Raw genomic sequence first — 144179 nt, 5'->3', positions numbered from 1 at the left:
TGACAGGTTCACACTCTGTCAGGCTGGAGTGCAGTGGTACATTCATAGCTCACTGCAGCTTTAAACTCCTGGGCTCAGGCCATCCCCCTACCTCAGCCTCCTGAGTAGCTGGGACTACAGGTGCATCCACCATGCCTGGCCCACCTTTAAATTTTTAGTAGAGACAGGGTCTTGCTATGTTGCTCGGGCTGCTCTCTAACTCCTGCCCTCAAGCAATCCTCCTGTCTTGGCCTCTCAAAGATGTGGGATTATAGGCGTGAGCTACTGTGCCCAGCCAGTTACCTCTAATTTTTTGGGAGTTTTTTTTTTTTTTTTTTTTTCTGGCCTCCAGTAGTTTCCTTATGTGCATGTGCTAATCAGTCCTTAGCTGAATACTTCAGTGGGAACCGTCTGCAAACCTCAGGAATGTTCTAGTAGCCTTGGTCTCCCCAGACTCTGCTCTGTATTCTCAACTCATGAAGTTTGTCTCGTTCTACTCAGGTTTCCCTTTCTTTGTGGTGTGGCTTGCAAACTCTCTCAAGGCAGTAAACCATGGCAATTGCAGCACTTACTTCATTACATCTCTCGAGACCACTGTCCTTTTTTGCCTGCTATCCAGTGTCTTTCAAACTGTTGTTTCACATATGTTGTCAATTTATTTGGTTGTTTCAGCTAGGAGAGTAAGCCAATCCTTGTTATTCAATCTTGGCCAGAAATGGAAGCCTACATTGAAACTTTACAGCATGCTTTTATCCTAAAAGTTACTTATGTATTTTACAGAATTAAAACTAATTGATTTATGTAGTTCTCAAATCAAACCATAGTTTTGTTCACCTGAAAACAATTCCTGACCAAGTGGATTGCCCTTTAACAGTAACCCCACTGCTCTCTCCAAGAAGTTAGAACAGAGCTGCATCTCAACATAAACCAAGCTGCATTAAATCACTGTGTGTGTACTTCACAATGACTGGTAAAACACAACTGTAGTTCTAGGTATAGCCACTTGAACTAGAGCAGCAGCGTTAAATCTTTGCCTCACTCAAGTATGGCCATTCTGTGGTTTGCTTTACAGTTGACACGTCAAAGATATTATGAGGAAGAAGATGAAACTCAAAGGTAAGATTTATAAACATATGCTCCCTGCTCTTAGATTAAGTGTCCCTGAAGACTTCAGCCTAAAGTGGATCTCTCTAAGTCAAAATCCTGATCATGCACATGCTGATGTCTTCTATTTGGACGCCAGTGCAAACCCTTAAGTGACTATGTAAATCTGACGATAGTGAAGCACAACCATTTATTTGTTGGGGTTGAATGGGGGAGGGGGGCTGCAAAATGTGAAGCAGTAATAAATGGAAACTTCCTGCAGACCTAGAGGAATGACAAGGATATTTCAGGCATGTACTGAGGTATTAAAGTATAAGTGTACTATAGAAAGGATGAGGTCTCTGCAGCCTGGATGCAAATCCTGTCTGTGACAATTATAGCTGTGTAATCATGGGGAAGTCACTTGACCTTCCTGTCTGAGTTCCCACAGTACAACCTCCAAGGGTTATTGCAAGAATTAAATAAAATAATGTGTGCAAAGCACTTAAAACAGTGCCTGGACATAGTACACTCCATATAAATGTGAGCTATTGGTATTATCATCATTGTTATTGTTGTGACGGACAATTGCAAAGGCAGGAAGGGATGTAGAATGCATGGAGCATCAGCAGGGAAGGCCTCAAGAAAATGGACTCTAAGCTGGACTTTGACACATAGAAATTTTCAAGTGATGGAAATGGACAGTGATTCTGGGTGTAGGGAACAAAATAAACCAAAGTCCAAAGGAAAAAAGTTTGAGATATGCTTAGAGAAAAAGTAGGAAGTCTAGCTGGAGTTTATGATGTTGTCGGGAAGTAGAGAGTGATAAGGCTGAAGGGGGAAAAATTATAGGGTTTGGCAACATTTTGATATGATAACTGAAGAAGAAGGAGGTGTTGTATGTAATCCAAATATAAGCTGTACATCCACATAACTCAGTCTCAAAGCAACACTGAACTAAAAAAAAAAGTCTAACAATCAAAAGTATTTTAAAACTAATTCAAAATTTTACTTGCCATTCTCTAGGAACTTTAAGAAGCATACAATTCATAGTTTAGGAACAATTCTTAGACTTCCCTTTTCTGTCTTTAGTACTTAGAACTCATCAGTTCTGGAGCTTCTCACTCTTCTAACCTCTTACTTTCCTTTTTTTTTCTTTCTGGAAACTCTCTCAAAAGCCTCAGCCCATGAGGCCCTTGTCTTTCGTTCTTTTCTTCCCTTCCTTCTGCCTCTTCAGTCTTGTCTTCGTTTATCCATTCTCTTGATTTTGAATCTTGAAACTTAAGGGACCAGTCCAAAAAAGGCAGAACTCTCCTAAGAGGGCAGGCTTAGCCAAGCTATCAAAGACAACATTCTCTTATGAGCAGGTGGTAGAGAGATTGGGAACATGCTTATATTAATGCATTTTTTAAATTCATCACACAAAGCTAACACTAAGATTTGGAGCCTTGGTGATAAGATAATGGGAGGTATACCATCAAGAAATGAAAGAGCTTTGGGGATATGATGTTGAGTTTGGGGCTGAACATGAATTGGAGCCTAGAATATCACCATTTAGATATAGATGGACAGAAGAAAGCAGGATAAATAAGTCATGGATCTAGACAGATTTGAGCATCATCCTGAAATAAGTGATAGTTAATGATGTAGGAGTGAACGAGAAGAGAAATAGAGAAAAAAAAATAGAAATCTGGGTGTTACAGACAGAATTTTAGACAATACCTGCATTTCAGGGAGAGGACTCATGAAAGGAGAGAGAAATCCTGGTGTACAGGCCTCATCCAGACCAATTTCATCAGAATCTCTGGAGCTGAATTCATGCATTAACATTGCTTAAAGCTCCCCAAGTGATTCCATATGCAGCCAACATTGAAAACCATTGTTCTAGTGGCTTATATAATGCTGAATGGTTTTAGGGTTTTACAGGAAAGCGGTGGTTAAGGAATGAAGTCCTAGTTCATTGGATTTAAAATCCAGAAACTTCAACACTCTCATTTTGCTGAGGAACTTGAGGCTCTAAGAGACTCATTAATTTTGGACCTTAAACAAGACACTTAATGAATTTCCAACCTACTGCTTACCTCCATTGTCACTGATGCAAACCCCTCTTTCTCCTCTTTTCTCTCTCCAGTCTTCCTCACCCTAGCCCAGGTCCTCTACCACCCTTGCCCTGAAACTTCCTGCCCCGAGTTCCAAGGCTGGGCAGTCCTTCCAAAGGCTCTTGGTTCAGGTTTTAGAACACCAAAATCTGTCAGGTTAAAGGCTCGTCTGACGTACTTTCAGCAGCGGCAGACCTAGAGGAGTGACCTGCATGGAAATGCTGCCAGAGGAAAGCTGTTGAAGAGGTTTCTCATAACTTTGTGAGCCTGGAAGGAAAGTTTTACCTCTAGAAGAAAATGGGAGGGAGGGAGGCATCCTGTATTTTTAGGTGCTGGAGGTAAAGATGCCCTGACTTCTAGTGCAGCCCCCTCCTCAGAGACTCCGGCAACGCCCTCCACACTGTTTATAAAGTGGTGGTGAAGTCTGGGGTTGTGATGGTGAGTCCTGCCAGAACTGATGAGGACACAGCATTTGTGGGAATTCTGTGACTCAAGAGGCACAGGGTCAGTTTCTTTTCATTGACTGTGTTCTGGCTGCCCAAGGGTTTATCTCTGAGAATCTTGACTGGTTTCCAGGGTCAGGCTTCACCTCCATTGTTATCTGGAAACACAGGAACAGCCCTTTTGTCGTGCCAGAATGGGTGAGACAACCCCATTCCCTGTGGCACTGTAATCACGCTCTTCCCTCACGAGTAAAGTTCCACACACTTTCAAAAGAGCTAGAAGAGGATTTAAAAAATAATACACAAGCCAGCTCATGTTTTTCTCATGCGTAGACATTTGTGCTTGATTTACACCCTCCTCTATATTTCATTTTTTCTGTGGTTCCACAAAATACCCATGAATGTGTTCTAACAATGGAATGTGCCCTGGAGCTTGAGGACATGCCTGGAATCCCTTGCAGACATTGGTCTTTCACTCGTCCTCATACACATAAACGATATACACGTGTAACCCCTGAACTTGCATGTGACTCCAGCCCACAGGCACAATCAATGTGGGTTCAAGTTACACATGTGCTGCTTACACCTTGGTTCACAAAACTCCACCTGGAGGTTTGTGTCCACAGGGCCTGTTCATTCCTAGCACAGTTGGTGTCTGTGTTCACAGTCACGTGAAAAATACACCGTTAGGTTTCTGAGAAACAAATGGCAACAGATAAGAGACCCAGGGCAGCTGAAAGAGTGGAGCTGCTCCTTCCTCCTCTGTCCTGAAGCAAAGCATCCAGGGTGTTTTGGGCAAGTTTAGTGTGCTGGGTTCCAGTGTAGACTCTCATAACAGACCCTGATTTAATTCCAAGGCCATGAGCAGCAATCTCCTCCCCAGCGATGTCTGCTGGGTTCCTCCAGCTGTCTCCAGGGCAGTTCTCCCTCAATGCAAACTATTAGCATTTCCTGTTAAAACATTTCTAATAAATAAATGAATACATCATCTTCCCAACCCAAATCAGGTCTCAAAGCAGCCTTAGGAACTGCTCTGAGCTAAGGACCGACATGGACCACCCAGCACCAACCCACTGGCCCAGAGCCAGTGCTGCTTTTGTTTGAATTCCTGTATGAGTAACTGCTCGGGCTGACGCCAGCCAAACTCAGTGAAATATTATTTTTAATATTAAATAAATAGATGGTGGGGTGTGTTGATCTTTTTTTTTCTCAGTAAATTGCAGCATCACAACCTAGAAGTTGGCTCTCATATCCAGATTTCCTCAGATAGCAGAAGGAAGGTTGACATTCTCTTTGACCTTCCTCATGGAGCACTTACTCCCCAAGAGACAGAAAAGTCCCAGTTGGTGTTGACAGGACCCTATTTGGAGTAAGCTGGGATTTTAAATGGTAACAAAGTATGTAAAGCATCACCAACCATTTTTGTTAATTTTTCTAATTTATTGTTTCCTTTCAATATACAAAAAACATACACTCTTTTCTATAAAAATCAGAAAGCACAGATAAACAAGAGGAAGCTGAAATGAACTACCCTGGAAGCGATGATTACTGCTAAATTTTGGTGACTGCTCTTCCCAGCTTCGAATATTTATATGCATATGTCACACTCAGTATATGTTGATCTGACAGAAATGGGATCACAATGGGCATATGTATGTTTGTTACAGAAAATTATTTTGGGGTGTCTATTTTCAATATTCTTCTAAAACTCCACTCTTCAGAGCTACCTGATTATATGAATATGCTACAGTGTACTGAAACCATCTTCCATCTTTGGATATTAAGTTTGTTCTCAAGTTTTTGCTATTACAGAAAACAGCAAAGAATCCTTGCAGCTAACTCTTTGCATCCATTCTTAATTGTTTTCTTAGGCTAAAGTCCCCCAAACAGAATGTATTGCTTTTTTTTTTTTTCTCTGATATAGGGCCTTAATATGTGGCCCAGGCTAGAGTGCAGTGGTGTGATCACAGCTCACTACAACCAGGGCCTCCTGGGCTCAAGTGATTCTCCTACTTCAGCCTCCCAAATAGCTGGGACTACAGGTGCGTACCACCATACCTAGCTAAGTTTTCTATTTTTTTGTAGAGATAGGGTTTTGCTTTGTTGCCTAGTCTTGCCTCAAATTCCTGGGCTCAAGGGATCTTCCTGCCTTGGACCCCCAAAGTACTGGGATTACAGGCATGACCCACTGTGCCTGCCCCACCACTCAATAGAATTTTAAGGCTTTGGCTACATGTTACCAAATTGCCCTCTGCAACGATGGGAGCATTACTACCAGCAGGGAACCAAAATATTCCCCTGCTTGTACCTCTGCCACAGTGCATAGTATTCTTCAAAAATCATCTTTGAAAATTTTTTAGAAAAAAAAAAAGAGCAACCAAACTTAAATGTTTAACACAAGAGGTGAGCAATATAGGACTTTTGCAGTCTGAGTGGTAGGTGGCTGCAGGGTGGGCAGTGAAGACAGTCGACCAAAAGGGAGACCCCTGACTGTGGTGGCCCTCAGCACATGAGAAGACACCTTGACATCAGGCTTGACTGGATGAAAGAAGTGCTCAGAAGCCCCAAAGTGAAGAAGACAAGAAACTCTACCACAGAGATTCTCAATGAAATTCATTTCTTTGGAAGGAAAATGACACCGAGGTCAGGAAGTTTGGGGAGCTCTGGGATAAGGCAAGTTAGACAGTTTCTTCACAGTAGAATTTCTTAGAACCTGTGGAATGTGGACGCTCCAGGAGGCTGACATGGTCTGCACTGTTTCCTGAACTTATTGAACCACTGATGGCCCTGCTTCAGACCCATCTTTTTTATTTTCCACAAAGCAACCTGTGGATCCAGTGCTTGGTAGAACACACCTTGGGAAACAGTCTGACACCATAAAAGGACAATGGTTTTCAGAGAAAGGGCAGAGAAATAGGACAGAAATGAAGGGATGAGGGAGAGAAGAAAAAAGGGGAGGAGAAAAAGCAAGAAAATAAAAAGGGAAATTAGAAAAAAGGACAGGAGAGAAACCAAAGGAAATGAGAAAAAGAGACGGAGAAAACAAGAGAATAAGGAAAAGAAATTAGGAGCAGGAAAAGTATAATAGAGAAGTCCCTTACTACTAACCATGTCCTCATTGCTTTTAGGAGAGATGTAGGTGCCTGTCATCTCTTCCAGGCACAGGGCTCCTACAGGCCACCCCAAACCTCAGCCTGTCACTCTTCAAGGTGATTTTCTCTGAAATGTTCCCATTCCACAGCTTTTTCCTCAATGGCTATTACTTAAAATGCAAGAGTTCACTGGCAAGGGAAGCTCAGATAGAAATAAATGGTAGGCCCGGCTGGGCACAGTGGCTCACCTCTGTATTCCCAGCACTTTGGGAGGTGGAGGTGGGTAGATCACCCAAGATCAGGAGTTCAAGACCAGCCTGGCCAACACGGTGAATCCCCATCTCTACTAAAAATACAAAAATTAGCTGGATAAGGTTTGGCAAGCCTGTAGTCCGATACTCAGGAGGCTGAGGCAAGAGAATTACTTGAACCTGAGAGGCAGAGGTTGCAGTGAGCCAAGATCATGCCACTGTACTCCAGCCTGGGTGATAGAGTGAGATTCCATCTCAAAAAAAAAAAAAAAAAAAAAAAAAAAAAAGAAAGAAAGAAAAGAAATGGTAGGCCCTAAAGAAGCCCAGGAAAAATAGAAATTCCAAAAATATATAATCATTATGTCTTTTATGGTTGTTGTGTAGCTTGATGTCGAAGCACAGTAGGACATGACCAAAATGAAACAAACACCCTTGGGCCTACCCACTTAGAAAGCCTGGTTGCCTAAAGAGCCGACAAGGCAAATCAATGACTTTTGGACACCAGCTGGGCCTTTCATCTATGAGGGCCTGCTTTCCGGGAAACTGAAAGCACCAAAGTAGTCAAATAAACGAAAAGCTTAAATGCAGTGTATGTACACAGTCCATAAACCCTTTAGAATTCTGCAACAAAAAGACAATTATTTAATAGAAGCTGTTTGTTATTTTTTTCAAAAAAGTCTCAAGTAATTGCATACTGAAATAGAAATAGGCATTTTGAAATAAACTTATTGGTGTGTTCATCCAAATCTGAAGCCTCTAAAAATTTCAGAATTATGGGGTAGGATTTGAAGTGGTTACATTAAGATTGATGTCGTATTTTATTAGAACGTGGATTCCCAGCCTGGTAATCACCAGGAGTCTGTTTATTAGCATTGTTCTCTGCAAGCAGCCACTCATCTTAGGTCATCACTGTCTATTCAAGTCCACAATTGCTCATGGGTTCAATCGGCATGCTGGACTATCAGGTAGACCAATAACATTCCAGAAATTTCTGTGACTTCAACAAATGTCAATCATAGCAACTAGTGATACACCATTAGTGAATGGAGTAGATACTGTTCTGCTCAAAAGGAAAGAACCTTGACAACCCTATCACAGGGAAGGAGGTGGGCCTTCATATTGTCAAAAATAAGATATTAGTCACTATTACTGATTTTGTAAATGCCTCACGAGTCAAGACCCCAAGGATGGAAACTCCCACATTTGAGATTTTTCTGAAAACCTTCCAGCTTTCAATAATTGTGACTTTTTTATTTTTATTTTTAATTTTTTTAATTTAAGACGGAGTCTCACTCTGTCCCCAAGGCTGGAGTACTGCAGTGGCATGATCTTGGCTCACTGTGACCTCTGCCTCCCAGATTCATATGATTCTCCTGCCTCAGCCTCCCAAGTAGCTGGGATTACAGGTTGCCATCACACCCAGCTAATTTTTGTATTTTTAGCAGAGATAGGATTTCACCATGTTGGCCAGACTGGTCTCAAACTCCTGACCTCAAGTGATCTGCCTGCCTTGGCTTCCTAAAGTGCTGGAGTTACAGGCGTGAGCCACCGTGCCCGTCCAACACTTTTCAGAGCTGATTCATCTTGAGCCTGTCAGCCAAGGACAGCTAGTGATGCCACAAATGTGGCTGTTCTCACTTCCCTATCTTTGCAGACATTTCTAACCCATCTACACTCTTTCCCATTGAGTGATTCTTCTCAATGTCATGTTCTAAGCAACCAGTGAACCAGAGCTGTTACTGGAGATGGAACTCACTTGCCTTCCTGTATCCCAGGTAATTTGTTCATAAGGCAAGTATGAGGGATACAGGCTTGGATTCTTTTAAGTAGGGAAACTTGAGATGCCATGATAAGGGTGGAAGATGTAGACATGAAGGGAATGAAGGGATATAGAGGTCACTCAAGGATAAGAATCTGGTTGAGCACAGTGGCTCACGCCTGTAATCCTAGCACTTTAGGAGGCTGAGGCAGGTGGGTCATTTGAGGTCACGAGTTCGAGACCAGCTTGGTCAACACGGTGAAACCCCATCTTTACTAAAAATACAAAAATTAGCTGGGAGTGATGGTACATGCCTGTAATCTCAGCTACTTGGGAGGCTGAGTCAGGAGAATCACTTGAACCCGGGAAGTGGAAGTTGCACTGAGAAGAAATAATGCCACTGTACTCCAGCCTGGCAACAGAGCTAGACTTCATCTCAGATAAATAAGAATCTGACTTCTCTTCCACCCCTATTGACAAGTGACTATGAATCCTTATTCTTTTTGCCTCCTGTGCTCTTCTAAGCACAGATACAAGGGTTGAACAAAAAGGTATCAGAGTGAATAGGAAAGGTTAGTCCAAGAACAAATTAAAGGAAACTTCCAAAGTATTCTTGGGAAAATACCCTACATGACAAAAAGGTCAGGGCTTCCTGGTCTCCCAAGTCCTTTCTCTCACATTAACTACTTGGAGCTTGATGCTTCTATGAGAAAGGGAGAGAAGGTGTCAGTGTTATCCTCTCTTTTACTCATGATGAAAGAAAAGCTTAAAGATGAGTGATTTTTCAAGATCAAGACTAGGAAGGGATGGTATTGGAAAATAACTTAGATTTAAAACTCTTAAGTCCAGTCCTCTTTCTGATGTACATGTGCTTCTCATATTGGGGTGTGAACATCTCAGGGCAAGCATGGTGGGACTAGGAAACTATTTCAAAGATTTGGGATAAAATGGCCCTTCTAAAAAGTTTTTTGGGGGACATTTTGATATAAAAAATATACAGGCACATGATGAAGTAGAATACAGAAACTGCATGATTTTTATGATAAAATACAAGATTTCAAATATATTGGCACGAAAGGTAATGGTCTTTCTGGCCGTACCCCAAGACGTCCTGATGGTGTGCTTTCATTGTTCTCTGCTGTTCTGGTGGAGTTGAGAAGTACTACTCTTCACCACAGCACCTCTCTTCTTTGCTTTTTCTCCTCCTCTTCCTCCTCCTTGTTGCTCTTCTTCTTCATTGTTTTAGTCGATATTACCACTCAGCACTCCAATGGCAGCTTGTTTGCAAGATTATTTCAGAGGCACAAGCCTGCTATCAGGAATGCAATTGTGGGAGGAGCTGACTCTCCCAGGGGTGATGCAGAAAGGGTTGGGAAGAGACTGCGTCATGCTCTGGGCTGAGTCACCTTCACTGGGTAAGTGTGGACCTGCAGTTGAACCACCCTGCTGGTGGCATGTACCCTCACATGTCTGTATCAGCGTATTAGTCAGATTGGGCTGCCGTAACAAAATGCCATAAACTAGGTAGCTTAAACAATGAAAATGTATCTATTTTGCAGTTCTGGAGGTTGGACATCTCATATCAGGGTGTCAGCATGGTCAAGTTCTGGTAAGGGCTCTCTTCCTGGCTTATAGATGGCTGCCTTCTTGCTGTGCTCTTGCGTGGCAGAGAGAGAGAAAGAGAGGCTTTCTAGTGACACTTTTTGTAAGGATACTAGTCCCATCTTGAGGGTCCCATCCTCATGATCACATGTAAATCTAATTATCTCCCAAAGTCCCAGTCTCCACATACCATCATGTTGGGGGTTAAGGCTTCAACATATGGATTGGCGGAAAGTGGAGGAGAACAATTAAGTACATAGCAATCAGTGAGGGTGATTTAAGTTGTAAGTAACAGAAGACCCAACTCAAAGAAACTTCAACAATGACAGGCATCTGTTGGCCCAGGAAACTGGAGGCATGTTAGGGTGGCTTTCAGGAGCAGTTGATGCTGAACAGCCTGAACCATGGAACTCTGGTGTCCGTAGCACTGCCATCATCCTAAGACTGCTGATTCTTTAAGTGTCGAATGTCCGAGACTTTGGGCTTCCTAGCTCACCTCCAGTGAACATGTCTCCTAAGTTGAAATTATGTCATGGCCTCATTCCCACATCAATTACTGTGGCCAGTTAAACCAATCAAAGTTCATTCTTGGAGCTGAAGAATCAACTCATTCAAATTCCATAGCTACTTCATAATCTGAGAAAGAAAGGAACAGAGGTGGTAGGAGATGATTATGTTGCCCATTACAGTTTTCTCTTTAAAACTGTCCACTTTAAAATGTTGACTGTGTCTGGTGCATGGTAAGCTCTCAGTAAATATAAATAGTCTAACTTATGGTCTGCCTGCATATTTGGAGTTATTGTGAATGTCCAGGGAAGGGGTAATAATGAGATGGACCCTATGGAAAGCATAAAGGGAAATGCTGTCAACACCTCTGTGAACTCTCATGTTGTGGCAACACAAAGAAATTCAAGAGAGGGGCAGAAATTTGTGGCCCCAGAAGCTGCATTTGGGGTTTCACTGGGATCACATTGCATCTGTATGCACTTGCTCTTCCACATCTGGGGAGAGCCATTTTCATTACGGAAATTGGCATTGGGTCAAGCCAGCCTGGTAGGATCTGAATTTTCACTTTACTTAAAACATTCACCTGAGGTCAAGAGTTTAAGACCAGCCTGGGCAACATGGTGAAACCCCGTCTCTACTAAAAATATAAAAATTTAGCTGGTGGTGCATGCCTGTAGTCCCAGCTACTCTGGAGGCTGAAGCAGGAGTATCGCTTGAACCTGGGAGGCGGAAATTGTAGTGAGCCAAGATGGCGCCACTGCACTCCAGCCTGGGTGACAGAGCGAGACTCCATCTCAAAAAAAGAAAAAAAGAAAAAAAATTTACTGTGACTTATATCCATACATCACATTGTAAATGACTTTAGAATATATTTATTTAGCAAGCTGTGAGTCCATTATGCTAAGTGAAATAAGTCAATCACAAAAAGACAAATGCTGTGCGATTCCTCTTATATGAGGTACATAGGGTAGTCAAATTCATACAGACAGAAAGTAGAAATGGTGGTTGCCAGGGAGTAGGGGAAGGTAGGAATGGGGAGTTAGTGTTTAATGGATACAGAGGTTCAGTTTTGCAAGATGAAAGGCGTTCTGGAGATGGATAGTGGTGATGGTTGCATAGCAATGTGAATGTACTTAATGCCACTGAACCCGACACGTAAAAGTGGTTAAGACAGTAAACTTATGTGATAAATATTTTACTATAATTGTTTTAAAATTAGGAGTCATGCGTGGGATTTCCCTTTTTACCTTTTACCATCATTTTTTTAAAAGCTCTTTTCTATTGCTACTTTAATCATCTTACTTGTACAGTCAGCAAAAAAAGATGATTTGTTTTTCCACCCCAGGTGCCAAGATTTCTTTTTTAAGATTAAATTTAGACCTTCTAGTGAGGTACTCTAGATTATTTTCTAGATTTACTATGTATTACTTTTCTTCTAAAATTTTCCTTTCCATATTTGCCCTCCCTGATAATGGAATTGCTTTGCAGCTCCTGTTTCTCCTTTTTCTTTTCCCAAAATTGACTAACTTTAGTGGCTATTAGAGTTACTGTCATCACACATTTTCTTGAGAGGATCAGAACAGCCCAGCCAAGTTTTGGGTAGGATATAGCAAAAGCCAAATTCTCCTATGTATTGTGGCTGCAGCCTGAGTGTGACATCCTTCGCCAGGTGCTCGACTGTCACCTACTCTGCCAGGTCCCTTATGAACATGACTTCATTAGCTTGTCACAGCTTCCCTGTGAGGTGTGTGTCTCATTGTCATTATATACCAGGACACTCAGCAAGGCTGAGTAACTTGTTCAAATCTCACAGCTGGTATCTTTGGCCCTGAAGCTTGATAAGGTTTTTTTTTTTTTTTTTTGTATTTTTTTGAGACAGAGTCTTGCTCTGTTGCCCAGGCTGGAGTGCAGTGGTGTAATCTTGGCTCGCTGCAACCTCTGCCTCCTGGGTTCGAGTGATTCTCCCGTCTCAGCCTCCCAAGTAGCTGGGACTATTGGTGCGCACCACCATGTCCGGCTAATTTTTGTATTTTTTTTAGTAGAGACGGGGTTTCACCATATTGGTCAGGCTGGTCTTGAACTCCTGACCTTGTGATCCGCCCGCCTCAGCCTCCCAAAGTGCTGGGATTACAGGCGTGAGCCACTGCACCCGGCCAGGTCTTTCTTTTTATACTCCACTGCCTCCAGCCAGTCTTACCAAGGCATTAGGATAGACCCATCTCTGACCTCCTGGGGCACTGTCTGCCTTTTGCAGGGGAGGGAAAAAGCCTGCTGGGAAGAGCTGGTAGTAGAATCCCCTGCAGTAAGAGATGAGTTATCCTGGCTTTCGAACTGCCTCCCACCTTTTCCCCTCTCCGTCTACCCAGTTCCTCCAGGTTCCTCTAGTTCTCCAGCTGCTGTCACCACATCTAACCCAAAGGACACTTTGATCCTCTCTTGGAGCCAACATGGGTGTAGACAAACCCCCTTATTCTCTGTGTTCAGCAGAAACAAGGATAGCACTTTTCACAAGTAAAGGAACATTTTCTAAGAAAGAAGACGAAACCAAGCTGCAACCAGAAAAGACAAAAGATCCAAGTAGATGTACTGACAGTGGATGTACTACTCCTCTTCGTAATTTAACTGCAGTCCTTCCAGAGTGGCTAAGGGTTCTGTTTGTTTTGTTTTTCCCATAAGTTATTGGAGTACATGTGGTATTTGGTTACATGAGTAAGTTCTTTAGCGGTGATTTGTGAGATCCTGGTGCACCCATCACCCAAGCAATATATACTGCACCATTTTTCTTGTCTTTTATCCCTTGCCCCCTTCCCACTCGTCCCCAAAGTCCATTGATTTAATTGCAGTTCTACTCCTCAGTCCCCTCAAGGGGAAGCAGAATCCCAATTCTTTCTTCCTTCCTGGGGCAACAGTAGATCTGGGTGGCCGGTAGACCATTGCCCCTCAGGAGATAACGTTCACATTTCTCCAGGGCTAAGATTACATGACCAATTTCCACACCTGGAACTTAGTGTCCTCCTCTCCTGACAAGGGGATGAGGAAACTGACAAACTGAGAGGAACCTGACAGGAGTTTAATCCTCGAGGCCACTCTGACAAACAAGATATTGTAAGGAAGAGTTAAGAGCATGTTCAAATTCCAGCACTGCCCACTAGCTGTGAGACTTCAAGGCGGGCAAATTGTTCAGCCCCTTTAAAGTCCCACTTCTCCCCATGTAGGGGATCAGGGAGAATTGAAGAGGTTTGTACACACAGTGCTCAACGAACCCCCAAAACATTCAATATTATTAATGACCCTGGGAACTGGGTGTCAATACTCCACGTTTACAATGAAGGCAGGTCTGCTGAGGTCAAGGCCCACGTTCTTTCTATTTCCCCATTGCTGTGGCCCTCATCTGAGCACTTGTTCTCATACTGCCTTGCACCATTACCAGACTGTGCATTTGTGGAGGCCATAATAGCCCTAAGTAAATAACTGTTTGAATTAAATGCATGAATGCCTGTGTTTGTAAAAGGAGAGGAAATGATTTGAATTTGAGAGACAGCAAAAGTACTTATACCAGAGGCGAATAGATTAATTCATTTAGACAGTTAATATTTACCAAGTATTCACAGGGTACCCAGCCCTATTCATGCTGATTCCACAATTTTGGATACCTGGAGGGCATGGGGAAGGTAGGGCGGGGTGACTGGAAGAATGGGGAAGTTGGTCTAAAAAAGTCTGAATTATAATTAATATCCTTCTTTTCAGATAATCTTCAAGTTGGGTTGAAAAAGTATTGTTGGATTAAGTAGAAAAAATGATACTATCATTTGCAATAGCTGTATTAGTTATTGTTACAGGAAAACATTTCTGCCTCTTCTATCCCCAAATCCTAGTTACATGAATACTTTGCATAATCTCACAAAGCTAGTAATTTTAACTGTAAATTAGTATAGAGGCCAAGTGAAGTTTTTTATTGGACTCTTCCTACGGGCAGAAAGTAGTTAAAAAGAAGACACCATGCTAGAATCAGGGGACAAGATGCTGGAGAGCAGGACTTCTTGTCTTGAAGATGGTTTATTATCCCTGACTTGGTCATTCATTTGATTTAAGAACAGGACAAGTAGCACAGGTGGGAATCCCAAAGGTCACAGGCATCTGCAGTCAGTTTTGGGTAACATTGCCATTGCTATGAAGGCTTGATGCAGTCAGGGTTGTGGATAGATTGGTGAAGTGAGGGGAAGACATGGAGGATTCCAGGGCTGAGAATCCCTCAGTGTGGGCATCTGCAGGTTCAGACAGGTAAGAGAACAGACAGGTTAAAGCAGGTTGGATCACAGATGACATGGTGAGAAAGGACTCATAGGAGCAGGCCTCAAGCATCAGTTCTTGAAAGTAGTGTTAAAATCAGTGAGATGAATCTGGGGACCTCAGTTCTCTTGCAATCAATCTTGAGTCATTAAATGGATTTTGTTTGATGCAAAAAGGGGACTTATGAAGGCAGCCTAGTAACGTGCCTCCAAGCATATATTATTTGAATCCCAATCTGTCACAAGCTGACTGATAGCAGTAAAGTATGTAATCTTTGGGCTTCCACTACCTCATTTGTAAGGTGGGGATGACAACAGTACTTGCTTCATTTGGATGTTATGAGGATTAAATAACTTGGCAAAGTTCACACGCTTAGCAGCACCCAGCACCTGGAAGGTGCTCAGTACCAGGCAGCGATGATTATTATGAATGTGTAGGACCTAGACTTGCCACATTTGGTTTGTGAATTCCTCAAGGGCAGGTTCTATGATTTTGTCTTTAAGTGCTCATCAAATTACTTAGTTCATCACCCTTATTGTCATTAATAAAATAACTCTCAGCTGCTTTGAAACATGGCTTCTGCTTCCAAAGGTGACTACTGTCTGATACCAAGCAACCTCTTCATGGACCTGGAACCAGCTCTTCGAGATTATTTCCACCAGCAGCAAGATAGCTGAGCCATGGCAATGCGCACAAGCTATCACGTGAGTAATCCCTGTGCCCATCACATACCGCTACACTATTCCCTGGACCTCAGATCCCAGTAAAGGCAACAGTAGGGAGTACTTCTGAAAGCAGAAGTAGAGGATTGTGGACTCAGAGTGTTGGAAGGGATTTTGAAGGTCCTCCAGACCAACCACCGCACAGTAACAGTAAGAGTAATTAGAGTAATGACAAGCAGGAAATGGAGAGTAGTGAAGGGAGGAAGAAGGGAGTCCTCCAAGAAAAGGCAAGTGTAAGGGTCCTATGGTGGCTCAACGAAGCCTTGCTTCTAATGATGAGGTTATCAACTATTCTCCTTTAATGTGGGTGGTCTAGGACCCCTGGGGAATAGACAGGCCATCTCTTCAAATACTGAGGTCTCTGGCTGAGAATTACTTTGCAAAGAGGCAGCTAGCATCTCTTGTGGATGTTCTCATCAGATAATCTTAGTTAAATTATGGAGATTTATAACTTTTTTTAACCCTACTCTCTTTTGTGTAGCTTTCTTAGTATGTAATGCATGTTACCATCTTTCTTTCTTTGCAGTTTTTAAACGTTAAGCCTCTCTACATCTCATACATTCAGAGTAGACTTTTTTTAAAAAAAAAAACTCCCTTCATTTTCTTATTTTCTCTACTTTGCCTCTTCAGTTCTTTATTTTCTGCCCTTTTGCCATTCTCTTCTTTATTTAGTTTCTTTTCTGTCTTTTTCTGAGTTCATCTTGCTCTAATATTGCACATGAGTTTCTATTCAGTGAAGGTTTTTATTGGACTGTTGCTATGAGCAGAAAGTGGTTAGAAAGTATCTTCAGCTCAAGACAACTCCATCTGTTTATAGAGAGGGAAAGCTGGAGGTTCAGCCTTGACTGGAAACCAGGATTCTGGCCCTTCCCTTTTTGTGTGACTCTGACATTCCCTTAGTGCTTTCCATTCTTGGGTCTTAGAATTGAAAAGAGAGAATAAACGAGGGCATTGCTCAGTAATGCGCTCCATGGATCACCTTTTTATGAAAGTCTTAGAAGACACAGCTTCACCATTCAAGGTGCAAGATGTTCCAGGCTGATATTATGCTTCCAGAGAACTAGGTGTTCTGGCTGAAGCCCAGTCTCTGCTGCTCTATTGCCCACAGGCATTGTGACACTTTGTAATTCTGGGCAGGCTTTGCTTTAGAATCAGAGACTTTGTGGGAAAGGTTCTTCAAAGTCGTGCAGTCCATCTAGCCATCTGATGTCTGAATCTGTGAATCCAGGGAAGGGAAACTCACTACTTCCCAAGGCAGCCCGATTCATAACATGGCCAAATAATAAAGCTGAATTTTCAAAGAAAACATCTCTATGTGGTTGTTTGCTTAGCAGACACTCCTTCCATTAATTACAAGGTTATCAACTGTTCTCCTTTGATTTGAATGGTCTAAGACCCCTGGGGAATAGATAAGAGGTCTCTTCTCCAAATACTGAAGTCTCTGGCTGAGAATCACTTCTGCGAAGAGGCAGCGAGCACCTCTTGTGGATAATAACTATTCTTAATTTTTAGTAGCCATGGCTCATTTCCTTTCTGTTAAGGTTTTTGCTGGGTGCAGTGGTGCCACTTGAGCCCAGGAGTTTGAGTCCAGCCTGTGTAATAAAGAAAGACTCCATGTAAAAAAAAAAAAAAAAAAAAAAGAGAGAGAGAGAGAGACACAAAGGGCTTTAAAGTTATCAGAATTCTGGATTAGTATTGCATTATTTTTCTTAAATTTAGATATGGAGGTAAAAATGTGTCTCTAGTGCATGGATCCATGCCCATCATCCTTATCATGTCAATGATAATAGCTAACACTTCTATAATAGCTTCCACTTCTATAGACACTAACCATTCTAACACTACTATGTGGTAGGCACCATTCTAAGCATTTTGCAAAATTAAATCAAGAAAACATCATTTTTCTAAACAACTTTCCTTATTTGCTTCCCTTCAGGGGCCCAGAATATGATGCCACACCAACAAAAGAACCTGATGTCATCTAGTCCAGTACCAACTGTCCAGATAAGTGTTGGGATATGTATCTCACTGAAGGCCACACAGCTATTAGGGGCAGTCAGATCTCCTGGCATCTGGGCCAGAAAATATCCTGAGCACTTCAAACATCTTAACAAGAACAAGCTAACTATTCATAACCGGGATCAAGTAAGGTATTCTAAGAACCTGAAATTCTTTTATCATAAGAATTGGTCTCATTTTGCTCAACATATGTGCAATACACTTCCACAAGATGGCAAAATCACCTTTCTATTTTTCTGAATGTTTTATCTTTAAAAATAAGCCCTTCTTTGAATTTCCCTTTAGTCCTTGTATCATCTCTTTCTATTTCCCAGGCTCTTTAAAAACCTTCTGAATGTAGCCCAGTGAATTTTTATTCAAGTTAGGACAGGGGTTTCTGGATTGGGAACAAAATAGTCATTCGAATTTCTCTACAATTGATTCTCTTATCAGAACTGACAAACACAGTTTGGTTGACCTATTCAAGATCTGTTGGATCTTCCTCCTGTGTGGCTTGTGGTGAAGGACGTAAGAGCAGTGCAGGGAGGTGCCAGAGAGAGGGAAACCCTGGGTAGAAGAGTGATGAGGATAGCATCTTAGCTGGCTGCATAATGAACAGAACACCTCCCTAGAGGGAGAGAAGAGCTGGCTCCCTGGCTGTTTGCTTCCATGGAAATCCATCTGATACCTGCTTCTGGGGCTGACCAGGAGCACCATATGGAAACTCCCTGACCAATTCTGCTTCTGAACATTTCCTCCCAAGAATCTCTGCCTGTGCCCTGTCCACATTTGGAACCAGGCCTGGCAACATCAATAAAGACGAAAGACTTTTGTCTTCTCAGAACATGGGGATATTCTAAGTTAACAGCAGCTTTTCAATAGCGGTTTGATGAATCAGTATGTGGATTACATAGAATATTCTAAAAATCATGTTTGCCTGCAAGAAGTGACAGCTTTATAAACAGCATGGACATGGATGAATGAGTCAAATTCACTTTGAAACATATGCTAAGACAATATCAAAATGATTTTGTTGTATAAGATATTGTCCAGAATGTATGGGTTTGAGCTTCTTTTAATTTTACAAAGAAATTATTATAGCTGTATTTGTTGGGGAAAAATACTGAAGATAGGTTGGTTGAGTTTTAGTTAGGTTTGGGCAAAACATATGTTTTCTCTAATTATCTGAACTTTTCTCCACTTTAGTAACTAGCAAGATGGGATTTGTATGGGTTTTAGAGTCACACACACCTGGAACTTACAATTGTGGGAGCTTGTTTATGTTACTTAACTCTCTGAGTCTGAGTCTCTGCCTTCTTACATGTGATAGTACTTACCTCACAAGCCACGGTGGGTTTCAAATAAGAAATTGCACATAGAATAAGTTTGTACAGTACTAGGTATACAGATGTTTGGTAAAGGTTTCTCTCTCTCTCTCTCTCTGTCTCTCTGTGCGTGTGTGTGTGTGTGTGTGTGTGTGTTTGGAGAGCAGAGGAGGAATTGAGTTGATGAGTATGAATTGGAGGACCATTCCATAAATAAAGGATCTGTAAACATCATAAGTAACTAAAAACCAAATACAAACCCAGAAAGGAACAGAGATGAGAAATGGAAAAAAGAAGTTTGGAAAAATGCTATCAACAAAAAATATTTATTATTTAGGGTCCTTTGCCAGGTAACCTATGTATGGGACTGAAGGATAGTTCTTGTCCTCGAGGCGTCTTTAGTCCATTTGAGGATGCAAGACTTATTCATGTGCAAAAGACTTAATTAAAATGCAAAGGAATCATTACTGTTACAGTTGAGAGGAGAGAACATTCTCTGTATTTATCATGTCTTTGGAGACCATATAGAAGTTCAAGGGTGCTGTGGGCAGAAGGAAAGGGCAGATGTGAACATTTTGAAAGCACCAGCCATATGAGTCTGATGACAAAGACTCACAAATGTCTACACATTTAGTTTTGTTAAAACAGCAGCGGTGAAAAATTATCTTAACAATCTTGGAAACAACAGAAAATCCCCAAACAATGCTAAGTGGGGCCTGGTAACCTCGCTGCACTTATGCCAAGCGGGAGGGGACAGGTGGACAAGCTGAAGATGTTCAGTGCATACTCCTGGCTTCCTTATTCGGTCTAAGAGACACCGACACCGTTTGTAGAGTTATTTACCCAGATCCTCTTTAAGCTCCATTTCTTTCTCTTCCCAGCAGATCCCTGGAGAGATGCCCTTTCAACCCTCCATCTCTGCTAAATGCCTGTTGGATCCCAGCAGTGGAGCCTGCTAGATGGTTGGATTTACTTAGAACAGACTATTATGAAGGTCTGTTAGGGTTGGTGAAAAGAATTCTAGACAAATCTTCCAGGTTAGAAGATAAATGACAGCTCTTCCCAAAGGTATTCTCAAGAGAAAGCACAGCAACCATCCCACAGAGGGTTAATAGTCTCCCCCCTCTCCAACCCCCAACTTGCTGTCAGAGATCAGCTAATCTGATAATTACGGCAACAAACACAGTTTAGACAAACAAGACCTGACCCTGAGGGTTTGGAATGAAAACATTTACTCTCTCCCTCCCCAGAGAGACGGTGCCTGGAGCATACACACAGAGAGACACTGGGAAAATACCCTTGTGCTGGAGCAACAGGGTGAAAACATCTGTGTTCCTGAGCTGCTTAGGAAGATAAAGTTGCTGGGGAGGCGGCTCGGGTGGGGGAGGCAGGAGGAGCGGGGAGTGGTGCAGTCCAAGGGTGTGCATGTTTGGAGCAGATGGAAAATGTACCCCCATAACTGGAGATGTAAGCAAATTGTAATTGATTTTATAACAGAGACAGAGTGAGAGGAAAGGTACAAAGGAGACCGATGCAGGATTTGAGTGAAAACCTGGGGAGTGGCTAACAGAAGAGAAACAGCTTAAAACACCAAAGTAGGATTTATTCCCCAGAGCAAGAGGGGAAAGATATTCACAGCGGTCTTGATTCTAAGTGAATTTAATATCTGCCTGCCAGCGAGGAGACCCAAGCTCTAACAGTCTAAGCTGGCCAGTCATCCTCTTCCCATCCCCTAGTTTGGCTTCTAAACTGAACAACATGCCCTTTCCCCATCCCTGCCAGGCCTCAAAAATTATCAAGCAATTTTTTCCCCTTTTACTTATAAAAGCAGCTTCCTAGAAGAAATCTTTCTGGGTTGCTGAAACCAGAGATTCTGACTTGGATCTGCCTCAACCTGGAATTCCAACAGTTACTCCTTTCCCAACTCCAGCCTGAAGTTTCCCACACATCCCCATCCTAGCGGCCACACATCATTTCGGTTTTGCCCATGACTGAGGGTGAGTCAGCCGGCAAACACTCCTCGCCCCTTAGGATTCTCCAAATTAGATCTAGGCATCCACATCCTTGGGGCATTTGCAGATCGCATGTATGGATGCACCAAGCTAAGAGGATAACTGCTGTGATTGATGATAGGATCAAGATTTTAAATGAATTCCATAAGCTGAAAGATGGTCTCAAATCAATAAGAATGCACCAGGAAAAAATGCAAAGCACTGCATTTAGACCCAACAATCAATTGCACAAATATAGGATGGAAAACAAAATATAGACCTACAAAACAACAATGTATGACAAAACAGACCAGTTCTTGTTCAGCAATTGGCTCAGTATGAGACAGCAATGAATCTATCTGCTTAAATAGTGAATGCAATCATGGTAGGCATTAATAAAAGTATTGTGATCACATTAATAGTTCCCTATGTTCTTAACAAGGGAAAGGTAGGATAGGACTAAACAAATCTTTTTTTTTTCTTTCAACTTTAGCTGTTGGCTGACCAAGTACATGGAGTCCTGTAGGTTGTGCAGAGCAGTTTTGTTTTCTGTTTTGATTTCGGGTTCAAGTCCCTTATTGCAATCTATACAAGATCCACCTTGGCAATTGTGAGTGGCTCCCACATCCTGTTTATCCTGTTTACCCCACTTGCTCCTGTGTGTTGAGGCTCACTTGGCTGCTTCTCTGCTGGTCTGTTGGAGAGTCCCCTAGTCCCAGAGAGAGACACCTCTTTCCAGACAGAACAGTCTTCTCACTGTTCCTCACACACACCATGGTCGTTTGTTCGTTCATATATCCATGGAACATCCACTGTGTGCCAGTCACTGTTCCAGGAACTGAGGATTCAGTGGTGAACAGTAAAGACAGAGTCCTTGACCTCATCAAGCTTCCATGCTCATGGAGGTAGGCAGGTCCGAAACAAAAACTTTAAAATGTCAGAAAACAAGAAGGTATGAGAAGTTACCTGGTACTTGAAAAGCCTTATACCTTCTGCCTAGACTTTTCAGAATGTGACTTCCTGCTTCCTAACCCAGCTCAAGTTCCACTTTCCCCTTGGAGGCAGAGAACTCCTCTGAGCCGTCATCCCCGAACTGTTGCCCAGGGGCTTGTACCACATAATTTAGCACTCAACTGTGCTCTAATTGTTTCCCTAATGCCAATTATGCTTCCCCAACAGACTGTAGGAGACTGTTAACTCTTTGAGGTTATAGGATATGCCTTCCATTTAAATATATTTAGTCAAGCTCTAGCTGGGATGCTCTTTAGAGGGAAATGAAAAGCACAGTTCAAACATGACTTTAGGTTTTTAAGCCGATTCCCAGATAACAGGAGAACTTCTTCCTGTGCTCCCGAAATCCTCTAAAATAAGAATGTAAAGTTAGGACAATAGTTTGTTTATTTGCTGAACTTACATCCCCCAAAAAGTCCTAGACTCTGTAAGGAAATCTTTAAAACAACAAACATACCTTAAATCAGGCAACAGCAAGATTAGAGGGACCAGCAGGAGAGAAATATCCAACAAGCTCAGAGAGGGAGGAAAGATAAGTACAAAAAATGTCAAATTCCAAAAAATGCTTAGAGTTTAGCCCAAGCAATATTCTTCTGGGCCCCCTCACACTCTGTGGAATCCAAGCAGGCCAAGAAAACCCAGAAACAATACAAATGTCATCAATACAAGACTGGTTAAAGAAGTAATGGTGCCTTCATACTGTGGGCTGGTATGTGGAAAAAATAAAGTAGATAAAGCTATATACACAGACGTAAAAAGTTTGATCATTATATAGTTTAAGAAGCAAGTCTCAGAGCAATATAGATAATAGAATCCTTTCAATTTAAAAATTGTGTGTATGTGTGTGTGTGTGTGTGTGTGTGTGTATACCAAATTGTTTGCCATGGATATTTCTGGTAATGGGGTTACAGGTAATAGGTTGGGGGAGACAGGTAGAGGAATTTAATAACTTATTTTTGCTTTATATATTTGTGAAATGTTATATATCCTACATTTGTTTTATTTAGAATGAGCATGTATTGTTTTGATAAAACAATAAACAATAGAAACAACCAGAGCATCCATTGATTTTTGTTTTGGAGAAGACACACATGTTGTAAGGAACAGGATCATTACTACTGTTTGGTTTGCTCCTTGGAGAATTGTAGGTGCCTTGTGTACCTGTGGGAGCACTTCTGGAGAGAAATCCTAAGCATTTGTCAATGGACTATATGTGGTTATCCCTTAGGGGACACTCCTAGGAGGAACGAAAGCATATCCAAACTGAAGACATGGCAGGACACACCAGGGGAGAAATGTGGAGGCAGCTAGAGGCAGGTTTCACAAGTTTGCTTCCTAATGCAATTCAAGGATGCACTCAACAAATGCCTTGATGATTTTTTTGTTGTATAAATGAATTCCTAGAAAAATATGTATAAGTAAAATTTTATATCAACTGTAATTTTAAGCAGTAAGGGAAAACAGTATTTAAGAGATGTTGAGGTTAGGAGCATGGCTTTGGAATGTTAGAGATGTTTTGAATTCTAAGTTTGCCACTTACTAGCTTTGTGATCTGGGGCATATCGTCACCTCTCATGTTTTCTTACTACCTCTCTGAGTCTCTTTTGGGGACTCTTCCTTCTCTTTCCATTCCTGAAATGCTGGCACTTCCCAGGCTACTGGCCGAGGCCCTCTTTGGTCTTTTCTGGGTAATGTCATCTTCCCATAGCTTCAGTTCCCACTGCATGCCCATGGCACACAACTCAGGTCACATCTCCTCAGCTACATGCTTTGACTAATACCTAATGAATCTCCATAGACACACAGTAAAACCCTTTAAGATATTTTATAGGGTGCTTCTAAATCTGGGTCCAGTATATCTTTTTAAAAATTGATACAAAATATTCTACATATTTATGGGGTACATGTGATATTTTGTTACATGCATGGAATGTATAAGAAGTCAGGAGTATTTATTATTTGTAAGTGTTGGGAACATTTCAAGTCCTGGCTTCCAGCTATTTTGAAATATACAATACATTGTTGCTAACTATTGTCACCCTACTCTGCAACTGAATATTAGGACATATTTCTTCTAACTGTAAGTCTATATCCATTGACCAACTTCCCTTCATCCCCCTGCCATCCCACACACCCTTCCCATCCAGTGTACCTTTTCAGTCTTATTGCTGAAACCTCTCTTTCCTTTCCACTCTAATCATACCAAATCACTTTTCAGTTCTTTGACCATGTTATATGCTGTCTTAACTCTGGGGCTTTTCAACTGCTATATCCTCAGCCGTGAGCCCCTTCTCTCCTGCTTTTGTGTTGGCTAATTCATGCCCATATTTAGATCTCAGCTTAGACCTCACTTTTTCTGAGAAACCCCTCCTGATCCTCCTTGTCTAGGCCAGTGTGTTAGCACCTAACCTAGCAATTTCCTAGAACTGCTCTCCTCACACTGCAAGGAATAGTTCATTTATACATTTGGATTGCTCTCAAGATTGTTAGTACCATGAAGGCCAAACAGCTGTGAGTCCCTTGGTATCTGGGGGGAACTGGTTCCAGGACCCCTGCAGATACCAAAATCTGGAGATGTTCAATGCCCTTATATAAAATGGCATAGTATTTACATGTACCTTCTCCCATATAGTTTAAATCATCTTTAGATTGCTTATAATGCTTAATACAATGTAAATTCTATACACATGGTTGCTATACTGTAGTTATATTTTTATTATAATTTTTAATTTTTTTGTCCCAGATATTTTCAATCAGCATTTGATTGAATTCATGGATGGGGAAGCTGCAGATTGGGAAGACCAACTGTATTTGCCTTGTTTGTCGCTGTATGCTTACAGCATAACCCCTAATTCTAGCACTTAATAGTCCCATAATAATTGTTGTATGAATTACTGTTATTACGAATATGAGCAAGGTGATACAATGGTTAAGAGTTGAACTCTGGTTTCAAATTGGCTAAAATCAGCAGCTACTATGACAAAGTCAAGTGGCAGCATCGGGCTTAGCAGGGACTTTATTGGGAGTTGCCTTCCAGATGGGCATCCGAGAAGTTGGCACTGGATGGTCTCTGGGAGATGCTTCTGCTTCAGGGAGCGGTCTCTGGGGACTGTTGTTATCTTCAGAAGAACCCTGAAGATGAACTGGCTCCACCTTTAACAGGAAAAGCTGCTGAGAACCAAGTCTGGGCTTGGCAACCAGTGGGGAGGGCAGCTGTCCCCAAGAGGTGCTGCTTGAGGATGCTGTTAGGAACCCTGGCTGGAGGTGCTGCCCTGGGCAGCTGCAGGTAGTAGCATTGCTTCTCAAAGGGGCCCCAGGATTACCTGCAGCTAGATTCACCTAGAGAGTTTGTTAAAAATGTCTATTCCTTGGCCCTGCTCCAGATCTTCTGAATCAGGATCTGTATTTTAAACATCTTTTTAAACATCATTTTAAAAGTCTGCTTCACAGATTTTTCTGAGGTATGTTAAGGTTGGAGAACCACTAACAGAGGCTGAGTTGAGGAGACCTTGGGATACCAATGCATCCCAGCCTCTGCTGTCTGGAGTGGAGAGGCATTTTTGTTTCATTACACTCCCCTTTCTGAAAATCCAGCAAAATTAGAGTCCCAGGCCCTCTTTGTGGAACTTCAGACTGACTTCTCAGAACGTAAATGGTCGCCAGCCCTCAAAGACCAGCTGGAGGATGTAGCCTGGAAGAGATGTTTGTAAATCAAAGTATAACTTTCTTTGAATTATTAGGCATTATATGTACTTTTCTGAGGAGAACTTGAATGAGCATTTGGTTTGCAGGAACTGTCTTGTTAAAAATGATTTTCTTTTGCGAGAAATCTCAATTATGGTAGACGAGCCTTGGTCTGGATTCTTCCTTTTGGGTCCTTTGAAGGCGACAGGGCCATCCTGGCACACTTGGTTCAGGTGAGTGAAATGTTTTGTAGGTGACATCTACTCTCTGTATCTGTCAAACAAAGATGGATGAGCAGGGCCTCGGCTGCCGCGGGGGACATTACCGCCTTGGTTTTTCCATCAAACTCTGTCAGGCTTTGTAACTTGAAGAAATGAAACAGGAGCTGGAGAGGGACAGTTCCTAACGAGCTGTCAGCAGGGCTGCCACGGGCTGGAAGCCTCCCTCTCTGTCGGCCTGCCTCGGCCCTGACTTTGTTCCAATGCCATTAGGGCAAAATCCTTGATTTTCTCCTAGAGAAAAAGAAATGGCCTGGAGCTGAGAGGCACAGATTTATAAGTAGTTTCTCTCATTATGCACTTCCAATGCTTAATCACCATTTCAAAGAGGAAGAGCTATCACAGCAGACTTCGAGGATTTCTCCCTAGAGAGAATGCAGATCCCTTCTCCTGCAGCTTAATCAGTGTACTTTTCTCACTTGCCTGAAATGGAGGCGACCTAACTCTCAGCGAGGCTGAGTTGTAGATGGCTGTCTGTCCCCAGTGATTTTTAGGGCTGGACCAAAGAAGAATTTACAAAGTACTAACATCAAGATCCTCCTAGAAGTACCGTGCTTGCCTGGGTGAGTTTTCCAAGGAACCAGAGAGGCTGTTAGAGTCAATGCCAAGCATAACGTTGGATAGGGAGGGTGTCCAGAGAAGTCAGGGAAATACAGTCCCAGCCATCTCAGGGTCAAGAAGTGACAGGCTCCATAACAAAAACCCTGCATGTCCTAGGAGCTTTTGTTTTGAGTTTATATTTAGATTTGCTTTGTTTTTTTGTCAACCGCTATATTATTTTAGAATTATTCATTAAAATCGTAATATTAAAATAATAGTTTAAATAGTCTATTATCCAGGATTATAGATGGTATGACAGCTGACAGCCCTGGAATATGTTTTGAATAGTTACGCAAGTAGTACATGAATATGTTTTTGTTGTAAAATGTTTAGAGGTTTACATAGCAAAATGTCCCTTTCCCTCCCATTCCTATTCCCAGATGTAACCACTGTCAACAATTTGGTGCATGTCCTTCAGTAATCTTTCTAGACGTTTATGTATGTGTGCATGTATATATGCACTAGCTTTTACATAAATGAGTTCATGTATCACATATTGTTATGTAACTGTGTTTTGTTTTACTTAATTATATATCTTGGAGATGTTTCCACAGCAGTACATATAGGTCTGCCTCATTAATTTTAACAGTGCAGTATTGCGTCATATGGATGTGCCCTACTTATGTAATCACTCACTAATTGGTGGACATTAAAATTGTTTCCATTATGTTTGTTATTACAAACAATGTTGCCACGAGCCTTCAGGCACATACATCCTTGTACAATATTTTGGCAGGATAGATTCCTGGAGGTAGCCTTGCAGGGTCAGTAGCAAAGCTCAAGCAATATTTTTCAAGCAATTTTTAGCCCCTTAGCATTTCTATGTTTGCTTATTACACAATGGATCTAACTCTGCTCATCTCATGACTCATCACTATCAGTGGTTTTCAATTCTGGCAGTATGTTAGATTCATTTCCACTGAATCAGAATCTTTTGAGAATAGGGCTCAGACTTTGGACTTGCAGAAAAATTTAGAAAATTCTAGTGTAGCAAGGATTGAGAATCATTGATCTAAACAAAATAAAATAGAACTCTAGAACATTTCAAGATAATATTTAATATAACCAATTATGGAAACAGATAGTCATTGATTAATCTTTGTTTACTCTAAAAAAGTTTGAATAAGTCAAATTGTCCAGGTGCAAATACATTTGGTACTTAATAATTCTATTGCACTTTTATCTTTTGAAAATGATCTCTTTTTATTTATTTATTATTTTTGAGACGGAGCCTCACTCTGTCACCAGGCTGGAGTGCAGTGGTGCGATCTCGGCTCACTGCAACCTCTGCCTCCTAGGTTCAAGTGATTCTCCTGCCTCAGCCTCCCCAGTAGCTGGGACTACAGGCACGTGCCACCATGCCCAGCTAATTTTTGTATTTTTAGTGGAGACGGGGTTTCACCATGTTGGCCAGGATGGTCTCGATCTCTTGACCTTGTGATCCGCCCACCTCAGCGAGCCAAAAACAACTACAACAACAACAACAACTACTACTACTACTACTACTACTACTACTACTACTACTACTTTTTTTAAATCTCAGAGCATCTTCCCTTCAAAGCTGTGAGCAGGGTGGGTCAGGAATGACCTTGTTTATTTTATAGTCCAGGAAGCTCATGGGGATAAGATGATGCTTCTTAATTTACTGTGCTTGGGAAAAATCTGAGGATCATCTTAAAACACAGATCCTGATTTAGTAGGCCCAGGGTGGGGCCTGAGATTTTGCATTTCTAACAAGCACCTGAGTGGCGCTATACTGCTGGTCTGAGGACCAATCTTTGATTAGAGCACCTAGATAAAAGTCAGCTCAATACAAGGAAGAAGGAAATTCCCTAGAAGAAACTATATGTCATCGAAATGATAAATACTTGCCATAACAAAGAAGTGAAAGGAGAAGGAAATACAGGGTGGGGAAGGGTGGGAGACAAAGAAGCCCTTCTTCTACATCAGCTAAGCAAGGGTGTCCTTCATCTTAGGGTCCCTTGCCCTAAACAGGGGCATGTCCTGAATATGGCATTAAAGGCATTCTAAGCTGTTGGTTGTCACACCATCTATAATTCTGGAGATTTTCCAATATTGTTTCTTGCCTCTGACTATATATAACCTTCCCTTCTGGGGGATGCTGATGGAGCTCATGGACCCTTTAGTTCTCATTGCACTGCTTTCCATGCCTCACTCACAGCCCAATCCTCCGTTGGGGGAACCAGAGGCCCCAACTCTGAGCTTGACCTGTCTGTGCCCATTCACCTGCTCTTTTGACACAATGGTCTTCCAGAGGAGAATTTGCAGCCTAGCTCTGGCCCCCATGCCCATCACACATGAAGGAGATGCTGCGTGTCACTCGGTGATGTCCACGTACCACCAATGACAGGGCTGTCCTCTTTGGGCAGTGCCAGTATGTTTTCCTTTTAACCTTTGGAGATTCTTATCCTATGTAGAATAATAACAACAAACACAAATAGATGTTTCTGGTTCTACCTTCTCTTGATATTTGTGTCTTTCTTTAACTTGATAAAGATCTATGTTATTCTTACAGGAAATGGCTTATTCTTCACATTTCCCAACAGAAACACAAAGATAAAAGTACTTGTATCTTATGAATGCAAATTAGATTTTTAAAGTGATATTTTTGTCTTTTGGGAAAAAAGCTAGAAGCAATAATAAAGTGACAAGACAATAAATTAAAAATATTATTTTTAATGGGCCATTTTCTCTTGAAAACATTGGCTGCCAACATGGACTCCAGAACTTTGTCGTATGTGCAAACTGTAAGGTCTAAGAGGTATAGCTGGGGTAGGAATTAGAAGTGGAATACTATCCGTGCTGGGTGGAAGATTCTGAGGGGGAAAGAACTGGCCTCAACTAAATTAATTCCCTCTATTTTATGCTTTCATGGACTTTTTCCATGAAGATATGTGGCACTTACCATGGCTGTGCCATATGTATGTAGCACTCATATATGGTTACAGTTTAGTAATCTTAGTATTTTACTTGTGCAATACTCTTATTGTTTCCCCATTAGATTACAATCCGCGAAGAAAGGGATTTTGTCTTTTCGTTCACTATGTTATTCTTAGCACCTAGTGCAATGCTGGAGCATAGTAGATGGTCAATAAATATTTATGGAATGAATGAATAAATGAATGAATGAATCATGAAAAAAAGAAACACTGGTATTGTTATGAATGGATTTAAACTAGGGTTAAAATGAAAACTGGCTGGGCCCGGTGGCTCATGCCTGTAATCCCAGCAGTTTGGGAGGCTGTGGGCGGACCACCTGAGGTTGGGAGTTCAAGACCAGCCTGACCAACATGGAGAAACCCCGTCTCTACTAAAAATATAAAATTAGCCGGGCGCGGTGGCACATGCCTGTAATCCCAGCTACTTGGAAGGCTGAGGCAGGAGAATCACTTGAATACAGGAGGCGGAGACTGCGGGGAGCCGAGATCATACCATTGCACTCCAGCCTGGGCAACAAGAGCAAAACTCCAACTCAAACAAAGAAACAAAAAACAAACAAACAAACAAAACACCAAAAAACGAAAACTAGCCAGCAGGTGGGTTGTGCTTATAATCCCAGCTACTTGGGAGGCTGAGGTGGAAGGTCTGCTTTTGCCCAAGAATTTGACGCTGTGATAAGCTATGATCACGCCACTGCACTCCAGCCTGGCAACAGAGACTCCATCTTAAAAAAGGAAAAGCCTACAAAGCTTAGATACAAAAAAAAGATTATTGATCGAAAAAGTTGGAGACTCATTGCTTTAGTTACGCAAAAGATTAAAACACACACACACACAACCTTACCCCTTTAAACAATTTTGACATTGTTATGTAATTCTCTGTAGGCCCCATGCCTCTTCCATTTCTAGAGCAAGATGTTTCTGTGTTTGGAACTTGGAACTGTTGTCATGGAAATGAATATGATATCAAAAAACAAATACTGTGACTTTATCATAGGAACAATGACCTCCCATGTTCTTTTTAAACACAACTAGTAAACCAGTAATATACTAAAACATGATTTTAGAAATATGCTCTACCTCAAAGGGAAGTTGTGGGAATGATTTTTAGGCATGGTTTGGTATAAAATATTCTGAGCTCTCTGGGGCAAAAGCATAATGTAATTCCAAAAACAGTAACATTTTATTCATTCTTACATTTAGTAAGTTTTTACCATGTGGGATGCAATATGGCACCGTGGAGAAGGGACCCTGGAGGCAGACTGTGTTCATATCCCCACCATTGTCTAGCTGTGCCATCGTGGGCAAATTACTTAATTGTTCTTTGCCTCAATTGCCTCATCTGTTAAATGGAATAATTAGACCACCTACTTCACTTATACAACTTGAATGAGTTAGTGTTTGTAAAGAACTTAGAACAGTACCCAGCATATAAAGAACTTACAACAGTACCCAGCATATAACAAGCACTATATAAATTCTTTTAAATAAATAAAACTTTGTGATGTGTTAGGCAAGTATAAGTAGTGAACTAGTATCTATTAAACACTTGTTGCAGACCAAGTAATAGTCATTAGGCAATTTTATATCTATTCTTATAAAAACTCGGGTGCAAATATCCTCATTCATTCCTTCAGCCAATATTTATCATGTGTTTGATGTCAGGAGCTACTCTAGGACTTTGGATACAGAATTGTGGTAGTCATTTTTTTTTTCTTCAACTCTTAAGTTCAGGAGTACATGTGCAGGATGTGCAGGTTGGTTACACAGGTAAATGTGTGCCGTGGTGGTTTGCTGCATAGATCATCCCATCACCTAGGTATTCAGCCAAGCATCCATTAGCTATTCTTCCTGATGCCCTCCCTCCTCCTACTCCCACCCGACAGGCCCCAGTGTGTGTTGTTCCCTCCATGTATCCATGTGTTCTTCATCATTCAGCCCCCACTTATGAGAACATGCGGCATTTGGTTTTCTGTTCCTGCGTTAGTTTGCTACGGATAATGGGGATTCATATTTTTAAAAATTATTTTATTAACTAAGGAGCGTCAATAGCTCCCCAGGTTTCCAGATCAACTCTAAACTATAGCACACCACATTGTTCTTTATTTAAAAAGTTTCTCATAATACCTGAAGTTTTAAGTTACTACACACATACATACTTTGGAGAATTACTTTTTCCTGTCTGTTCTACTTCATTATCATTGATAGAAACAATCTTAGTTTTCTATTCCGGTGAAGTGTCTCTCAAGCCTGTTTTTTAAAAATTTTTATTTATTTTTGTTGACTCAGCAGGTGAGTTGTTACACATGCCTTAGGGGATTCCAACTTCCATGGCCACTGTCCTGCTTCAAACCTGTCATTTTTTCTTTCAGTAAAAACTTGATTTTTTTTTAGGTTTCAAAAATAATACATGTGTTTACTCTTTTTCTATTACAGCAAAGCTACAATGCATAACTGTATGCCTACATACCTATCTTTGAAAACTTGTATAAATTTATTTAGGATAGACTCCTAGAGGAGAAATTGCTTGGTCAAATGGTATTATGTGCATTTTAATTTTGACTGTTATTACCAAAATGCACTCTAAGAAAAGGCTTTATTGATTGACAGTCTCCCCAGTAGTGCATGTCAGTGCTCTTTCCCCTCAACACTATTTTTTCAACATTTAAAATGTTTGTCAGTGTAATGGGTAAACATTGATAGAGTGGCTTCAATTTAATAATGAGGATGATTTTGGGTATGTTTATTGGTTATTTGTATTTATTCTTTTCTGAATTTCTTTATATCCTCATTTTCCACCAATACAGTGAAGCTCTGAGTATATAATAGATGTGACTAATAAGCATGTTGCAAATATTCTTCCATGTTATCACATATTTATTTACGGTGTCTATAGCCATGCAAAGTCAATTATTTTCTTTTTTTTTTTTTTTTTTTTTTTTTTTTTTTTTTTTTTTTGAGACGGAGTCTCGCTGTGTCACCCAGGCTGGAGTGCAGCGCGATCTCGGCTCACTGCAAGCTCCGCCTCCCGGGTTTTCTTTATAGCTTCTGAGATTGTGCTATGATTAGGAAAGTCTATTCTACCCTAATACTATGTTTCAAAAATATTATTTTCCCAATATTGTTTAAAATATTTAAATCTATCCATCTAGAATTTATTTTGTGCAAAGGAGAAAACCAATTTTTTAATATATCAAACAAATTTGACATAATTGATAGTCACGACATCAGATGAAAATCTGTGCTTGAAAAGGTGCATTGTTTTTAAGAGTTAAATACAATCTTGCCATCCTGAGCATTCCAGAACTCTCTACAGCCAATGCAAGGTCCTTTTCTGGGAGAGTTTCCCTCCATACTCCAGGCCTCACACATACCGGCCAAATAAAAATGCTATTGTGATACCAATAGTGATTAGAAATAATACTTTATTTTCAGTAATTAACAAAAGGCAGATATCCTGAAAATCAAATAATTGGCAAGCGAGTTTATATTTTAACCTGATAATTTCCTGCTCATAAATGTTTAATTGTATGTTAGACATAAATCACTCATGAAAGCATTTTATAGCGGCACCTTCTTTTCTGGCATCTATTTTCAGGTTTATAGAAAATGGCTAGGCCAGGTACAGTTGCTCAAGCCTGTAATCCCAGCACTTTGGGATGCTGAGGCGGGTGGATCACTTGAGGTCTGGAGTTCCAGGCCAGCCCTGGCTAACATGGTAAAACCCCATTTCTACTAAAAATGCAAAAATTTGCCAGGCATGGTGGCAGGCACATGTAATCCCAGTTACTCAGGAGGCTGAGGCAGGAGAATCATTTGAACCTGGGAGGCAGCAGTTGCAGTGAGCCAAGATGGTGCCACTACACTCCAGCTTGGGCAACAGAGCAAGACTGTCTCAAAAAAAAAAAAAAAAAAGAAATCTGGACGAAAAAGTCCTAGAGATGTGTTGCACAACAATGTGCATATACTAAACACTAATATACAGTATACTTAAAAATGGTTAAGATGGTAAATACATGTTTTTAACCACAATTTTAAAAAGAGTTAATTATGTCTTGTGGTTTATGTTTTTAATCAACCAACAAATATTTGAGGACCTAGAAACCTTGTTGTGGAGGATACCAAGAAGTGCAATTGATGGTTTCAGTTCTCAAGGAACTAGCAACCAAGTTGGGAGAAAATATTAAGTATGCATAAAAGTTAATTAACAATCTCAGGCAATAGAATGATACCAAATGAGGAGAAGAGACATAAACTCTTCTAGGCAGGAATCTTTTTCAGCTACAGGGATAGAAATATTTGTTAGGTACTTAAGTGGCTTTCAAACCATTTTAATATATATTTTCTAAATTGACCCTTTTAATAAATCTAGGAGGTATTATCTCCATTTAACAGGCGAAATAAAAGCTCAGAGGTTGTAATTTGCCCAACTTCACATGGTAGAGCTGGGAACTAGACTCAATGTCTTTCAGTGCTTATTCCTAGTGGGATTTATCTAAATTGGCATTGAAGATTTGCTGCCAAAAGTGTTTTCAGGGTTAAACAGAATCCAAATGTGCTAGAATTACCATGGTTTTATATTTGCTAAAATTAGAATTATTCTGTCATCCTGCTAAAGAGCATCAAGTAACTTTTAGTACAAAATAACAGATCTTTTTTTTTTTGCTATTTACTGGTTAGGGAAACTCAAATCATACTGTGATAGAATGAGGACGAGCATACAAGGCTTCAATTTCACTATTTATACACATTTAGCCAACTGCAGTCCCATGAAAGACATTCCTTACCCATCATGTCTGACACCATTTCTTAAAGTCATAATACACATACTGTATTTCAGATAGTTCTGACCTGACCCATGTATAACAGAGAGCAACACTAACACAGCAGAAAGGGCTAAGACTATCCGAGTTACACACATTTTTTAAAACCACATCCTGCTATTTCAGTAGATTGACTTCTATCCAGAAAGTGCAGGAGCATTAAGTCTGTTCATACAATAACCCTATCTGATTACCCAGGTTCAAGCTACTGTTTATCTTTGCTAGACAGAACCCATATCCTGAGTGGGGGACCTCAAACCTTCCGTGTTTTTTGCATTACCTGGTGTACCACTTCCAGGCAATCCAGGCTCTGACATTCTTTATACATAATCACCTAAACCATAATAAAAATACTCCAATTCTTTTTTTTTTTTTTCTTTTTATGGTAAAAGTAAACACAGATAGAGGGGTCAGGAGCTTTGCCTTTATTTTCCTTCTCGAGTGCTCAACATTTTGCAAAAGAAGGACAGTGCTGCCCTCTACTGCTGAATGTTGAAATATTATTAATACATGAGATTCCTACAAGCTTTGTGTACTAGATTACCACACTCTATTACGTTGTTCTAAACGAACCCTTTAAGAGTTATTTAAAAGACTGTGTTCTTGGCAAATACATTGAATTTGTTTCCTTCATTATCTCTTCATATACCTTCATCTTGTACCATCTTGTATCTTAGGACATGATGCAACCAAAAGGACATTACAACTTAGGGGAAAAAGGCTTAACATGGCTCTAGAAGTAAGAGACTGTACTGGTGATCCATTTAAGGAGAAACAGGGCAAGGAGAGGAAATTTTCTTCTGACTTCAAGGTCTGTAGCTTTCCCATTCTTCTGTTATTTGGAGTGTCTTTATTTGTTTTTTTGCTAAGGCAATTCATTTCCTTCTTTGTGTTTCTTTGGAGAAGGCTGCGGCCCCAGATGTGGAGAGAATAGTGTTTCTAAAACATTTTCTATTCTTCAGAAAAAGATAATATAGGTATACAAAGGGCTATCATTAACATTTACATTTTAATTAATTATTAATAAAGTTGTCTTGTTACCTTTAAATTGCCTTGAGATTTTATAGATCTCTACAAAGACTTCTCGGAGGCCTCTAGATATTTTGAAAATTGTGTTCTCTGCCTTCTTTTCCATTTGAAAAATATTTCAGAGTACATGCCTGCAAGAGGCCAGATCAAGCAGACTTCAAAGAGAGTTTGCCTAACCATTACCACCCTCCAGCAACCCAGGGACTAATTTCTTATCTATGACAATAGTAAAAATAATAATTTCCATAACTGTGTTAAACGTGTGTATATCAACACTAAGCAAAATCCTTTTAAAAAATAATATACATATAAGAATATTAAAACTCAGACACATCAAGTAATTTACTCAAAGTTTCAAAACTAGTAACAGGCAAAGCTAGAATTTGATTCCAGGCCCAAGTCTATGTATTGTTCTACTATGCCGCTCATAATTTAATAAAAAAGCTAAACAAATCTCAAAGGCAAGTGCTTGTAAACAACATCTGTAATGATAATGATGGGCCCAGTTAATATTTGAGTACTAAGTGTCAAGTACAATTCAGAGTTGTATGAAATCATTTAATTAAATTAAATAATTTAATCCTCATAGCAACCCCATGAGGTAGAACTATTATTATTCCCAGATGAGGAAACTGAGGCATACAGAGGAAATCTAGTTCCAGAGGCCATGCTTTTAACCATTAGGCTAAACTGCTTCTTAAGCAACATATAAAAACTATACAGCACAATTTTAAAATGGTGCCATGGAACTTAATCATGTTCAACAAGTAGGTAAAACCATCAGTTTTCAGTCCTATTGATCCATCTGTTATACAACGATTTCAGCAGCTTTAAATAAAGTTCTGCACGTGTGGGTACTCAGTTCAGGAACTAACCTTAGACCCTGTCCACTCTATGCCCTTCTATGAGGTAGGAAGCAGATAAATATCCTCACTTGGTTCAATCCATGTGTGTGGATTATGGGAGGAGTCATACATAAGGGAGGGAAGGAGAGAACTGAGGGAAGAGGAGACATGGTTCCATGAAGGGACACTCAGGAAACAAGCCAGTGAATTTGAGAGGAGAGGTTGATAAAGGATCACTTTCCTTAGCAAGAACAGTAAACTCATTACAGTGGGAGAACAGCACCACCTCAGGAGCCCTATGCTTATCTTATAGCACACTCTTTAGCCACACTGTGACTCTAGAACAGATCTCTTCATACAGCTTTGGTTAAAGAAGTATTTGCTCAGCACACAACTCAGCTTCTAAATAATATCCTACTCATAGCGCAAGCACTCACCCAAATATAACGACTCCAAAGCACTTTGTGCTTGAGTGCAAAGAATGATAAACTCATCCCTCCCCTGACTTTTTCCTAAGTTTAGGCCTTCTGGGTATTCAGGGGCAAGACTGAGTAAAATAAGCATGTGTGGCCTGGTGCAGTGGCTCATGCCTGTAATCCCAACACTTTGGGAGGCCGATTGCTTAGCCTAGGAGTTCGAGACCAGCTTGGCCAACACAACGAAACCCCATCTCTACAAAAATTCACTGCGCATGTTGGTGCACACCTGTGGTCCCAGCTACTTGAGAGGCTGAGGTGGGACAATCACCTTGGCCCAGCAGGCGGAGGTTGCAGTGAGCCAAGATCGTGCCACTGCACTCCGGCCTAGGCAACAGAGTAAGACTGTCTCAAAAAAAACCAAAAAACAAAAAACCATCCACATGCTGATTTGCTTATAGGTTCATGCAGTGCTCACTGCTCTTCTTGCCTGTCCAGCCCTGCAGGCTTTAGATTTCCAAGACAGTATGTTCTAAAGGAATTCATTCCAGGTGATGCTGTTGCTATATGGGTTCCCTGTTCCTCTTTTCCACTTCTTTTGAAGAAAAGGTTTCAGGAAAGGGAGCACAGCAGAAGGGAGATGCTAGGAGGACTCCTGAACAGACAGTCATAAGGAAGGCAGGAGGCAGTGACAACACCAGCCTCTTTCTCTTCTGACCCTTACTGCCCTTTCCCTGGGCACTCACTTCATCTGGCTGCCTACCTGTCTGGGTAGCATCCAGCTCTTGAGTCTTTTGCTTGAATTATCCATTCAGCAAGGAGGCAGTGTTGAATCAATTCTAAGCCAAAGTGTTAAAATTAGCGATGACTTGGAAAGCATTCTGTTTATTTCAAGACTGGCATTAAATTAGAAGGGCAGCCTATAGGACTCAAGACAGAAAGGTACTGCACTTAATCTCCAAGAACCTCACACTCCCTAGGAAAGCAGTTTGAGACTTGGATCCTACATAATATATAGGCTTCCTTCTCCCCCAGTAATTGCCCTTTTAAAAATTCAGATCAGATATTGCGGGGACATGGAGAAAAACTGCACATGGCACCTTCTTTGTCCCTATCAGCGTTGGCTTGATTATGGGGCTGCTTAGGATGTTAATAAATATTTGGTCTTAGCCAACAGTGTTTAGGTAACCTAGGGCTGTTTTTCTCCCAGGGAATGACGTAGGGAGTGACCATGATATTGCTGGCCAACGCTGTGAAGATCATACTTTTAAATCAAATTCTGAGAAGGTTAGGCTATACAATGTCCCCCTCAGCAGTTGCCCTCTGCCCCTGCTTTTGGAAGCACTGAAAGTTTATTGTCATTTGACCTTCAGTGTTGAACTTGTAATGCTTAAAATGTTGTTAGTGAAACACTGTGGGAAGTTACCTTTAAAACCAGAAGCAGTGTTTCGGAAAACAAGTAGATAACACAAAAAGTTGACAGATGTTACATATCTACAAAACTTTGGCTTGTGTTTATTACTCTGAATGAAAATTCATTTTAAGATTTATAGTACTATCCATTGGAGAGGGGCTGTGATATTGTTTTCTTCTGAAACACCAAGAGAATTGACTCTTCTACCATTTGTTGAAGGCTTAGTAAGTGCAAGAAACTTAGGGAGACTTACAGGTCCCTAGCCAAAAGAAGCTACATGGCCAAGAAGCATATAAAATACTCAACATCACTAATCACTAGAGAAATTCAAATCAAAACTACAATGAGATATCCTCTCACACCAGTCAGAATGGCTATGAATAAAAGTGAAGAAATAACATGCTGGTGAAGTTGTGGAGAAAAGGGAATGCTTATACAATGCTGGTGGGAACATAAATTAGCTTAGTCACTGTGGAAAGCAGTGTGGCGATTTCTCAAAGAACTTAAAACAGAATTACCACTCAACCCAGCAATCCCAGTATTGGGTCTATACCCAAAAGAATACAAATCGTTCTACCATAAAGACACATGTACATGTATGTTCACTGCAGCTCTATTCACAATCGTAAAGACATGGAATCAACCGAAATGCCCATCACCTACATGCCCATCAGACAGGATGAAGAAAATACGATACATATACACCATGGAATACTATGCAGCCATAAAAAAGAAACAGATCATGTCCTTTGCAGCAACATGGATGGAGCTGGAGACCTTTATCCTAAGTGAACTAATGCGGAAGAGAAAACCAAATACTACATGTTCTGACTTATAAGTGGGAGCTAAACATTGAGAACACATGGACACAAAGAAGAGAACAAGACACCGGGACCTACTTGAGGGTAGAGGGTGGGAGGAGGGAGAGGATCAGAAAAAGTACCTGTCAAGTACTATGCTTACTATCTGGGTGACAAAATAATTTGTACACCAAACCCACCGGACAAGCAATTTACCTATAAAACAAACATGTGCATGTACCCCTGAACCTAAAAGTTAAAAAAAAAAAAAGTTTACCATCTACGAAGGATGTGGCAGATATGCAATGGTAACAATAGCTGACATTTAGAGAGTGGTTCTTATATGCAACTAACCACTTCGTATATGTAATAACTCACAAAATCCGCACACCAACTCTGAGGAAAATACTATTATTTCCACAGAGCAGGAACTTCCACAGAAAGGTTAAAATAACGTGACTAAACCTGCCAAGTTCGTAAGCGGCAGCCAGAATCTAAACCTAGATAGTCCGGTCCCGGGGATAGGTTCTTAACCACAAAGGCATTTTCTAAAATTTTTAAAAGTACAGAAGCACAGGAAAGAGACATTTTGGCCAGAATAAGGGTTAAGGGAAGGCTTCATGGATGAAGTGGCATTCGCTCTGGGTCTTGAAGGTCAACAGATGGACAGGGCTCCTGGGGAGGAAGGACTCGAACGGGGAAGGAACAGCCTGACGAAGAGGCACTTTGGGTACCAGCCAGCTGACGACAGCAAGATCTGGTCCAGTGCGCGCGGGAGGAAGCTGGGAAGAGACGCCGCGCCCAGATCCCGAGGTCCTTGAGCACCAGGCCCTCTGCAAGGAACCGGGGAGGAAAATCTCAAACTATTAATAGAAGAGCGGCAAAAAGGAATTCGTGGGCACCCCTCCCTGTTGGAAGGACTTTCCCTGCCAGAGACCAAGGCTGGCAGCACAGCTACACTTCCCTCAGAGGGAAACAGCCGACCAAAGTGGTCAAGGTCGCCCGCGCGGGCTCCGGAGCTGTACGTCCTGGCCGAACACTCGCGTCCCGAGCACAGACGCTGCGTATTTGGCTGCTAGCCCGTGCCCGCCAGGCCGGGCCTGGTAGCGCCAACACCTGCTCGGCGGGAACAGGAAGACCTGTCCTCTGGAACTCCCTCCGGCCACCTCCCCGTATCCTCCAGGTCCTCGAAGGTCGAAGAGGCGTCCTCTCCTGGACACCCGCCGCGCGCTCGGCTCCTCCCCTCCGCGGGGAGACCGAAGGAATAACAGCCTCTGCGATAGGAGCACGCTCTACCAATCAACCGTAGTCTCCGCCCGCGCCTCAGCCGGAGTAAATTGCATTGGATACATCATTCTCGGCCGCAGATAAGATTGTTTTCTTGGATTGGCTGATAGCGTTCCTTCCCACCTGTCTCTTCGTCGTCACAAGCTGACGATTGGTTAATCGCGTTGCCAAGCTCTGGACGCGGCTCGACCATTGGAGGCCGCGGGCCCGCCCCCGTCGGCTAGGTGAAGGTGAGAGTCTCCTCCAGTCACAGCGGCCAGACCTGACCGGCCAGCTCCGGGCGCAGGGTGAAAGCGTTCGATTCCTGCTTTCTCGATATGGCGCCTCCGTCAGTCTTTTCCGAGGTTCCGCAGGCCCAGCCTGTCCTGGTCTTCAAGCTCACTGCCGACTTCCGGGAGGATCCGGACCCCCGCAAGGTCAACCTGGGAGTGGGAGGTAAGGATGCAGTGCTCTGGAGTGTGAGCAGCTCGGGGAGTGGAGCGGACCCACCCCAGGTCGTGGACATTGTGGGAGAAGCCGAGGCCCAGTGTGGCGCTGCTTGAAGAGGGCGGCACCGGAGAGGAGGCTGGATCCACGAAGGCTTCCTAAAACCTGCCCATTTTACAGATCCGGGTGTGGAGTCCCTGGAAAGGAGTGATGTGTCCGAGGCCGCACAAACCAGATGTAGCAGCCAAGACACAAACTCAGTCTTTCTGATGACCCATTTTGCGTTCTTTATACTACAGCCTCATAAGAAATGGGGCTGCCGGAGCTTGTAGAGAGAGGGAGAAAAATAGGAAGCCTGATAGGCTTAGGGTTCTGGTTGCTGGGAAATGGGTAAAGGAGAACTTTTAACGCTAGGAAGCTCTGTTCTGGGTCGGTAAATATTTGAGTGACCACTGAGTGTCAATCAACTACCTTATTAAGCTTTGTGGGGGGAGACTGAGGTTTGATTTTTGCCCTTAAGGATTTAAAAATCTGCTGATGTTACACATGCTTTGAGACAGTTTATTGCTGCCCCCGGAGGGTCTGGGGAAATGGTTCTGGCCCTCACAGGTGTGGTAGGAATGGGTAGAGATGGTGGAAAGGAGTGAAGTATGGATAGTAGAAGCTTACTTTCCACACATCCTGTCTTCATTTCTTGATTCAAGTGATTCTCATCTGTACCTTGGACAGCTAAGAGCATGGGTCTCAGTTTCCCCATCTGCCAAGAAGAAGATTTGTATTGGAGTGCCTCTCACATTTTTTACCCCTCACCCTCTCTGATGAATTTGGTATTCTTCTCAGTGTCATTTGGATGTTTGAAGCCCCACAGACACTTACTTTCTCCGTTTGGATTTTGCCACATGCAAAGCCAGAGGGATGAAAATTGGTAGGATAAAGCCTTATGCTAGGGAATAGACTTAGAATAAAAGGACTAGAAATTGTGGAAAGAGAAGGTGGAATCATTTTGTAGCAGAGTGTGATATGAAGGACGCTCAGAATCAGGTTTCTCATAGATGATGTTTTGTCTGTGCATAGCATTTGTTAAAAAAAGAAAAAAAAGTTGGCCGGGCGCAGTGGCTCAGGCCTGTAATCCCAGCACTTTGGGAGACCGAGATGGGCGGATCACGAGGTCAGGAGATGAGACGATCCTGGCTAACATGGTGAAACCCTGTCTGTACTAAAAATACAAAAATTAGCTGGACGTAGTGGTGGGCGCCTGTAGTCCCAGGTACTCGGGAGGCTGAGGCAGGAGACTTACTTAAATCCGGGAGACGGAGGTTGCAGTGAGCCGAGGTTGCACCTGGCCAACAAAGTGAGACTCCGTCTCAAAAAAAAAAAAAAAAAAAAAAAAAAAGTTTTTCCTAAGGAGTATGGGGAGGGGTAAGGAAAAATGCATTGAAAAGTGATGGTTTGTTGAAGCTGGTAATTTGTTGAAGCTGGGTGGTGGGTACATGGGCATACGTTAGATTATTCTCTCAGCTTTTGTATAGGTTTGAAATTTTTCATCATAAACCTTTTAAAATAAGTCAGTACTACATAGTTTAGTCCATTGAGGGAAAATGATGTTTTTAGCAGGCAACAGAGTGGGAGAAATGTTGAAAGATTGCCTCAAATTGAATTTGAGTGGACACCATTTGGTCGCTTAAATTAAATCCTGTCCAAAACCTCCAAGTGTTTCTTTGCAGCCAGATATATACAAAGAACTAGTATTACTGTCAGTGTAAATACATCTTTTTAAAACGTCAGATTTGGCCAGCCGCAGTGGCTCACGCCTGTATTCCCAGCACTTTGGGAGGCCAAGGCAAGTGGATCACCTGAGGTCAGGAGTTCGAGACCAGCCTGGCTAACATGGTGAAACCCGTCTTTACTAAAAATACAAAAATTAGCCGGACGTGGTGGTGGTGCACACTGGTAGTCACAGCTACTTGGGAGGCTGAAGCAGGAGAATCGCTTGAACCTGGGAGGTGGTGGTTGCAGTGAGCCAAGATCACACCAATTGCACTCCAGCCTGGGTGACAGAGTGAGACTCCATCTCGAGAGAGAAAAAAAAAGAAAAAATCACGTCAGATTTATTTCATTAATTCAGTTTACCTTTGAACTATCTTACAGGGTTTCTGTGAGGATTAAGTACATTTAAAGTGTTTAGAGCTGTATCTGGCACATAAGTGGGGTTTATATAAGTGTTAGCTATTACTGTTATTGTTGTTCTGGCATTTCTTTGAGTGATTCTCATAAAAGATATTGAATAAAAATTTTCAGTTCAAGAACTGCAAAATGAACTAATTTATGCCATTAGTTTGGAAATAAACTGCTCATGCAGAGAAAAAGCACCCCGACAGCACAGGCCAGAAGCAATGGACTCAGGATTGGAGTCATTGGCTCAGACGGCCACCCCAGCTGTGGTGGTGCCTTTGTCATGTTTTCCAGGAACTCCAGTTCCTTACCATGAGCAAATGATTTATGCATGTAATCTCATTTAATGCTCACAACTCTGGAGGGTGGTTTATTACTATTACTGTTTAGAGGCAAGGAAGCCGAAGACTGGAGGTGAAGCAATTTGCCCCAGGTCATTTGACCACTGGGTGGTAGAGCTGGGAATCCAGGCCAGGTCTCTCAGACCTCAGAGTCTCTGCCTGCACCTCTATTTCAGGTACCTCCAGGTGGTAGCCAGTACACTGTAGTGGGAAGAGCCAGGAGACCTAGGTACACGCCCAGCACCGTGGTCCAGCAATGTGACCTTGGAAGGGTTATTTAACATCCCTGGGGCTCAGTCTGTTAAATGAGGAGCCAAGACTGAATGACCTTCTCTCAAATTCTACTCTTAAGATTCTACTGTACTAAAAGTCTACTCCACAATTCACTAGCACATTCTATGACTATAGTGTAGGATAATAATTTTACTGGCCTCATCAGTTGTCTGAGGATTAAATGAATAATTATGTGTGAAATGTGATATGTAAACAAAACGTGTTATATATAAATGTTATTTTTGATCATCAGTGTGACCCGTCTTTTTGTGGATAGCAGGTGTTTGGATAAGGATCTAATTAGAGTAGAATAAAAGGGCTCCTTCCAGCTTTTATATGTCCTAGCCTTATTTATACACATCCCCAAGTATACCCCTTGTGAAGAAAATGTAATTAATCATTGACCTTAAGGAAGATACTTTTTTTCCCCAAGTTAAGATAAAACCAAATGGAGGTTATCTAGTTAATATACCAGTGATTTTGGATACGTTTAGAATAAACTACAACTGTAATCTCAAGTCAGTTTCTACTTGGAGCTAGTTTCCCCAGAGTTGTTCTTGCTGTGATGATTTAAATAATTTCCTTATAAGTAAACAGAGGAGAGTATCACATTTTCCACTGCTAAGCACAGTGCTTTCTAAGTTGATCATTTTAGTGCTTCTCAAAGCTTCAGACTGAAGTGGCTTTAAGGACATGGGAGATGGATCCAACCTGGTGCAACCTGTAGCAAGAAGTTTCTTCAAAGACTCTAGTCCATTTTTTCATGTGAGCCTAGCTTTCTTTTGGTGCAGATATACTCTGCTAGCTTTAATATTTCTTGTTTTCAACATGGTTTCCTAGCATCTTCAAATAAAATAGTTGGAAATATATACTTTATCAGGTGTTTCTGAGTACCCCTGGCCTTCTCCCTAGTATCCTAGTTGGGCTTTTGAGTGGGGATGGATGAGGGAAGTGGAGATCTTAGGAGGAAGATGAGGATGATGGTTTGACCATTTAAATCTCTGTCTTCTTTCTTCCTTTCCTTCTTGCAAAGCAAGACTGCTGGGCCCACATGGGCCCACCTGTAGACTTTGTGAGTCCCCTAAAAGGGCTTGTACCCAAGAAGAAGACCAGTGGGGCATGGAGCTGGGGAGCATGCTGATAAAAAGGCCCCTGACATGGTCCCAGGGGCCTGCTTGCTTCAGGCTTTCTCTAGACATCTCTTGCTTTTAAAAAAGCACATGGATCCATGAACTGACAGCCTAGCTCTTGTTATCTCTGTGATCCTGGGCAAATCATTTGACTTTTCTGGCCACAGTGGCCAGATCCTTAAAATAGACATCACAGTATCTATTTTGTGGATTGCTATACAAATTAAATGAGAGTAAAGCAATGTATTTAGCGCAGTACCTTGTATGTACAAAGTAGTAAATCCGTGTTATTATTCTGCCCTCAGGTTCCATCAATGTCTTTCTCCATGTCCCAGACCTCATCTCTGAATGTCAGGCCTATAGTGGACACATCCTACAGCTCCCTCAAATTCAGCGTGTTCAAAGCACAACTCATCATTTCTACCTTCCCCTTGATCCTTTCTTTTATCTTCCCCTTGTGTTCTAGAGCTTGGTCCACCCCACCACCACTACCCACTCATTATCCAGACGTGAGGGAGACCTTGGAGTCAACAGCAGTCCTTTCCCCAGTCCCCTGTCTGTTTATTTGGTCAATAGGTTCTGTCTTTTCTACCTCAAATCTATTTCCAGTGGCACTCCTTTTCTTTATCCCTGCTGCCATTGCATGAATTCAACGCCTCATTATTTCCCTTCTGGAATATTGCAGTAGCTTTCTACTGCTTCTACTTCTAGTAACTCACCCTTCTTAACTACTGTCTCTGTCCTTCTCTCCGGTTTATTTTCTGTGGTGTCACTCAAATAATCCCGTTAAAATGTGCAACTGTTCATGTTACTCGCTTGCTTAAATGCTTTCAGTGATTACCCATTGAAACTGAAGTTCCTTAAAAGAGACTCCAGGATTCTTTTAGCCACTCCTTAATAGTAATAAGCTAATAATTAATAATAAGCTAATCCTTAATGGATTCCATGTCAGAGTCATGAAAATGTAGATCCTCAAAGACCTCATGCTCCCCAGGCCTCTGGGGCCTTACACAGGTGTGCCCTCTGGCATGCCCTTCTTCCCTTGTTTACCTTTTAAACTCTAATTCATCTTTCATTCTTCATCCTCTGCAAAATCTTCTTTGACTCCTCAAAGTAGAATTAAAGGCTCTATCTATGCTCTGTGTTTCTTGGAGGGCAGACGGGATCTTATTGTATCAATCTCTGTAGCTTCTACGAGCCAGTGCCTAGCTCATGGTGAGACTTAGTATTTGTTATGTGAATGGATGAATGAAAGAGTGAATGAGAAACTCAAGGATCCAACAAATAGGAATAAAAATTCTTGGGGAGAGCAGGAATAGTGGTTGCTGATAATGCCTGACTTCACTGCTCCAGTCACCCAAGAGGAATCTGGTTCTGCTTCACTAGGGCAGTAAGGAGAGGCATTGGGAACAAATCTAGAACTCAGCCTGGGAAAAACTGGGCAATGGAGAATTGGCCAGTTTTTTTAGTCACAGTATAGACGCAATGCCTCTCCAACCATCCCCAACCCAAGTAGTAGGAATTTTAGAGTTTCACAAAATATTCAGTAGTGGTAAGAACAGCAGTATTCTAGTCTTTTCTTTCTCTTTCATATTTTATTTATCTGTAACACATTATTTAGAATGACATATTATCATAAATATAAACATATAGCCTAATAATGTTATAGAATAGATATAACACCCAGACACAGAACTAAAACATAACAGAACTGGTTTTTTATAAACACCCCAAATTTTTGTGCATCTAAATAGTATCCTTTGTAGGTAGTTCAAATATGCTTTTCTTGTTCCAAGATTTCTGGAAACCCCTTTTAGACTGGCTGTCAAGGCATGTAGGACCCACACAAGAGATCATTTTTTAAAATAATTGTTCTCCGTGAGTTTTACCCAGTTTATTCACTCACGCTCTTCGATGGAGATGATGCAAATGCTATTCCCAAAAAATAATTAACTTTGAAAGGACAAAGCACTATCGAGGATATTCAAAATAATAAGATGTGGCCTCTAAAAACAATTCCAAAAGAAGTTTCAAGAATATTTTGAACAATGGTAGCATTGTGATCATAGATAGGTTGATGTGCTTTAGGGACAACTCTTACTTGGAAGTAGTTATTTTGGTACATCTTTGGAGAAACCAGACCAAATCCCAGCTGGCGAAGGAAGCTTTTTGAACTTGTTGAGAAGTTTGGTGGACTAAGGGGTATACTATGAATGGTATGAGAGTACTGTGAGTTGGGCCAGGCATGGTGGCTCACGCCTGTAATCTCAGCACTTTGGAAGTCCGAGGCGGGAGGACTGCTTGAGCCCAGGAGTTTGAGACCAGCCTGGGCAACAAAGTGAGGCCCTGTTTCTATGAAAAATTGAAAAAAAAAATTAGGTGGTCATGGTGGTGAATGACTTTGGTCTCAGCTACATGGGATGCTGAGGCAAGAGAATTGCTTGAGCCCAGGGGGTTGAAGCTACAGTGAGCTGTGTTAGTGCCAGCCACTGCACTCTCGCCTGGGCAACAGAGTGAGACCCTGTCTCAAAAAAAGAAAAAAATATTGTGAGTTAGATTCACTAGAGACGGAAGGTAGACTATGAGTGATATGAGAGTATTATTTGATTCACCTACCCAGAGGCATTTGGTCAGTGGCTCTCAGTCCGTAGCCCTGCCTACATTTCTATTACTAGCTTGAAATGTTTCTCAGATTTGCAGATGACACATTCCTGGAGGGTAGAGTTAGCTGATGGAAGACATTCAAAGCGATCTTATAAAGTCTTTTATTTGCTGTATATCCTGTGACCTAATAAATTAACATTTAGATATTTTTCCTAAGAAAACACTCAGGAATATGCATAAATATGAGCATTTATCACAATGTTTATAATAGCAAATAATTTAAAGCAACACAGTTAATACATTATATATAAAAAGAAATATTTAGCCTCTAAAATGATGTTGTAAATGGCTCATATGTATGAAAAATACCCAACTGCATTCATAATAAGAGAAATGCAAATTAAAACTACTTGACATATTATATTGGCAAAAATTCACTCAGTGCATAAGGCTATGTGGAAGCAAACACTCTTAAACAGTGCTGGTGGGAATGTAAACTGATATAATTCGTGTATCAATTTGGACAATTTGGAAATATTTGTCAAAACTACAAAAACACATACTTCTTAGCCCACCCTTTTGTTTTCCACCCGGCATCTTACAGATATATTTGCATACGTGTGAGATGACGTATGTACAGGGTTGTTCACTAAAGTATTGTTTTAATAGCCAAAGATTGTAAACAATTCAAATGTCCAACAAGAGACTGACAAAGTAAAATATGGTACATTCATCAGTTAAGGAACTGTAAAAAGAACAAGGACACTATGTGCAAATGTAAAACAATCTTCAAGTGAAAAAGCAAGGAACACAAAACAGTGTATAGTACGCCGTGTGCTACCTTTTGTTTAAAAGGGCATATGTAAGAAGCTGTGTTTGCTTGTGTAAGCATAGGGAAATGCTGGAAGGATATTTAAGAAACTAACAGTTGTTATTTGGGAGGGATTTGATAACTAGGTAGATAGAGAATAAGAATGGGATAGAGACATGCAAACATGTCACCTATTAGAAGAATAGTTAATGAGGAAGAAAAATTCATAATATATATTTAAATGGAAAAAAGCATGTTGAAATTCTATGTACAGTATGATCCATATTTTATAAAAGAATATGGCCATCGAAAATAAAGCTTAGAAGGTTGTACACCAAAATTTTCATACTCCTTGTCTCTGAGTACTGGGATTATATGTTATGTTAGTTCTCAACACTGCTATAAAGAACTACCTGAGACTGGGTAATTTATAAAGAAAAGAGGTTTAATGGACTCATGGTTCCACAGGCTATATAAGAAACATGGTTGGGAGGCCTCAGGAAACTTACAATCATGGAGGAGGGGTGAAGGGCAAGCAAGCACCTACACATGGCGGAGCAGGAGAGAGAGCAAAGTGGGAGGTGCTACACACTTTTAAACAGCCAGATGTAGTGAGAACTCACTTGCTGTCACAAGAAAAGCAAGGGAGAAATCTGCCCCCATGGTCCATCAACTCTGGGGATTACAATTGAATATGAGATTTGGGTGGGGACACAGAGCCAAACCATATCATTCCACTCCTGACCCCTACCAAATCTCATTTCCTTCTCATGTTTCAAAACACAATCACACGTTAATTATGTTTATTTTTTATCTTCTGGGCTTTTCCCAATTTTCTGCAATCAATGTGTTGCTCAGTAAACAATAACAACAACCCTAAAATGTGATTTTTTTTTTTTTTTAAAGTCAGGGATTAATGTTGGGCAGAAATCAAGAAAATAAAAATCAGAATCAGTCTAAAATTTTGTTTCCATTTCAAAATTACTTGCGTTAAGTATAGGCTTATTCTGGACCTAAACATTCAAGCAGAGAGGCAAACGACCCCTGCTGGGAGTCCTACTTGGAGAGATTATTGACGTGGGTGCAAGGCTAAAGCAACTGCCCTGTAAAGCTCTAATCCTAACATAATCATAGAATAGTGCAGGGAAAGAAATTGGTGATGGATAACTCAGAGTGACTTAAAAATACTTTCAGAGGAAGAGGAAATACTTAGAGGTTTACTGTAGAGCAAGATTAAATATTGTGAACCAGATCAATTTAGATCAATGAAAGGGTGAGGCAGATGAAGTGGGATGAAGTTGGAAGGGTAAACACTGGCTGAGGTCAAAATACAGAGAGGATAAAGATGTGTTTAAGTGGGTCCTTGTGTGATTGTGTCACCTGTTGTTGAAATCCTCAGGGTATTTGCTTATCATTCGTCTTATGCTCTTCTAGGACAGGAGGAGTGGTGGGCCTTCTTCCGCTCCTTCTCCATGTTTGTGTTAAAGGTGCCAAGTTCATGTGGAAGTGGCACCTAGGCTTTTTCTGGAAGTCTTTTGGGGAGATGCAGAAGGAAGACTGCTGGGCCAATGGCCTAGAGACTTCAATGCAATAGCGATATTGACATGACATTTGCAAGATGCTTTTTACTTTGCAGAGTGCTTTTCTATGTACTGTCTTATGTGACCAGGCTCTGTGATGTCCCAGTTTTATTTCAGCATTCTACTTTTTGGAGGTCACATAGTTAAGAGCTGTAAGTTCCACAAGGATGGGGACCACATCTGCCCTTATGTTTGCCCAACACCTACCCCAGTGCTTGGCTCAAATTAGGTACTCAGTAAGTGAACGAACTTTTCTCCAATTTCCTTCACTGTTCTGTTTTGACTGGAAGGTGGTGGGATTCTCCCAGTTCACAGTTACAAACTCTTATCTGGGATACAGCCTGAGCCTCCTCTGTGTATAACCCTTTTCCATTCTCCAGCATATCGCACCGACGACTGCCATCCCTGGGTTTTGCCAGTAGTGAAGAAAGTGGAGCAGAAGATTGCTAATGACAATAGCCTAAACCACGAGTATCTGCCAATCCTGGGCCTGGCCGAGTTCCGGAGCTGTGCTTCTCGTCTTGCCCTTGGGGATGACAGCCCAGCTCTCAAGGAGAAGCGGGTAAGTTTTGGGTGAGAATGTATTTTCTCTTTAGAAACTGAAAGTCATCCTGTTCTTACAGTTGGTGACTTCCCCTCACTCCACTAGAGGTCCTGCCATTCTAAGAGCCTTGCTGTTTTCTAGACTTACTGGGCCCTGCCATGACTAAGAACCTTTGCCTGGCCCTTCCCTCCACTTGGAATGCCCTCCCTTACTTCTCTAGCTCTCCAGTCACCACCTCTAAGTCCTTCAAGAGCTGATCAGGGGTCACTTCCACACTGAGTCCTTAGGTATTTTAGGCAGAGCTTGTTGTTTAAGCTCTCAGTTATCACAGGACTTTGTTCACAGCTTGGGATTAACAGTACTTAACTGTGCTTACTATAGTGGACAATTTTATAAGTCTTCATCTCCCACAAGACCCTAACTTTCCCCAGAGCAGGGATCATTGCTTCCTTATTTACCTTGCAGATTTTCAGCATTTGGCTCTTATCCGGGTACCTCAGATTACAGAGGTTTGGATTCATTCATTCCTTCAGTCATCAGATGCCCACTACTAGAGCCAGGCACTGTTCAGATGCTAGAGCACAGCAGTGACTCAAATATACAGAATCGTCTGCCTTTGCTTTCAGTTTTGGGGAGAGGAACAGACTACAAATGTAATCTTATTGACTATATCAATAAGAAAATGATGTAGTATACTAAAGATGATAAATGCTATAAAAATAGAGCAGGAGGAGGCATGTTAGGAATTCTGGGAGTGGATACAGTTTTAACTAGGGTGGTTATGATAGAAATAGAAATGACATTTGAGCCAAAACTAAAGATGTGACATAAATGAAAGAATGAATGAACAAGAAAACCAGCAGTGATCATTTCTTCCCTTAGATTTTTCTTCTCCAGATTCAACATTTCCAGATCCTTTACCCATTTTGTGGAGACCTATTTTCTAGACTCCTCACTCCCTTGTACTACTTTTCCACTTTTAGATCTTAGGATCCAGACAGAAATGTTCATTTTTCATCCCCAGCATAGTACTGTTTCAGCTTTGAGACTACTGAGCGTTGTAGAAAGGAGGGCTTGTGGGCCATAACTTATTGTCACATCATGACATCCCACTCTCGCTTTGATTGCCTGTAGGAGACTTGGGGCTTTTGCTGTGGCTCACATCTTTTCACCACTTGCCGAGACCAGCTCGGACGGGGAGACCCAAACCCAGCGGCGCTAGAGGAATTAAAGACATACACACAGAAATATAGAGGTGTGAAGTGGGAAATCAGGGGTCTCACAGCCTTCAGAGCTGAGAGCCTCAAACAGAGATTTACCCACTTATTTATTGACAGCAAGCCAGTGATAAGCATTGTTTTTATAGATTATAGATTAACTAAAAGTATTCCTTATGGGAAACAAAGGGATGGGCTGAAATAAAGGGATGGGTTTGGCTAGTTAACTGCAGCAGGAGCATGTCCTTAAGGCACAGATCGGGCTTGCTGCTGTTAGTGGTTTAAGAACGCCTTTAAGCAGTTTTCTACCCTGGGTGGGCCAGGTGTTCCTTGCCCTCATTCCGGTAAACCCACAACCTTCCAGCGTGGGGGTCATGGCCATCATGAACATGTCACAGTGCTGCAGAGATTTTGTTTATGGCCAGTTTTAGGGCCAGTTTATGGCCAGATTTTGGGGGGCCTGTTCCCAACAACCATTGTCTTCTTTCTTCGTCTAGTTCAGCACATGCTTATGTAGTACCATGTGCCAGATGCCGTGAGAGATGCTGGAGCCACCCAGATGAATGCAGTATGGCTCTGGCCACAGGCAGCTCCTGGTTGCTCTCCTAGTCCTCACAGTGAAGTCATAGTATTGACAAATTGTTATCTCAGACAAGGGTTCTAGAATCCAGCAATCATATGCTGACATGTCTAGCAGTGGCCTGCTCTGTCTAGCTTCATACCAAGTCTTCCTGGATTTCCCTTCTTCTGGATACTCCTGTTTACCCAGGTCCAGTTGCCTGGCTCCTTGAGAAGTCTGTACTTATTTCCTTTGATGTTGTGATTTTCCTTTATAACAAGTACATTCTTAGGCTGTAGGACAATTTGCCAAAAATCAGTTCGCAGAATGACCAAATTGCTATGTTATTGATTCACCAAAAACTTGTTTCTGTTAATTGCTGATATTTAGAGCAACTTGTGTTTCACTGAAGCCATCCAGTATTTAATATAGTTTTAGGGAGTGATAACTTCTTGAGAATTTGATATTTCAAGTGTCATATATATCATGGATGTCAAGGATTAGTTAATGTGGAGTGGGTTTATCTCTTCTAAGCACATTTTTAAAGTATTCTGACTTTTTAAAAAAATGAATTGGCTTTCTGTAGTGGGAGAGAAAGGGTGGAGTTAAAAGTTGGGCACAGGAAATGAAAAATTATGCCTGGAAATGTTTCCACTGGCGTCTGTCATGTTTCCAGAAGTTAAAACCATGTTCAAGGGAAGTCTTGCTCATATGCTTAGGAAGTATTAGCACTCCAGAGTGTCTTAGGTATCTGAAATGTGAAGTCATGTATGAAATTGACATTCAACTTAGCTGGATGACAAACCTATAAAAAATAAATGCACATTTGTGTTGTATCATCTTGGTAGCAATTTGCATAAAGAATTCAGGTAAGCCACAATGTGGGGGCAAAACTTTTAAAGTAATAGCAAGGGATGAGTGCTCAGTAAAGATCACTGTAAAGAACAGAGAAGTTAGCCCACCAAATCTGACATACACTGAGCATTTTCACCCCAGTGCACTGCCTTCGCTCCTCTCTGTAATGTACAGCTGTGTTTACTTCTGCATCCCCTTGAGTGTCAACTTTGCTTATGTTTCATATTTCAGATAGTATTCTTTCACAGATGCTCACACCTATAAATACAAACAGAACATTGGTGCATAATAGTGCCGATAATTGGTATCATTGCCTTGTTCCTGGCTTAAATGGGGTTTCTGCTAAACGATTTATTGTTTTTAAGCTGACTTATGGGTTGAATGAATTTTTTTCAGTCATTTTCAGGGAGTATCCACTGTTTCCTATATTACTAAGCATTTATCTCAGGAATAACCAAGCTTTTCTTATCTGTTGTGATGATCATTTGGGTTTTCTCGATCTAGCAGCATGGCAGGTTTTATGTCTCTTATAATCCATTCATGGGATGACTCTCAATCAAGGGGGTAATTTGAATGTACTGCTGGATTAATACTGTTCATTAGTGTTTACTTGGGAAGTTAGTATCAAGGTACGAGCTAGGTCTCTCATTCTACTTTTTCCCTTTTGTTGTCTTTCAGCATCAATGTTATGTTAGGTTCTTAAAAAGATTTAGGAAGCTTTTCTTCTCTAAGAAGAGTTTTAAAACCTTTTTATTGGCCAGGTGCGGTGGCTCACACCTGTAATCCCAGCACTTTGGGAGGCCAAGGCAGGCGGATCACCAGGTCAGGAGTTCGAGACCAGCCTGACCAAAATGGCGAAACCCCATCTCTACTAAAAATACAAAAACTAGCCAGGTTTTTTTTGGTGTGGTGGCGCATGTCTATAATCCCAGCTACTCAGGAGGCTGAGGCAGGAGAATCACTTGAATCCAGAAGGCAGAGGTTGCAGTAAGCCGAGATCGCACCTCTGCAGTCCAGCCTGGGCAACAGAGCGAGACTCTCTCAAAAAACAAAAAGCAACAACAAAAAAAACCTTTTTATTATGGAAAATTTCAAATCTATATGAAAGTAGAGAAAACAGTATGAAGAATGAATCCCTGCTAGTATGAGGAATGTATCCATCACCTAGCTTCGACAATTATCTGTATAGGTTCAATCCTGTATATTTCCCTCTACCCCACTCCCTGCCTCCCTGCCTCCCTGCCCTCCACCAGAGCTGGATTATTTAATAGTAAATTTCAGACATCTAAATAGATGTTTTAAATTGTTGTAAAATTTTATGACTAATACATGAATACATTCATCTTATTTTTAAAAAAACGACTTACAGATTAGGCCAAAGTCCCTTTCAACCACTACATCCTTGGACTCCTCTCCAGAGGTTGCCACTGTTAGAAGATTGGTGTGTGTCCCTCCTTGTATTTATTTATTTATTTGAGACAGAGTCTCGCCGTGTTGCCCAGGCTGGAGGGCAGTGGTGCGATCTTGGCTCACTGCAACCTCTACCTCCCAGGTTCAAATGATTCTCGTGTGTCAGCCTCCTGAGTAGCTGGGATTACAGGTGTGTGCCACCATGCCTGGCTAATTTTTTTGTAATTTTAGCAGTGACAGGGTTTCACCGTGTTGGCCAGGCTGGATCTCAGACTCCTGGGCTCAAGTGATCCACCTGCCTTGGCCTTCCAAAGTACTGGGATCACAGGCGTGAGCCACTGCATCTGGCTAGATATACTTTTTCATGTGATCTTTTTCTTCCTTTCTCTTCAATCCTTTAGGTAAATTGGGCAACGTGGTTTATGACATTTTTCTGCTGACTTGTGCTGAAACTTAATTAGAATTTTGAAGGGGCAAAGTCAAAGATCTATAGGCAAAGATCTATTCTAATAACTACATCATTAGAATGTAGTGACTCGGTCTAGAATGGAAAACCTGGATTTGTGCTGAGCTGTGCCACTCACAGCTGTGTATCCTTTGGGAAAACACGTCTCTGAATCAGTTCCTCATGTGTCAGGGGATATAGACTTGACTTTTGAGGGCATGTGGGCATTGAATGTACGTGAAAGCATTTTGTAAATGATAACATATAGGAATAGGAAACCAAACACCACATCTTCTCACTTGTAAGTGGGAGCTGAACAATGAGAACGCGTGGATACAGGGAGGGGAACATCACACACCAGGGCCTGTCAGTGGTTGGTTGGCAAGGGGAGGGAGAGCATTAGGACAAATACCTAATGCATGTGGGGCTTAAAACCTAGATGACGGGTTGATGGGTGCAACAAACCACCATGACACATGTATACCTATATAACAAACCTGCACATTCTGCACATGTATCCCAGAACTTAAAGTAAAATAAATAAATAAATAAAAAGATAAAATATGATTTTTATTGTTGCCTATGTTAGGTCACTTTAAGATGAGAGGAAGCTGGCCAGGTGCAGTGGCTCACACCTGTAATCCCAGCAGTTTGAGAGGCCAAGGCAGGTGGATCACAAGGTCAGGAGTTCGAGACCAGCCTGGCCAAAATGATGAAGTCCCGTCTCCACTAAATATACAAAAAATCAGCCAGGCATGGTGGCGGGCACCTGTAGTCCCAGCTACTCAGAAGGTTGAGGCAGGAGAATCACTTGAACCTGGGAGGCGGAGGTTGCAGTGAGCCGAGACCATGCCACTGCACTCCAGCCTGGGCAACAGAATGAGACTCTGTCTCAAAAAGAAAAGAAAAAAAAAAGAGAGAGAGGAAGCCAAGGAGAGGAAAGTAGTATTCATGCATCACCTCTGTTTTGTTAGAATGTACTTCTAAGGATTAATAAGCCTGAATTCTAGAGATGAGGAGTAGTACAGATTGATGTCAATGACAAGTTAGGAACACTGTTTTAGAGGCTTATGCTAGAGGGTAAGTTTGATCTTAGGATGGGTGCTGTCAAGAGATGGGTTTGCCTTCTAAGGCACGTGCATACGTGCACACACACACACACACACACACACACTCTGTGGCCTTGGTGTGTCCTCTACCTCTGTGTTCAGAAAGGAAGCTTCTTCTAGTGTCAGACCTCCTGGGTTGAAGACTGGCACTCCTGCTCAGTAGCTGGTAACTTTGAGCAAGGTTCTTTACCTCTCTCAGCCTCAGTTTCCTCAGTTGTAAACATGGGCAAATCATAGTACCTTTTTTATGTAGTTGTTGTAAGGTTTTGATGAGATAATATGATTAAAAGGCTTAGCACAGAACAGGCACAGAGTAAGTACTCATTATTACCTTATTTTTATAAATATTATCTAACCTTACCATCATCAGCCTGTGACCCTATTTCTTCTCTTTCAGGTAGGAGGTGTGCAGTCTTTGGGGGGAACGGGTGCACTTCGAATTGGGGCTGATTTCTTAGCGCGCTGGTACAATGGAACAAACAACAAGAACACACCCGTCTATGTGTCCTCACCAACCTGGGGTGAGTTTTTCAGCTGAAGTGAGAGGAAAAACAGAAACCAGAGAGAATTATCCTCATGACTCTCCCTGGTTACACAGAAAATGTAATCCAGCCCTGGAACAACTGACCATTGGGAATGGTTTGAACAGTGGGTTATGGCAGTGATGAGAAACCTGATGCTCAAAATCAAGTTAAGAATACTCTTTCTCAAGACTCTTGGTAGACTTGTATCTACCAAGGCTATGTTGAAACTCCCCAGAGGAGGCATAGAATGTAGATGCAGGAAGTATCATTGTAGTAGAATATAAGTCTGGCATTAATGTGTCTGGTTGAACTTGTTCTTGGTTACAGTCATTCCTCTACATCTTAACCCCCAGCCTGCATGATGCCCAGTGGACATTGAGCCTGGGAGGGCCCTGGAAGCTGACTTGCATCCTTTCCACTCATGCCTCCTAGTGTTTGTAAAAGTGCTTAACTTTTTACTCCTTTGCATACAGAGAATCACAATGCTGTATTTTCCGCTGCTGGTTTTAAAGACATTCGGTCCTATCGCTACTGGGATGCAGAGAAGAGAGGACTGGACCTCCAGGGCTTTCTGAATGATCTGGAGGTGGGTGATTTAGAGGAAAAAGTAGAGAATTTCATGGTGTCAGGAATAGCAGGCAAAGTCTTTGGACCAGTTGCTAGGTGAAGGGGTCTGAGACACCTTCCCCACACCAGATGGTGGTTTCTGACATAGCACATAAGAGAGAGGGCACAAAAGAGACATGAAAGAGTGACAAGAACATGATTGCCCTTTGCCCTCCATCACTGACTGATCTGCTGCTGTCTCCCAGTATTCCCGTCAGTGTCAGAGCTGACATAGCTTCCTTCTCCTCAGAACGCTCCTGAGTTCTCCATCATTGTCCTCCACGCCTGTGCACACAACCCAACTGGGACCGACCCAACTCCGGAGCAGTGGAAGCAGATTGCTTCTGTCATGAAGGTAACTGCCTCTTCTGAGCATCTCTTAAAAAATAGCATGTTTTCTTATTTAATGTATTCAGAAGTAATACCTGTTTGCTGTTTGCTGAGGAATTAGGAAAATGGGAAAAGTCCAAAGAAAAAATAAGTATTAACTGTAAATTTTATTACCTAAAGAAAGACACTGTTAATGTTTTGGTAGATGGAATGTCAGACTGTGTGTGTGTGTGTGTGTGTGTGTATGTGTGTGTCTAGTTTTATATATATATGTTTTACAAAGATGAGATCATTTTGTCTGTACTGTTTTTTGCAACACAATTTGTTTTTCATTTTCACTTCTTTATATACATGTCATTGAATATTTTGCAGCATCATTTTTCATAGCTATATTATATTCCTTTCATGGATGTGTCATATGAGGGATGGGGTAAATCATCTGATGAATATTTAGGTTTACTTCAGATTACTTGATCTGATGAACAATTACATAACAAAACTTCCCTTTATGATTTCTTTGGCATAATTTCTAGGTGGGAATTCCTAGCTGAAAGCGTGTCTATTCTTCGTTAATGAGTCTGTAGAATACTTACCGAGGAACTGCTGTGTATTGGGCACTGTGGGAATACAGTATTGAATGGAGCAGATGCAGTCCCTACCCTCAAAGACAGACAGCCTGTTTGTGGAGATGGACGAGTACTAAGGCAGCTGCGATACTGTGAGATAGCTGTGTTGATGGTGTTATATGGGGGTACATAGTGCAGACTTTGGGCAGTGTATATGTGGGAGTAGGGGGTTGGTGGCAGGAACCTTCCTGGAAGAAGTGGTTTCCATGTTGAGTCCTGTAGGATGGGGAAGAGTTAAGAAGGCATCAGTGGACAGGCGTTGACAGGGAAGGGATGTACTCTGCAGAGGGCAGAGCATAGTCAGAAGCCCCAGGCAGAGATCACGGGGAGTGTGAGAGATGAGGCTAGAGTGAATAGGGGCGGCCTCTGTACTGAGGCTTAGACTTTATTCTCAGGGCAGTGGGGAATCACTGAAATCCTGGATGTCGGGGAGTGACATGATCGGATGTGCATGGTCTTACAGTCACCCTGATGTCACAGCGGGGAATGGATCAGAGAGAGGCAAGACTAAACAGGCTGTGGGAGCTGTTAGGAGACCGTTGCCATAGCCCAGGTAGGAGTTGATGGTGACCTGGATGAAGTAGGTAGCAGTGGGGACGTTGAGATGCAAAAGGATTTGGGAGCTCTGAAGAGACAGGACTGATAGGACTTGGGGGGTGCCACGATGTGGGGGATGAGCTGCAGAGGAGTCATCCTGGGCTAGGAGTCCAGACACCTCCCAGTCCCACCTAATCAAGATACACCTAAGAGATGGGAATCAAAGTATAACCAAAGGCTTGGACAGTTCTGGGGAGGGAAGCAGTGCCCACTCAGAGAGCCCAGCTGTAGAAGTAGGTTCCCTGTGGAGAGCTCTTTGAGGAGATGAGTGACAAGAATGGAGGCTACTCTGTTCCCTTCCTCTTGAGTACCTAGTGGAATAGCCTCGAGGTTGTGAGGAGCCCTGGGGATACCAAGCCTACACTTGACTAAGGCTCTCACGCCAGAAATTCACGGGGGAGAATCCACAACGTAGGACACGGCGTCCTTGCATCAGAAGTAAGCCCTGTTTAAGCTGAATTGGGATACTCTAGGACAATGTACTTTTAAAAAGTAAAGTTTACGGAAAAGGTGGCACTTGCTGGTTGTAGAGAGAAATGGATGTAAAGTGGTGTTTGGGTGCATATAGTCAAGAAATAGGAGAAATGGACAGCGTTTGAAATTCCCTCCAGGCATCAGCTGGGGAAGGAAGGCTGGTGTCTGAGGTTGGTGCCAGAAGGATTTCCTGCCTTGACTCACTTTCCTTCCCCGCAGCACCGGTTTCTGTTCCCCTTCTTTGACTCAGCCTATCAGGGCTTTGCATCTGGAAACCTAGAGAGAGATGCCTGGGCCATTCGCTATTTTGTGTCTGAAGGCTTCGAGTTCTTCTGTGCCCAGTCCTTCTCCAAGAACTTCGGGCTCTACAGTGAGTGCTCTCCCGAGGAGTTACAGCCCATCTCCCCGCATCACTCCCCGCTTCGGCAGCCACAGCTGATTGTGTTCCCTCTCTTTAGATGAGAGAGTCGGGAATCTGACTGTGGTTGGAAAAGAACCTGAGAGCATCCTGCGAGTCCTTTCCCAGATGGAGAAGATTGTGCGGATTACTTGGTCCAATCCCCCTGCCCAGGGAGCACGAATCGTGGCCGACACCCTCTCTAACCCTGAGCTCTTTGAGGAATGGTAAGGGGCTCCCAGTTTGGTTGGCCAGGGGGTGGAGAGTGCAGAGCAGTAATTGTCCCAGTACATTTAACTGGGTCTCTTCCTTTCATTTTGGCAGAAGCAGGATCAAATTACGTTAGCTTCTTTGACTCTCAGATATTTGTAAAACGGGCTGATACCTACCTCACATGTGCATAACACAACACCTGGAAGAGAGGAGGGGGCACTCGGTGAATGGTAGTTTTCCCCAATTTCCCCTCCACCCAGTCTTCCTCCCGATAAAGTTTGAAAACCCAGGAAGACATTCCCAACAGAATAGAATACCCAGCCTCTAGGCAGTTTAACAGTTTGGGAGCTCTTGGTTTTTATCTGTAACTTACCTACACTTTATCTTATTTTAGAACAGTAATTTTATATAGTAGCTACATCTGCAATCTCTATTTAATAAGTCCTGATGAAACATTACCCTATTAATATCTATAGCAGCACCTCGGTGAAGCCTGAGTTGAAACGTGAGTGTATTATGGCCAGTATACCCAAGACCAGCACTAGACTCACTAGGAAATGTAGTCCTTTCCTTCTTCCCCCTAAGTGTCTCTCTCTCTGGTATGTTCATCCACCCATCCAGACATCCACATGCCATAATAGGCAGGTTGTGATCCCATTGTCGGCTGTCATTTAAATTACGGTTTTTAAACCTGTGTGTTTTCGGGTACCATCTTTCCTGTCTGGATTGGTATTTATGTCACTGTCCATGCTTCAGGAAAGGTAATGTGAAGACAATGGCTGACCGGATTCTGACCATGAGATCTGAACTCAGGGCACGACTAGAAGCCCTCAAAACCCCTGGGACCTGGAACCATATCACTGATCAAATTGGCATGTTCAGCTACACTGGGTTGAACCGTAAGTGGCCCCCACCACCTCCAGCACATGTGTGCATGTAGACACACAACATTCCTTTCAGTCGCTGGCCTTGAGCTCACCTTCGTGGCCTTTGCCTAATTGGGTAGCCGTTGCTTTGGACCAAGACAAGTTAGGGTTTCTTACGGTGTCCCAAGGTCTCGTAAACTCTTTGGGTCTCAGAAGAGTATTGTGGTCTGCCCTGCTGACCCACAGCCAAGATATTTCCATTTTTGTGGGCTGGGAAGTGGCTCAGAGCCAGCCGGTAGGTAACAGGATTGGTAGCTGGGAGCCTTAATTTATGAAAGGTTCTTATAAATGCTCAGGTACATTTTGGGTTTGCCTTAATCCTGAATATAAATATGTATGATTATTCAGAGACCTGATTTCTTAACAGATCTTTCCTATTTCTAGGTATTATCCTCAAAAAGGGGTTACAAAGTTATCTCTGCATTTCATAAACAAGAACCTAGATTGGGCTGGGCACAGTGGCTCACACCTGTAACCAGCAGTTTGGGAGGCCAAGGCAGGCAGATCACGAGTTCGGGAGATCAAGACCATCCTGGCTAACACAGTGAAACCCTGTCTCTACTAAAAATACAAAAAAAAATTAGCTGGGTATGGTGGCAGGCGCCTGTAGTCCCAGCTACTCGGGAGGCTGAGGCAGGAGAATGGTGTGAACCCGGGAGGCGGAGCTTGCAGTGAGCTGACACCACGCCACTGCACTCTAGCCTGGGCAACAGAGCTTGACTCTGTCTCAAAACAAAACAAAACAAAACAAAGAACCTAGATTGGTGGTTGGAATTAAAGCTGATTGAAAATCTAGTAGGCATTGAAAATCATTGAAAATCTATGTGTGATCTTGGTCGGTTGTCAGTAGGGCACATCTGCCATCTGCAGTCCCATCTGATGACAGAAGAGGCATTTCTTCTTCTTTTTTTTTTTGAGATGGAGTCTTGCTCTAGTGCAGTGGTGTGATCTCGACTCACTGCAACCTCCACCTCCTGAATTCAGGCGATTCTCCTGCGTCAGCCTCCCAAGTAGCTGAGATGACAGGCATCATTTCTTTAGTAATTCCCACAGTGCAGATGTGGCCACTCACCTGTGTGTCCCAGTGACTCTAGGGAGGGATGTGTGGCTGGTTTGGTTTGTAGGTATAACAGCAGAGGCCGTGGGGAGGTATTTAACTGGGGCCATCACAGTGCCAGCATGAAGTGCTCTCAGAAAAATCCAAAGGAAATAAATATAAATGAAAGTTAATAGAGCTTGTATTGTGGACCCCTCAAAATACTTTGGGGTAAAATGAAGCTACCTAAGAAAGTAAAGAAATAGCTCAGTTAGCTGTAGATGTCCTCTTGACTGTGGAACGGAGAATTAATTCACTCACAATTGTAAAAATATTATAAGTAACAGAAGTATTAATAATCTTTAGTAGTAATAGTCTAAAAGCTCACAATATGGGAATGTCTCCCTATAAAATATCCATATCTTCCCATTATCCACAGGAGGAAATTAGTTTTATTAATATTATGAATTGGGAAAATGATGAGAATAGAACTGTGCTTATAACACAAAAGTTGTATTTTTAGCACTTGACATCATTTGCCCTTACTAAAAACAGGGGTTTTGTTTTCCTCCCAACCTTTTTTTTTTTCTTTTTGAGACAGAATCTTGCTCTGTTGCTCAGGCTGGAGTGCAGTGGCACAATCTTGGCTCACTGCAACCTCCACCTCCTGGATTCAAGCGATTCTCCTGCCTCAGCCTCTCAAGTAGCTGGGACTACAGGCATAAGCCACCACACCTGGCTAATTTTTGTATTTTTCGTAGAGACAGGGTTTCACCATGTTGACCAGGCTGGTCTCAAACTCTTCACCTCAAAGTGATCCACCTGCCCCGCCTCCCAAAGTGCTGGGATTATAGGCATGAGGCACCATGCCCGGCCTTTTTTTTTTTTTTGGAGACAGGGTCTCGCTCTGTCACCCAAGGTAGAGTGCAGTGGTGCAATCTCGAGTCATTGCAACTTCCACCCCCTGGGCTCAGGTGATCCTTCCACGTCAGCCTCCGAGTGGCTGGGACCACAGGCATGGACTACCATGCCCATCTAATTTTTTTGTAGAAACGGGATTTCACCATATTGCTTAAGCTGATCTCAAACTCCTCAGCTCAAGTGGTCTGCCTGCCTCGGTTTTCCAAGGTGCTGGGATTACAAGCGTGAGCTACTGCACCTGGCCGGAAAAGTTTTAAACATACAGAAAAGTTGGAGGAATTGTACAGTGAACTCCCATACACTCGCCATCTAGTTTCTACAATTCTCACATTACAATACTTCCTTTGTTATCTTTTCTTTGTCAGAATGGGGCTTTTAACCTGGAGTCCCTGGATGTACTTTTAGGAAAACTGTGAAGCCCCTGAAATGATGTTTAAAAAATTGTGTATGTGTATTTTGGCCCTACTCTAGGGAAAGAGTCCATAACTTTTACTGGCTTCTCAAACTCTGACACTCCCTTCTCTGAAAAAGTAGAAAGGCCTCATTTTTACTAAAACAAAACCAAAAACCAGCGTAGGAGCCGTTTAATCACTGCTTCAGGGCACAGGTCTTTAGAAACAGTGGTGCACCCGGGGCTGTGTTGGCTTGAGGCTCTATCGCCTTGGGTGACCAGTTCACACAGGTAAACCACTTCTGAAGCTTGCTTTGTTTGTTTGTTTGGAGGGGTCAAGGGAAAACTTACCCTTTGCCCTCTGAAAGTTTGCTGGAAATCAGCTGACAAAAGGCAGATTAACAGGAGAAAAGTCATACAAATTTATTTATTTATTTTTGAGACAGTCTCACTCTGTTGCCCAGGCTGGAGTGCAGTGGCACGATCGTGGCTTACTGTAGCCTTGACCTCCCAGGCCCAAGCAATCCACCCACCTCAGCCTTTGTAGTACCTGGGACCACAGGCGTGTGCCGCCACGCCCGGCTAATTCTTAAGATTTTTTTGTAGAGATGGGGGTCTCCTTATGATGCCCAGGCTGGTCTTTAACTCCTGGGCTTGAGCAATCCTCCCTCCTTGGCCTCCCAAAGTACTTGGATTACAGGCATGAGCCACTGTGCCTGGCCAGCATGCAAATTTATTAACTTGCACAGGTGTCTTACAAAATAAAACTAAAATAAATGGCCAGATGATTGATGCTTTTATATCATCTTGAGGTTACAGAAAGAATGGAAGCTTGGAGCTTGGCAAAACAGGTTGTGGCAGACAGAGAAGAGAAGGCCTGGTTAGCAAAGGTGGTCTTGTTATATTATGTAGATAAGTCACAGGTAGCAGCCCTTGGAGAAAATAGCTGGTAAAGGTCTATTTCTTTTAGACCTTTAAAGGCATCAGACTCTCAGTTAATTTCCCCTAGATCTGGACAAGGGAGGTCCTCAGAGAAAGTCTAGCTGCAGCCATGCAGATTTTCTCTACAGATACAGATCTCTCTCACAAAAGACAGCTTTGCAGGGCTACTTGTGTATGTAGGCCCTCTGAACAGCCATCTCAAAATATGTCAAAGTATATTTTGGGGTGAACTGTTTTGGTTTCCTTCAAGGAGCCCTGAGTCCAGGGTCCAGAGTTTTTACTTCCATAGAGAGGCAGTGTAGCATCACAGTGTACAGCCTGGACTTAAAATCCTGCCTGAAAATCCCACATCCACCACTGACCAGCTGTGCGACCTCGGAAGGCCATTTAACGTCTTTATGGCCTATTTATAAGACGGGCACGATAAAGTTATTATCCGGATGAACTAAGATGCAGTGCTTAGAACACTGCCTAGCACATAAGTGTTCGCTCCTCTGATTATGATGATTTTATTATTATTCCATTTCCTCAGGTTGGTGGTATCTTAAAAGTACTAATTACTTAAGCAATAATTCACTAATTTTTTTTTTTTTTTTAATTTTTTGAGACAGAGTCTCACTCTGTCACCCAGGCTGGGGTGCAGGGGTGTAATCTCAGCTCACTGCAACTTCCTCCTCTTGGATTTCAAGCAATTCTCCTGCCTCAGCCTCCTGAGTAGCTGGGACCATAGGCACATGCCACCACGCCCAGCTAATTTTTGTATTTTTAGTAGAGACTGGGTCTCAGCATGTTGGCCTAGCTGGTCTCGAACTTCTGACCTCAGGTGATCCATCTACCTCGGCCTCCCGAAGTGCTGGGATCACAGGCGTGAGCCACTGTGCCCAGCCGAATTCACTAAAATTCTATCAATGGATTTGCCAAATAGCAAAACTGCTCTAGAGACTGTTGTATAAAGGAAGTATAGGTAGTCTGTTCTTACTCATATGTGATACATTTCTGCAAACATGGAGAAACTCTGCTGCATCTGCGAGAGAGCTGAGAAATGAACAGAAGTCTGATGGTGCCGGGTCAGAGAGGTCTGTGTCATTTCTCAGCTCGTTGGTTAATTCACACAGTATTGATCAGGTACCTCATGCCTGGGGCCTTGTCCAGTGTACTGTAAATATGAAATGTCAAAGGGAGGCTGCTGCAGGTGCTCAGTGTTAAGTCCAGGTTAGGGAAGAACTAAAGGAAGCACTTCATAGCCAGCGTTTCATAACGCTGTCCATCTGATGGTTGTTTGTAGTTGATAGGGGTGTCCTGGTGGATGTAAATGTATAAGGCTTGGTTGGAAGGCAATCCCAGATTAAAATTCCCATCAGTAGTAGCCATATTGAATTTTCTGGGGCTTCAAAGGTGAACTAGTAAGAGTACTTTCCAGAATCTAGTGAGTGTATTTTTCTGTTTGTCAGTTGGTCAAAATAGCGCCTTTTGTTCTCCTTCTCTCTTGTCATGCAATTGCTGAGCCTCCACTGCTTTAAGGATCCCCTCTGCTCTGATTATGTCTCCTTTTGGTTTTCAACAGCCAAGCAGGTTGAGTATCTGATCAATGAAAAGCACATCTACCTGCTGCCAAGTGGTCGAATCAACGTGAGTGGCTTAACCACCAAAAATCTAGATTATGTGGCCACCTCCATCCATGAAGCCATCACCAAAATCCAGTGAAGAAACACCAGCCGTCCAGTACCACCAAAGTAGTTCTCTGTCATGCGTGTTCCCTGCCTGCACAAACCTACATGTACATATCATGGATTAGAGACACTTGCAGGACTGAAAGGCTGCTCTGGTGAGGCGGCCTCTGTTTAAACCGTCCCCACGTGAAGAGAACATCCCTTGAGACGAATTTGGAGACTGGGATTAGAGCCTTGGGAGGTCAAAGCAAATTAAAATTCTTATTTAAGAATAAAAGAGTACTTTGATCATGAGACATAGGTATCTTGTCCCCCTGGCTAAAAGGCAGGAGTATTGCGTGTGGCAACCACGTGCTTCTGTGTGGTGTTTGACTCTGTACAAAGTCTAGTCCCAAAGATCAAGTTGTCTGAAGGAGCCAAAGTGTGAATGTGGGTGTCGGCTGTGGCATTAAACTCATCATCTCAACCCGGAGTGTCTGGTCTGCCTGCTCTTTCTGCATGGTTGTGTCCCTAGTCCTAAGCTTTGGTTCTTTAGGGCGACTGTGTTAAGAAGTATATTTAATCATGACACACACATATTTAACTGAAACAGAAGTTTGACCAAACAGTATTCACTCGTGATGTGTGTAGTGCGTTCTATTTTTGAGCCATTCTACTGTGTTCTACTTCACCTAAAAAAGTAAAATAAAAATGTTGATCAAGACCCATGGACTTGATTTTGTGACCATTAATAGGTTGTGACCCCCAGTTTAAAATGAATGCTTTCGAGGGTTTTACTAGTGGCTAAAGGAATAGCTTCCTTCAGTGAACTACCATATAACTCCCTGGCGATTTTGCGGGCTTGTCATTTGGAGGCCAGCTGTCTTCTTATGTTACTTACGAAACTGGACTTCTTTGACTTGTGAGAGGGGATGACATCACTTAGGTTGATTACAGAACATCAGCCTGTCCCCTGCTGTCAGAGTCCCTCCTGGTTTATTGAAGCAGTTAGAACCACAGAAACATAGATCACAATTTTCAGAGTCCAAGGGCCACTCCAAGTGGTCATTTTGTAGAATTTGGTGGGGTTGGATGTTACTTAAGAGGTCTATTATTTGGAGTTTTTAATTCTTGTGATTTTAATAGGATCTGCCACTTTCTAGGACTCATCTAGGTTGTTAGAAAATCCCACAGTCCTGAGGGATGATTGGAGTCTTAGAAGTCATCAAGTCCTGCCTCTCCCCCAGTGACATAGTCTCTCCCGTATGTCTCTGACTCGTCCATTTAAATTGGAGGGTGGTGGTGGTGATGGATTCTTTAAATACATGGTGAGGCATCCCATTCTGCTGGTGGAGCCTCTTAATTAAAAAAAGAGGCTCATTTACCTTTAGCTCATGGTGAAAGTTCATCTACCTTCAACCAGAATTTGATCTTTGTCCCACTCCCTTGCCCCTCCTTTCCTTCCTTTAAACCACAGATAGTAAATCTACTGGCATTTCTAATCTACCACCTTTCAAGTATTTGAAAGTAGCAGTTGTCATTCCTTGTTTACACTTTTCCATGTGAACCGCCTCTCCCCCACCACTTTTGTTTCTGCACAGGATGTGGTTTCCAGATCCTTCCCTGTCTGGCCGGAGCCCCGGGAGTCCTTCAGAGGGCACTCACTCTGCCAGTGTGTGGTTGGGCTGGTGGAAGTTCATGAGTGAACGTGATTAGATGCCCTCCCACCCATCTCTTCACAGCCTTCTGAACAAATCAGTCTTTGTTCTCCTTCTAATTTAAAGATGCTTGTCATTAGTAAGGGAAGGCAGCCAATAGAGAAGTTGAAGGATTCTACCTTCTGTCAATCTGCCATTCTCTCCAAACACTTTAAACCACTCATTCTCCATGGGGATGATACTGCCTCCATGGGGACGAAAATTGGTTCTTTGGGGGCAAAAAAAAGCCTGAAATACTAAAATGTCGCCTTCCAAAGTGCAATCCTACCTGACCATCTTATTAGTATTTAATTTCTCTTGTTAGGGAAAATTAAAATTTTCTCTTTAGGGGGCTGCCAAAACTATTAAAGATAAACACATCTTTAAACCTAAGTGACAGTACCAAAGTGCTCAAATGTTTTTAGCACTTGAAAAAAGCCCATCTCAATGGGAATCTGGCCTTCTTACTTCTATTCTGACAGATATGTTGGTCGGTGTGGCTCCCACTGCATTCACCTGAAGAAGGGTTGTGAGTTTGGGAAGCCAGCAGGACTCCTCAGGCCTCTGACATGCCAGTGAACTTCAGAGGTGGGATTGTTTCACCAATTTTGCCCACTCAAGAGCAGGGCAGTCCGACCTCCAGGCTCTGCCAGTTCCCAGGTGTGTAACCGTGAGCAAGAAGACAGTAACCTCGCAGACAGTAACCGCTCTTCCACAGGGTGGTTGAGAAGGAAATGAGCTAATGGGTACTTGGCACAATACTTGGAACATAAAGCCCTTGGCAGAATAGTTGTTTCCATCATTTATTATTACCGTTAGTGAAATGAATAGCCTCTACTGAGGTTCCTGAGAGGAACCTTAAGAGGTTTTGGCATAGGCCCCTAATCCTTCTGTTTGCTTTGAGAAATTAGTAGTAGGTGTCAGATTTCAGCCTGCCTTCCACACAGGCATTAAATGCCCAAACACACCTTCCCACCTGCCTGGCTGTTCCCTCCCTCCAGCATCGGCTTAAAACTGACCAACAGGCCTGGCCCATTCTTGTGTTCCGTTCCCTAGCCTTTGGTTGCAAACTGCCAGAGTTATGCCACTTGGACTCCTTTCCGAAGGTTCTGCAGAAGCCAGCTAGTGTGACCAACATTCTGTCTCAGTGGCTTGTCTGGGTTTAGCCCCCAAGACCTTGAATTTGGACGGCACCCAGCACAGCACCTCACCCATCACATGGGTTCAGCAAATGCCAGCCCTTCTCACTGTCATCTTAGTGTTCCTTCCTTGTCTTTATGCACACTGGCTTCTCGTTTGGGTTTTACTTCTCATTTCTGGCATTCACTCCTGAAAAATCTTATCATCTGGCCTCCCAAAGTAGTGTGCCAAGGCTTCCCCGTGACCTCACCGCAGCCTCACACCTGGCCCGGAGCGGCATGCCTCTTCATACAGGTGTGCCACAGGTGAGATCATTACACGTGGGCATCACTCAACCTGCATCTCAAATGAAGCCACGTCAGAAGATTCCAGGGGCGAGGAAAACAGCCACATTCCAGGAAAGGCATTTTCATTTTATTTAAAAATTATTTACAATTTATTGAGCCTTCATAAATGCTTTATTTTAAAATCTTTTTTTAAACCATTTTTTTTTAACCTGAAGAAAATCTCTGTGGGGTGGGGGTGTATAGGGAGGGGAGTGGTGACAGGCTCCATAGGGATTTTGCAAAGGGATGGGTGTAATGCAACAGCAGTGGCTTGAGTCTGGTGGCCTCAGGGGTGATGAAGACCAGCCAGGCAGGCACCCCCGGGGCCAGTGGTCAGCTGGCAGGAAGCCTGCATGATGGTAGTTCTTGCTCAAAACTCACCATTTATTGGTTTGGGTCTAGGTACCCAACGCTGAGGGCTGACACTTCGCCTATTCCTACCAGGCAAGAGCAGGTGTTGGGACTGGATGGCTGTGAAGTTATCTACGAGAAGTCATGCACTGCTGAGCCTCAGGCCAGGCCAGGCAAGGGGTGTGGTGAAGTCAATAATCATTGCTGGAAAAGGCGTCTCTAGCTCCAAAGTCTTTACTTCCACATGCTGTGGCCCTCCTGTCTGCAACACCTGCTCTGGGTTATTGGGAAGAGGGGACAAAGTTATGTGGGGGTGTTGGTTGTGCAATACTCTAGGGTGTGCCAAGAATTTCTGAGGACTTCCACTTCTTGGTGGGTGCCACCCTTCCCCATCAATTGATGGACACTTGAGAAGACCACTTATAATTAAAAACCTGTCTCGAACTGCCCAGTTTCCACTTCACTCTGCATTATAGAAACCCTGGGCTGAAAGTTCCACTATTTAAAATAGTGTTTTTTTGTTTGTTTGTTTTGTTTTTTGTTTTTAACTCTTTGTAGGTCTGAGACCTTTGAGAACCTTATGAAAGCTTTAACGCTCTGGAAAAAACATACAAGAATAAATACATTAAATACTAACAGTTTTAGGGGTTTCATAGACCCTCTGAAGTCCAACTATGGACCGCCTGGGGTGATGGACCCCAAGTTAAGAACCCCTGAGTTAACGGTTCCTGTGGGTAAGCATTTTCTTCTGAGATGCAGATAACCCAGAGGAATGCTCGGTCTCCCTCCTCCCTGTGAATGATTGAATGGGTGCGGGGAGGTGGGAGTGAGGGTTTTGGAGGAAGGGGAGGGGCGCTGGATGGTATACCACGGGGAAAGGTTTGGGAATGGTTTGGAGATTTAGCAGACAGCACTCAATGAGTTCAATGAGTACCTGACTGAGAGCATCTAAAGGGTAGGAGATAGATTGGAAAGGGAGATACGTATTCTGAAAACAAACTTCACTTACTTCCAAGTTTTCCCTAAGGCTGCCTTTGGTGCTTTTCTTTTCTCTTTCTTTCTTTTTTTTTTTTTTTTTTTTTTTGGGAGACAGAGTCTCGCTCTGTTGCCCAAGATGAAGTGCAGTGGTGTCATCTCAGCTCACTGCAACCTCTGCCTCCCAGGTTCAAGTGATTCTCCTGCCTCAACCTCCCAAGTAGCTGGGACTACATGCCCAGTAGAGATGGGGTTTCACCATGTTGGCCAGGCTGGTCTCAAACTCCTGACTTCAAGTGATCTACTTGCCTCGGCCTTCCAAAGTGTTGTGATCACAGGCCTGAGCCACCGCGCCCAGCTTTGTGGTTGCATTTGAGAACTGTTTTATTCTTGGAAGCAGGTATGTGCGGTCACTCTGCCATCTGGTGGTTATGCTTGGAATTGCACCTGCCCCAACTTCAGGAGAAAAACCAGAGATCTAGTAAGTTCTTGGAATAAAGTACACTCAGCTGGTCTGCTAGGGTGTAGTAAGGGGTGGGAGAGGGACAAATGCATGAAAAAGAAGAATGATTCTTCAACATTCCTGTGTAACTCTCACTGAAGTCCCATGAGAGTATGTATCTTTCTTGGCTGACCTGGGCACTCTTTGGCTTGTCATGGCTAAACTTGCTTTCAGCACTTACAGTTTTTCCATGTAAGTTTTGTTTGTTTTTTGCTTTGATTCACACTTAAGACCTGAAGTTCCATCTCTGGCTCCCAACGGGGTCTCTCTGCATCCTGTTCCTTCTCTTCCAGGGCAGAATTATTGATCTATTGAAGACTGCTGATTGGGAGCCAAAACAGATGTGTCCCTGGTAAAAACAGTGACTTGAGGTTCCATCTCACATTCTTTCCATTCCAGCTGAGACATATTTCCCCAGGCTTCTGGAACCCTCATCTAACAGGAAACCAGTCACTAACAGTTTTCTGTGCTGTAATGTCAATCACATGCCAACATGGCTGAGTCCCACTTCTTTAAAGCTCTGGGGGGAATTCTTGGTCCATCCCCTGAACTAATCTTCAGACTTCCTACTGCAGCCTCCCATGTGCCTGTCTGCCAGTGGCACCTTCTGAGCCAAGCTATGCATGAAATATATTAGAAAGTTAACATTTTGTTCTGGAGGAAAGAATGGCGAGTTCCAAGATGATAGGTCTCCTGTGGCATCAGGGGATCCCCAAGAACAAAGAAGAACATTAGGGGTCCTAGAGTGGCATTATCAGCTTGCAGTCAGACATCTCTTCTCCAGTCCCAGACTATGCTGTAGAAAAGACCATTTCTAGCATGTTCCATTAGCGGCACCTGCTTCTGTTATGGCCATGTCAAAGTTGTGAGTCAAACTGGAGGTAATGAGGGAAAATCTGCCAAACTGACAGCTAGGGAGGAAGAGATGGAAGGGAAGGCAGAATGTTCTGTCACCTGTGGGAGGCCTTGGGGGAAGCAGATGATGGGAGGGTGGGTTCTCCCCCAAAGCTCTGGAATTTCACACACCCAATGAATGCTGGCTTCGCCCTGTCATGTGATCAGAGGCGTTAAATTGGAGTTGTCCTCAGAGCTTCTCTCTCCTTCTGGTGACCTCTTCCTTTTTCGGCCACCTGAAAAAAAACAGGTTGCAAGTATCAGCCTGTAACACTGGAGGAATATTCATAATTGCTTGGCAGTCTGAGTTATTTTCAAAACAGAAGCAGAAATGGAGACAAAGCCCTTGACAGCTTGGCTAGAACTAACCTGCATTGTATGCTGGTGCCGATATTGGCATATTTACATCTTGAAAGATTAGGACGTACTTTTCACATAAGATGCCATCTCTGAAAAGTCACAAACCCAGGCTAGTGCCTGGAATTGAGATTTCCTGGAGGGGACTGAGTAAAGCCCATGTAACACCTCAGGCCCATGCCTCCTGTGCCCCTTGGGGGCCAGTCCCTCTGACTGCCAGACACCCTCAGAGAGGACCAATCTCATAGGCCTTGATGTCCCATGAATCAGGGTTGATGGCTGTAGCTGGGAGCTATTTCCAGGGACCTGCATTCTCTAGCTCTGAAGCAACCTCCTTTCTGCAGTGGGGCAGGTGGTCATAATTACATAGTTGTCCTCAAGGATGAGAGAGCAATCTGTTCCCAGGTCTGTTTTTAGGAAGGCATATCTTCACCTTGTTCTCTCCACCATTGACTTCCGTGTGTGGAGGATATTGCTCTCTTTCTATTGAGTCTCCTGGACACTAATTCTTTAAAGAACCAGACAGTAAATATTAGAGGCCCGTGGGCCATATGGTCTCTGTCACAATTACTTGTCTCTGACATTGTTGCCATAGATAGCAAATGGATCTGTCTGTGATCCAGTAAGTCCTTACTTACAAAAACCAGTAAAGGAGGGAGGTCAGAATTGACCTGTGGGCATGGTGTGCAGTCTCCTGTCCTAGAGGAAAACAACTGAATGGGACAGATCCCAAAACTATCAAGGGTGCAGTGCTGGCCCAATCCCTTTTGCAGATTTCCACAATTGTACTTCATTAGGGTTTCTAAGAGGAGTCCATGGCTCCTCCCTCAGGAGGAAGATGCTAACATGTTTTTCCTACTAACCATCAGCAGGGTGGCTTTCATCTGGGTGAAGAACTAGCTACTCACTCAAGGTTCTCAGCAGCTTCTTGCCCACGTTTTCCTCAAAATCGCTACTGCAGGGGCTGGTCTCTGTATCCAGGTTGATGTTACAACATTCGCTATCTGATGCTGAGAAAGGAAAGAAGAGAGAACTCAAGTTGTCTCAACCTACACATTCAGGCATCAAGACAGAGTGATTCTGAGTGACATCCCTCAGCAGGTGAAGTTTAAGACGTGAGCCAAAGCGAGGGTGGTATAATAAGGCAGGGATGCCCAGGAAAGTGCTAGGTGTCATTAGTTAGCAAGAGGCATTTTAGTGCCACAAGAGGAACAAAAAGATGGAGAACAGGAGCAGGAATCCAACGATCCATGCAAAGTCAGAAATCATTCCCTCTCCTCAAACACTGTTTGGCAAGAGAGAGGGGTTAGAGAACAACGTGTTCTCCATCCAGTCTATTTGCCAGACTAAAAGCACACGTGAGGACAGGTGGAGTTCTCCTTGGTCTATTTGCATAAACCCTGGAAAGCCACAGGGTTCAACAACAATGTCCCTGTCTTCTCCCGCAGGACTCAATGGGAGTTCAAAGAATTACAGAACCTGAGAGCCTAGAAGGGGGCCAAGGCTTACCACCAATGCAAATAAAAACCTAAACAGAAGGCAGAGTGGTGTGCTGGAAACTGCACTGCACTGAAGCCATGAGGCTGAGCCTGCTAATGATGCAGTTTTTGGACTTGAGCAAGTTGTTTCCCCTCTCTAGGCCTCCAGGGTCCTCATGTGTCGCAGGACGAGGGTGGACTAGATGATCTCCAAGACTACTCCATCACCTTCGTTCTTACTTGTTTGTTACATTTTCTTGCTGTGTGCTTTAGCTACTAGATTTGGTGTTGAGGGCAGAAAAAGAACATCAGTTCTAAATTCAGGTTCTGGAACAGTGACCATGTATGTCTCAGATTTTGTGGGTCAGCCACAAGTTCAAGCATATTGTCTTGTTGACTTTAAATTATTATTATTATTATTATTATTTTTAGACGGAGTCCGCTCTGTCGCCCAGGCTGGAGTGCAGTGGCGCCATCTCGGCTCACTGCAACCTCCACTTCCCAGGTTCAAGTGATTCTCCTGCCTCAGCCTCCTGAGTAGTTGGGATTACAGGCGCCCGCCACCATGCCCGGCTAATTTTTGTGCTTTTAGTAGAGACGGGGTTTCACCATGTTGGTCAGCCTGGTCTCGAACCCCTGACCTTAGGTGATCTGCCTGCCTGGGCCTCCCAAAGTGTGGGATTACAGGCACGAGCCACTGTGCCAGGCCACCTTTAAAAATCTTTGAGCACTTTTTCAGGTTGTTGCTCTGGACTTGAGGAGTCTTATACTATGGATTGGAGTAGGTCTGGCAGGTTGGGCAGGGGAACTACTGGCTTGGGTGCAGGCTTAGGGGGCTACTGAAAGCTTGGGGAAGTACATCTTAGTGAGGCAAACACAGAAGCTTCTCAGGACTGCTGGGACCCTGGGTGCTCAGAGCAACACCACTGTCAAGGCAGCAGTGTTCAGCGTCTTGGAGGTGATATGATCCGAGACCTCAGGAAAAGTCTATAGACTACACCTTTGGTCAAAGCCACAGCTAGTTAGAATGTTTCCTAATCAGTTTCCTAATCTGTGAGGTAGGCCTAATAATAGCTACGTAACATGTATAAAGCATGGTACTGAACACTGTGATATGCCTTTTATGTACATTATCTCATTTATGCTCAAAGCTACTTTATAAGATAGCTGTCATAATTTATACCTATTAACATAAGGATACTTATCTATTCAGACAAAAAAAACCTGAGTCTTAGGTTTAATAACTTGCCTAAAATTGCATAACTCATAAATGAAGGAGCCAGGGTCTGAATCCAGGCAGAAACCCAACTCCTAATACTGCCCTACACAGTTTTCCTGGGAGAATGAATCAGACAGGGCCTGATGCATGGTAGTTGCTCAGTAAATGTTTCCTTTCCCTGGCTGTGTAAGGAGGTTGGAGGTTTAACGCAGGGGCTGTGGTCCCAGAGCTCCCCTCAGCCAGCTTTCCCTGGGCCATCCCAGTACCCAAAGGCGATGATCCCCCTTGTTCCGCTAGGCCCAGTCGGCCTCCCTGACCTGCTGTCGTGGCAACGGCTGCCGGAGACAGTGTGAGCTGCTGTGTGCTGTGCTCCTCGAAGTCAGTCATTTCTTCCTGGGTGAAGGCCAGCTCCTCCATCCTCAGGTACACTACCTCGCCGGGGCTTCTCAGCCCATCTGAGCGGCTGCCTGGGGAGGACAGCGCGTGCATCACCTCTCTGCTTTGGAGAAGACCCAGGGCTCAGGTGGTGTGAGCCCTGGGCAGGGCTAGAAGAGGAAGGCAGGGTCGTCCTCACCCCACACCAGCCCGGCCTGCCCGTCTGCCCAGCTGACTTACACGGCAGGCTGTTCCTGTTGTTCAGGAGCGTGATGGCGGGGTCATCCTTAGGGGTCTGGGGTGTGCCCCGGGTTGTGGGGGCCTTGGTGGAGTCCCCATCTGTGAAGGCCTCCATGTCAGGGGACTGAGGTGAGCTGTCCATGTGGCAGGCAGTGAGTGCGTTCTGATACTGCTGCCGTGTGATCTGGAAGGAAGAGGACAGGAGCTTAGGAGCAACTAGGCAGAGCCCTCCTGGATGCAGCCAGCCTTCCCAGGTTCAGGGGCAGCCTCGCTGGGGTGCTTGGAACCCTCGGCCTCTGAGGCCTGAGATCCACCAACGGGGGCCTTACCCACGCTGTAGCAGTCCAGCAGGGACAGTGAGGGGCCCTTTGCTGGTCTGCCACCAGGTCCCACTGTTCCTTTTTATTGGCACCTGGAAGAACCAAACCTTCTGAGACGCTGGAGAGGATGGAGGGCATCTTCAGAGAGCAGGGTAGTTGTCCATGGAGAAGTTTAAAACACACATTTATACTATTGCCAAAGGCCCAAAGGGTCAGTCGGGGGTGACTTGGTGAGAATAAGGTAGGACTCCAGCAGCGAAGTCCTACCTTATGCCCCAGGTCTCAGTGTTGGGAAGCTGGAGGCTAAGGCCTGAGAGAACACAGGCATTTCTGATTTGGACTAAGCCCATCCCTGGATGTAGGGTCATTCTCCTATGTTGGCAGGGACCACAGCAGGGAGGTCTCCCAGCTGTCTCCTCAAATCAAAGGAGTCAGACTTGTGATTTTCCTGATGTGTCAAACGTCAGCCACAAGTGAAGGCATCTGGAGGGTCAGGCTGCAGCCAGACCAGACAGAAGTCTCCATGATTCCAGGCAGGAAAAATATAGATCAAATGTCTCTTCTAAAAGGCAGGAAGGTGTCTCGGTCATCCTTGTTCTCTGGGTATACAACACAGACGGGCACTGTGAATCCTTGCTAGCAGTGAAAACAGACTAGGTAGTGTGCCACCCTGTACAGGGATGTGAAACTGCTCGTCAGTGGCTGGCACTGGGGGAAGAATGGAAATGGTATGTGGCATAATATCCTTCCCAATCATACCATCTCCTAAAGCGTTTTCATCCCCCCTTCACTGCATTAGCGCTAGAGAACGAACAAATTCTGCTCATTTTGCCTTCTCTTTCCTTCGGGGCAGAATTGGTATCACATGTTGAAACAGAAAGATTTCTGCTGGCAGTAGGAGAGGGGATGGTTAGGGCTTACACACTGTGACAGAGAGTAGGCTTGAAGTTGTTTTTGTATCTGGTAAGGTCTCAACAGTGGCTCCTTGTCAACTACTCACAAGACCCATTATTTTACTGGACACGATCAATCCTTTCTTCAACAAACTTCAGGATATTTTGCAAGAGAACCAAGCAAATTCTAAGCACAACTAATCTAATCACAAAACACCAGTTAAGAATGCATGCCTTTTTGCAGAGCATATGGGACACACACAGAGATTCCAGGCTTCTAATCATACTTCTGCCCATTTGGGTGGGCAAATAGAGTTTTCTATTGATGGTTTAAGTCAGTGATTCTCAAACCTCAGCATCAGAATTATCTGAAGGACTTGTTAAAACAAGATTGTTGGGTTTAACTCTGAGTTTCTCATTTGCTAGGTCTGGGGTGGAGACTGAGAATTTGCATTTTTAGCAAGTTCCTGTGTTCCTGGTGCTGCTAGTCTGGAGATCACACTTTGAGAACTGCTGACTTAAGACCTAGTTAAAATCAGATACAGGTACTACTCAGGTTTTGGTTTTTTTCTCTGAAGGATTTTAAAGGACAAAGCAGCAAAGTGTTAACAACTGGCTTTGATATTTTTTAGGTCAAAATGGTATGTTCTTTGCTCTATGGCGTGGAACCACAGGTCTCCACTTAGCATTTATCCAAAGTCTTCAATCGATTCAATGTGCTTGTTGAGAACACCCGACTTTTGCCACTCCCTCTGTTGGGAAGTGAGAAGTCAGGTTCCAAAATTTCCCCCAAAGATGAGGAAATTTGGCTCTAACACCAAAGGACGGGAAAATTCCCTAAATGACACTCGGTAAGCCCAGTAAAGCAGTTGATCTTACTCTATTTGGGTTCTTTAGTTATTTAGATTTGGCTTCTACTTTAGTCAAAGGACAAATGTCCCTTCACCTAAGAAATATGGCAGGAAACATACTGCCAAGAACTAAAGTTCAAGTCCCAATTTTGCCACTTTCAAGCTGGGAGACCTTGGCCAAATATATATACATTTTTAATCAGCCAATGGGCAAATGAATACACTGGCCACATTGTCAACCTCTCTGATCTTATAAAAGAGGCCCAGAGATAATGAGATAACATGAGTGAATCTGTTATACAAAACTGTTAGGAATGGTTGTTTAAAACATGCCCACATGCATGTCTCACCATTTGACTTTATAACGGGCATACATTTCAAAGACAACTGTCAAGCTTAGCATCTCATTAAGTCTAAATTGCCCATGGCACACAGGGTGGAGGTGGGGCAAGGAGCAGTGTCCCCTCTGTCCCCAGAGTCAGTGTGACTGGAGATGCTGTGAAAGCAAGACTAGGTCTTGGAAAAATAAATCCTTAATCAAGAAAATAAAGCAAAAGGGAAAGTAGGGGAAGGAAGGCAATTCCAAGTATGGACAGTGGAGAAGGGGGACAGAAGGAAAGGGACAGTGAGTGGAGAAAGGAGAGGAGGAAGAGAGAAGGAAGGGGCTGTTTCAGTAGGCTTTGAAATGGATTTGCTGGCTCAGGGCTCCTCTGAGTTGGTAGACTGGCTGCATCCCCCAAGCTGGAAGTCTCTTGGGAATGACTGTTGTTGCAAAATGCTCTATATTATTCAACTAATTTATTTTTGGAAAAGTTCTGCCCAGATTTTATCTTCAGTGAGTTGTACCAGTCTTTTTAAAAAAACATTTTTTTGAGATAGAGTCTTGCTCTGTCATGCCCAGGCTAGAGTGCAGTGGTGCAACTTCTGCCTCCCAGATTCAAGCAATTCTCCTGTTTCAGCCTCCTGAGTAGATGGGACTATAGGTGCACACCACGACGCTCAGCTTATTTTTTTGTATTTTTAGTAGATACGGGGTTTCACCATATTGGTCAGGCTGATTTTGAACTCCCGACCTCAGGTGACATCACCCTCCTTGGCCTCCCAAAGTGCTGGGATTACAGGTGTGAGCCACGGTGTTTTTAAAAAACAATGATAGGCCCCTCTTGTTACCCGGAATCAAGGATCCAGGAACTCTAACCCTCTCTTTAAGCATCGTCAGGGAGAAAAGGATGGGAAGAAAGTAGTTTTGGTAACAATACTGAGTGAATGGGACACAATTCCTTGTAAGGTACTGAGTTCCTCATCATTGGAGGCATTCACACAGATGTTAAACCACCACTTGTGAGTGATGCTAAAGAGAAGATTCAGACAGCCAGAGCCAGGGTCTGCCATTAGTGGGAAGAAGCACAGCAGTGTACGGCAGTGAGAGTGGGGAGGGGCAGGGACTGGAGAGAGTCTGCACTGTTGGTGGGTGTTTATATAAAAGGAAAGGCACCACCCAATGGCTAAATCATCCATGTGACTCACGGCCTTAACAGCCTTGCTTTCACACAGCTCCGTTTTTAAAAAAATTTTTTTAAAAATCATGAACTCCTGCCATGTCAATGTGTTGCCTTAAAAGAAATAGTTGACAAAGTGCCAGTGTATCCAGGGAAGCAACTCTGCTCTGCTTCTTCCAGAGGCATTTCTAGGTTCGGGTATCACTTCTTGTCAGTTCCTTCCCCTTGTTCAACAACTTACGACAACTTCTTTTAATCTACTATAATACTGCTGAAGAGAAATATAACGGGAGTCCCACGGGTAATTCAAAGTTCTCTAGTGGTCATATTTTACAAAGTAAAAACAGGTAAAGTTAATTTTAATAACATATTTCATTTAACCCAATATATCCAAAATAATTTCCCATCATCATGTGATTAGTATAAAGTGATTAGTGAGGAATTTTACATTCTTTTTTGTACTGGTCTTGAAATACAATGTGTATTTTGCACTTATAGCACATCAGTTTGAAAGAGTCACACTTCATGTGTTCAACAGCCACATGTACTAAATGGCTGTATTTATCCATGGCTACTGGCTACTGTACTGGATGCTGAAGGTTTAGTGGACCGCCTGAACGGCTGTGCCCAGTTTCCACGACCTGGCCTCGCAGGGCCAGCAGCACTCCCTCTACTCACCAGGACAGAACCACTGGTCCTGCCCAGCTCCTCTCTCTACCCAGTCCCTTGAATGCACCCTGTCTACTTGCCTTCCATACGTGTTTAAGGGTGTCCCTTTGCATGGCATTGCCTTAACTCTCCTCTTGTTCTTTCCAAATTCCTAAAGTACATTCTCCAGTCAATTAATGCTTAAAAAATTCCAGATAGTGGCTCACGCCTGTAATCCCAGCACTTTGGGAGGCCGAGGCAGGTGGATCACGATGTCAGAAGTTCGAGATCAGCCTGACCAACATGGTGAAACCCTGTCTCTACTAAAAATACAAAAATTAGCCAGGCATGGTGGCGCATGCCTGTAATCCTGACTACTCAGGAGGCTGAGGCAGGAGAATCACTTGAAACCAGGAGGCAGAGGTTGCAGTGAGCCAAGATTGTGCCACTGCACTCCAGCCTGGGGGACAGAGAGAGAGACTCCGTCAAAAAAAAAAGAAAAAAAAAATTCACATAATTTTGTAATGAATTAGATAGTACCCTGCATTGGTCACTATTATTTAACTTACCTTAAGCTTCCTCTCTCTAACTAGGTCTTAATCTACTTATAAGGCAGAGGATATATTTTTATTAGATTTATATTTCTGTAGTATAGCTCATGGCACCCAGAACCATTGTTAATGCTTAACAAATACTTATTGATTCTGATTGAGGGAATCAAGCCACTTTTCAACAGACGCCATGTTTTTGTTTCCTCTTCATTGCAGTAGATATAACCATTTATTAGCAACAGCTTTAGTTCAAATTGTCTTCTCTTATAGAGTGGCCAGTTTAGAATCCAAGCACCCACTAAGCTACAAAGGAAGCGGAGGTCTGTTTAGTGTGAAACTAGCAAAAAGCAAGGGTGCCTTTCTGGACATTTTGACTTAGCAGCCAAGGTGTCCAGAAGTTAACCTTTAGGCTAATGTGATGTCTCCTGTCATTTTATTTTAGAGACAGGGTCTCGCTCTCTTGTGCAGGCTGGAGTGCAGTGGCATGATCACAGCTCACTGTAACCTTAAACTCCTGGGTTTAATCAATCTTCCTGCCTCAGCCTCCCAAGTGGCTGGGACTGCAAGTGCATGCCACCATGCCTGGCTAATTTAAAAATTTATTTTTGTTGAGATGGGGTCTCACTTTGTTGCCCAGGCTGGTCTCACACTCCTGGCCTCAAGTGATTCTCCTGTCTCAGCCTCCCAAAGTGGTGGGATTACAGGTGTGAGCCACTGCACCTGGCCTCCTGTCATGGTATGATGTTCTGTTTTCACTTTCAAGTGGTGTATTCCTCCCTGGAGACACAATGCTGCAATCTAGGGATTTGGCCACCAGATGGTGATGAGGAATCTTGGTCAAGGTTATGCAGTCCAGACTGTAAGACATCTGCCAAGTATTCTTAGCTTAATGATGACATAGAACACATTTCAAAAAACCTTCATAAGAATTCTTTGGTACCTTCATAACTTATTAACTACTATTAATCATGGCTTTGTTTAACACCTTTCCCAGATAACTATGAGATGCACCTTTCTATCCCATTTTGTAGCTTATCTTGAAGTTCAATTACTCCTGGACTTAATTCTGGACCTTCAGTCTGCTGGATATAAAAAGCTCTTGCAAAACCTTCCAGCAGCCAACCACAGGGGCTTCGACCTGTGAAAACACTTATATTGCAGTCTTCTCTTTAGCTTCCCCGCAAACCGTCATGTTAAAAAACACAGTAACAACAAAAGGAAACAGGGGGAGAGACGGGTGAGGGAGGTAGATAAATGAGCAGCCTAAATAACATCCCTAACACAGTCTAATCAATCAGGAGGAGGTAATTTTCAATGTTAATCTAAGGTAGAATTTTACATTAAAAAAAAGAAAAGAGAAAATCAAAACAAAAAAGACACTTGTGTTAAAACAAGAGTTTGAACTCACAGAATTCCTTTTTGGAGAACTACCCATTTTAATCAAAGTTTTTTTTTGAGACGGAGTTTCGCTCTTGTTGCCCAGGTTGGAGTGCAATGGCGCCGATCTTGGCTCACGGCAACCTCTGCCTCCTGGGTTCAAGCAATTATCCTGCCTCAGCCTCCCAAGTGGCTGCGATTACAGGTGCCTGCCACCATGCCTGGGTAATTTTTGTATTTTTAGTAGAGATGGGGTTTCGTCATGTTGACCAGGCTGGTCTTGAACTCCTGACCTCAAGTGATCTCCCTGCCTCAGCCTCCCAAAGTGCTGGGATTACAGGTGTGAGCCACTGTGCCTGGCCTAAAGAGGTTTTTGAATAACACTTTTTTTTTTTTTTTTTTTTTTTAAAGACAGAATCTCACTCTTCTCACTCAGATGGAGTACAATGGTGTCACCTTGGCTCACTACAACTTCCGTGTCCTGGGTTGAAGCGATTCTCCTGCCTCAGTCTCCTGAACAGCTGAGATTACAGATGTCCACCACCACGCCTGGCTATTTTTTCTTGTAGTTTTAGTAGAGACGGGGTTTCACCATGTTGGCCAGGCTGGTCTGAAACTCCTGACCTCAGGTGATCTGCCTACCTCAGCTTCCCAAAGTGCTGGGATTACAGGTGTGAGCCACTACGCCCAGTTGAATAACACTTAATTGGTTTCCACTTTCCTCTCAACTTCTCTACTTTTGAAATTTAGTCTTCTTAATTTCAAAATATCCAGATGGAAAGAAAGACCAAGTTCTGTGCTGCTCAGCTGCACTGATCACAGCAAAGTCTTCTGTTTGGACAAAAAGGACAGACACACCCAAGAACTGACCTGGGATTTGGGGTTCTCAACACTGCCACTATCTCACATTAGGAAACAGACTTTTATGTTCCTTGTGATTTGCAGAATGTTCCTTTTCCTTACGTTCTAGGGTTGGAGATATGAGATCATTGGCAAGTTTTTTTTGTTTTTTGTTTTTTTTTTGAGACAGAGTCTCCCTCTGTCACCCAGGCTGGAGTGTAGTGGCGCCATCTCGGCTCACTGCCACCTCCGCCTCCCAGGTTCAAGTGATTCTCCTGCTTCAGCCTCCCGAGTAGCTGGGATTACAGACACCTGCCACCACGCCTGGCTAATTTTTGTATTTTTAGTAGAGATGGGGTTTTGCCACGTTGGCCAGGCTGGTCACGAACTCCTGACATCAGGTGATCCACCCACCTCGGCCTCCCAAAGTGCTGGGATTACAGGCGTGAGCCACCATGCCCAGCCCATTGGCAAGTTTTAAGAAAATCCTTACCAACTTAATGCTAGGTAATCATCTTAGCACATTCCCCTGAGGAGCTGCCAAATCCATCTCCTGAAAGTACTGTCCAAACTGTAAAGCCTAATGATGTTTTGCCCATTGAACATGACTCTTCAAAATCTCCTTCACTTTTCTACTCCGAGCAGCAAACTGAATCTTCATACTGATTTTCTCAACTTCTGATATGAATGGTTATGGACTGAATGTTTGTGTCCCCTCAATATTCATATGTTGAAACCCTAACCCCAATGTGGTGGTATTAGCAGGTGGGGCCTTTGGGAGGTGATTAGGATATATGGGTGAATTCCTCATGAATGGGATTAGTGCCCTTATAAGAAGAGAGCTTGTCGGCACTTTAGGAGGCTGAGGCGGGAGTATCACTTGAGGCCAGGAGTTTAAGACCAGCCTGGTCAACATGGTGAGACCCTGTCTCAATTTAAAAAAAAAAAAAAAAAAAAAAAAAAAAAAAAAAAGGAGAGAGTTTACTTCCCTTCTTTGCTCTCCACCATGAGAGAATACAATGAGAGGTAATCTGAAAACTAGGTAGTGAGGCTTCATCAGATGCTGAATCTGTTGGCACCTTGGACTTCCCAGCTTCCAGAATGGTGAGAAATAAATATCTGTTTAAGCCACAAAGTTCATGGTAATTTGTTACAGTGGCCAAAACTGACTAATGTAAATGAAAAGAGAAACAAACATAAAAATTCTGACTGAGTGCCATGGCTCATGCCTGTAATCACATCGCTTTGGGAGGCTGAGGTGGGAGGATTGCTGGAGGCCAAGAGTTTGGGACCAGTCTGGGAAACGTAGTGAGAGCCCTGTCTCTACAAAAATAAATAAAGAAATAAATAAAATAAAAATCCCACCATGCTTAAAATAGAATCCAAATTCCTTACTATGGCCTAAAGATCCCAGGTGTCCACCTCTGATGCTATATTCTCATGGAGCCTCTGCCTTTGCCCACCATGGGCCGGCACTCAGACCTTTAAACTACCAAACTCCTTCCAGCCTTTGTTGTTTCTATCTTGAACATTCTCCCCCTCCCCTTTCAAGTCTCAGCAAAATTGTCCTTCCTCAGCCTATCTGATAACCATTTCAAGAGCAGTCTCCTTGCCTTCTCTGCCCAATCACTGATCCCAATGACCTCTTTATTCCCTTCACAGCCCTTATTACTACCTGAAATTACTTAGGTTATGTATGTGGTTGTCGTCTTTCTCCCCCATTAGCCTGTAAGCTCCCGAAAGGCAGCAGCTTGCTGTCTTCACCACAGTATCTCAACAGTGCCAAGAACACAGCAGGCCTCCATTAAATATTTGTTGAATCACATACTCATATTATGATTTTCCATTTCCTTCCTCACAGATCACATGTCCAACACGACAACCAACCAGACTTAACACACTAGAGCTCTTCTTTTCCCACTTTTTTCCCTACCTCCCCTTCTGGGGAAGGTCTGCATTAGCAATGAGAAAGTTTCAGGGCTGGAAGCTATGAGAAGCAGAATCGTGGGCTATGATTTTCTAAGGTTTAACCTCCTTGTCACATTAGACTTAAGTGTCCACAGTCATACGCACCCATGAGCATTGCCCCGTCAGCTCGTAAAGGCACTTCCCTGGGTTCCTTTAGCTCCGATGTCCTATCACTCACTCTAAAGTCCACTGACTTTAGGGCTTGGATTCTGGAGGCGGAAAGACCCAACTTTGAAGCTTGGCTGTGCCATTTACTAGCCATGTGACCTTATACTCCTCACACCTCAACTCTTCATCTAGAAAATGGGAATGACAGCAACACCTACCTCATAGGGTGGCTGTGAGATTAAATGGATAATTCAGACAAAGGACTCAGCAAAGTGCCTTGCACAGTTTACTGCAAAAAATAGTTATTGTCTCACCCCATCCCCCAGGTTCTATCCCTCCCTCTGGAAACATTCCATGGTTACTTTTCAAAGTTACTTTTATAGGCTGTTATCAGTTTTAACTCAGGGCTATCCACAAAGTCCTGAAACACAGAAAACCAGCCAGCACACACCCCTCTCCAAATAATCAAGGCATGTATTCTGGAAAGAAGGACCTTCTTCCACCCTAGTGATTTTAGTGCACCTCTCATGACCCAGCCTGCAACTGGTACAACAGCTACCAAGTGAACTCACTGGGTGTTTTGTTGGCCTGGGATAAATGGGGCTCTAGCTAGATCTCAGGCCAAAGTTTGTAATGGTTTGCAGAATACTAGGAAACAGGCCAGGCGCAGTGGCTCACGCCTGTAATCCCAGCACTTTGGGAGGCCGAGGTGGGCGGATCATGAAGTCAAGAGATAGAGACCAACCTGGCCAACATGGTGAAACCCTGTCTCTACTAAAAATACAAAAATTAGCTGGGCATGGTGGCGGGTGCCTGTATTCCCAGCTACTTGGGAGGCTGAGGCAGGAGAATCGCTTAAACCACAGAGGGGGAGGCTGCAGTGAGCTGAGATCATGTCACTGCACTCCAGCCTGGGCGACAGAGCAAGATTCTGTCAAAACAAAACAAAACAAAAAAACCCAAACCAAAACAACAACAAAAAACACCTATGGAAACAAGAGAAAAGGGGAAAATGTTAAAGGCTCTTGTGTGATGCCAATCCCAGTGAGGGGTATGAAGAAACAGCTCCCCTCCTCTTTAATTATGAGGCCATGAGCCTTGCTACCTCTCTCCTGGGCAATTGCACATGGTTCTCTTCAAATAGCTTAGTAATTTTCAAGCAGTCCTACTAGTGATTACAAAAGATTTTCAGTTAACACACAGGTCAAGTTGTGTTTTAGACTTTAAGGTATAAAAATATATTATCATATGTAAAAGTATAGCATGGTTCCTTCTTTTTAACCAACAGACAGGCAGATGTATAGCATGATTTCTTCTATACATCACTTGGTTTATTCATCACCTGCAAACTTATCTTAGAAAAATCTTATCTTAGAAAAACCAATGAATAAAATCAAACTGATGCCAATGGTAGGGGATCCAAAGGAAATGATTCTGGCAGCAACTTGTGTCAGACAAGCTAACCTATTGCTTTGTGCCTCATTTCCCCACATGATAAAAGGGGACCAGGAGATGTCAAAAGAGTGACAAATAATGAACAGTCCTAAAGCTGACTGAAAACAGCCTTTATACAGCCAGTAGCAGTTACCACCCAGCAGTGTATTGGAACACAGAGGAAGTCTTCTTGTCCCAGTCACCCAGCCAATGCTGCCCACTGGGAGGGAGAGGATAACCTTCCTGGGAGAGTTACCTTCACAAACTGCACATCGCTGAGGATGTGGACTGAGTAGTCGGGCGTGTAGAGGTTGTTGTTGCTGCTGTACAACTGGGTGTTGCTGCCCCCAAAGTCACTGCGCTCTCGGTTTGGAGACTCAGAGCGATTCAACCCACTGCAGCGAGAAGGGGACCGGTTTACTGCAGATGGTGAGAGATGGAGAAAAGACAAGGAGGGATGGGTGGGGAGGAAGAAGTGGAAGGGAGGGAGGGAGACAGGGAAGGAGGGGGAGACAGATGTTGTTTACTGAGGTCCCATACAACTTTCAGGCAATGGTAACACTGGGTGGTGGTGACGGGGCTCACCCTTCCTATCAGAGCCAGGGAAGTTGCTGAGCTGCTTTGTTGATGTTTATTCCTTTGAGGAACAAATACCTAAGACAAACTCATGGCTCCTTCCACTCGGGCTGCTCCCCACAACCTCTCCCAGTGAGGAGCTGGAGCATCTGTTTCCCCCAGACGGGGGACGGGTGGTTCACATCTTCCTTGGTTCTTGTCTTCAGATTAGGTGCACAAGGACCCTGCACGAGATGATGTCGGTACTATAAGCGTGGCTTGCTACCCTAGCCCATGAGCCCCTCTACCATGGTGAGGTATTTTACATCAACTCCAATCACAAAACTTATTTTAGAAAGGCCAAGGCCTTGGGTTTGCCCTCAAAACCATCCGTCACAGCACAGGCAACCAATCCTCATGTGGCCTTACATTATAGTGGGAAGAACTCAGGCCTGCTCCCACATTGGCAGGGCCTGGGACAAATGGAAGCCCACAAACCACAAGGATAAATATTTTTAAGTTAGAAGTTACATTAATAAATGGTAAAAATAGGCTTATCCTCTTCCTTGACAAATGATCATAGCAACCATGCCAGAAAACAGAGCCGTGGGTGGATAGCCAGCCCTGCCCCGAGGCTTCTGGACCCCTGGTCCCCTAGGACTCTTTGGGTGGGGATTCCAGGATTCTGGATATCTGAAATGTGGTTTAGAAGGGAGGACACAGGCTTTGGCTCAGCACCTCCCTTTGGCCCTGAGAACTCCTTGCCCCATGTAGATGGGCTGGACTGAGAAGGGCCGAGGTGTGGGTCTAGGGCTGGGCTCCCTCTTGCACAGGCCTGAGGGGGGCACTGGGATCATCTGCAGGCCTTCTGTCAAAGATCTCCTGAATGCTTTAGCCAGGTTCTTTCCACATTGTTAAGAAACGCTTCTTGGAAAAGTTCGATTAAGACCATGTCACTTGGTTTTATGTGAGCTGCCCTCTCCAGGAACAACAGAAAAGAGGATACCAAAGGTGACTCCAACATCATCTCAACCATGGAACCACCCCAAGTGGTAGACTGCAAATCTCCCCCAATCCTTCTGCTTCTTCTAAAAAAGGGGATGAGGAGGCTGTCAGCTTCTCTTAACACAGATTTAGCTCAGGGGGCTCAAATGAAGAATCAGATTATTTATAGATTCTGCTCTTTCAGGGTAGGACCTTGGGAATTTAATCCTATCTCTTGAGATAAAGCAAAATATTTGATTAGCATCTATTTGGAATGAGTCATGGAAAGTTGATGATCTATTTAGCTGCCAAGCTGTTGCCTGGCAAACCATGCAGCAGAAAGAGTAAAACGATAGGTTGAATCATTTTCTCATTAGAACCATAATCATCACTGCCTTGATCTGATTAGAGAATTAAGGAGTCCACTTCCAGTCTTCCCCTTCTCAGTAAGTGTCATCCACTTACATGCAGTTCCTGAAACCAGAAACCCTGGGATTGTCCTTGACTCCTGCCGCTCGCTCAGCCCCCCATGGAGCCTCGCTATCCATCTGACATAATGAGCCCATCGGTCCTATCTCTGTCTCCACTCAAATCCCAGCTACCTCAGCCTCACCTGGACCACAGTCTCCCCACTTACTATCTTATAATCTGTTTTCACCTCAGCTGCCAGAATCGCATTTTTAAAACACAAATCAGCTTCCTATTGTGTCTGAATAAAATCCAAATTCCTTGCCATGACCTGTTCCCTGCTTTCCTATCTGATCTTATCTTGGGGCCTCCTTTCCCCTCTCTTGCTTTGCTTTAGCCACTGGCCTCCTTGGGTGTCCTTAACCATGCAGGCTTTGCCCACCTCAATGAATGCCCATTTCCCCTCCCCACCCCACATCCTCCCCCCTCAGCTAATGGCTGTCTGCTCCTCAGTCATTAGCTCTCAGCTGAAGCACCACCTTCTCTGAAGACCTTGTCTGGTCATCGTAGGAAGATTCCTCCTGTTCTACTCTATCATGATCCCCTGTCCATCCTTTCAAAGCACTTTCACAAGCATTAATTACATATTAGTAACTACTTGTTACATCTACTTAATTCAACTTTTAATTCCACGAGGGCAGAGACGTTGTCTTCTCTGGTTATCCTCATTGTACACCCAGCACCTAGCACCGTGCCTGGCCTAGAGAAGGTACTCAAGGAAAATGTGTAGAATAAGTGAATCAGCACGTCAGGGTCCCACAGGGCAATACAATGACTCTTATAGTTTATGATCTAAATTTGTTGTAAAAAAAGGTTTCAGAGATCTTAAATCATCACAAAACTAAAGTCATTAAAGCTCTTAAATCATCAAACTAAAGCTCTTAAAGTCACCAAAGCTCTTAAATCATCAGAAACCTAAAGTCATTCTGGGGAAGCTGACTTCCCCAAGAAGCGAGGGTGGGGAGCAGGACCCTTCAGAAATGTGGCTGGATAGAGTAAAATAGTGTGCAACTAGAATCAAAGGGCACCAAGAAGCCTCAGGCCTTGGCCCAGTAACTTGAGGAAGAGGCCACATGGAGCAGAAAGACTGTTTGTTTAATAAGGGCATGTGAAACAGGGGGCCCTGAAGTCAGATGCCTAGGGCCCTACCCATCCACTGTGTGATGAGGGACCAGACCCTTCTCCAGCGCGACTAAGAACTGACAGGGACAGGGACAGCGATGGTGCTGTAGAGAACAACATGCAGCACCAAGGTGATTGTAAAAAGCAGTAGTGTTGGACAGAAAAAGGTACATTTCACTTCCGGGCCTGATCCCTTGAAAACAAACTGACAAACTCTTAAAAATAGAACTACCATTCAAGCCAGCAATCCCATGGCTGGGTGTCTACCCAAAGGAAAAGAAATTATGTAAAAAAGATACCTGTACATGTATGTTTATTGCAACACTATTCACAATAGCAAAGATACAGAATCAACCCAAGTGTCCATCAATGGATGACTGGATAAAGAAATGTGATTTTGCACATATATGTGTGTGTGTGTATTTCTGTGTGTGTGTGTGTACACACAATGAAATATTATTCAGCCATAAAAAGAACAAAATCATGTCTTTTGCAGCAACATGGATGGAAATAGAGGCCATTATCTTAAGTGAAATAACTTGGAAAGTCAAAGGCTGCATTATTTCTCTTGTAAGTGGGAGCTAAATAATATGTACAAGTGGACACAGAGAAATAATAGACATTGAAGACCCAGAAGGGCAGGAGAGGGTGAGGGATAGAAATTACTTAATGAGTACAATGTATACTATTGGGGTGATGGCCACACTAAAAGCTCAGACTTCACCACTATGCAATATATCTGTGTAACAAAAATGCACTTGTATCCCCTAAATCTATTTAAAAAAAAAAAAAAAAAAGAACAAATTGATGAGTTCTGACTTGGCCAGACCCATCTGTGGCTGTTTTAGGTTGGCGGCTGGATAAGTCTGCGTTCTTTCCTCCAGGCTAGTTGCTGCAGAAGAGTGGGGCAGAGAGTCCTGCCCAAGAGTAGCTTCTTCGGCCCCAGTGCAGCATCTGGAAAACCATACCTTGACCTGGTGGGTTTTGACCTCAACTCAGTTTGGACATAACCAAGGGAAGAAAGTGTGAGCAGGGCTTATGGCTTCAGCTGCCCAGAGAATCACCACCATTTCTCAATAATCCTCCACTTTGCCTGGCCAGACATGGGCTTCACACACCCTACACCAGTTGTTCCACATCCTCATTTCTTATGTCACAGTTCAAGATATGTTCAGGGAGGACAGCAGGGAAAGAGCCCTATTTTATCTACTAAACTCCTTCCATCTGTGGAAGCTTCTCCTGTTGGAGACAGAGGCAACAACTACATCCCAGTTCCCTCCAAAGCTCTCATCGTTTCACTGTCACCCAGTGTGGGTGACACCCACAGGGACTCACATGTCAAACACAAGCTACATCACTGTTATGCTGGGAGGAGGAAAAACACGTCTTTTTTTTTTTTTTTTTTAAAGTAAAAACAATGCTATTGAAAGTTTATTTATAAAATCATAAAGGATTCCCAACACCAAACGATACAACTGTCTTACAAAGATTGAGTCTATAAAAGCAATTTTTAAAAGAAAAAGGAACCTCTACTCCATGAGAAAGTCCCAGCTCCTCTGGGTATTGTGCGAGATCAATGTTTTCATGTCCTGGAGTCTGACATTCCTCAATAGGTGGGATGCTGATGACTTGGCATTTTGGTAATTGTGCACATACACTCAGAAGTTTCTGAGCAAGGGACATGGAAATGCTTTTAATAAAAAGCAGAAGAAATCAGTAACAGACGAGTGTCCTAGCAGCATGGCAAACTAGTTCAAGTTGTGTAATTCCCCTTGGCATATCCTAAAAGCACAGAGGCACAGTTTGGGGGAGTGAAGCAAGGAGGAAAATCCTAAGTATAGTGCAAGGAGGTCTGGAAGGAGACAGATCAAACAGTGATACGTAACACCGACCACGGGACCTGTCAACAGGTGGCAGGCTAAGCCACCAACCCATCCCTTGCCCACTCTTGCTCTTGCATCAGACCCTCAGGTTGGCTCAGGTGTAACTGGGTGATGAGGAGCAGGGTTTTTTGCTCTATGAAATTGTGACAAACCTCATTCCTGTAGCCTTTAAGTGGTCAGTCTGTAAGATATATCTGTCCTGGGTTGGCTACTTGGATTGCTGAGGTTTGGGTGGAGAAGGCACCAGGGTAAAATCGGGGGCAGGGTGGCAAAGGGTATGGAAGAGGAATTCACACCGTAGTTGGGGCTGGATGGAATCTCATCTCCTTCTGCAGTCATAGTCAGGGGCCCTGAAAATCTGGACGCAGCAGCTCTGGGACTCTTGCTTCATTTGTGACACCTGTATCCAGGGAGCCTTCACAACCCTATCCTGGAAGCAGACCCCAAGATACAGAAGTAGAATGCTAAGCTCCCATTTTCCTTATGGGGATTTGAGGAAAAAGGAGGGTTCAGGGGTTGCCTGCCTACATCTTTTGTAGCATCAGTGAGGGATGAGGGGGAATGGCCTACTTTGGTCTGACTGTGATTGTGCCATGGGCCATCTCTGTTCTCCAAAATGGATAAGGAAGCTTAATTACATAGACCTGTAAGAGTACAAACTAGAATTATTAAAATTCGTTATACTGGAGCAACATTTAGCATCAGACAACCAAACACCAAAGCCAGCTGTCTGTCAAAACTACAGTATGAACTCTGAGCCCAAGTTAGGATCCCAGATGAACTCACTCACTTTACACGGAGCTTTAACAGTTCCCAAATGCTCATCACACAAGAGCCAACCCGAAGGATTATTTCCACTTATCACATTTTGCAAAGTAGAAATATTATTTTTAGAGATTCCCTGTATATTTGAGGAGAAACTGTCATTATTGATCTCAGTGCACATTATGAATGGATAACTGAGCCCTGAAAACGAACCCTTGGTTCCAAAGTCTCTGTCTCTGTGCTTTTGTGGATTTGAAAGGACTGTCATGGGGAATTCAAAATTATCTCCACCACCAGGAGAAGAAAGAAGGAGCGAATCTGGGGAAAGGGAATGATAAGTGCAGTGAGGCTGTGTACTTTCAGGGGAAACCCCTGATCAGAAGTTTCATTTTTAAATGAAAGCACCTGCCAAGTTGGTTAACCACACCACACCCTGGAGGTAATCTGCAAACCACTGTGCTCTTATTTCAAACTAAGGCTCAAATAGAAAGAGACTCCCCATGGATAATGATGGCAATATTTGGTGCAGAGACCTCTGGCCTCAATCTAGTGTGAGCACCAGATTTGTTATTAGCACTGCTTTCAAAATGCAAATAAATCACAGCCCTCTAGAGGGCACAAAATGTCTATATTCAGAGGTAAAGCAAGGTCTCAGGCAGTAGGTGGAGAGCACGATCTAAGACTTAGATTCCAGTCCTTGTCCCTCTACATACCTACTACACATACAACACTGACTGACTTTCTCAGAGCCTGTTTTTTTGTCTGTTGTTTTTCAATGACAATTCCTGCCTATCTCCCAAAGTGATTGTGGGGAGTCAAATAAGACAATGACAGTTCTTTTTTAGACCTAAAGACGCTACTGGTTTCTAGGATTTATTTTTTCCCCCATATAAGATAGGGTTGAGATTTAGCATATATGTAAACTAATGTATCTGGATCAGAAATCAATATTTCCACTCAGCACATTTTGCAAAGTAAAAAGTTTTTTTAGGTACTTTGGCATATTCTAGGAGAAAATGGCATCATTGTTGATCTCTATGCACATTATGAATGGACAGTCGAGCACTGAATAAGAACCCCTGGTTCCAAAGTCTCTGTGCTTACAGGGCCAGAAGTTACCTGGAACTTCTTTTTACAAAATCCCAGACCTCTGAGGCTACTTCTTTTAATGATATGGAACAAAAGCAAGAATGACAGAGGAAATATCACAGAATAGGTCCTGTGGATGTCACCTGATCACTGGGAAGGCACAGTGATTAGCTCTAGATAGAGACCAGACATAAGGTGGAGAGGAATAAGCCAAAGGAGAAGCTAGGCACTCCCTACCTCTGGTTTTCTCCCACTGTACTGACCATTGCTCCACCCTGCACAGTTAAACCAAGGATGGGAATAAGCTTACCTCTTTATGAGTAGGGTTTGCATTGTGTTGACACTAATCTCTTGTTGTGTTGAATACCCACAGTCATGGAAAAGGGGGGAAAGTTGAAAATATTCTCAGGGGCACGTGACAGCACCCAGAGTTGGATCAGAAGTCTCAGCACTTCCTGGAGGTTCTGCACAGCAGGAAGGTATCACTTTCATCTCTGACATTGGGTTATCATGAACTTTATCATAATCAATACAGATGAACTAGAATTAACCTTCCTTTAACTGGGAAGTTACAATTAACTAGGTCATCTGGTTATCTGAAGGTTAATTAAAAAGGAAAACGCATCCTCGCTTTGATCTTTTGGGCTGAAAGTCTTTTAAAATGTGCATCTCCCCTTTCCTCTGAACCTTCACAGCACACTGTTGGCATCACCAAGATTCACTGCATGTGAAGGAACTTGAAGGTCCATCATGTGGTCATTTCTAATTTTGCTGGCATGTAGGAGTAGATCATTTAGCTGGCGAGGGCACCAGATTGGTATCTCACATTGACTGTCCAATCCTGTAGTCATCATTAAGGCATGAGCTCTCACAAGGCAAGAAAAACTATTTCTTAATGGAAAATCACCATCGAAAGAGAGAGAGAGAAAATGTCAGTGAAATTTGAGAAGGTGGTTAACTTATCTTGTATAGATCAACATGAGGACCAGATGGTTTTTGATGAAAAAATTTGATTTTGGGAAAAAACAGAAGTCAACACAAATACTACTGAGGTTGCAAATTGGAGAACATAGCCTTTTTTAAATGTCGAGGATCTACTATACAGACAGAGAAACATAAGCAATTTCTCGATGACTGAGGATGTGGTGGGGTCTTAGTAGCATTACCCCAGCAATGGGATAAGGGATACAGATTTAGAGGGTAGAGGAAATGGAACTGTGTGCTAACTGCAGGGCAATTTAACAAATACATTCCTGGTTTAGTCATTACTTGCTCTATGAGCCCAAGAGAACAACCTCTAGAGATGAAAACAAACAGTTGATCATTCAGATTTGTTGCATTCTACTCAGTCATTCAATTATTATCTAGCTCTATAAGGAATTGTTACCGATTAAAAAGAAACCCAGTGACTATTTCACTTATTAACAAAAGAGGTTAAACCTAATGAAAAGTTGTTTTGAAAGTTTTACATATAGCATCCTTTGTATGAGCAGAGCTAGTGAGAATATGATGATCACACAGTAACATTATTAGGAAGATTAGGACATGGAAGGAAAGAAAGGTAGAAAGAAAATAGGTAGAAATAAAGCATAGTATTCCACTATTCCCATTTCATTCATGCTGTCCTCCTCATCCCTCCATTCTGTAGTCAAACAAATGAGGAAAAACTCACACTATCCCTCACTCCCACCATTTTTCCATGTGCGTACATAGATACATTCCTGGGAGGTAAGCTCACAAATGACAGCACTGAACCAGCAATGCCTGGGTGGTATGTGCAAATGAGTGCTGTTTGTGCAAAGTGCTATGCCTTAGTCACAAGAGTGCCTGTTGGAGAGATTAGTTCTCAGGCAGGAAAGTGACAGAGGCCAAAGGCTTCTTGCAAACCCCTCTGGATCTACGGAGACCCAAGACACCCATGCATGTTTACCTGGGGAGCCTGCCAGAGAGTCCCCTCTGCTGACAGCGAAGGTACGAGACACAGAGACGGGCACTAAAGAGTCAGGGGCCAAGGATGTGAGTTGCAAAAGGGAAGATATAAACACAAAAGGAAAGAGACAAAGAACAAAGTGGGTGAGACAGTCTGTTCCTGGATCTTCACAACATCACACTTCTCTGCAAAAAGGAATCTTGACTCTGAAAACACAGAAATCACATACTCTTACAAAGTCACTCTCCAGAAAGACAAGAAAATAAAATGGATTTTGCTGAAAGTCATCTGAAAAGATGTGCAACACATCTTGGAATCAGAGGCAGAAGCACAAGCCGAGCCCTGTGGGAAGCATATAGGCAGCATTCTCTGAGGCTCCCATTTTGAGCCAGCAAACATGCTGGGAGCCCAGCGCTGCATTCCCACCAAGCTCTCCCAGCTCCCACGGAGCTCAACTGCCAAGGGCACCTGCATGGGTACTCAGAGGCCTGAATGGAAAGTGTGTGCTCCTGCTAGGGGCATCCTTGAGGAAGCTAGATCCTGCCTCTGACTCCTAGGAGCTCCCTCTGGTTACAGTGTTGGTGAAGAACTGTGCATTGCTAGAGGATAGGGATAAAGGAAGAACAATATCTCTAGCAGTGTTAATGTGAATCAACTTGAATTAAATCATAGCCACTTTGTGGTAAGTACCAGTGGTCCAAAGCATCTCTCTGTTCCCTTTTCCTTCTCTTTCCCCACAGAGTTGGAAATGGTGCTGGCTATCACTTGGGGGCCTGGGTAGAGTTGAGTGTGTAGTAACAGTCCAGTCCCTCCCCTTCAAGTGGTGTCTGGGCACGGGACCCATGGGAACCTGTCTTCATCTCTCTTATCTGATCATTCCCAGAGTCCTTTTTAAGGAGCTAAATGAAACCAGTCTGCAGATGATAGCATACGGAAATAGACAGCTTCTGCAGTTTTATTTGCTAAACCAAATGATTTTATTTGAAATGACCTACCTGATAATCCTTTACTCTGACATGAGATGTTAACGAATATTAGAATGGGCCTCCAATATTATGAGACACAATGGAGTTAAGAAACCCTCTATTCTCAAGAAGAATCATAGTTCTAAATGTAGAAATGTATACACCAAATTGTATACATTGTATACACCAAGCTGTAAACACTGTATACAATGTATTATACGATGTATAAATGTATACACCAAACAGAAAGGAGACCTGTTCTTTCCACATGTGCATACCTGTGTGTGCACCTATTCCAGCTACCCTGGGTTCCTGGCAATCAGAACCAAGAAGAAGACAGTGTAGATTATGTTCCCTTCGCCTCATACAGGAAAGCCAGAGACTTCTTTGTAGCCTCAAGTTCAACTTTGAAGCATAGGTCATCGTGCCAGTATTCCAGCAAACTCATAATCTCACTCCTCATCCTCAAAGGCTGATCAAGCTAGCTTCAAGCATAGGGGGAGGGGGCTGGGCCAAGACCCTGTAAGATTTTATCGCCTTTTGGCTTAGACTTAAGCTCTCCCTCAACCTATAGGGTTGAGGTTCTTGGCCAATGAAAGATGCTGGGTGGCTGGACCATGGGCTGAGCCTTCACCTGGGGTAACTGGGGTATGGCTGGCCTTTGCAGTTACTTCACACTTCACTACACTAAATATGGATTCTGGGAGGACGGAAAATGTCTTTTTACCCCTATTGGCTAATAATATTTCTTTTTCCTTCTGAAGATTTACAGAGATGCTCAGTAACATGGGGAGAGAAACAGAAAGAGCGTTATGCTTCTTTTCAGTTAACTAGTTTTAAAGGAGAAATCAATGTTGCAACTTTATTTCTATCTCGCTGATGCCATTGAAAGCTTTTGAAAGAAAGAACTAGAGACAGGAAGGAAGGAAAGGAAGAAATCGGATAACATATTCCTTCTACTTAAAACAATTTTTTTTTTTTTTTTTGAGATGGAATCTTGCTCTGTAGCCAGGCTGGAGTAAGGTGGCATGATCTTGGCTCACTGCAATCTCCACCTCCCCAGTTCAAGCGATTCACCTGCCTCAGCCTCCCAAGTACCTGGGATCAAAGGCATGCACCACCATGCCTGGCTAATTTTTGTATTTTTAGTAGAGATGGGGTTTCACCGTGTTGGCCAGGATGGTCTCGAACTCCTGACCTCGTGATCCACCCGCCTTGGCCTCCCAAACTGCTGGGATTACAGGTGAGAGCCACCATGCCTGGCCACAGCATTGGGCTAGGAAGCCATATGTAGGCCTTTTTTTCTCAGAATTTCCACCTCTTTCAGTCTTCTGGAAGAGATCACAGACATTTCTAGGTAACATATTAGAATCCTAGGAGTAGTCCCTAATGTGATGGAGGATGGAAATTTCCTTTAGAGAACTAAGGTTTGCCAACGTCCTGTAACCCGTCCCTTGCCCATCGAGAGTTCTACTGAGCACCGATGCTTCCTTCATCAACCTTGATTGAGATTCGTTGTCTTAAGTATAATAATGTACCAGGGTCTTTTCAACTTTACAGATCTCCTCCAACTAAAGTTCTGCCACTCTTCAGACTGGACAGGTACTTCATTTCAGCCACTGGCTGGGCTATTACACTGTAACAATTACACTGTAAATTGTTCCACTATTTTCACTTAGAAATTGCATTCCAGAATATGATGGATCTGAAACCTGTATTTTCCTGTGCTGTGTGAACTAGCCAGGACACCAGGAAGCATCTTGGCCGGTCACCAACTTACTGGGTGATTTGAAGCAAGTCATTTCCTTAGTTTCACTCATGTTAAAATGGTATCTACCTTGTCATGTTCCAGGGACTATGATATCAAGCTCTGGGACTCTCTGACAATTCCCACCACAAGGGAATACGTAAAATCTTTTTTGTGATGCGAGGAAAGACCCTATTTGGCATTGAAGTGGCCACTGTAAACACTAACAGCTGAAAGCAAAATTCAGACCCGTGAATCAGAAAGAAAGGTAGAGAAATAATTCTTTCTGGATCACACTTTTAATCAGAAGAAATGCCATGCCCTTTAAACACAAGTGCAATAACTACACAGGAAACAGCAAGAAGGCACAGCACAGAAGAGGCAGAGCAAACCAGCCATCAGCCCTGTGCCTGCCCCCCACCAACAGCATGCATGGCCAGCTGGCAGATACCTCTCCACTAGCTGAGAGGTGGAGAAGCAGGAAAGAGAAGCAGATAAGCAGCGTATTGCACAAGGGTGGAACTTACATCCCCAAATCTTGCAGTCACTTCTTACTGCGGACAAACCCCACAGACACAATAATAGCATATGAGAGTTTCTGAGTAAAGGCCATGAATGAATTGTTACTGCACAGAAAGAAGGGCTGAACCTCTGCCCAAGCACACAAATCACCTGCCTGCATTTCCTGGAAGGTGGCAATAAGCAGTGCCTCCCCTCCCAACCCCTGCTTCCCCCCAGCCATGTGAGCAGAGAAGCCGCAGAATACATTCCAAACACAAGAACCTAAGCTCCCATGGTCTGTGGGTACCTGGCAGGAAGCAGTGCTCCTGGCAGAACATTACAAAGAGGCTGCCAGCATTTGTCTTAGCCCCAGCCCAGGTCCAGGTCCCCAGAGCGGGCTGAGGCAGGACTACGATGGGGAGGACGAGGAAGGGGTTTGAGAGATACATACGAAAGACAGAAGATCCAGCCAGACTTCCAACCTTCCGCACGTCATTATCTAAGGACAGAAGGATGCAGTGGGTTTCAGAGGCAACTCAGAAAACACACTTCTTATGGGAATCTTCCCTCTTCTATCCACCCCCAGCACCAATTAACCCTGTAAAAACCAGGCAATTAAATGGAAGGGTAGGGAACCAGTATAAAAAGCAAAATAAACTCGTCTTTTCACAGTGAAACCTACCACCCTAGATCCCTAACACTTGACAATATTACTGCTTTTTACAATTCAATTTTTGTCTCCTTTCTTTAAGCACTAACTGAATGAAAAGTGATTCATACACACATTTTGCAGAGGAAGGAACTAAAGCCAAGGAAGTTAAATGGCTTGTCCAGGGTGATTAACAGGAGTCAAAGGAGGAGTCAAGACTTGAACCCCTCTGCTTTTTCTACCATATCCCATTACTTTCCCAATAAACAAACGGAAACTAGAATACCTGAGCAAGCAGTGGTCATGATGGCTGGGACGCCATAGTAAGTAAAGGCTCCATTCTCAAAGCGAAGGCCTTCCTTACCAACCTCCACCTCCACTTTACCCTGGGAAAAAAAAAAAAAGGAAGTGTACTATGAATGTATATGAGCACTTCCAGTTCTACTATTGACTAGAACCCTAAGCATTTCTGTTTGGATAACAAGTGGACTAGACCTGTGTTCTTATCACAGAGGAATGTTAATTCTCTCCAGATTTAAATTTGAGAAAGCACTTCCAACTTAAGTAGCTCTTTGCAGTAAATTCAGTGCTTCGTTGTTCATAAAACAGCAGCCAGTCATGAATAACCAAGCTGTCGTTGTGTACTGTAATGGCCCTTCCATGATGCAGGCCTAAGTACTAGCTAACCCAGGGCCTCATAAACTGCCCCACTGGTTTAGTCCAAGACTGGACCATTTCTAAGTCAGGTCAAGATAAAATCTAGGCCGGGTGTGGTGGCTCACGCCTTAATCTCAGCACTTTGGGAGGCCAAGGCGGGTGGATCACAAGGTCAGGAGTTCGAGACCAGCCTGGCCAATATGGTGAAACCCCATCTCTACTAAATATATAAAAATTAGCTGGGTGTGGTGGTGCACGCCTGTAGTCCTAGCTGCTTGGGAGGCTGAGGCAGGAGAACTGCTTGAACCAGCAGAGCTTGCAGTGAGCTGAGATCGGGCCACTGAACTCCAGCCTGGGAGACAGAGCAAGACTCCATCTCAAAAAAAAAAAAAAAAAAAAAAAAAAAGATAAAACCTAATTCTGTGTGAAGCTTGTTTAATTAATTGCCAATAATAGTGATAGCTGACGTGTAATGCATAGCATGCATGGACATGACACTGTGTTATGTGCACTGCATAGATTCTCATGCAATTAGCCCCACAACCCCATGAAGCCTATGCCATTTTTATCCCCGATTTACTGGGGACTCAATTTTGAGGCTCAGAGATTGAATAACTTGGTCAAGGTTAGTTGGGAGATGGCAACAATGGAATTTTAAAGCCATAGTTTTCAAATTTCTGAGCCTACACTCTTGCTACTACATTTTATTCCATGTTTTATTTGAAAACTGTTAAGTTTATATTCAGTATAAGACATGAAACTATGTGCTCATTACATTATACAAACAATGTAACAGGATTTCTGTTGATTTCCAACAGTGAAGCACATGACTCCATTTTTTGGAGAAGAGAGGTCATTTTGTTCAGATCATTTGGAAGGATATATGTGAGGCAAATTACAGTGACAGAGCAGAGAGGTTGGAAGTGGACTGTAACAAGGAGACCATTTCTAAGTTCATGTGAGCTTAATTAAGATTCTAAAACACAATCAGCATATTTAGGATTCACAAGGTTATGTTGGGAAGGGACAGGGAATCAGTGACAGAGCTAATGGTGAAGCCAGACAGGGCACCAGCAGTGTTACAAGCTGTAATCATGTCAGACACTTATTTAAGACAGGCCTATTCAGGTATCCAGAGCAGAAGGTGATCATACTTATGTGAGCACTGGGGAGATGTTGCACTTCTTTGAACAGGTCATTTTTCCCCTTCCTGGTCCTCTTAAGGGGGAGAAGATTCCAGGAACTACAAAGGCTGAAATGCAGCTGAGAGAATGAATGTGTCCCGTGCACCTCCAGAGAGCAGAGCAGGGACCAGTAAGGAAGTCAGAGATGGTGAGATTTCCACTCAACAGAGAGAAGGGTTTAAAGAAGAGTTGTCTAAAATTCAGCAGGCAGTGGGCAGTTTCATTTCAGGGGATGTTCAAGCAGAGATGAGGAGGTATTATAGTTTCTGCAGAGCAGCAGTTCTGGAAGTTTAGAAGCAAAACCCCTATTGGAGAGGTATTCACCCCACCCCAAACATTGCTGAGTTGTCAGACTAAATGTGAAAGATCCCAGCACTCCCAGGACACCAGTCTTCTGTGTCTAGCCCCCTCCTGTGGGTCATGAAGAAATGTCCACCCAGCTGGCCTTGTTCCTGAGGCAGCCAGCTAAGTCCCGGAACTTGGTGCTGAAGGAGGCATGGCCATTTCTTCACCCTGGAGATGCCCTCATCTGGCCCTTAGAGGTTCCCTGACTTTCTTACTCACCTGTAGAAGCAGCACAAAGTAGTCCACAGGGCGGTTGCGCTGGTAGAGGTAGTGTTCCGGGGCCTTCTTGTTCTTCTCATCAAACTTCAGCTCCTGGATCACGTTGGGATGTTTCAGGAGCCGGAGCAGGATCTTCTCCGAAAGGTACAGAGACTTAAAGGGCTCCACTTCTAGAGGCGAGTAGGGGGTAGGGAGGAATCAGCATCAGCTGTGTCCCACCCATTCCAGCAGTGGCAGCTGGGAGGAGTCAGAGTGGGCACAATGAGGGCCCCCTATGCATGTACCAGGGCACCAGGCTGGCAGGGCTTCTGCAGTTCCTTTGGAGTGGAGAATCCTAATCCCAAGTGTGCATCTCAGGGCCTTACCCATGTCCTCTGCAGATGTGTGTCCCTGCACTGGCACCTCAGGAGAAACAGGTCTCCATCTGGAAATGTCTGTTTCATTACTAATTTTCTTTGATTTTATTTAAAATTGGACATGGATAGCTAAGCCACATAAACAACAAATACTTTAATGCTATAATTGAATGAAATGCAGATAATTTAATCCGGCTTATTTGTATGACATATATCTGCTGAATGAAATGAAATCCCACGTTACTAGAGACAGGCAATTATTTAAATAATAAGTTGTCAATAATATGAGGCATCCTTGCATCATATTTATATATTACAGCTATTACTTATATTACATATGTTAAACTTATATTACTTATATTACATATGCTCTGGGAAGTAGTTAAAAGAAATCTGTATTCAGAACTAGAAATTCTATCTTAAAGCAGCTCCAACTGAAAATTTTCTACTCTTTAGCACCTAAAACAGTGCTAGCGCTCATTATACACTCAATAAATACGTGCTGGATTAATTAAATATTGAACTTCATGATAGACATGATCATTCTAGGTCAGTACAATAATTAGGCATGGATGGTCAGAGGGTTCAAAGACAAACTTGACCTTCTTCACAAGAAGGAGTTTATCTTTGGATTTTCTCACTTTTTTTTTCTTTCTAAAGATCCCAAGATTCACAATCCACTTCTGTATTTAAACAATTCATAGCTTCTATGGCATTGCTCTAGGGCACCGTAAGTCTAACAGACAGGGAGATGGCCTCAGGCTTCAGCCAGGAAGTGAGTAGAAAAGGGAAAAGTGTGGCAATGGTTTCTTTAGCTCTTTTCTCTGGTAGAAGAGTTGAATTATACTCATTTCTTCCTCTATAAGATCAGGCCTGGGGCTCAATACGACAGTAGGTGGCATCCATTACCCTATCTAAGGCAACCTCCTTCCTAGGACAGTGCTTCTCAGTCCTGACAGCATACTGGAATCAGGCTGGAAGATTTTAACAAGGATTGGTGCCTGGGTCCCACCCTAGAGATTGTGTTTTAGCTTCTCCGGAGTGGAGACTTGTCCTACCTGTGGCCATGAAGCGGTGTGTGGCCAGCAGAAGCTGTGGTGAGATCTTCACCCGCATCTCTGTGTCCGAAAGCTTAAACAAGGAGAAGTCATGCCGCTTCCGCTCCCGGTGTGGGACCCTCTGCTTTTTCCGATTGTCAGCTGCGGGGTCACAGAGGACAGATTGCAGCTGTCTCAGAATCACTGTTGGTCTTTGGAGGTTTTCCCAGAATCACAGGGGACAGATAGAACATTTCTGCAGTGTCAACTATGGGTGACATCACAGTATCACCCAGGAAGTAGAAGGATGTTGGTGAGGGATAGACAATGGGAGACTGCCATCATTTCAGTGTTTTCCACACTTAGCGGGTGTATAGTAGAAAAAGGGGAAAGCTGGCTTGGGGTACCCAAGTCTGGGGTTCTGGGGCTGGTTCCACTACTTACTCACCATGCAACCTCTCTAAGCATCAGAGTTTTTATTTTAATCTGTACAAGGAGGCTAGTAATATTTAATATAGCTCTCATACTCATCTTGTGCAATTAATTATGAGACTCCAACTGGAAGCTACGTGTGAGAATGCTTTTACACAAAGTCATACACACACAAGGGACCTGCATTCTTAGTATTGAGAGGGTTGCAGGGGCCCAGGGAATTTCTGACTCTGTCCCCCTCCTTTCCCCTGAACTGGCCTCAACTAGTCTCCTGCTGCTTATCTGAACCATGCTCTGAGTGGTACCTGAAGCATGCCACACAAGGGAAGAGGGCAGCCACTACCTCTTATCTCACAATTTCCCTGCTTCAACCCCAGTCCCTCCACTGGGAGGGAATCAGGGGAAATATAGGGAAGAAGAGAGGAGAAGAAATAAGATTGGACCTATAATCTCTAAAGGTGGGTTTTCTGGGTGGGGGGCCTCAGGCAGGGTCTGGTACCTCCCAAGAGCCTATATATCAGGCATGTAATTATTGGTTGAAAAAATTTGCTTTTTCCAATTTAATTTGTTCTCATTCTTTTTAAAGCTTATCTAAATATATCTACTTCCCCCCCCCCCCCTTTTTTTTGCTTTCTCTTTTTGGTACAGGAAATGTTTCCTTTGGTTCTTTCTCTTTCGTTTTCCCTGAGTTTTGAGTAAAATTTTGAAACTGCTAGCCCATCTTATCTGCATTAAGGGGAACAGGGAAAGGGATTTGGGTTTTCTCCAAACTTGGCCTAAAGGGAAACAGGGCCGTGGGGGAACATCTGGTGCAAGCTGAGTGGCTGCAGTGAGAATGAAAGGGAATGAACCCTTGTGGCAGGAAAATAAGGCCCCTGAATCTGGCTCCTTGGTGTGCCCTCTCTCCTTTTCGGGCTTGCTTTTGGGTTTCCTTCTAGAAGGGATAAAGTGCCCTCCTGCCGGCGCAGCTCTTCCGTGGCCCGCTCTGACTCTGGGACTTCGCAGTCATCTGGCCCCTGCTTTGACACTCCTTTTGCTCAAGTCATAGTGGGCAGACCTAGACCCAGGTGTCCAGATCACCTGAGGTCAGGGTCATGCAAGAAGAAAGACAGTATCCCTGGCTTCTGGGCCTTTTCACAGCTCTTAAGGAATCATGCCAGCAGCTGATTTACCCTAATCTGCTCCTGTAGAAAGAGGATCACTCAGCAAAAGAGTAGCAAACACAGGTTATCAGCCTCACTCTCACTAGTGAGCAACTGTCTGATTTGTATAAGTTTGCCTAAATAGTCCTCTTCTCCCCCATCAGATTGCTACTTAAAATGGCATCATTAGGGAATCATTCCTCTGCTCGCCCCTTCATTCCTTAGATTTTAATAGTGTGTGCTTGAAGCCTTAATGTTGTTCAAACAAGTGCCCTGGGAGTTTACTCATTTAGACTATTATCAGCACCTAACACCTTAGCGTGAATGGCTTCACTAGTTTATCTGAGACATCCGGGATTTTTATTTTTTTTTTGGGACAGTCCTCCCAGGCTCCCGTGCTGGAATGCAGTGGTACAATCTCAGCTCTCTGCAGCCAGGGCCTCCCAGGCTCAAGGGATCCTCCCACCTTGGTCTTCCAAGTAGCTGGGACTACAGGCATACACCACCACACCTGGCTAACTGTTATATTTTTTGTAGAGATGGGGTTTCACCATGTTGCCCAGGCTACACCTGAGAATTCTAAATCAAGAGTGGCAGGCAGAGGTTGGGGAGGGAGAGGACATTTCCAAGCTCGATCTCCACGTGAGGAAGACTTATGGCATCAAAGCTCTTTCTACCAGGAGCCAGTTTCTGAAAGGCCGCATCTCACAAACTAAGGACCGAAGTCTGAAATGAGTTATCTGCAAGGAAGGAAAGGATGGCTATTCCATGAGATTAAATTCTGAGGAGGAAACAATTCCTGGCCTAGGGACTCCCATGGACTTAGATAACATTCCAATCCTAGAGACAAAGCATGCCTTTGTAGTGTTTGCAAGCAAAGGTTTGATAAGGTTCAGTAACCCAAAGTATTCACATCTGCATAGAAAAGCCTATATTGTTCCTGAGTGAGGGAGTTAGGACCGGGAGCAGACCAGAAAGAAGGAAACAGAGACAAGAGCAGGGATTCTAGTGGCAGGGAAAGAACAGAAACCCAGGGTGGTGGGCTGAAAGGCATAAGAGGACAGGGAAGTGGGTAAGAAGGAATATTCCGTTTTTGGCTTAGGTTGTGAGTAGGCAATCTCATGACTGTCTCTACTGCTCACTGCTGTTCTGGTGTGAGTGGAACCCCTGTTGGGGTTTGCATCTAGGTGGATGAAGCAACCAAACAAGAACAAAGGGGACAGAAACAAGGGCAGAGGGGCCTCTGGGCACCATCCTGGGAACACTGTGTTTCCTGTAGTCTCTTTTCTACCCAAAGGCTGGGAGGTCTCCTTTTCATAGTCTTGGCTCAGTTCCTGAAGGCTCCCTCCTGATAAACACTTAGCTAGCATGTTCCCAGTGACTCAGAAGTGATTCCAGCTAGGGTATCTTGCCACAGCAGCACCTGGCATAAGTGGCTGACACACATCAGGGCACAGAGTTTGCCATGATACCCTTTCTATAAATCAAACAAGGCCTTACCTGAGAGTCTTGGAGGGAAATAAGATGACCCTGGGAACAGTCAAGGCTGTGCACTTACTGTAGAGATCCGTTTCATCCAGGATCTCTGACTTGATGATCTCCTCTATGATATCCTCCAGTGTGACAATGCCCATCACCTCATAGAAAGGATCTCCTTCTCCCTCATTATTCACCCGCTGGACAATGGCCAGATGAGATTTTCCTAGAGAACAAATGAAATCACAGTTAAGTATCGGGGACATCTTCATAGATCTTTCTTTGTAAGAAAAATGATACAAAGTTGCATCTGACCAATCTCAGGACTGCACTCATCCCTGGACCTCCTTAAAACATGAAGTTTTTATGCAAGGGCTTATAAGTGCAAACCTTAGTCTTTTAAATTTGTGTTTCTATTTAGGGAAGTTACTGAATATACTCAAAACCAGTTGATATTTTTTCTTTGAACTTTTACATATTAGCAAGTATGTGTTAGCTGATATAATATATACGAATTGAAAGAGCAAGAAGTTAGAGTCAGAATTATGGTAAAAGTCATTCTCCTCCCCTAAGCCCCCTTCCCCACTAACTATCCCAGTTACTATCCCTTGGCAAATCATTTAATCTCCACCGAATTACCATCTCTCATCTAGAATCAGGAAATAACGCCAGTGTGGTGATTTAAAACATGGCCTTCATGGTATGCCTCCCACGGAGAGGTGTGGTCTACAGCCCCTTCCCTTGAATCTGGGTGGGCTTGTGACTACTTCAACCAAAAGAGAATGGGAAATGAATGTCCATTATAAGATTTCTGAGGCTAGGTCATAAAGGCATGTAGCTTTTGCTGCAAGAACATCGTAAGAAGTCTATTACCCTGAGGCCACCATAGTGGAGAGGCCACATGTAGGTGCTTAGGTGCCAGTCCCAGCTGAGCCCACCCTTCCAGCCTTCCCACCTAAGTGCCAGCAGTTTGGCGAAGAAGCCGTTTTGGAAGTGGATCTGCCAGTCTCAGCTGATCCAGCCCCTTGTCTCACTCACTCCCCAGCCAAGCAGGCAGCCTGCCTGCCTGCCTTCCTTCCTTCCTTCCTTCCTTCCTTCCTTCCTTCCTTCCTTCCTTCCTTCCTTCCTTCCTTCCTTCCTTCCTTCCTCTTTCTTTTCTTTCTTTCTCTTTCTTTTCTTTCTCTCTCTCTTTCTTTCTTCTCTCTCTCTCTCTCTCTCTCTCTCTCTCCCCCCTTCCTTCCACAGCCTCCCAAGTAGCTGGGACTACAGGTGCCCGCCACCACGCCAAGCTAATTTTTGTATTTTTAGTAGAGATGGGGTTTCACCGTGTTAGCCAGGATGGTCTTGATCTCTTGACCTCATGATCCTCCCACCTTGGCCTCCCAAAGTGCTGGGATTATAGGCGGGAGCCACCTCGCCTAGCCTCTCCCCAGCCTTTTAAGCAGCTTCCAGCTGTGGCCCCAGACACTGAAGCAGAGATAAGCCATTCCCGCTGTACTTCTTTGGAATTCCTGACTCACAGAATCTGTGAGCATAATAAAATAGTTGTTGTTTTATGGCTCTAAGTTTTGGGGTAGTTTGTCAGTAGCAATGGTAGCTTGAACAATCAGTACCTGTAAGGTGATTGTGGAGCTCCAATGACCTAGTGAATATGTGAAAAGACTATAAACTACAAGGTGTCACTGGCAGAGACTTCACAGACTTCATTTTTATTGACCGATGACTGAATAATAATAGTTTCCATTTACTGAAGTCTTACTATGTGCCAGAGAACTCTAAATTTATCTATTTAATTCTCATAACAACCACTGAGGTAAGTGCTATTCTCCACATTTTACAGATAACAGAACAGAGGCACATATTGGTTAAGTAGCATGTCTGAAGTTACACAGCCTGTAAGAGCAGAGCTGGATTGCAAACCCAGGTAACTAGGTACAGTACTAACCTGGGGACTGAAGTTTTGTCTAACAGTCCTGCTTCATATCAGTTTGTTTTCTTCTGCTGTATAGACACATTTCCTGGTCCTTTCTCTCTCTCTCTTTTTTTTTTTTTTTGAGGTGAAATCTCAGTCGCCCAGGCTGGAGTGTAGTGGTGCGATCTCCGCTCACTGCAAGCTCCACCTCCCAGGTTCATGCCATTCTCCTGCCTCAGCCTCCTGAGTAGCTGGGACTACAGGTGCCTGCCACCACGCCCGGCTAATTTTTTGTATTTTTAGTAGAGATGGGGTTTCACTGTGTTAGCTAGGATGGTCTTGATCTCCTGACCTCGTTATCCGCCCACCTTGGCCTCTCAAAGTGCTGGGATTACAGGCGTGAGCAATCGTGCCCGGCCTCCTGGTCCTTTTTCTAAAATGAAAATCTGGTTGGTTCTTTTCCTTGGCTCAGAGACATTTAAGGAGAAAATCTGGGGTACTGACTCAGATGTTATTATGGAAAACAATAAAAAGCAAGTTCATGCTTTATTAGTACCCTTTATAAACTCTTCCTTGGCCATTGCTAAAAAATATCAGTCAAGAGGAGTCATCAGTTCGCAGGAGGCATAATTAACCATTAAAACGTAAATAAACTTCTGTATCAAATATCTGAAATCATAAGACAGCTACCCATTGGAGTTTTTAAACTAAAACAAAATTGGAAAGATGGCATTCGTATCACCCAAGAATGGTCTCTAATTTCTTCCCTGCCTTCAACCTAACCTTCAGCCTACTTCTGTACTGATCTGATTATGTTACAGCTCTCCTCAAAAACCGTCTATGGCTCCCAACTGCTTACAGAATCAAGTCCAGGCTCATTAGTTTGGTATAATATCATCAAGATTCTGCAATGTGGCTCTTCCCTGTCTTAACTGTGTGCGCTGCTACATCCCCTAATCATTCTACTCCATGCGTACCAGGTTACTACCACTTCCTCGATTTCTCTTCCCCATTGCCGCCATCTCTCCTACCACCAACTTTGAGCTCTAGCCCAGGTACCAGCTCTCCAAGAAAGCTCCCCCAGATCTACCCCACTCTGAATCTGAACCAACCTCTATTTCAGCATTTATCACAAATTGCTACTTCCTGTAACTAGCAATGTATGTGTCCTACACTAGACAGCATTTCCTCCTCACATCATGAACTACTTTAGAACAAAGGATCGTATACTTAAATAAGGTTCCCTCCATATATCGGACAGCCAATCAGTGCCTGATGAAACAAAGACTGAATAAAAACTCATAATTTATACAATAGGTGATATTAAAACGGGATACTAAAGAAAGCCTTTATTTTTTGATAAAATATAATAGTATGTTTAAATTAAAATTTAAATCCTGAATCATTGGTTCTAAAATTATCCTTCCTGGAAACAACTACATCCTACCCAGTTGGGTCAAAGTACTTTGTAGCTTAAAATAGATTATATTAATTGTTAGAATGTGCTCAATTTAAAGTTTTTCATTTCTAACACATTTTTCTTAACTTATGGCACCGATTCTCACTTTTCTGCTAACATGTGCTAGCAGATGACAAAACAAATGACTAGTATAATGAAAAGCCTTGGAAAAGTGATTTCTTAAAATTGTTTCCTATAATTGGATTTTTTTTTGTAATGTGAACCCTGGAATACATATAATACAGCCATACTCCCTACCACTAAGATAATTTGTTCATATGATGAAATTAAATGAACAGTTTTCGATATTTTGCAGAGGACTATAATTTCCACATGAAAACCCGCCATTGCTGTATACTCTGAAAGTTCAGTTTGAGGACACACTATGTTATCCCCAAGGAACAGAGACTTTCAGCTCTAATTATATCATATTTAAGATAATGTGCCCAGGTAAGCTATTTAGAAACATTTTATTATTTACTCTCGGCCTCTGAGCTTCCCTCCAAAGCCTGTCAAGATCTTCTACAAACAAATGAAGGAAGCCATTTCTTCTTATGTACAGACCAGGATGGGAATTGCCAATCACAATCCTTATTCCGAGTTGACACTCACAGAGACAAGAAAACCAGCTGTTTCCATGACACACATACCACACACACTCATGAAAGGTTGGTCTTTTAGAGCCCTATGCCTGCACCTCCCCTACTCCCTTCCTGGGCCCTAGAGGTGCCGGGGGTGGCCCTATGTGAAGCCAATCTTGAGACAAATGCAAGTCACTCCCTCCTGCCACAGCACTTTGCACACATCTCTGTATTGGCATTTATAATAACAATGATAGCTGTTATTATTATTATTGAAGCTACCTTTTGCTATGCACACTCCGGGGGCCAGGCACAGTGTCAGGCATCGCACACACATTATTTCACCCTGGTTGTTTTCTATTTATAGGTGATCTCCACTGCCACCCGTGAGGGTAAGCTCCCTGAGAGGCAACAGGTATGCTACGACCCATTTACTTCTATTTCCTCAGAATCTAGAATAGCACCTGGCATATTATCAGTAAGGAAATACAAATCAAAATCTCACAACTCTTAAAAACGCAACTCCAAAAGTGGGCAAAAGATTTAAGTAGATATTTCTCCAAGGAAGATAAACAATTGGTCAATGCACGTGAAAAGATGCTTAACATTGAGAAGTCAACAACTAGTAGCTGATAACTGGATATCCACATGCAAAAAAGTGAAGTTGGATGCCTACCTCATACTATACATAAAAATGAACTAAAAATGGATCAAGCACCTACATATAAGAGTAAAAACTATAAAACTCTTAGGAAAAAAAATAGGAGAAAACCTTACCATAGGCAGTGATTTCTTAGGACACCCAAAACACAATTAAATAAAAAAAAAAATAGATCAAATGGACTTCACCAAAATTAGAAACATCTATGCAAAGTACACCACCAAGAAAGGTAAAAGACAATTCACAGAATGGGAGAAAATATTTGCAAATCATTAAAGGACTCATATCCAGAATATATAATGAAATATTACAACACATAAAAAACCAACTCAATTAAAAGGTGAGCAAAGGATTTGAACAGATATTTCTCCAAAGAAGATATACAATTGGTCAATAAGCAAATGAAAAGATGCTTAACATTGTCATCACGAAGGAAATTCAAATCAAGATGCTAATGAGATACTTTATACCCACAAGATGGCGATAATAAAAAAGACAGATAATAACAAATGTTGGTTAGGATGCAGAAAAAATTGAACCCTCAGACATCGCTGGTGGGATTGAAAAATAGTCTGGTGGTTCCTCAAGGTGTTAAACACAAAATTATCAAATGTCCTGGCAATTCTACTTTTAGAGAAATGAAAATATATGTCCACACAAAAACTTGTACACAAATATTCAGAGCAGTATTATACCTAATAGCCTAAAAGTGAAAACAATCCAAATGATTCCAAACAAAATGTGTTATATCAATACAATTGGATATTAACCTGCCATAAAAAGGAATGAAGTACACTCTACAACATGGATGACCCTTGAATGCATTCTGCAAAGTGAAAGAAGCCAGACACAAAAGCCCATATGTTGTATGATTCCATTTATGTAAAATTTCCAGAACAGACTAATCTATAGAGGAAGAAAGTAGATCATGGTTGCCAGAAGCTGGGGAGAGTGTGGGGCATGGCTAAGTGAGTACAGAGTTTCTTTTGGGGTGATGAAATGTTCTGGAATTAGATTTGTTGGGATGCTTGCACAACTCTGAATATACTAAAATGCATTAAGTGTGCACTTTAAAATGATGAGTTTTACGGTATGTGAATCTTATCTCAATGAAGCTGTTATTTTTTAAAAAGAAAGCCAATTGGAAAAATTAAAAATCCATGCCTGAATGAGCAGGAAGTTGGTGTGGCTGAAAGTTACAACCTACAACACAAGTTGAGTAAAAGTAGGGACTGCTTCATAAAGAGAATGAGTTGAAATGAGAGGAATGCTGGTTTGGACTTGGGTAATAATTTACAGCACACATTATCATTTTGTGCTCTAGGATGTGTGGAGAGTAAAAATGGTCTCCCAGAGGTGAGGCCGCTGGGAGACCAGAAATAGGGGAGAAGGCACCATATTATGAGTTCTGTGCAGGTGGAAACGGTGAAAAGGGATGAGGGCTTGATCACAGACAGGAGAGGGAAAATATGAGAACAAAGAGCTGTTGGCCTGGGACATAGTGGGTTCACATCTTTCAGAAACCTCATCAACTCTCGGGGATGACTTGTGAATATTTACAACTCCTAAACTGGGTCCAACTGGGGCAGTGGGGGCTCAAATATCCCAAGTGTTTCCATCTTTCTCCGGGCAAATGCTCATATCTAACACATATTATTTCTCCTCTCTACCTGTTCACCATTTCTACCTTTACTTCCTAATGGCATATGTCGTAGAGTGGCTTAAGTTTTGGTTTTTCTCTTCTGCCTTCCTATGAGATTATGTGAATGAGAACTGTGGCCTTTTCTGTTGAGCCATCCCTCTACAGACTAGAAGCAAAACTTCTCAAATGCCTTCTCACAACTATTAGTCCAATCTCAGTTTCCTTCCAACTTTCTAGAAAAGTGAGATGCCTGTGAAATAATATAGGCTAATAATGAAGAAGAATATCATTTATGCAGAACTTCATAGTTTGTGAGGAGGCTTTATACAGAGTACAGAAGAGCACTGAAGTTGGATGTTCTTCAGGACCTCCTGTACCCCTCATGGTGTGAATCAATGATTGGACAGGCTCTCAGCTTTCTCCAGAATCTATTGAGACATGTGTCTTGTGCATATTTTTAAACAAGTTAATCTTGTTTCCAACTTCCATTAAAGGGTTCTGTCTCATTTGGTGGGCATTTTCCTTGGCGAGGAGGTGCTGGTAGCGGCAGAGTGGAAGCAGAGACTGTATTCCCTTAGGATCATTACTGCAAACAAGACCACATGGTAAAGTCATATTAAGCTACAGATGTTGAAGAGCAGACTAAGCTAAGTTTGCTCCACACACTCTCAGTCTTGAGTCAGGTCCAAAACAATTGGGGCCCTGGCAAAGTCACCCTTCCAATTGCTAAAAATAGTGAAAGTGACAAACTTTAATCCTGCTAAGTCCAAGGGCATAATGTATCTCATAAAGATTCAGCAGAGGCAGAAGATACTTCTTTGGGTGGAAAATTCTTGAATGATACTAGTTTATGAGGCATTTTTACATGTTTCTTGAGCATACTACTGTGCCACTGAACATCAATAGATGAGAAATCTCTGGGCTGAGTTGAAAAGTAAAGGAACAGTGGGTTTTATGAAAATGCACTTTCTAAAAATGAAGGCTACATCTGTCTCTGAGGTCTAAAGAACATTTAACTCTGGGCTCACTGGTGTCTCACTTCGGATCTGGTAACTACAAACTCTTTGGCCTCTGGCTTGATTTTCTGCCATGTTCCTGGTGCTCAGCCTCAACAGAAGCCCAGCACTGTCCTGATGGCCTTTCCTGATTTCTACCAGCTGTGAGCTCCTCAAGCCTTGGTTTGCTTCCCTCAAGCCTTAACTACTTCTTCCCAGCTCAGCCTCTGATTTACAATCTCTGGCTCCAATCCTGCCCACATCTTGATGAGACACAACAAAGATGATCTGCAACTGAGATTTGAACCTTGTTTGGACTGCAGTGTTGAGATGCATTTGGGTGGAACAGGAGAAATAATCCTCAATGAAGCCTGAGGGGTTGGAGTCATACTTCTCTAGGATTAACTGATATTTACTGGTGATCTATCTTTTCTCTATGAAACAGGGCCACCTGGTAAGACCCTCCACTCTCAATGCTTTGGAATGCATCTCACCTAGTTCAATGGTTTTCAATGCTGGCTGTGAATTAGAATTACCTGAGAAGTTTTAAGTATAGTCTATTAATATAACTGGATCTCACACCTGGAAATTCTGATTTCATTGGTGAGGGGGTGGTGTCACTCCAGGTGAGTCTAACGTTTAGCCAAAGTTGAGAACTACTATCTTGGCTTATGACATTGGTCCTCAAAGTGTGATCCCTGGACCACCAGCATCAACATCACTCGAACTAATTAAATATGCAATTTCTGGCTGGGTGTAGTGGTTCATGACTGTAATCCCAGCACTTTGGGAGGTTGATGCGGGGGGACTGCTTGAGCCCAGGAGTTTGAGACCAGCCTGGGCAATATGGGGAAACCCTGTCTCTATAAAAAAATACAAAAATTAGCTGGGCATGGTGGCATGTGCCTGTAGTCCCAGTTACTAGAGAGGCTGACGTGAGACGATTACCTGAGCCTGGGGAAGTTGAGGCTGCAGCAAACTGTGATTGTACCACTGCACTCCAGCATGGGCAACAGAGCAAGACCCTGTCTCAAAAAATAAAAAAATAAAAATGCAAATTCTCAGGCCCAACCCTAGACCTAGTGAATTAGAATCCCTGGGGGCATAGTCCAGTGATCTGTGGTTTAATAAGCTTTACAGGTGGTTTTGATGCAGGCTAAAGTTTGAAAACCACTGGTTTTTGGGTAAGATTTGTCCAATGGTTATGAGGAAGAGAAATCAGTACCGAGACGTCTAGTAAATCCCGGTCCCTTTGGTGTACCTAGCTTAAAGGTCACAAGATGCTAAGTACTCATGAAAAGAACCTCCCAAAACAAAGGATAGCTGCAGTGGCAAGGTGATTAATGCTGTATCTTATATCCTGTGAGTGGCTGTAGTATTTTGTTGACATGGGCAAAAAGTAGTCATTGACTCTTCAATGCTGGGTTTGGGAAAGGGTCTCTTTGTGGCTTCTGTACCAATCTCCTCTGAGACACGCTTGAGATACCACATTACCTATTAGGCTCTTGGCACATTTGAGGTCAGTAAAATTACCCATTACAGAAGGTCAAATTAGTGTTTTCCATTACTGCAAGAATCCAAAGGGCAGTCGTAGTACTGGTTACTGGCAGTGTTCTCCTAAGGTTTTATCATCACTACCTCATATCGACATACTCAAACTACAAGCCAGATTTCTTAGAAGATGAGGTTTTCAGGCATTGCTTTTAAAGCAGTGGTTCTCAAATGGAGGTGATTTTGCCCCCCAGGGGCATTTGGCCATGTATGGAGACAATTTGGGTTGTCACAACTTGGGGCAGGGAATGCTACTGGCATTTGGTGGGTAGAGGCCAGGGATGAAGCTAAACATCCTTCAATGCACAGCACAGTCCCCCACCACAAAGAATTACCTGGCCCCAAACATCAATACTATTGAGGTTGAAAGCCCTGGCCTGTTGGGGATGGGGTGGGGTGGGGGGAGGGAGAACATTAGGAAAAATAGCTAATGCATGCTGGGCTTAATACCTAGGTGATGGGTTGATAGGTACAGCAAACTACCATGGCACACGTTTACCTATGTAACAAACCTACACATCCTGCACATATAACCCGGAGCCTGAAATAAATAAAAGTGTGAAAATATACAGAAAGGCAGTGACAGCAACATCACAACTATATTTTGATATTTGAAGAAGCTAAAATAGCTTCCAAAGTCTTTAATAAATATAGCCTGATCTCTTCTACATGGCTTAGGCACATCCATAGAGAAGAGCTCTCAAGGACCCCATTAGCATACCTCCGATGCCCTGGGGGAACAAAAAGGCAAATAATTGATTTGCTTCCTCTCTTCTTCAAAAATAGCTACAGCACTTTGGTAACTGTTCCCAAGATAAAATATAAAAGCTAGGAGGAAAGCATATTGCTTGGAAATAGAGAACTAAGCAAAATCGTTTTATGGTTTTATGGTTTCTGCCTCACTTGTGACCTTCACCTTATCAAATATAGTGGCTTTTGCTACGTTCTTCTTCCTGGTGTGCTTGCAGCATCTTTTATTCACTTGGTAGATAGCATTGAGTGTCTCCTCTTTCTTACCTTGGTCTTGGTGACTCAGTACCAATGGAAATGTATTCCTTGGAGTAGCAGCATGAACACTACCTGGGCCTTTGTTCAAAATGCAAGATCTGAGGTCCCATCCCTGCTCTACAGAATCAGGATCTTGCGGGTCCAGATAGCTGTTTTGTTTTGTTTTGTTTTGTTTTGTTTTGAGACTGAGTCTCGCTCTGTCACCCAGGCTGGAGTGCAATGGCGCAGTTGCGGCTCACTGCAACCTCTGCCTCCTGGGTTCAGGCGATTCTCCTGCCTCAGCCTGCCGAGTAGCTAGGACTACAAGTGCATGCCACCACTCCCGGCTAATTTTTGTATTTTTAGTAGAGACAGGGTTTCACCGTGTTAACCAGGATGGTCTTGAACTCCTGACCTCGGGTAATCTGCCTGCCTCAGTCTCCCAAAGTGCTGGGATTACAGGCGTGAGCCACCGCGCCCAGCCAAAACACTACTCTTGACATGTGCTACTCAAAGTGTAGTCCTTGGATTGGAAACATGGTATCACTTGGGAGCTTGTGAGGGAAGCAGAAATTCAGGCCCTCATCCTAGCTTTCTGAATCAGAATTTGCATTTCCTCAAGGTCTCCAGGTGATTCTTAGGCACACTTGGGTATCAGAAAACCTGGTCAAGACTACTCTACTTCTCTTCCCACCCTTATGACTGGAACTTTTCTGTTTCCATTGTGGATTTCTTTTTACAGTCCTCACCTATAGATAAATATATCTTAAAGACTCCGACTCAGTGATTCTCAACCCTGGCTACACATTGGAGTCACCTACTGATGCCTGTGTCCTACCCACAGAAATTCTGATCTAATTGATCTTGGATGAGGCTGGGACCCTGGAATGTTTAAAACTTCTTCGGGTGATTCTAATGGGCACTTGCAGTTAAGAACTTCTGCTCCGGTCCTTGATCTTCTGCTCATCTCTCCTATTGATTAAAGATCCCAGCAAAGCCTATTAATTTCAGTATCACCATCACCTCTTTCCTTAGAACTGGATTTATATCTGAACATAAGTGTCTATTTTTTTTTGTTTTGAGACAGGGCCTCACTCTGTTGTCCAGGTTGGAGTACAGTGGTGCAATCTCAGCTCACTGCAACCTCTGCCTCCCAGGCTCAAGGGATCCTCCCACCTCAGCCTCCTGAGTAGCTAGGACAACAGACTCAAGCCAGCAGGCCTGGCTGTTGTTTTTTTTTTTTTTTTTTTTTTTTTTTTTGTAGAGATGGGGCTTTGCGATGTTGCTCAGGCTGGTCTTGAACTCCTGAGCTCAAGTGATCTGCCCACTTTGGCCTCCCAAATTGCTGGGATTATAGGTGTGAGCCACTGCACTTGGCCTCGATGTCTATTCTGAACACCCATCCTGTTTTAGATAGTTTGCCTGAGGGGTCCTCTTGTCAAAATCACTTAACCAAATAGGAACTCCTAATCTTCAAGACACACTGCCCCTGCTCTCCCTCCGTCTTTGACACACTCCCCCTGCTCTCCCTCCGTCTTCACTACAGTAAATGGTACCATTAACTCTAGTTACCCTAAGTCATAACCCAAGAGTCATCTTTTATCTTTCCTTTATGTCGGTTTAGAAACAAATCCCCACATTCTTTCAATTCTTCTTCCTTCATTCTTTCAACAAGTACTTACTGAATGACTACCACGTGCCAAGCACTCTTCTAGGCACTTGAAATGCAGCAATGAGCACAATGCACGAAATCATTTTCCTCCTGCGGCTTATACTCTTGTAAGCAGTGGTAAGAAATAATAAAGCAAATACATATGTAAAATATATAGTGTAAGGCTGGGTGCCGTGGCTTAAGCCCGTTATCCCGACACTTTGGGAGGCTGAGGCAGGAGGACTGCTTGGGCCCAGGAGTTTGTGACCAGCTTGCGCAATGAATCAAAACTACATCTTTACAAAAAGTTAAAAAAAAAAAAAATTAGCCAGGTGGGGTGGCGCATGCCTGTAGTCCCAGCTGCTTGGGAGGCTGAGGCAGGAGGGTTGTTTGAGCCTAGGAATTTGAGTCTGCAGCTAGCCATGATTGCATCACTGCACTCCAGCCTGGGTGACAGTGAGATGTTGCCTCAAAAAAAAAAAAAAAAAAATATATATATATATATACACACACACACACACACATCATATATATAAAAATATATATATAGCACAGTGCTAAGGGGAAAGCAAAGCAGGGAAGAGTGATGAGGGAGTGTGTGGGAGTGAGAGAACAGGTGTTACAATTTTAGGGAGTGGAGACCCGGGATGAACTCCCTGAGGTGATGTTTCAATAAAGCTCTGAAGGCGGTGAGGTAGGGAGCCCTGTGGAGATCTCTGCAGTAGAACAACGTGTAAAGGCCATGCACTAGGAGTGTAACTGATGTGCTTAAGGAATGGCAAGGAGGCCAATGCGGTGGCTGTAGAATGTGGGAGAGGAAAGTAGTGGGAGCCAAGGTCAGGGAGTTGAGGGGTGAGGGAGGTGCTGATGGGACAGAGCCAGGAAGGCCTTTGTAAGGACTTTGGGTCTTCCTTTTAGTGACATAAAAAAAGCCATTGTAACATTTTTTTTGTGTGTGTGTGTTTTGCAAAAATGTGATATGATCTGACTTATGTATGTGTGTGTGTGTTTTTTTTTTGATACAGACTCTCGCTCTTTCCCCCATGCTGGAGTGCAGTGGCGTGATCTTGGCTCACTGCAACCTCCGCCTCCCGGGTTCAAGTGATTCTCTGCCTCAGCCTCCCAAGTAGCTGAGATTACTGGTGCCTGCCACCATGCCAGGCTAATTTTTTTTGTATTTTTAGTAGAGATGGGGTTTCACCATCTTGGCCAGGTTAGTCTTGAGCTCCTGACCTCGTGATCCACCCGCCTCCACCTCCCGAAGTGCTGGTATTACAGGCCTGAGCCACTGTGCCTGGCCGACTTATGTTTTAAAAGGAACTCTAGCTGCTGTGTTTTTTTTTTTTTTTTTCCTTTTAACTTTTATTTTAGGTCCAAGGGTATATGTGGTTTGTTATATAGGTAAATTCGTGTCACAGAGGTTTGATATACAGATTATTTCATCACCCAGGTACTAAGCATAGTACCTAATAGGTATTTTTTTTCTAACCCTCTCCCTCCTCCAGTGTCTGCCGTTCCCCTCTTTGTGTCCACGTGTTCTCATTATTTAGCTCCCACTGATAAGTGAGAACATGTGGTATTTGGTTTTCTGCTTCTGCATTAGTTTGCTAAACTGCTGTGTTAAGAATAGACATAAGGCCGAGTGCAGTGGTTCATGCCTGGAATCCCAGCACTTTGGGAGGCTGAGGCAGGAGGGTTGTTTGAGCCCAGGAGTTCCAAGATCAGCCTGGACAACATAGTGAAAGCCCATCTCTATAAAAAATTAAAAATATTAGCTGGGCATGGTGGCTCACACCTGTAATCCCAGCTACTAAGGAGACTGAGGTGGGAGGATCACTTAAGGGGTGTGTTTGGCAAAAAGAGTAGGAGCTCAGTTTTGGGCAGGTTTAAGTTTGAGATGTCTTTTAGACCTCTAAGTGGAGATGTTCACTGGCAATTGGAAATGTAAGTCTGGAGTTCATGTTGACAAGTTTGGCAGAATGAATGAAATAACCGAGGGAACAAGAGTAGACAGAGAAGAGTTCAATTTCTGAGCCCTGAGGCACTGTAACATTTAGAGGTCACAGAAATGCAATTCATGGAACAAATATTTGAGCATCTGCTATGGGCAGGCACTGTGCCAGGTGCTGAAGATACATCAGTGGATATGATGTAGGCAGAACCAATAAAGGAGACTGAGGAGGAGTGTTCATATGTAATGAAGTCTAAGAGATTTTTTCCTCTTCTAATTCAAAGTGTCCTTAATTTCTATGCCCTCATCCCATCTTGGACAATTGCACCAATATCCTAACCATTCATCCTTTTGGTTTTTCTAGCTCTAAAACATCTTGTACACCAAAACCAGATTAACGATCCCCCAAATACTGCATTTGTGAGGTTACTCCCCACCTCAATCACATGTAGGAGGATCACATAAGACTAAACAGGATCATTTCTGAACTCTTCTCCCTTGCATTAAAGGCTCCCATGATTTTTTGGTATATTTTTTGCCTTCTTTCCCACTACTATGTCAAAATGTATCACGCTTATTCCCCATTCATAAAATAGCTGGTCCAGAGGCAATCCAGAGCCAAGTGTGGTGGCTCATAATCCCAGCACTTTGGGAAGCTGAAGCAGGAGGATCACTTGAGGCCATGAGTTTGAGACCACCCTGGGCAAGATGGTAAGACCCCACCATCTCTTAAAAATTTTTTCTTTAAATTAAAAAATATAAAAGAAAACAAAAATAAAATAACTGGTCCAAGAATACTCAGCCAATAAATGGTGAAGCCAAAACTGGGCCCTGGCTAGGATTTGCGGAAAGCTTCAAGACCCAACTAGAAAAGGCTGGATACATTAAGCTCAGGCCTCTCAGATACAGAACTGGTCGTGGAGACTGCCTGGGGGGCCAGTTTGACTCTCTCTCCAGGTTCAGACTAACCATACCCAGGATCCCCTGCTTAAAAATCCCATGGTGACCCAGAGTGATTTGGCTAAGCTTTGGCAGATGGTGTCATTCTCAGGACACAAACCAACCTCAGAGATGAGGATGATACATTAAAAGGCAAATAGGGCCAACTTTAGTCATCACTTAGTTCTGGGCCAGCCAGGGAGTGTGGTCAGTCTAGGCTAGTCCCTGGGAGAAGAGAGACATGTGGACTCTCAGGGGCACTATTCGAAGTAAGCTAGACACCGGAGATGATCTTTAAATCCACACTTTTGAAGGTTCTCATTGCAGCTGCAGACAGCCTACAGATTCTTCAGTGTTCTCCACATCATTTTTTATCTAAACCAAGCTGAATCCTGAGACTCCATTTCCCAGTTTTTGCCATAGCAGTTTCTGCAATACCTACTGTACATTAGGTGCATATGTTACCTCTGGTCTTCATCATATCTCTGCAAAAGGGGGATTGTTATTACTAAAATATAGATGAGTAAATGGAGATTTGGAAAAATAAAGTGACTTATCCGAGGACAAATATTAGTATGTGATGGAGCCAGGAACAACCCCAGGTCTGTCTGCCTCCTGATCTTGTGCTCTTTCCAACACAATGCAGACTCCACGTTCTAGGCCAAATCTCAGGTTTACTGTGTCTGACGTGTTAATGGCAATGGCACATATCCTGTAAATGCCTAGAGGCTGCAGGAAGGCATGCTGAGCTAATGCCTGGCACCCCCCTAGTGATTAGCAAGGGAGGAGAAAGGCTTTGATCTGGGAAGGGGAAAGGAGTCACAATTCTACCTCCTCGCTACACTTCTGCCTTCAAGTCCAAGCCTTCCTATGTTTAGCCTGACATTTTATTTTAGTAGACTGCTTGGAGCTTTGAGGAGTTTTGTTTATATGGCTGTGATATTTGTTTATATGGTCAGGTTTTTTTATTTGCCTGAGATGTCTGAGGAAGGGCAGAGTGATGGGGGAGGAAACTGAATTCTAACTGACGACAGGATAAAAGAAATAGAAGGAACCTCCCACGGCCCAATTTTCATCCCCTGGGCCCTACCCAAAGTAAACAGCTTTCAATTTTGTTTTCTTATTATACACAGTTTTACATGGGCTGGATCAGAGAGAGAAAGAACTTGTTATACAAGATGACTAACTGTATACAATTCATTTAACTAGATCAGGGAGGTAAGAGGCAAATGGTGGAGTCTCTTTAGGGCTATACAGGAATTGTCTTCAGCCTTCACAGTAAACTCACAATGTAGTATCACTATTCCCCCCATCCCCGCTTGCTTTTTTGGAGATGGAGTCTCACTCTGTTGCCTAGGCTGGAGTGCAATGGCATGATCTCAGCTCACTGCAACCTCCACCTCCCCAGTTCAAGTGATTCTCCCGCCTCAGCCTCCTGAGTAGCTGGGATTACAGGCACCCGCCATCATGCTTGGCGAATTTTTATATTTTTGTAGAGATGGGGTTTCACCATGTTGACCAGGCTGGTCTTGAACTCCTGACCTCAGGTGATCCGCCCACCTCGGCCTCCCAAAGTGCTGGGATTATAGGGGTGAGCCACTACACCTGGCCTATCTTCCTTCTTCTTAAAAGGGGAATAGGCCAGGTGCAGTGACCCACGCCTGTAATCCCAGCACTTTGGGAGGCCGAGGCGGGCTGATCACCTGAGGTTAGGAGTTTGAGACCAGCCTGGCCAATATAGTGAAACCCCATCTCTACTTAAAAAAAAAAAACAAAACAAAAATTAGCTGGGCATGGTGGCGGGTGCCCAGCTAATTTTCGTTTTGTTTCAGCTACTCAAGAGGCTGAGGCAGGAGAATCGCTTGAACCCAGGAAGCAGAGTTTACAGTGAGCCGAGATCATGTCACGGCACTCCAGCCTGGGCAACAGAGGGAGACTCCATTTCAAAACAAAAAAAAACAAAACAAAAAAGAAGGAAGACAAGTCTCAGAGTGATATAGTGAACTGCCCCAGTCATAGCTAGTCAACGAAGGTGCTGGGATCTGAGTTCAGGCCTCTGGGCCCCTCTGTCTGTGTCCATGACTCCATGGTCTGAGGTGGCAAGTCAGACATGCAAGTTCTGGTTCCACCTCTGTCACTAACACTGAGCAGGACACTTCTGTCTTTAGATCTCTGGTGCTGCATATACAAAACAGGGGTAAAAAATGCTGACCTCACATTTAAGGTGAGCACAAAATGAATTACTAAATTGGACATTTTGTTTATATGGCTGTGATATTTGTTTATATGGCCATTAAAAACATTTGCCAATAAATAAACGTAACGCCTTTGCAACTATGGGATTATCATTGCTCTTTTTAGTATTTGTCCTTTCTGTGCCTCAGCTTCTCAGTCATAAAAGATGTACCAGCCGGTCATGGTGGCTCATGCCTGTAATCCCAGCACTTTGGGAGGCCGAGGTGGGCAGATCACCTGAGGTCAGGAGTCTGAGACCAGCCTGGCCAACATAGTGAAACCCCGTCTCTACTAAAAATACAAAAATCAGCCAGGAGTGGTGGTGGGTGCCAATAATCCCAGCTACTTAGGAGGCTGAGGCAGGAGAATTGCTTGAAACTGGGAGGTGGAGCCAAAATTGTGCCACTGCATTCCAGCCTGGGTGACAAAAGTGAGACGCCATCTCAAAAAAAGGAAAAAAAAAAAAAAAAAGATGGGACCAGGTTCCATTTCTGGTTCTAAAATTCTATGCTTTTATAAGTCTAAACAGCTCTGGGCTACAAAACAGTTTGGTTTCACAGGGTACTTCTTTGCAATGATATATACCAGAATTTTAACAGTGCTAACAGTTAGAGCCTCCTGTGTTTATGAAGGGCTCCGAGCTCCTAATCTTTGCATCTTAATATTTGAAAGCCTCCTTTGGAATGAGATGAGAAATAGCTACCCTGACACATGCTAGATTTTTTTTTTAAACCTATACAATCAAGTGAAATCACTCTCTACTAAATCAGGAAGAGAAACACAAAAATGTTATTCTACCAATCGTGCAGCAACCACCTTGATTTGGAAAAACAAAACTGTCCCTTTCTGTAGCTTAAAAAAAAGGCTGTGCTTTATAGTAATTATCCTGCTCTACTTTATCAGAAATAATCAACACCTTTATCACAAAATAACTTCTTGAGCCACTAAAAGGCAATTATAAAAAAGCCAACCGTGTCATCCAAAGCACCATGGTAACCAACATCACTAGGGCATGAAAAAATAGTTGTTCGTCACTAGAATCTAAGCCAGTTGGTGGTTTGGCTTGCTAAGCAACACTGTAAAAATAGCAGAGTAACATCCCATTATCTGGAGGTCTGACTTCCCACTGTTTTGAATATGGTCCCAGAAAGAACTGTCCCAGGTCTCTCCGTTGACTCCATATCCTAGGCTTATAGTCAAAACCTGACTAATCATTTAACCAACAAGTACTGATTGAAGCATACTGTATATCAGGCACATGATTCTCAACATGGTATTCACTTAGTTTATCAGTGCAACAGAAACTATAAGTGAGATGAACACAGGAAGAGTGGGTTTGTGGAGAATGGTGGAGCAGGGATTTGCTGGAGGCAGGTTCAAAGAGAACTAAGAGCTGTTAGCCAGAGGACAGAGAAAAATGTAAAAAATAGGGAATACAGCATAAAATAACTACACTCTCATGATCATGATCCTGCGTCATCAAGAAAAAATTAAGTTATATTTAGAATCCTTTGTTAAGGAAGGCAGGAATGGGTATAAAACATTTCAGAAATATCACCATCAAAAATGGTTAAAACATACAGTTTTAGCATTTGAAGGAAACAAAATTATGTTTGACAAATATCTCCTGCTGCCTAGCTCCCCATTTTGCTGGAATAAAAGCAGCATTATGATAATGGCTTTCCCAGTGTTCAGACACAGTGTCAGCTCCTCTCTGCCTTTCTTTTTCACCTCAAACTCCTGCCTCAGCTGGAACGTTCTTTCCCTTCATAATTGCTTAGCAGGGTCCTTCTCCTTCTTTTAAGGCTGAGCTGAAATTCCACTTTCTCAGAAAAGTTTTCTCAGATCATCCAAGGACTATTTCTCCCTTTCCTTTTCACCCACAGATGTTTTCTGGATTCCATTGCCCGGACCCCAGGCTGCTTTGTATTATCATTTCCATCATGACCCTTCCTTCTTTCTTGTTCCTGGAGGGCAGGGTCAGCACTGCATTTATATCGATGTCTATCTGCCGAGCCTGGTACTCAGTACATGCTCCTGAACTGATCTGCCCAGATGATGTTGAGAGTCAATGGGGGAAAATGGGAGGGTGGCTGGCAGAGGTGGTACTTTCCCTCCTGGATGTTACACAGCCCAAGAGCCTGGCATGGCACCCATGCTGGCTCTTCTTCCTCAGGGCCTTTGTATGTCTGTTCCTGTCTCCTGGGAAGCTCCTCCTCTGATGAATGCCTTCTCACCGTCCTTTAGGATTCAGCTCAAATACCACTTGGTGAGGGACAGTCTATCTTTACCTATAAGACCAAGTCTATATATTATATGTTCAGAGCTCCCTATACTTTTTCTTCAACTCACTTAGGACCATTTGTAATTATTTATGGCTTGGTGTCTCTCTCCTACTCGACTGCAAGCCCTAGGAGGGCAGGAATGGTGTCGGTCTTGTCCACACTGCATCCCCAGTGCCTAACACAGGCCTGACAGAGAAGAATGGCCATTCAATACAGGAAGGAAGGAAGGAAGGAAGGAAGGAAGGAAGGAAGGAAGGAAGGAAGGAAGGAAGGAAGGAAGGAAGGAAGGAAGGAAGGAGACAGAGAGAGAAAGGAAGAAAGAAAGAGAGAGAGAGAGGGAGATGGAGGGACGGAGGGAGAGAAAGAAAGAAGGAAGGAAAGAAGGAAGGAAGGAAAGAAAGAAAGAAAAAGAAAAAGAAAGAAAAGAAAAGAATAGAATTGAGGAGAATCTCATTTTGAAAAGCAGCATAACAGCAGCAAATAAAAAGAGAATTTAGAGTTGTTATTGAAGGTCTCAGAATCCCCAGACATGGGCCTAGAAGGAACTCAGTTTAAGAGAGTACTACTAGGAAAACCCACAGACCTTCCTCGGAGACACCCAAATGCTTTAAGGGAGCGAGAAACACAATCAAATGTATTTGGCAGCTAAAAAATGGAGTTGAGATGAGCTTCAAATAAAGAGTATTCTTCAAATAAAAGAATACTCACAAAGGATGATAAATAGAAAAAATGGAATTTAACGGCAGCCTGTGGGATTTAGATAGATAAATAAAGTTTGACAAGGAAGGCTGGTATGGCCTGGAAAAGATAACTAAATTGGAAAAAAGTGTGAATGAGATTCTCTCACAGGTTTTATTAGTGCCCCTTCCAGTTCAGATTCTATTGTTACCTGGCATTTCTTTTGCCAGGCTGGAAAAAAAAGAATATAACAACATTATAACAATCACAATGAAAATGTTTAAAGGAAAAAACCCCACAAGTTTATCATCTTGAATATTAATTATTTTCCCTTTTTCGTTTCCTTTCATTCTTTCTCTATATGTACAATGGACTACACTTTGTTTACTGTTTGCTCTATTGTTTAGAAAGTAAGCATCTCATTATACATTTTACTAATTATTATTTAGCGACATTTAACACATTTTAAAATGTAATACATCTATTTACACCAGTGCAATGTAATTGTGAATGAAAACTTTTATTTTCTTTTATGTAAGACAAAGAATATAGCACTAATGTTTTGGCAGGTTTTCATAGAATTAAGCAATGGAATGGTTATTCTTCCTGAAAAAATAGCTAAGGTCAGCATTTGGAGTGTAAAGTAAAACACTGGCTTTTTGGACTAGATTATTCTGCAGTGAAAAGGTCACATTGTGTGTCTGGGCCAGGAGCACTTACTGGCTGGTTGGACACGCTTTAGGCCAGAGGTCCCCAACCTTTTCAGCACCAGGGACTGGTTCTGTGGAAGATGATTTTTCCACGAACTGGGGTGGGAGAGGGGATGGTTTGGGGATGGAACTGTTCCACCTCAGATCATCAGGCATTAGATTCTCATAAGGAGCATGCAACCTAGATTCTTTGCATGTACAATTCACAATAGGGTTCTCGCTCCTAAAGCCCCAGTTGATCTGACAGGAGGTGGGGCTCAGACAGTAATGCTTGCCCACTGCTCACCTTCCACTGTGTGGCCCAGTTCCTACCAGGCCACAAACTGGTACTGGTCTGCAGTCTGGGGGTTGGGGATCCCTACTTTAGGCAACAGACCACTTGCAGGAAGACCAAAGATGGAAGAGGATATTTTTAGCTCCATAATGTCTGCCTACCTCACCACTGTATTTCCAGAGTCTAGTACAATGCCTGGCCCAAAGCAGGAGTTCAAAAAATGTTTACTGAATGAATCAATGAATAAGCAAAGACTGAGTATGGATTGTGCAGTAGACTGTGTTATAGCCATGCTAGTGCATAGGTGGAACAACCTAGCATACATGAGTTGTGCTCTGTTGTTTGCAAAGATGGTGTTACTAGTCCAGCAAAGCTAAAATGTTTAATTGAGTTAAATGTCAGTCAGTGCTGTATTACTCAGAAGTCTTTGACTTCAGAACAAAGCTTTATTTCTTTCCCCTGTTGTCTATACAGGACTCGGTGTCTCCTAAAAGCAATCCAATAATAGAGTAGTAAATTTAAGAAGTATGATAAATCTCTACAGCTCCATTTTTAAAATTAGTCTTCCCAAATTATAGAACTCAACCCTGAGGAAACTATAGCAAAAACACCATCCTATAAGAAAATCACTGTTAGGATTAGAATGGGACATTTGATTTGTGCTTGATGGCAGGACAATGGGTTTTTCCTTTGCTTTCTTTTTAAGAATTTCATTAAGATTGTGATTATGTGCAATATATTTTTAATATGACAAAATATTGAGTTCCTATTTCAGAACAGTGGGATGATTATCCTCACATGATTTTCATACTTCTTTTTTCTACTATTCTATATTTAAATTTTTTTCTGTATAAATTATAGAAAGATAAACTTCAGTAAAAAATTTATAAAAGCAAAATATGACTGGGTGCAGTAGCTCACACCTGTAATCCTAGCACTTTGGGAGGCCGAGGCTGGTAGATTGCCCGAGCTCAGGAGTTCAAGACCACCCTGGGCAACACGGTGAAAACCAGTCTCTACTAAAATACAAAAATTTAGCCAAGCATGGTGGCACATGCCTGGAGTCCCAGCTACTCGGGAGGTTGAGGCAGGAGAATCACTTGAACCTGGGAGGCGAGATCATGCCGCTGCACTCCAGCCTGGGCGACAAAGTGAGACTCCATCTCAAAAAAAAAAAAAAAAAAAAAAATGCCACCTAGTCATAGTTATTGTATCCTCCATGTTCCCATTGCATTTTTGCATTTCTAGTATAGCACTTTCATTTTAATGCTTTATGTACCAAGGTCCATCTTACCCATATCCTGTACTTATATATTGAGACATAACTTGTAAGTTCAAGGTCACTGGAAGTCATGGGAAAGGTGAGTGTCCAGCTTGCCTTCTAGCTTTGCAAAGGGAAGTGCTACTCATCCACTATGCTCTAGGCTCCTTGGGAACAGAGATTTTTATCTCATACCCCTAACTCTTAGCACAGTGCTTTACATGTGAAAAGAAATTGTTGAAATAAATATTAATAGATGTACCTAAAGAAACTGAGAAACAATATATGCAACACTTTTCTTCTAACACTAACAAACTTCTAAGTTTGATTTGTTCTGCTGCATAGTCCAAAATGATTTAATTCATTTACTAGTGCTCTGCAGATCTCTTCCACTATATTAAAGTTTAACTCCTTTAGTCATCCATTCAGTCTTTAAACAAACATTTATTGAAAATGTACTATGTGTCATATCCATCGTTAGCTGCTGGAGCTACAAAGATAGATAAGACAGTCTTGCCCTGGAGATGCTCATTATATGGGTGAGAGGCACTTATAAACACACACTGATAGTACAGCTTGTTAGTTCAATGATTGAGATATGCACATAAAACAATGAAGCTGGCCAAAACATCTATTTTTGTATTTTGGGGTTTACAGGAGAAGTTTCCCAGAGGAGGTGGCCTCTGAGCTGAGTATTAAAGAGCTGGCAATGAATTAGTCAGGCAAAGCATATTCCTGACAGAAGTGCAGTGTGAATAAAGGGACAAAGACAAGAATAGCACAGTGCACCACAGAGTTCAGCGTTGCTGGAGGGTAAAGCTGTGGCAGGGAGTGGTGAGCGATGAGGCCGAAGGGGAGGGCAGGAAGCAGGTCATGAGTGCATTGCTGGCTGCCTTACCAGCTTAGCTCCTCTCCCGTAGGCAGTGGGGAGCTGCAGAAGGGTTTTAAGCAGTGACATTACTGGAGATTATTTTAGTGGCACTGGAGAGAATGAATTTGAGGGAGACAAAAATGTGAAAAAGTGTAACTTCTTAGGAGGCATTTGCATAAATGAGTAATAGACTTGTGTTTATATTTAATAATCATAGCTAACATCTACTTAGTACTTACATGACAGGTAGTAAGTTAGCATAATGCAATAGTCTTAATATTTCACACCATCTTATGAGTAAATATTAGTATTATTTTCATTTGAAATAATGAAACAGACATAAACAGTTAAGTAATTTGCCCAGGGCCAGTATCAACTCAGGCATTCTAGTAAGTCTTATGTTCCTTTCTTGAGACAGGGTCTCATTCTGTTGCCCACACTGGAGTTCAGTGGCATGATCTTGACTTACTGCAACCTCTGCCTCCCAGACTCAAGCAAGTCTCCTGCCTCAGCCTCCTGAGTAGCTGGGATTACAGGTGTGCACCACTGCTGCCCAGCTAATTTTTGTATTTTTAGTAGAGACGGGGTTTCACCATGTTGGCAGGCTGGACTCTAACTCCTGACCTCAAATGATCCACCTGCCTTGGCCTCCCAAAGTGCTAGAATCACAGGTGTGAGCTACTACGCCCGGCCAAATCTTATGTTCTTAATCACTATCCTGTTTGCTTAATTTCTGTCTCCTGTATTAGAATGAAGCTCTATGCAGACAAGGACTATGTTGGTGGTGTTCTCCACTGTGCCAACACAACTATTTGTTGAATAAAATCAGTGAATAACTAAGTGGAAGAAACAGTGGATTACATTATGTACAGGTTTAAGAAATCGTCATGTACTGCTTAACTATGGAGACACTCTCTGAGAAATTCATTGCTAGGCAATTTCATGATTGTGTAAACATCATAAAATGTACTCACACAGAACCTAGAGGATATAGTGCACTACACATATAGGCTATCTGTTATAACCTATTGCTCCTAGGCTACAAACCTGTAGAGCATGTTACTGTACTGAATACTGTAGGTAATTGTAACACAATGGTAAGTATTTGCATATCTAAACACAGTAAAGGTAATGTGTTGCCTTACGAGATGTTAGGTGTTATGACTGCTAGGATATGACTAGGTGATAGGAATTTTTCAGCTCTAGTGTAATCTTATGGGACCACCATTGTACGTGCAGCCCATCATTGACCAAAATGACATATGACTGCAGTTGGATGCAATATTGGCATCCAATTATTTGACCAGCTTTGGTGATTGTTATGGACTGAACGCTTGTCTTCCCACAAAATTCGTATGTTGAAGCCCTAACAACCCCCAGAGAGGCCTCTAAGGAAGTACAGTGGTTAAGATTAAATGAGGGCATAAGGGTGGGCCCTAATCCAACAGGACTGCTGTCTTTCTAAGAAGGGAGGATCAGAACCTCTTGCTCTCTGTGGGCATGCACTGAGGAAAGGCCACGGAGAGAAGGCACCCATCTGCAAGCCAGGAAGAGCGTCCTTACCAGAAACTGAGTTGGCCAGAACCTTGGTCTTGGCTTTGAAGCCTCGAATTGTGAGAAAACAAATTTCTGTTGTTTAAGTCACCAGTCTATGCTATTTTGTGATGACAGCCTATGCAGACTAAGACAATGATTAATAGGATGAGGTGAATGCAAAGGAGAGCGTTCTAGCCTGGGTGACTAAAGGCATAAGTGGTGCCACTTATTGGGGATACAGGCCCACGAAGAGGAAGAGGAGAGATTTGCTGGGATTAAGGAACAACATTAACTATTCTGTACTTAGAGGTCACCTCACTCAAACATAGAAATATAGAAGTTAGGTATTTAAAATCATTTATTCAATAAATGTTTACACATCCCCTAGCCATGGTGGTCACTGTACTTGCCCTGATAGTACAAAGTAAATAAGATTCATTCTCTGCCCTCAATGAACTTACAGTTCAGTGGGGAGAAATATTGTTCCCTTTTGTAAACCTAGCACTCTAGTGTGAAAAACCATTTTCCTCTTCCCCACTGCTAAAGACTTGCAACTCGTAAGAAGTAAAAAGATAAAATCCCATATCATCACCTGTAACTGCAGAGTTGTTTAAGATTGGACAAGAGAAGGTATATAGAAATGTTCTGTCAAGCGCAATATGCATGTTAGCAATTACTGTAATTATAAAGCTGCATTACTGACCTCCAGAAACTGGAGGTGAATCAGCCATGGGCAGCAATCAGAGGTGAAAAAGCTACCTTTGAACCCTGTGGGTGGCAGGCATTCCAGGATGGAGGAAGGAATAAGATGGGTGAAGCAGGGAAAGAACAGGCTTTGGGGTCCTACAGATGTAGTTCACATCACAATTCAGTCAGTTATTAGTTATGGAAAGTTGTACAAGTCATGTTATTGATCCGAGCTTTAGTTTCTTCTTCTGCAAAATGGGGTTAATAACACCTACCCGGGAGGGTTGTTCTGAGTATGTAAAGGGCCTGGCATGGTGCCTGGAAGAACTGATAGTGCTCAATTAATGGTAACTGTGGCTTCTATTAATATCATTCTTCTACCTTCTAAGGGATTTGGTGGTGGTTAAGTTACTTGAGTTGCAAGGAAGTAAGAAAAATGGAAGAGCTATTAAAGACCTGCTTTAAAAATTATTTTTTAATTAATTATTTATTTATTTTGAGACAGAGTCTTGTTCTGTCACCCAGGCTGGAGTACAGTGGTGCAATCTCGGCTCACTGCAACCTCCGCCTCCTATCTCAGCAATTCTCCTGTCTCAGCCTCCCAATTAACTGGGATTACAGGTGTGTGCCACCACACCTGGCTAATTTTTGTATTTTTAGTAGAGATGAGGTTTCACCATGTTGGCCAGGCTGGTCACCAACTCCTGACCTCAGGTGATCCACCCACCTCGGCCTCCCAAAGTGCTGGGATTACAGGCGTGAGCCACCGCGCCCAGCCAAAAAAGTTGTTTTTAAAGGCAAAGAAAAGCAGTTCAACCCAGCTTTCATCTCCTAACCTATGGTGCAAATGTATAACTCCTAAAGAAAATGACCACTATGTTATACGGCTTGCAGCCTGAGGACATCCACCTTCTTCATTATGTCTCATATTCTATCCTAAGCAGATCTACCAAACACTGTTAATAAGGGGTCTCTGAAGGCAATGCTTCTCAAACTTTAATGTCACATAGGAGCCACCTGGAGGCTTGCTAGAATGCAGATTTTCATTCAGTGGATTTAGGGTAAGGCATAAAATTCTGCATTTCTAATATGTTCCCAGGTGAGACTCATGCTGCTCTTTCATGGACCTTACTTTGAGGAAGTAGCAAGGCTACGAAAGGAAGTGGAAATATCTTCCTTGGCATAGTATTCTCTATAATGGCTTGCTTCTCTTTAGTGATCTACCTAAAAACAAAGTAGCTATTAATAGAACACTAAAGGAACTTTTTTCAGACCACGTTTAGAAACTCTGAACAGGGATTCATTTGAGATCAATATCAACTTTTTGGAACAGCTTACTATGTACAAGGCACTGTGTAAGGTGCTGGGGATATAAGAGTTGATATGACAATTCCTACTTCAAAACACTGCTCATTATGCCCTGTATATTGCTAACCTCCTGAGGACAGTCTTCTTGTCTCCCCTGTTGCCTCAAACTGTACAGATGTTTAAAAAATACTAAATGAGGCTGGGTGCAGTGGCTCTCTACTAAAAATACAAAAATTAGCCAGGCTTGGTGCTGTACTCCTGTACTCACAGCTACTTGGGAGGCTGAGGCAGAAGAATTGCTTGAACCCAGGAGACAGAGGTTGCAGTGAGCCGAGACGGCGCCATTGCATTCCAGCCTGGGCGACGGAGTGAAACCCTGTCTCAAACAAACGAACAAAAAAACAAACAAAAAAACCTAAACAAGTGAATGAATGAGTTCATGGGAGTTTCATTTAAAACATCTTCTGCCAGCATATGACAATGACACACTGCTCTGTATCTTAACTATCACTTTTAAGAGGTGACTGAGTTAAAATGAGGCCAGTAGGGTGGGCCTAATCCAATCTGACTGGTGTCCCTGCTAGAAGAGAAAATTTGGTCACACAAGGAGACATCAGGGATGCATGCATACAGAGGAAATACCATGTCAGGACACAGTTAGAAGGTGGTGACTGCAAGCCAAGGAGAGATGCCTCAGAAGAAACCAAACCTGCCCAGACACCTTGATCTCAGACTGCTAGCCTTCAGATCTTTGACGAAATAAATTTCTGTGGTTTATGCCCCCCAATGCCCAGATCTAAGACCCTACTTCTCTAAGATACACAAAATATCAGCACAATTCTAAGAGTGGATAGATGAACCTCAAGTTGCAGTGGGAGCTATGAATGCAAGGATTAAGGTGAGATGGACTGAACAGGGTGAGACAGCAGCCGAAAATGGACTAAAATAGCTGCCATATATACATTTCTCTCCCTTTTCATCATACCAACACAAAGTCTAGGGCTGTTCTCTCAAATCTGAGACTGAAAGTAGCTTTTAGACCTTTTCCCCCCTCCCAGGCTACATTTTAAGATTTAATATGATTTCAAAATATGGTGGCAGGAACAAGACCCCAGATTTGTTTGTATGCAAAATTCTAAAGATTATTTATGATGTTAAAGTAGTGAGATTGAATTTTTCCTTTCCCTCCCTCCCTCCCTCCCTCCCTCCCTCCCTCCCTCCCTTCCTTCCTTCCTTCCTTCCTTCCCTGCCTTCCCTTCCTCCCCGCCTTCCCTCCCTCCCTCCCTCCCTCCCTCCCTTCCTCCCTTCCTTCCTTCCTTCCTTCCTTCCTTCCTTCCTTCCTTCCTTCCTTCCTTCTTTCCTTCCATCCTCTCTCTCTTTCTTGCTTTGTTTCTTTCTTTTTTGAGACAGGGTCTTGCTCTGTAATCCAGGCTACAGTTCAGTGGCATAATCATAGCTCACTGCAGCCTTGGGCTCAAATTATCATGGATTACATTTTTGACAAAAAAATTTATACAAAATGCAGTCAAATGAGAGTACTGCTAGCCACAAGGAAGCTAGATCTGAAGCCTGAATCTGAAGTCAAGGGATTGATTTTTTGGTTTTCATTTTTAATAAACATTCCAACTCATATCAGATGAGTGCCTCCTTCAAAGGAGTCATTCTGGAAAGTTCTACACTTATTCTAATTGTGTCCCTGTTTTCAAATTATGATTTCTGGAGTTGCTTTCAGGGTTTGTGAGATAGTCTTTTGAATGCTCTCAATGTTGATTCTTGAAAGTAGATTTGATTTTAAAAAACAGTCAAGGGTTCTGGGCAAAATCTGGTGAACTAGGGGGGCAGTCAAACTGTGTAATGCCAAGAAGAGTGACTCTAATGTACCCAGGCTGATTTTTCTTGAGTGAATTTATAGTCACCAGAAGGCACTTTCTGAAGACAAACTCAGACATGAAGTAAACAAGTTATAAGCATGACATCAAGCCTGAGTTTGGGGAGGAGGGTTGGATGATGGTGACTGCACTGAAGAAAACCCCACTCATTTGGGTATGCAAGTTTTCTAGGATCTCCTCTACCCAGAATATTTCTTCAGGTTCAGATCTATCCTATTTCACAGGACCACAGTTCCCAGAATTACAAGGATTCTACTGCCTTAGTCAACTTTTAACCCCCAACCTGAGTACTTCCCTCCCCCCTCAAAGACAGCATCTTGTTCTTTTTGTACAGCTCACTGCAGCTTTGAACTCTTGGGCTCAAGTAATCCTCCTGCCTGAGCTTCCCAAAGTGCTGGGATTACAAGCATGAGCCACCGCACCAGGCCCTGAACCTGAGTACTTGATATGTGTGCAGCCAATACCTGATGGGAAGTTAAATATGGGGAAGAATGTCTAAGGTGTTTGGGTTTAGTCTACATGATTCAAAAGGCAGAATAGTTAGGAGGATCTGGAGACACAAATTTCTGCTTTATATGGGGAAGACATTGTCAGCCACTGGAGCTGTCCAGCAATGGGACTAGTTTGCTCTGTAAATAGTGAGCTTTCAGCCCTGGGAGTTTAAAGCAAAGGCTGCTTGTATGGGAACCTGTAGAGGTGCCTCCTGTAATAGGTGGGGAGCTATGCAATGACCTTCAAGGGCTATCTCCGACCTACACAGTATCTAACACTTGGTAGGCGTTGGAAAAACACTGGTGGAATGGAATAAACAAGGAATATGTTGCATCTTGTGAGTCAAGTGGAGGGGAAGAGGCCTGGGGCTCAATCAGGAGCAAGAAGTGAGGTAGAAGTGAGATGAAAATAGCCAGGGAGCCAAGAGGTAGAGTCTTCCTTGGGTTTTTGGTACCATAGGAGAGAAATTGCTTTAGGTACCTAGAGCCTCACGTGGTTAGGAAAGGATAAAACCTTTGAAGGGGATAGGAGTTGGGGGAGAAGATAGACTCCTGCTCACCCTTCTTAAACTCCTCCAGTACCGTGTCCAGTCGGGTGTCATTGAAAACACAATGCAGGGGCCGGTTGTAGAAGCGGGTGACAGTGAGGAGCGGGGTGCAGTCGTCGGGGTCCACGAAGGCCAAGTCCTTGACAAATAAAATGTCCACAATGTTGTGCCGCTGGTCGCCCTCATACACTGGGATGCGAGTGTAGCCGCTGCGCAGGATCTCGGAGACAGTGGCGAAATCGAGCACCGCGTCTGAGCGCAGCATGAAGCAGTCTCCCAGGGGGGTCAGCACCTCCTCCACCACTTTGGTGCGCAGCTCCAGGGCACCCTGTATGATGTTGAGCTCCTCCTTCACCAGGTCGCTGTAGGGGTCTGCGGCCCGCAACGTCTCCAGCAGCTTCTCCCGCGTGTAGAAGGTGCTTATCTCCTGGCGCAGCGCCCAGTCCAGCAGGCGGCCCAGCGGGTAGCACACGGGAAAGGCGGCTGCCATCAGAAGCCGGGTCAGGCACACGCTGTGCGAGGCGATGGCCAGCCCATGCCGCGAACACACTGAGTATGGGCAGATTTCGGCGCCCAGGAATACCGCGCCGGTGCACACGAGCGCCGGCAGCCAAGGGAAGTGGATCCCCTCTTCGCTGTAGTCTTCCCCGGTGCCCCCGACGCCCGGCGGCAGCGAGGCGTACAGCCAGCCAGCCAGGGCCGCGTTGGCTCCGGCTTGGCCCAGGAGCAGGGTGCAGAGCAGATGGGTCCCCCTGCCGCGAACGGCCTGCACGCGGCGCGCCTGCTCCTGCTCGGCGGCCGAGCCGCTGTTCCGCAGCACCCGTAACTCCACCGGGTCCAGCGACAGCAGGCTCAGGCGCAGGCCGCTGAACAGGGCCGACAAGGCTAGCAGCAGGAGCGCCCCGAGCGCCCGCAGCCACGCAGGGGGCAGCAGGTCCCCGCCTGGGCCGTACAACCGCGGGCGGACGCGCAGCAGGAAGCCGCCGGCGGCGCCGTGGTGGTGCCACGCGCGCCCATCCCAGGCGCAGAGCGAAAAGAGCTTCCCGCCACCGCCCGCGCCGCCCCGCTCCGCCTCGCCCTTGCGCAGCTCCCGCACTCGCACCTGGACCAGGGCCGAGCCTGCCACGCCCCCGGGACGCAAGGGCCCCAGGACTTCCACGTCCGATGCCCAGTCGCTCTGCTCCCGGCAGCGCTGCGGTCCCGGGGGGCGCGTGGGGACCGCGCTAGGGGCCACGCTGCTACCGCCCGGGGGCTCCTCGATGAACACGAGCCGCGGAGCCCAGTCGCCGGTGCCATTCTCCCCCGAGGAGAGGGTCGGTGAGGGCACCGGTGCGGCGGTCGCCGGCGGTCCTGGCTGGAAATAGACACGCAGGAGGAAGCTGGTGCCTTCGGCGGCGCGCAGGGTGCCCCCTTCCAGGGACACGCGGCCTCCAGCAGTGTCCTCTGGCCGCAGGCCCAGCAGCCAGGCGGCGGCGGCCGGGGGCCGAGGAGACAGGGAAAAGAAGAGCAGAAGCACAGCGCCTCGGCTGCAGCAGTCCCGGAGCCTGACACCCACCGCTGCTGCCGCCGCCGCGGCCGCCGCCATCCTGCAACCAGCGCTGCTGCACGTGATACTGCAGAAAGCCGAGCGAGAGCTGGAGGGAGGAGGAGCCGGAGCCGGGAACCCAGCCGCAGGCAGGTCACCACGTGTACGCCCACTGCGCGCTTGGGCTGGTGGCGGTGGGCATTCAGACTCCGCCTGGGCAGGGGGTCCCCGCGGGAGGCTGGAGGTGGCCAGGCATTACCACACTGTGCGTAGCCGGTACAAACTTCAGTATATCTGAGCTGCAGCCTGAAAAGTCTCGGCTTGCAGCACGGCCTCCTACTCCAAAAGTAAGGTGCCCCTCTGCGAACTCCTACCCGGCAGTAATTCCCTGCCGGCTCCACTGCTTCGCCATTGGCCCGGGAAATTTCCCAGCTTTTTGCTTCTTCTGCCACTTGCATTCCCCCTTCTGGTCAAAAGAATATTCTGGAGTCAAGTCTTGAATATGTGAAAACTTTTAGCCTCAACTCCAGCTGACCTTTCATTATTGTAAAAATTTCTGAATTATTTAAGTTCAATTCTTAGTTAAGATCCGAATGTCCATCAATATGAAACTGTTGAAATAAATGAAACCACTGTGCAATGGAATACTATATGGCAAGAAAAAATAATGAGGTGGATCCATTGTATATGTGATGTGGAAAAAAATCTCTGAAGTAATTGTAGAAACAAAGTAAGGTGCAGAACAGCAAGTATAATATGCTACCATTTGTGTTAAAATTATTTATGTTTAAATTTGTACACACACATTTATATGAGATTTATTTATTTTTTTATTTTGAGATGGAGTCTTGCTCTGTTACCCAGGGTGGAGTGCAGTGGCACAATCTTGGCTCACTGCAACCTCCACCTCCCGGATTCAAGCGATTCTCCTATCTCAGCCTCCTGAGTAGCTGGGATTACAGGCGTGCGCCACCATGCCCAGCTAATTTTTGTAATTTTAGTAGAGATGGGGTCTCACCGTGTTGGCCAAGCTGGTCTCGAACCCCTGACTTCAGATGATCCATCTGCCATGGCCTCCCAGAGTGTTGGGATTACAGGCGTGAGCCACCACGACCCACTGGTTACATCTTTTATTTTATTTTATTTTATTTATTTATTTATTTATTTATTTATTTATTTATTTATTTATTTTGAGACGAAGTTTCACTTTTGTTGCCCAGGCTGAAGTGCAGTGGCGGGATCTCGGCTCACTGCAACCTCCACCTTCCAGGTTCAAGCGATTCTCCTACCTCAGCCTCCAGTTGCTGGGATTACAGGCGCTTGCCACCATGCCTGGCTAATTTTTGTATTTTTTTTTTTTTTTTTTTAGTAGAGATGGGATTTCACCACATTGGCCAGGCGGGTCTCGAACTCCTGACCTAAGGTGATCTGCCTGCCTCGGCCTCCCAAAATGCTGGGATTACAGGTGTGAGCCACCTCGCCTGGTCGGTTACATCTTAATGATAGTACAATATCAAAAGCAGGAAGTTGATATTGGTGTAATGTGTGCATGTATAGTTCACTATCATTTTATCACATGTATGGATGTATGTGACCATCACTGCAACCAAAATATAGATCTATTATCACAAAGACCTAGGAGGGAGAGTTTGTTATTAAATTCCTTGTATTGTTTGAATTTACCCTGGGACTATATTATTTTTATACATTTATTTTTAAACTTTATATAGTAAAATTCACTTTTTGGTGTACTGTTCTATGAATTTTGACAAATGCATATACATGTAACCATCACAATAAAAAGTAATCCCATCACCACCCCCCCACCCTGCCAATTCTCTTACTGTCCTGTTGTAGTCAACCCCTCCCTCTGTCTTATCTTCTGGGAACTACTGATCAGTTCTCCCCTATAGTTTTCTTTTCTGGAATATCATATAAATGGAGAATACAGTCTGTAGCCTTTTTGAGTCTCCATTCCTTTACTAAGTTAGCATAATGCGTTTATGATTCATCTGTTGTTGTGATTTTCAGTAGTTCATCCTTTTGTATGGCTGAGTAGCATTCCATTATATGGATGTATGACAGTTTGTGTATCCATTCAATAAGGAATATTTGAGTTATTTCCAGTTTTTAGCAATTATTAATAAAGTGGCTATAAACATTTGTGTGATGGTTTTTGTGAGAACATAAATTTTTATTTCTCTTGGGTAAATTTATCATAAGTCTGTATTACATTTTAAAATATAGTAATCCCAGCTACTTGGTAGGCTGAAGTGGGAGGATCTCTTGAAGCCAGGAGTTAGAGACCAGCCGGAACAATGAAGGGAGACCCTGTCTCTAAAAAATTAAAAATTAAAAAACTTAGCCAGGCATGGTGACACATGTCTGTAGTTTCATCTACTTGGGAGGCTGCAGCAAGAGGATCACTTGAGCCCAGGAATTCGAAACTGCATTGATCTATGATAGCATCACTGCATTCCAGTCTGGGCAACAACTTGTCTCTAAAAATAATTAATAAATTAAAAAGGAAGAGTTATTTTACATACGACCCTTGGCACCTCTGTTTAGTGTAAAAAATCATCCCTATGTGTGAAATCTCATTTTCCATGGTATTTGTGACGTACCATTGTCTCAAAATACACTAGATCCTGTTCACTATAAGCTGCTTCTGCCGGGCGCGGTGGCTTACGCCTGTAATCCCAGCACTTTGGGAGGCCGAGACGGGCGGATCACGAGGTCAGCAGATCGAGACCATCCTCGCTAACACGGTGAAACCCCGTCTCTACTAAAAATACGAAAAACTAGCCGGGCGTAGTGGCGGGCGCCTGTAGTCCCAGCTACTTGGGAGGCTGAGGCAGGAGAATGGCGAGAACCCGGGAGGCGGAGCTTGCAGTGAGCCGAAATCGCGCCACCACACTCCAGCCTGGGAGACTGAGCAAGACTCCGTCTCAAAAAAAAAAAAAGAAAGAAAGAAAAAAAAAGCTGCTTCTTGCATGGGCTACTTAAGAGACAGAAGGGAGGTTTAATCTTAAGAGAGAACATTGAGGCATTTTTTGAAAGTATAGCGGAAGGAGAGAACTGGGGTCAACCATATGATTGTTTTACTTTCTTTTTTTTTTTTCCTTGAGACGGAGTCATGCTGTCACCCAGGCTGGAGTGCAGTGGTGCGATCTTGGCTCACTGCAACCTCCACCTCCTGGGTTCAAACGATCCTCCTGTCAGCCTCCCAAGTAGCTGGGATTACAGGTGTGTGCCAACATGCCTGGCAAATTTTTGTGTTTTTAGTAGAGATGGGGTTTTACCGTGTTGGCCAGGCTGGTCTTAAACTCCTGACCTCAGATGATCCACCCGCCTTGGCCTCCCAAAGTGCTGGCATTACAGGCGTGAGCCACCTGCCCAGCTGATTTTCTTAAGAGCAAAAAAGCTCTTACTTCTCTCCTGACACTTAGACTTCTTTCCCTTCCCAACCTAAACTTCTTAGCACAAAGATGCCTGCTATCCTAAGGGTTTTCCCACCTCTTTTAGGCCACGGAACATTATCATCATTACAATACCACTTAACATCTTTAACAAGCTTTAGAGTTATGAAGGAATTTCTTATTTATTATTCCAATACACAAGAGCTCTGGGAAGTAGCTATAATTATACCCATTTTACAGATCAGGTTAAATGACTGGTAGAACTTCTTTGGACCCTCAGTTGATGCTCCCTTTACCTGGTAGAGCTGACTGAAATAAAATGTTTAAAAACTATTAGAGCAGGAATTAAAAAACTGGAATTTCTGGTTATAAAGTATTGCATGCTTATTAACAAAAGTTTTAATGCAGAAAAACATAAATAAAAATACACCAACCAGAGGTAAACACTGTTAACAGTTTTTATACTCCTTTTTACATTTTCTACATAGATAAGTAATTGAGAAATACATTCACACATACACATATGTGCTCTCCATATAATTATATATTTTATAATTGAATAGGTATTATATATATAATCTAGTCAACTCCTGTTGCTTAACACATCAAGGGCTTTTCCCCCAATGTAGTAAAAAATCTTTCATAAATGAAATTTAAATAAATCAAATATATGTGTATTACAGATATATTGAGAAAGAGAGAGAAATGTAAGAATGAGCCTATTCCCAATTGCACCAGCTCTATTATTAACAAATGTTAGGGTTGGAAAATCAATCCACTTTTCTGGGCTCATTTCCTCATTTGTGAAGTGAAAGACAGTTTTAAGCTCCCTACCCTTTCATGAGTCAGTGAGTAAGGGCTAATGTACACTGTGTGAAGATAATCTAGAGAGACTGAGTACTTTTCCTTTTACTGAACAGGAGGTTCTGGAAAAGTACTGGGTTTCCAGAGCTCTGCTGTAACTGAAGGGATTCCTGGGGACAGGTTGAGGCAGTGTGATTCTCCTAAGGAAGGGCTGCCAAAAATAGCTCCCCAGAATCTGAATGTTTACTATCTTCTTAGCTTACAAGATGGGCACTTCCTCTCTTCTTGGAGAGATGGAGGAAATAATACTTACTTTTAATATCATGACTATGTTATTTCAGAATGTACATGTTAAAATGCTTTTGTTTATTTCATTTCTTGTTCATCCATTCCATAAATATTTGTTAATCAACGAAGTGCCAGGCCTTGTGCTAGATATTGGGCATAGGCGACACCATCTTTGTCATCTTGGAGCTTAGATTCTCCTGAGGAAGACGGACATAAACCAGAAATTGCCTACCTGCCTAATTAGTTAATTACTCCCATGAAGGAGCTGTTCAAAGTGCCCTGAGGGTGTATGGGACTCATCATCTAGAGAAGAGGGTCTGAGAACGCTATCCACAAAAATTAGATGTTATAAAAATGGAAGAATTTATACATAGGAAGAACATAAAATTATTAAATTTTGTATCTTCTATTCCTTTTTTGTACTTTAAAACTATGACAGCATATTAGTAATATTCCTAATAATATCATCTGTTAGCTCTTTTTTTTTTTTTTTTTTTTTGAGGCAGGGTCTTGTTTTGTTGCCCAAGCTGGAATGCAGTGGCGTGATCTCTGCTCACTGCAACCTTTGCCTCTGGGTTCAAGCCTCCCAAAGTTCTAGGTTACAGGCATTAGCCACCATGCCTGGCCCGTTAGCATTTATTGAGTGTTTGCCATGTGCCAAGTACATTATCCCTTTTAATTCTCACAATAGATGAGAAAATTGAGGTTCAGATTGCACTGGTGACTTTGTGAAAGTCACATGATTAATGGCTAGTGGAGCTCAATGAGACACATAGTTTGAGTCCAAGGTCTACAGTTCTAAAAGTGAGGAAAACAATAATACCAGGTAACCTTTACAGAAGGCTCACTATATATCATGCATAAATTAACTCATTTAATTCTCATAAGAACCTTTGGAAGTAGGTATTATTATTATAATTTCCATTTTACATGAGGAGGCTGAGCTACGGAGAAATTAAGTACACTGGTGTCCAAGATTATACAATGGATGGCCAAGGCACTGCCAATACACCACACTATTTTACACAACACTACGTTATAGCAATCTGTTGTACTTTTGTTTGTTTACATACATCGTTTTATATAGTTGCACTCACATTTTTTTTTTTTGAGAGTCTTGCCCTGTTGCCTGGGCTGGAGTATGGTGTGGCGATCTCGGCTCACTGCAACCTTCGCCTCCCAGGTTCCAGCGATTCTTGTACCTCAGCCTCCCAAGTAGCTGGGATTAAAGGCATGCACCACCTTGCCTGGCTAAATTTTTTTTTTTTTTGTATTTTTAGTAGAGATGGGCTTCCCCCATGTTGGTCAGGCTGGTCTTGAACTCCTGTCCTCAAGTGATCCGCCTGCTTCAGCCTCCCGAAGTGCTGTGATTACAGGTGTGAGCCACTGCGCCTGGCCAGTTGCACTTACAATGTTCTTACCACTGTAGACTCTAAACTTTTTTTTTATTCCTCATTATAGCACATTTTCCCTCACTAAAACTATAAACTTGCTTTTCCTTTTTCCTTCCCTCCTCCCACCCTCAGTCGTTGTTGGTGGTGGTGTATGTTTGTTAGTTTTATCACAGGCACAGAGAATTGAGTTAATCATCTTCCTCAGTTGATAATTGATAGTACACTAGCATCATCAGCTATAAAAAGCCTCTCTTACCCCATTCTAATCCCCAATCTTATCCCTTCCCCTTTCAGATAGCCATTCCAATATTGATTGATATATCCTTAAGAATGTATGTATCCTTGTAGAATACTTAGTATTGGTTTGTGTTTTTCCTTTATTGAGATACAATTTACATACCATAAAATTCACCCTTTTATTTTATGTTCTGTCTTGTTCTGTCACCTTGCCTGTAGTGCAGTGGCATGATCATAGCTCACTGCCCTCTTGACCTCCTGGCCTCAAGTGATCCTCTCCGGTAGCTGGGACTACAGGTGCACACAACTATGTCCAGCTAATTCTGTTAAAAATCAAAAAAACTTTTGTAGAGATGGAGTCTCTCCATGTTGCCTAGGCTGGTCTCAAACCCCTGGGCTCAAGTGATTCTTCCACCTTGGCCTTCCAAAATTCTGGGATTACAGGTCTGCACCACTGCACTCAGCCAAATTGACCCTTTAAAGTGTAAAATTCAGTGATTTAATTTTTAAAGAATATTTACAAACTTGTTCAACAATCACCATGATCTAATTCCAGAACATTTTCATCACACCTAAAATAAATCCTGTACCTGTTCACAGTTTCTCTCCAATCCCTGCCCCAAGCCTCCAGCAACCACTAATCTACTTTCTGCCTATAAATGTGTTTTAAATTTTCATAAAATTACTATAGAACTTGTGCTGTTTATTACATTTTCACACAACACTCTTTGTGTAAAATCTGTTCATGTTGCTGAACATACACCTGGTTTGGTGTTCTAAATGCTGCATGGTGTTCCATAGTGGATAGCCAGAATGTTATTTTTATCTATTCCTCTGGAGATGGACACTTAGGTTACTTCCCACTACTACAAACAGAGCCACAGGGAAATCCTTGACCATGGTCCTACTGATCTGTGAGGCAATTCCTTTAGGATGTAGCTGCCATGGGACTGTTGGGCCACAGTGTATGCATTCACTCAGAATTGCCTCTCCACCAGTAGCACCTAAGGTTTTCTGTTTTCCTACTTCATAGTCTGCATTTGGTTTTGTTCACTTTCCAATTTAGCTAAGCTGATGGGCATGAAGTGTTACCTCATTCTTTCAATTTAAATGTCCCTGATTCCTAGCAACCTTGTGCCTCTCTTCATATATTTGTTAGACTTTCAGGTGTGAAATTGGGAGCTAAAGTTTTGAATTGGCATTTAAAGTACATCTGTTCTCTTTTATAGGACATTCCACATTCAACAGAGCTTCACATATGGAAACATGAACCTATGCTTTACTGTGCTTAAATCTCTGGACCCAACTCAGGCAGAAGCTGAGAGATACAGCTTCCATTCCACAGCACAGAGCCGGCTGCTTCTACACCTGCCAGTAGAGCAGGTACAAGACAATCTAGACTTGTTAATGCCCACAATAAACGATTAATTTTGTGTACAGCATTTCTGAGATACGCTGTTTCTATCAGTTAGTAAGAGAAGCTGCCTAGGCTAGGGAGGTTTTTTGTTTTACCAAAAAGGCTAAGAAGTTTTTCTGGAGGGAAAGAGTAATCCCCAGCATTTGGGCAGTCAGAAGGTCAATTCCACTTTGGCTACCAGTTTATTCAACACCGAATCAGGTGACCTATCAGACTAGGTCAACAGACAGCCAGAAGCAGAGGTGATAAACTCTAACCAAACAGAAAAAAGATTGAAGACGCTTTCTTTACTGAGAGGAGATGAAAGAATGGAAAGTTGTATATATGTAATTGGCTTTGAGTGTTGTTTGTCAGGATAATTGGGCTCTTAAATGGGTAGGGGAAAAGGTCTGATTGAGACAGTCTTTAGCGCAGTTAAACATTCATTCTTTTTCTTTACAGAGCAATGGTTCTCAAATTTTACTGTCATAAACATCATAGAAATCACGTGGGGAGTTTGTGGTGGTGGCTGTTGTTGTTTTCTTTGTTCTTTTGTTTCTTTCAGGTTCTAAAAAAAATACACAGAAAACCGGTAACAGTGGTTGCCTCTCTGAAAAGAAACTGGTAGCTAGGACACAGGGATAGGAGACTTTTTTGGCCTTTTAAATTTTGTACAATTAACGTACTTATCCCAGTCAAAAATAATTGACATTCCTATCTCCATTTCCATTATGTATGTCTAGAATAGGACCCAAGAATCTGCATTTTACTAAGCATCCCATGTGATTCCAATTGAGCTGACTGTTGGCTCAGTCTTTGAGAAACAATGATATAAAACAATGGTTCTTAACCTTTTTGCAGTTTACACACTCCCATGAGATTCTTTTTTTTGTGTGTGAGACAGAGTCTCACTCTGTCGTCCAGGCTGGGGTGCAGTGGCGCCATGTTGGCTCACTGCAACCTCCGCCTTCTGAGTTTAAGTGATTCTCCTGCCTCAGCCTCCTGAGTAGCTGGAATTACAGGTGTGTGCCACCATGCCCAGCTAATTTTTTGTATTTTTAGTAGCGAT

At 43.2% G+C, this 144179-nt stretch overlaps 2 protein-coding genes and 1 non-coding gene across 3 annotated transcripts; 2 read left to right on the top strand and 1 right to left on the bottom strand.

The window, feature by feature from the left end:
- The first annotated feature begins 40485 nt into the window (after positions 1-40485).
- GOT1 (glutamic-oxaloacetic transaminase 1) lies at positions 40486-66120 on the top strand. The gene is made up of 9 exons (XM_007963810.3): positions 40486-40723; positions 50006-50187; positions 56162-56285; positions 56762-56874; positions 57145-57249; positions 59141-59291; positions 59380-59545; positions 60288-60430; positions 65312-66120. Exons 1-9 carry the CDS (start codon positions 40606-40608, stop codon positions 65449-65451), a joined length of 1242 nt encoding a protein of 413 aa, XP_007962001.1. The 5' UTR covers positions 40486-40605; the 3' UTR covers positions 65452-66120.
- A 2510-nt stretch (positions 66121-68630) lies between these two features.
- CNNM1 (cyclin and CBS domain divalent metal cation transport mediator 1) lies at positions 68631-135734 on the bottom strand. The gene is made up of 11 exons (XM_073019246.1): positions 134060-135734; positions 105028-105171; positions 101917-102057; positions 100503-100672; positions 98384-98483; positions 97900-97947; positions 85696-85859; positions 74951-75134; positions 74653-74802; positions 72547-72648; positions 68631-71517 (listed from the first exon to the last, which is right to left on the bottom strand). The coding sequence occupies exons 1-11, from the start codon at positions 135630-135632 to the stop codon at positions 71438-71440; spliced, it is 2856 nt and encodes a 951-aa protein (XP_072875347.1). The 5' UTR covers positions 135633-135734; the 3' UTR covers positions 68631-71437.
- Positions 104617-104723, top strand: LOC119623477 (small nucleolar RNA SNORD67). Its single transcript, XR_005239707.1, has one exon. It is a non-coding gene; the product is annotated as a small nucleolar RNA SNORD67 (small nucleolar RNA).
- Positions 135735-144179: the final 8445 nt, after the last annotated feature.

The sequence above is a fragment of the Chlorocebus sabaeus genome, chromosome 9, assembly GCF_047675955.1.
Source record: "Chlorocebus sabaeus isolate Y175 chromosome 9, mChlSab1.0.hap1, whole genome shotgun sequence".
NCBI lineage: Eukaryota > Metazoa > Chordata > Mammalia > Primates > Cercopithecidae > Chlorocebus > Chlorocebus sabaeus.
The sequence above is the reverse complement of the archived record's forward strand: the minus strand, read 5'-3'. Positions and strand labels throughout refer to the sequence as shown.

Bases quoted from the DNA above. Each gene is read 5' to 3' on its own strand.
- GOT1 (XM_007963810.3), top strand. From the start codon at position 40,606: ATGGCGCCTCCGTCAGTCTTTTCCGAGGTTCCGCAGGCCCAGCCTGTC. The intron at 40,724-50,005 runs GTAAGGATGCAG...TCCATTCTCCAG, and splicing joins GGTCAACCTGGGAGTGGGAG to CATATCGCACCGACGACTGC. The intron at 57,250-59,140 runs GTAACTGCCTCT...CCTTCCCCGCAG, and splicing joins AGATTGCTTCTGTCATGAAG to CACCGGTTTCTGTTCCCCTT.
- CNNM1 (XM_073019246.1), bottom strand. From the start codon at position 135,632: ATGGCGGCGGCCGCGGCGGCGGCAGCAGCGGTGGGTGTCAGGCTCCGG. The intron at 100,673-101,916 runs GTAGGACAAGTC...ACTCGCCTCTAG, and splicing joins ACACCGCTTCATGGCCACAG to AAGTGGAGCCCTTTAAGTCT. The intron at 98,484-100,502 runs GTGAGTAAGAAA...TTTTTTTCCCAG, and splicing joins ACTTTGTGCTGCTTCTACAG to GGTAAAGTGGAGGTGGAGGT.